The sequence below is a fragment of the Pristiophorus japonicus genome, chromosome 13 (assembly GCF_044704955.1).
Source record: "Pristiophorus japonicus isolate sPriJap1 chromosome 13, sPriJap1.hap1, whole genome shotgun sequence".
NCBI classification, from domain to species: domain Eukaryota; kingdom Metazoa; phylum Chordata; class Chondrichthyes; family Pristiophoridae; genus Pristiophorus; species Pristiophorus japonicus.
The window spans coordinates 97,968,235-98,112,413 of record NC_091989.1 but is presented as its reverse complement, the minus strand read 5'-3'; the positions used below and the strand labels follow the sequence as shown (position 1 = coordinate 98,112,413).

The 144,179-nt window shown below is 47.2% G+C and overlaps 2 protein-coding genes, 1 long non-coding RNA gene and 1 other non-coding gene across 4 annotated transcripts; 1 reads left to right on the top strand and 3 right to left on the bottom strand.

Moving 5' to 3' along the window:
* The first annotated feature begins 28,336 nt into the window (after positions 1 to 28,336).
* Positions 28,337 to 58,659, top strand: LOC139278147 (endonuclease/exonuclease/phosphatase family domain-containing protein 1-like). Its single transcript, XM_070896803.1, has 7 exons — positions 28,337 to 29,178; positions 37,115 to 37,166; positions 43,677 to 43,787; positions 49,127 to 49,261; positions 54,456 to 54,576; positions 57,316 to 57,510; positions 58,514 to 58,659. The coding sequence occupies exons 1-7, from the start codon at positions 28,337 to 28,339 to the stop codon at positions 58,657 to 58,659; spliced, it is 1,602 nt and encodes a 533-aa protein (XP_070752904.1).
* Positions 58,660 to 61,973: 3,314 nt separating this feature from the next.
* On the bottom strand, positions 61,974 to 66,282 carry LOC139278050 (uncharacterized). The gene is made up of 3 exons (XR_011596203.1): positions 66,210 to 66,282; positions 62,177 to 62,259; positions 61,974 to 62,066 (listed from the first exon to the last, which is right to left on the bottom strand). It is a non-coding gene; the product is annotated as an uncharacterized lncRNA (long non-coding RNA).
* A 5,530-nt stretch (positions 66,283 to 71,812) lies between these two features.
* LOC139278049 (microtubule-associated tyrosine carboxypeptidase 1-like) lies at positions 71,813 to 118,786 on the bottom strand. The gene is made up of 6 exons (XM_070896714.1): positions 118,472 to 118,786; positions 109,947 to 110,090; positions 87,137 to 87,269; positions 81,079 to 81,384; positions 79,259 to 79,356; positions 71,813 to 72,343 (listed from the first exon to the last, which is right to left on the bottom strand). Exons 1-6 carry the CDS (start codon positions 118,763 to 118,765, stop codon positions 72,179 to 72,181), a joined length of 1,140 nt encoding a protein of 379 aa, XP_070752815.1. The 5' UTR covers positions 118,766 to 118,786; the 3' UTR covers positions 71,813 to 72,178.
* Positions 102,245 to 102,317, bottom strand: trnat-ugu (transfer RNA threonine (anticodon UGU)). The gene has a single exon. It is a non-coding gene; the product is annotated as a tRNA-Thr (tRNA).
* Positions 118,787 to 144,179: the final 25,393 nt, after the last annotated feature.

The following is a 144,179-nucleotide window of genomic DNA, read 5'->3' as shown; positions in this document are numbered from 1 at the left end:
TTAGCCTGGGACTATTGAATGTGGCTGTGATATTGAGACCCTTGTTTAAGGAACCCATCACCCTTGCATCTAACTGCGGGGTCCTGTTATACTGGGTTCACAGCCCCTCTATTTAACTATGAGACTGGTCTGTGTCATCATCATCATCATAGGCAGTCCCTCGAAATGAGGATGACTAGCTTCCACACCGAAAAGGGATGAGTTCACAGATGTTTCAAAGAAGGACCTAATATTCCAGATCCTGAACTATATCCTGAAGGGTGGAAGATGCCTGTACATGGATTTTTTTAACGTGTGGTGGCCGTTGCACACCAGCCACCACATGGGCTTGACAGAGCTAGGTCTTGGTCCAGTGGCAAGGGTTAACCAAGACGACTGGAGACCAGCTCTGCTGTACAGACCGAGCATGCGGACATATCGCAGTGTGGGCTGGCCCATGCTGCACCTGGGCTCACGCCTCTGCTGGGCCCCAAACTCTTCCCTCTAGGAACTCTTGCCGCTCCTTCGCCCCGACCTCGCTACTCCTGCTGTAACTGCCCGCACTGCAATCAGCCGTCGTCCTCCTGCAAAAGCACGCGTTGCTCCCTGCAGTCACTCTGATGGCCCCGGCCTGCTGATGGTCTTGCAGGCCGGGACCGCGCCAATTTCCAGGCCAGACGCTGCAAGCAGCTCCCTCTACTATTTAGAACAATAGTACCTGTGAGACATCAGGTCTGTGTCAGCAACATCTCTCTGCCTGGCACAGCCAGAGATACTGTTGTTTCTGCTTCTTCGCAAACCCTTGTCTTTGGTCTCCTGCAGTTACATCTCTGCCCCAATCTTTACTCAGTGAGAATGATATGCGACGGCGATCTCAGCCTATCAGGGTTTATAGAGAGGAGAGGTGTCATGTATTCAACTATCATTGTAACCCATGTATAAGCTGACCTAAGTCATACACTTTGAGAACATTGACCACAAGGGGCGAACTTGTGGGAGACACTCCTAACCTGGACTCTCAGGTATAAAAGGGGAAGCTCCACCCACCTTCATCACTTGAGGTCTTGGGAATAAAGGTAACTGGTCACAGAGTGACCTTCTCTCAAGTATGGGCCTCGTGTGCATTTATACTGTATAGTAAGGACATATCATTGGCGACGAGAAACTAGGATTTAAACCACGCGAGCATGACCACTGGCAGCACAGAAGAGAGGTACTGTGTTGGTGATGATTGGGACGACTTTATTGAGAGACTACAGCAAAGTTTTGTCACTAAGGAATGGTTGGTACAGGATTCGGCCGACAAACGCAGGGCTCATCTCCTGACTGTTTGTGGATCCAGGACGTACTCCCCGATGAAGGATCTTCTCACGCCAGAGAAGCCGGCGGACAAGACGTTCTCAGAGCTCAGTAAGTTGATCGGGGGACACCTTAAACCGGCTAGCAGCATGCACATGGCGAGACACTGGTTTTACACGCACCGGCGGTAAGAAGGGCAAAGCGTTCCAGACTTCGTGGCAGATCTCCAGCGACTGGGGAACCTATGTAAGTTCCCAGATGCATGCAGAGCGGAGATGCTGGGAGACTTTTTTTATTGAGGGCATCGGGCACGCTGGCGTTTTCAGGAAATTGATTGAGACCAAAGACTTGACCTTGGAAGCGGTGGCTCTGATAGCCCAGAAATTTATATCGGGGAGGAAGAGACCATAATGATGCATGACAAAAATCTTGGCTCAAATGTGGCAAATGACCAGGGAGTCCACATTGTTAACGCGGCACACAGTTCTCTAGGCAGACAAGGACAATCGGACATGCCCCAGCATGCAGTCGAACCCAAAGGGGGAATTCAACAGAGACAATGGCTAGCTGAACGGCGATTCATGCCTTCACAATGGACAATGCGGCCAGTAATGGGACCATCAACATCTGGTAATGGTGCGCTTAAGGACAGTTACAGAGACAGTCAGAGACGATCAACTGGTAATGGACCTTTTGTTTCCAACAGGGCCTCCAGCTCATGCTGGAGGTGTGGAGGCAAACACCCAGCCAGAGCTTGCAGGTATCAGCAATATACCTTAAGAAACTGCAACGTCAGCGGTCACTTGGCGCGTATGTGCAGGAAGACTGCAGCCAGGTTGATGTACGAGGAGGACGGGCCCGATGTAAGCCCTACGAGGCCAAATGAATACTGGGGGAAATCGCTGGAAGCTGAAGTTCAGCGAGTTCATGTGGAGCACATATACAGTTCATATACCAGGACGCCACCGATAATGATGAAAGTGCTCCTCAATGGAATCCCAGTATTAATGGAGCTAGACATGGGGCCAGCCAGTCCCTGATGAGTATTAAACAGTTCGAAAGGTTGTGTGTGTCCAAGGCCAGGAGGTCAAAATTATTGCCGATTGACGCACAGCTACAGACATATACAAAGGAGATCATTCCGGTGCTAGGCAGCGCCACGGTAGTCGTGACCCACAAAGATTCGGAGAACAGGTTGCCACTCTGGATTGTCCCGGGGGACTGGGGAGGAGTTGGCTTGCTGTCATGAACTGGAAATGGAGCGATGTCAATGCAATTTCTTCTGTGGAGCGAGTATCATGCTCACAGGTCCTGGACAAATTTGACTCATTATTTCAACCTGGCATTGGCACTTTCATGGGGGCCAAGGTAGTATTCACATAAACCCAGACGTCAGGTCAGTACATCACAAGGCCAGAGCGGTGTCGTACGTGATGCGGGAAAAGATAGAATTGCGAATTGGACCGCCTGCTGAGGGAAGGCATCATCTTGCCAGTCGAATTCAGTGACTGGGCAAGCCCAATTGTGCCGGTGCTCAAGGCGGATGGGTCAGTCAGGATATGTGGCGATTACAAGGCCACCATTAATCGGGTGTCACTCCAAGACCAGTACCCGATGCCGAGAGCGGAGGACCTCTTTGCGACGCTATCCGGTGGCAAACTTTTTCAAAATTGGACCTGACCTCAGCTTACATGACCCAGGAGTGAGTTGAAGAAGCTGACCACCATCACGACGCACAAGGAGTACAACAGATGTCCGTTTGGGATTCGTTTGGCCGCTGCGATCTTTCAGCGAAATATGGAAAGCCTCCTCAAGTCGATTCCAAGGACGATGGTTTTTCAAGACGACATCCTCATCACGGGTTGCGAATCTGAAGAACACCTCCACAACCTGGAGGAGGCGCTACGCAGACTGGACCGGGTAGGGCTGCGACTGAAAAAGGCGAAGTGTGTCTTCTTAGCTCCAGGAGTAGAATTCCTGGAAAGGAGGGTAACAGCAGACGGGATCAGACCTACTGCATCCAAAATGGAAGCGATCCAGAGAGCACACAGACCCTGTAACACGAGGGAGCTGCGTTCATTCCTGGGCTCCTGAACTATTTTGGTAACTTTCTTCCCAAATTGAGCACGCTGTTAGAGCTGCTACACATGCTCCTACGCAAAGGTCGCAATTGGGTCTGGGGGGACAGCCAGGAAAGGGCTTTTGATCGAGCACGCAATTTGTTATGCTCCAACAAACTGTTAACGTTATATGACTCATGTAAGAAACTTGTTTTAATGTCCCATGGGGTCGGGTGTATGTTGCAGCATGTGAATGCCAATAGTCAGTTACAGCCGGTAGCTTATGCCTCCAGAAGTCTGTCTCAGGCAGACAGGGGCTACGGGATGGTAGAAAAGGAAGCACTAGCATGTGTATATGCAGTAAAAAAAATGCACCAGTACTGTTTGGCAGGAAATTTGAGCTGGAGACAAATCACAAACCCCTAACGTCCCTTTTGGCCGACAACAAGGCCATAAAGGTGAATGCATCGGCCCGCATACAGAGGTGGGCACTCATGTTAGCCGCCTATGACTACACAATTCGGCACAGACCGGGCACTGAAAACTGCACCGATGCACTCAGCAGGCTCCTACTAGCCACCACTGAGGGGGCAACTGAGCATGATGCTGAGATGGTCATGGCTGTTGAAGCTTTTGAAAGCGAAGGCTCACCTGTGACAGTCCGTCAGATTAAAGTCTGGACCATTAAAGACCTGCTACTGTCTTTAGTTAAGAAATGTGTCCTGAATGGGGACTGGGCAGCCACGTACAGGGCATGCCCTGAGGAATTTAAACCGTTTCATAAGCGCAAGGATGAACTCTCAATTCAGGCCGATTGCCTACTGTGGGGAAACTGAGTAGTCATGCCCCAGATGGGCAGAGAGGTGTTTATCAGAGAACTTCACAATGAGCACCCGGGCATTGTCATGATGAAGGCAATTGCCAGGTCACACGTTTGGTGGCCATGGATAGATGCAGACCTGGAACTTTGTGTTCGCAGGTGCAACACGTGTGCTCAGTTGGGCAACGCACCCAGGAAAGCCCCCCTTAGGCCCTGGTCCTGGCCCGCCAAGCCATGGTCACGCATCCATGTGGTCTACGCAGTTCCTTTCATGGGAAAAATGTTTTTAGTTGTAGTAGACCCCTACTCCAAATGGATTGAGTGTGCCATTTTAAATTCAAGCACATCCTCTGCCACGGTAGAAAGTCTACGGGCAATGTTCGCCGCCCATGGTCTACCGGATGTCTTGGTCAGCGACAATGGCCAGTACTTCATAAGCACTGAATTCCAGGACTTCATGGCAGGCAATGGAATCAACCATGTCAGAACGGCACCGTTCAAGCCGGCCTCAAACGGCCAGGCGGAATGAGCAGTGCAGATAATCAAACAGAGGATGCTCAGAATCCAAGGGGGTTCCCTACAAAGCCGCTTATCACGCCCCCTGTTGGCCAATAGATCCCGACCACACTCGCTCCCAGGGGTTCCACCCACAGAGCTGCTAATGAAAAGGATGCTCAAAACCAGGTTATCCCTTATACACCCCACTATGAAAGAAATTGTTGAGAGCAGGCGTCAGTCACAATGTGACTACCATGACAGGAATGCAAGGGCGTGATGTATTGATGTCAATGACCCTGTTTTTGTCCTTAATTACGCTGCAGGGCCCAAATGGCTTGCAGGCACTGTGATTGCCAAAGAGGGGAATAGGGTTTTGGTAGTTAAACTGACCAATGGACAAATTTGCCGCAAACACGTGGATCAAACTAAAAGGAGGTTCAGCAGCCCCATCGAAGAAGCAGAGGAAGAACATGATGTAGAGTTTACTCCACCACAGGTGACCGAACACTGGAACCAAGTGGAGGAGTGCCCAGTCACTGTGGGCAGTCCGGACAGGCCTGAGGCACCGCAAACAGTAGACACTCATTTACACTGTATAGTAAGGACATATCAAGAGGAGCTCTGTGAACACGGCGAGAGACCTGAACCCTGCTTCCGGGGAAATTACTCTCCCGGAGACACCTCCCAGGATGTGAGCACAGGACACACCGACACACGTTTAAACTACAACAACACAAAAGTAAAATACTGCAGATGCTGGAATCTGAAATAAAAACAGAGAATGCTGGAAATCTCAGCGGGTCAGGCAGCATCTGTGGAGAGAGAAAAACAGAGTTAATGTTTCAGGTCGATAACCCTCCGTCAGAACACGGTTAAAACTAGCAGGCCTTCAATGAGACTAAAGAGGAAAGGAAGTCCTCTACCCAGATGGTGAGTGCATGGAGCAGACCACCATCGAAAGCAGTTCAATCAACTCCTTGAGAAAAGAGGCTGGGGTTTGTGGTTGGAAACAGTGGTGATGACGATTGGTGTAGACAGAGATGGTCAATTACTGCAGAGTGGTTCCTGAACTGCTGGGGCCATGGAAGGTTACCCAAGTGTAGGGGGCAGTCTATATGTTGCACCTTCCCAATAGCAGGTCAGATGGGCCGAGCAGAGGCCATGATAGGGTAGATTGTACATGGTCGGTGGAAGGAATGGACTTGATGAGCCGAATGGCCTTTTTATGGCCTTTCAGAAGATGCAGCCCCTCCAGGAGTTGTGAGGCTGCCCTTAGTCCCTATTTCCTGACTCCACTGCTCTAAAAAAAATTCAACCATAAAAAATACGGTAACATAGACTATTCGTGACGGAGACCAATGACATCGAGAGCAACTTTGACAACTTTTCTGGTGTGTGTGAGTTAAGAGCTCACTGACTCCCTTACTTTTACCGCCCCCCCCCACACAGAACCACGCAACGATGGCAGAGCCGGTGGGAGGGGCGGGGGGGGGGGGCGGTGTCATTTGGAGATGTAACCCCTCACCCCAATCATTTTGAGGTCAGCCCATGCAGCTTTGGAGGACAGCCTCCATTTCGCTCCCCGGAGCCTCTGTCACCCGTCTTCAGCCTCCGCTATTCAGCCAGCGAGTCTGTGCCCTTCCCGACTCGGCCTTCGGCCTGGGTAAGTCGGCAATCCCCAGCTCAGTCCCCTTCCTGCCACCCAGGCTAAATCTCCAAGTTCGCCCCCAGTCCCCCCGACCCCGAGCTGGCCAGACCCAGCTCCGTCACACACCATAAAGGTTTGAGCTCTTCCAACATAACTTGTGCAACGCTGACTACTCTCCAAAAGTACCTCATTGGCTGTGCAGCATTTTGAGACATCCAGTGGTCGTGAAAGGTGCTATATAAATTTGTGTCTTTCTTTTCTCCTACACAGAATCAGAACAAAAGGCAACGTAAAGACGGTGCCGCGCAGTGTTGGGGAGTGGGTTAGTGGCCCCATACTGTGGATTACCCACCTCAGCCATGTTGCTGCGGGGCAACAAGAAATATAAACCAATGTGTTGCTGCAAAAACCAGAGGGACTCAGAGGAGTTACAGCCGATGTTCCCGGGAACTCCTGTGCAGTCAGCTCTTGAAAGGAAAAACCGTGCAGGTACGGAATAGAGAATGGTTGCAACCGATCGATCATTGACACAAAACGGACCAGAGACAGAATGCGCGTGAGAGAACAACAACTTGTATTTATATAGCGCCTTTAACATGGAGAAGCATCCCAAGGCGCTTCACAGGGGTATTGTGAGATAAAAATCCGACACCGAGCCGCCTAAGTAGAAATTAGCGCAGGAAAGAGGTAGGTTTTAAGCAGCGTCTTGAAGGAGGGAAGAGAGGTAGAGCGGCGGAGAGGTTTAGGCAGGGAGTTCCAGAGCTTGGGGCCCAGGCAACAGAAGGCACGGCCACCAATGGTTGAGTGATTATAATCAGAGATGCTCAGCAGGGCAGAATTAGAGAAGCGTAGACATCTTGGGGTGGGTGGGGTGGCGGGGGGAGAGGGCAGGGGCGAAAGGAGGTTGTGAGGCCAGCGGAGATTACAGAGAAAGGCAGGGGCGAGGACATTAAGGGATTTGAAAACAAGGATGAGAATTTTGAAATTGAGGCATTGCTTAACCAGAAACCCATGTAGATCAGCGAGCACAGGGGTAAGGGGTGAGTGGGACTTGGTGTGAGTTATTCACGGGCAGCTGAGTTTTGGATCACGTCTAGTGGGAGGCATTGTAGGTCACAGAATGGGATGAGGACAAAACATAATTAACATCACTTTAATTCACATTACATTTGGAATTAAAGTGGCAGATCAATGTGAAAAAGGCCTGTTATATAGAATGGACTCAGCCTGAAACCTCTGTACAGACTTCTGAATCCTGGGCCTAGATTTTAGCCTGGAGGCAAGGTGGGTGGGGGCTATTATGAGGTAGGGTAACCCAGAAGAACGGGTTTTGCGAATGTCCTACAGAATTTAATTGCAAGGCTCCTTTAAGTGGGGTTCCCACCTACAGGCAGCCTGATCGACAGGCTGGAGGCCTTTCAGGCGGTAAGCCTGCTTCACAAAGCTGAAGCCTACGAGAGCGGGTCGGTGCATTGGGGCAACTCTCCAGGTAATTTATTATATCAGAGACTCGAGTTGCTTTGAAAAATAGCATTTGAACCTCCAGTGCTAAATTATTGCCAGCAATTAAAAAAAAATAAAAACTTGATTTTCTTCTGCCTCCTCCCAAATAAAAATGTATGAGAGAAATTGTGGGGGTAAGGGGATCCGATGGTGGTCGGGGGGGGTCTGGTGATGGCTGTGGGGATCCTGATATCGGGGGGGGTGGTGGTCTTGGGGGCGGGTGTCAGACGGCGGTGATGAGGTGGGGGGGAACAGACAGATCGTGGGGGGGAGGGGATGGAGAAAAATGCGGGGGTTTACAGGTAAGATTGTTGGGTCTGGAGGAAACATTCCTGCTCCCCCTTGCTCACAAGCAGTTCTGTAAATGCACTTACCTCATGGATTCAGCCCTTTCCCAAGGCCTGGGAAACACGACCACCTGTCGTTAAAAATAGAATGCCTATTAAAATTAAGACATGCAGCCTCATTATAATATTTAAATGACCAGCTTGCTTCCCGCGAGCGGATTGGTCACCCGCCCCTCGTTCCCACCCCCCCCCCCCTCAATTAAAACCAGAAGTGGGCGGGTTCGAGGCGGGTTCCGATCCTGTTCCAGATAATTGGCATTTTAACCTCTGACACAATCCCAACCCACCCATTTTTGGGGGTTAAGATTCAGCCCGTGGAATTCCCAGGTAAGTCCTTGCTGAAACTCCAGGGGTTTTTTCAGTAACATTTGAGCGTCAGCAACAAGACAATTCTTTTAATAGTTCAGTACTTGTAACACAATGAGACCATCAATAACACCGGCCGGCCACAGCTTGGAGCTTTGATAAGCTAGCTCAGATAAATTGCCCTTGGAGTTAACCTAAGGCTGTATGATTAATAGAATCCATACAGGGTGGACTTTTGTCTGCTAATGCAACCTCAAGTTTGGTTAATATTTAACATACCGAGCAGGTGATTTACTAAAAGCTGCACAACCTGTTTCTTTCTTTCCAGTTGATGATAGACCTGCTGTGAACGTCCAACATTTTCTGCACTTACTACATTTGATTGCAGAGGTGTGTGTGTCTGTGTTTGTGTGTGGATATCTCTGTGTGTGCATATGAATAAGTGTGTGTGTGCGTGCGTGTTCACCTGTGTTCACTAATGTCCTTTAGGGAAGGAAACCTGGCGTCCTTATCCAGTCTGGGCCTATATGTGACTTCAGTCCCACACCGACATGATTGACTGTGAACTTCCCTCTGAAGTGGCCTAGCAAGACAATCACTTGTATCAAAACTGCTACAAGATAGTAGTGGTTTAAGAAGAACGACCAGCACCACCTTCTCAGGGCAACGGGCGATAAATACCAACCTTGCCAGCGATGCCCACATCCAGAGAATGATTTTTTTTAAGTAACTATGGAAACTCGACCTGGGAGAAAGCAAAGTTTGGTGAGCTTACAAGGTCGCTTGTTATGCAGAACTGCAAGTACTCATATCTCTTGTGGACGAAGGTCATGCAGCACTTCAGGCTGTACCAGGTACAGCCTCCAATACTCAAACAGCACGTGTTAGTAATCCTTTCACTGGCCACCTACTGCAATCGAGAAGCTTTCTGGATATCATTTATAGTTATTGTGAAGCTGTCCTTGAGTTTTGGGCAGTTTGCAGAAGCAGCACTAAAAATGTCGTTAACATTCTCATTGAATGGGCTAGAAATTCCGTTGCGCCCCGTTTGGGGCGATAACTTTCGAAAAGTGAGAAAAATATCAGCAGGCGATAATCCTTTTATCATCCGGGGAACTTCAGCTTTCGCGCTGCAAGAGGGAAGTGGGGTGTTAAATCAATTGCTACCGCTTGTCTTTGAGCAGTAAGGTGTGTGAGAGGAGAGGGTCAGTAGTAGCAGAGCGCTGAAGAATGTTCAGTGCAGCACTGCCGATATCAGAGGTTCCTACCTTCGCTTAAAAGGAGGGTCAATGATGGTTTGCAACATTCTTATTATTATCTCTGTGGGGTCAGGGGACCTGCGTGACTTCCATTACAGCCCCGATCACTCTCAGAGTGTGGAGGGCTGAGGCATTGCACAGCAATGAACCATCAGAAACATTAAGCAGGCACCAGACCAGAAGAATACATTTTGCCCTACCTGACCACCACTGCCTTTAATTAGCATTCCCCAAGCGGCCAGCCCAGGTGTCAACGCCTCCAGCAGCTACGGTTGTTGACACCCTGCGATGCTGCAGGGGTCAGGAGCAAATATCACATCCGGGGCGGTAACGGGGCGCTGCGCACCTGATGATGTCATGATCTACGGGGCGCAAGAGAGCGAGGCGGTGAGTGTTAGCGCCAGCACAAAACCGCCAGGGAAGTTCGCGGGCGTTGGTGAATTTGCCGCGCCTGGTCAGTAACCCATTAACACCCCGTTACCACCCCTGCAGGCGCTAGCATAAGAAATAGGAGCAGGAGTAGGCCTGTCGAGCCTGCTCCGCTGAGAGACGCAAATTAGCCGAAATTCTCCCCGATTGAGCCTTACTTACTCGACATGGGATTCCTCCACAAAAGGTTGGCCTTTACTCTTTGGCTGGGAATTTCCTCAGCGCTGCTCCTGTTCCTGATGTCCTGTCAGAATTTATCCCTCAACCAACATCACTTGCTGTGCGCAAATTGCTTGTCACGTTTGCTACATTATCAGCACGGAGACGATGGGCTGAATGGCCTCCTTCTATGTCGTAATTTTCTATGAATTTTTTCTATGATTACAACAGTGACTTCACTTCAAGAGTATGTACTTGGTTGTAAAATGCTTCGGGACATCCCAGGGCCATGAAAGGCGCTACATAAATGCAAGTTCTTTCTTTCCAATAACTTCGGAAGGAATGGCAACTTGGAGCAAGTCAGTCCAAGATGTGCTTCCAAAATGTGTTGAAAATTGGCCAGAATAAAAAAAAAATGTGTCCCTTAAACCCAAAGAGCTACAAAACAAACATATGCTTAGAAAGAACTACAGGACATTGTCACTTGAATTAAATGGCATGGTCCTTCCTGGAGACAAATTAATCTGCTTCAAATATAAATACACACTATGAGACACTCTCTTGTCTAAGAACAGCACCTACCTATAGCAGCTGGATCTATCTAATCATTGCCTATTAGCAACAGCAAGCATGTAAACAGGGTTACAATTTATATGCGTCTTCAAATACGGACATGTTTATTTGTAACACCTCCCCAATACGGACACGTTTATTTGTAACACCTAAAGCTCTGATTGGGCCCCCTTGTTAACAGGTCCTAATTGCTGATTGGTCCCCTTGGAGGATAAGACACACCCAGCAGTTTCTCTTTGCAAAGTGTAATTTGAACCATTCTGACTGCCGACTCCAGACAGAACAGAGCTCACTTGGAACAGTCAGGGCTCACTCTCATGGATTAAGACCTTCTCCCACCCCCCAAAGATGAGTAAATTCCAGAATCATCCTTGTCACTAATCCAACATGGCCAGGTCGGAACGGTATTCAAAAATCACACGTTACTCCAAGGTGGCGTCACTAATGAGTTATGTCTAAATTAATCTTTGATTGATAATCAAGTGTCTTTGAAGTGTATTCCTGTACTTGTTATAACAGTTTCACATTGATGGGAAACTTTCAGTGATCACACCCAAGACAGACCAACTTTGGAAATGGACACTCTTTCATTCTGGTCTCATGGTCCATGTTTTCTGTTTCAATGTAAAGATCTACATTAAAACCCACGATCCATTCTTAGCCCACCTGCCTAATTGGTTCTGACCCCTCTTCGGTCTTCAGACCTGGCTGCAGCTGCCGAGGTAGTCGCTGCGGGCAACCTGCACCCTTCCGGGTTCACAGGGCATTGGGAGCCTATTACATCAATAGGATTCCAATTGCTTAAATTTACCTGCCTGACTCAGGCGGACGTCTCCAGCAATGCCAACCCTACTGTTTTATAAATCAAGAGACAAAGGGGACGAAATTGGGCTCCTGTGTGCCTGGCGTTACTGCCTGGGCGGGCAAAAACAACACCCCCCCGCAATATTGGGCGGGAGTTTTGCAGAGGCGCTAAGAGGTAGCGACCCACTCTTGCCGGTAGCGCCCCGCTCGGCTACGGCTGGCGATGATGACATCATTGCCGCGTGCAGTATCCCATTACCGCCCCGGAAGAGAAATTAGACCGTGCCCCTCACGAACCGCCTGTCGCTGACAACAACAGCTTCAGCTGTCGAGTTGTCGTCAGGAGTCGACTGGAGGAGCGCTATTTAAAGGCACCATCAATACAAACAATTTTTGTTGGCCATAACTGTTTGCAGCTTGCTAATACATAGGCTGAATGGTTGTTGGACAGATTTGAGCGATTTTCACCTCAAGGACTATTCTGCCTCTTAACCATTCATTTGTTTCATTTGAGGACAGAATTGAAATTACAACGTTTGTATTGTTTCATGGGAGCTGTGTTGGCACTTGACCTACTGCTCCGACGTTACTTAGGCAGGACAAATGCAGAGAGAAAGACACGAAGAAAGTCAGGGAGAATCCCTCCCTCTTGCACCATTCCTCAAGTCATGTATTCATCTTAGCTATCCTGCAATTCCTACTCTGACTAGCACGTGGCACTGGTAGCAGTTGATGCCAGTTCGGAAGCAAAGACAGTAAGCAAAGAGTAGGAGTAAATGGATACTTTTCAGAATGGCAGGCAGTGACTAGTGGGGTACCACAAGGTTCTGTGCTGGGGCCCCAGCTGTTTACATTGTACATTAATGATTTAGACGAGGGGATTAAATGTAGTATCTCCAAATTTGCAGATGACACTAAGTTGGGTGGCAGTGTGAGCTGCGAGGAGGATGCTATGAGGCTGCAGAGTGACTTGGATAGGTTAGGTGAGTGGGCAAATGCATGGCAGATGAAGTATAATGTGGATAAATGTGAGGTTATCCACTTTGACAGATTAGGAAAAGGGGAGGTGCAATGAGACCTGGGTGTCATGGTACATCAGTCATTGAAGGTTGGAATGCTGGTACAGCAGGCGGTTAAGAAAGCAAATGGCATGTTGGCCTTCATAGCTAGGGGATTTGAGTACAGGGGCAGGGAGGTGTTACTACAGTTGTACAGGGCCTTGGTGAGGCCACACCTGGAGTATTGTGTACAGTTTTGGTCTCCTAACTTGAGGAAGGACATTCTTGCTATTGAGGGAGTGCAGCGAAGGTTCACCAGACTGATTCCCGGGAAGGCGGGACTGACATATCAAGAAAGACTGGATCAACTGGGCTTGTATTCACTGGAGTTCAGAAGAATGAGAGGGGATCTCATAGAAACGTTTAAAATTCTGATGGGTTTAGACAGGTAAGATGCAGGAAGAATGTTCCCAATGTTGGGGAAGTTCAGAACCAGGGGTCACAATCTAAGGATAAGGGGTAAGCCATTTAGGACCGAGATGAGGAGAAACTTCTTCACCCAGAGAGTGGTGAACCTGTGGAATTCTCTACCACAGAAAGTTGTTGAGGCCAATTCACTAAATATATTCAAAAAGGAGTTAGATGAAGTCCTTACTACTAGGGGGATCAAGGGGTATGGCGAGAAAGCAGGAATAGGGTACTGAAGTTGCATGTTTAGCCATGAACTCATTGAATGGTGGTGCAGGCTCGAAGGGCCGAATGGCCTACTCCTGCACCTATTTTCTATGTCTATGTTTCTAAGACAGGGAGAAAGCCAGGGAGAAAGGCATCAAAATGTGGCCAGAGGGAGGAGGCCCAACAGGGTTGACAACAGGAGGCCTTACCCTCCCAGGGTATTCCGGCAGCAGGTCTCCTACATCAATTTCACTGAGGAACAGTGTGTTCGAAGGCTGCGCTTCAGCAAGGAAGTTGTCACAGAGCTCTGCCATGTCCTGCATCCAGGCCTCAAGCCTCAGACTAGTGTGAGGACGGCTCTCTCAGTGGCAGTCAAGGTCACCATTGCATGCAATTCTACACCAATGGATCTTTCCAGTGTGCAACAGGAGACATCTCCAAAATCTCCCAGTTTGCCATCCATTGCTGCATCCATGTGTAGGTCGCGTATGAACATTTCTCTGCCTTTCTTGGGCAAAACCACACGATTACCCCACAAAAGACAATCCGCCTGTATGGACATTTTGTCTTTACGCCGCTGGAAAGGCTTGATCTCTTCATGCATCTCCGCTGGGACGCTGGAACAACTCCCATGGAGGACACATTTTTTTACAAGGGACAGTAAAGGATCCTGGTTGGTCCAGGTCCTGATCTGGCGGTGCGTAACGGGTGACTTTTCGTTTTCAAATGCATCCATCACCAAGAGCAAGTCAGCAGGCTGTGCCATTTCCACCTCGATGGTGGGCAATGGTAGCCGAGTGAGGGTATCAGCGCAGTTCTCTGTGCCTGGCCTGTGGTGAATTACATTGTTATATGCAGACAGCGTGAGCGCCCATCTTTGGATGCGAGCAGAGGCATTGGTATTGATACTTTTGCTCTCTGAGGATAGCGATATGAGCGGTTTATGGTCAGTTTCTAACTCGAACTTAGGCCCAAACAGATACTGGTGCATCTTTTTTACCCTGTAAATGCATGCCAGAATTTCTTTTTCAATCATGCTGTAGGCCCTTTCAGCCTTGGACAAGCTCCTGGATGCATAAACGACCGGTTGCAATGTTCCTGATTCGTTTGCTTGTTGTAACACACACCCGACCCCGTGCGAAGACGAATCGCAAGTTAGCACTAAATGTTTATATGGATCATACAGGACAAGCAGTTTGTTGGAACATAACAGATTTCTGGCTTTCTCAAAAGAACAACTGCAGCTCCGTCACGTTCTGTGGTTTTGGCACGTTCTTGATGGCCTCCGTCTCGGCGTCGGTGGGTCTAATGCCGTCTGCCATGATTCTTCTCCCTAATACTCGACCTCTAGCAACAGGAAAACACTTTTCAAGCATTTCAACCTAAATCCCACACGATCTAGCCGACTTAGAACCTCTTCCAGGTTCTTCAAGTGTTCAATGGTGTCCTGACCTGTGATCAATATGTCATCCTGGAAAACCATGGTGCGCGGAACCAACTTTAGCAGACTCTCCATGTTCCTTTGAAAAATAGCCCTGGCTGATCGAATCCCAAACGGGCATCTATTGCAGATGAACAGACCTTTGTGCATGTTGATGCAGGTGAGGCCTTTCAAAGATTCCGCCAGCTCTTGTATCATGTAGGCCGAGGTCAGGTCCAACTTGGTGAATGTCTTTCCTCCAGCCAGGGTCGCAAATAGGTCGTCTGCCTTGGGTAGCGGGTCCTGCAGTGAGAAACGGTTAATCATTACTTTATAGTCCCCACAAATTCTGACCGTGTCATCGCCCTTGAGAAATGGAACAGTCGGAGTGACCCACTCATTGAACTCCACCGGCGTGATGATGCCCTCTTGCTGCAGCCTGTCCAGCTCGATCTCCACTTTGTCTCGCATATATGGCACCGCTTGTGCCTTGTGGTGGATGGGTCGTGTACCGGGAATCAAGTGGATCTACACCTTTGCCCCCGAGAAACTTGCGATGCCTGGCTCAAACAATGACAGAAACTTGCTCAGAGCCTGGGCACATGAGCCATCGTCGACGGACGAAAGCACTTGGATGTCATCCCAGTTCCAGTGGATTTTTCCCAGCCAGCTTCTGCTGAACAGTGTCAGGCCATCCCCTGGCACAATCCATAGTGGTAGTTCATGCAACTCTCCATCATAGGAGACATTTACTGCTGCGCTGCCAATTACAGGGATCAGCTCTTTAGTGTAAGTTCGCAGCTTGGTATGAATAGGGCTCAGCTTGGGCCTGTGTGCCTTGTTGCTCCACAGCCTATCGAAGGCCTTTTTGCTCATGATGGACTGACTCGTACCCATGTCTAATTCCATGGATACTGGAATTCTGTTCAGTTCAACTTTTAATATGATCAGTGGACATTTCGTGGTGAAGGTGTGTACCCCGTCCACTTCTGTCTCCTCGGTTTGAGTCTCTAGTTCAGTTTGATCCACCATGAATCGGTCTTCCTCTGCAACGTGGTGGTTTTCAGGGTCTGCAGCTCGTCTGCACATTCGCTGGAAGTGTCCCGTTGTTCCACAGCCTTTGCAGGCATAGTGTTTGAAGTGGCATTGATGGGTTCGATGATCACCTCCGCAGTGCCAACAAGGTGTCAATTGCCTTGCCTTAACACTTGATGGCGAACTCTGAGTCATCTGAGGTCATGCAGCTGCAGGCATGTACGTTCTGCCATATGCATTCCTGCCTGAAAATGACATTACTTTGTGTACAGTACTTGCCGAAACATCTTTGTGCTGCGAAATTTGTTTGGTGTTATCGCTGGTGGACATAAATTCCTGGGCTATCGTTATGGCTTTGCTCAGGTTCAGTGTTTCAATAGTCAATAGTTTGCGGAGAATAACCTCATGGCCAATGCCAAGCACAAAAAAGTCTCTTAGCATTTGCTCCAGGAATCCACTGAATTTACAATGTCCTGCAAGGTGCCTTAGTTCGGCGACATAGCTCGCCACTTCCTGGCCTTCAGACCGTTGACATGTATAAAATCGATACCTTGCCATCAGAATGCTCTCCTTCGGATTTAGGTGCTCCCGGACCAGAATACACAGTTCCTCATACGGTTTGGTTGTTGGTTTCATCGGAGCAAGAAGATTCTTCATGAGGCCATAGGTTGCTGCCCCACAGAAGGTGAGGAGGCTCGCCCTTCGTTTGGCAGCGTTCTTATTCCCTTCCAGCTCATTGGCCACGAAGTATTGGTTGAGTCGCTCCACAAAGGCTTCCCAATCGTCACCTTCTGAGAATTTCTCCAGGATGCCAACAGTTCTCTGCATTTTCGCGTGATGGTTCATTATCTCATCGCCAGTTGTTATGTCTCAAATAAAGCAATGTAACTGAGTACTATAGACGTGAGTAAGTGTGACCTTAGTCTCTTTATTCTAACTCCAGAGTGCCTGTACAGCATGGGAGGCCTGCTTATATACAGTGCTCCCAAGTGATGCTGGGATCCCTTAGGACTCCAACAGATACGCCCTCTGGTGGTGGTAGAAGGCTGGTTACATAGTGTTGCATACATAACAGTAAAGGCACAAGTTAAGAAACAAAAGATGAGTCTCGATGGGGTGTGAATGTCGGAATCATCACCAGCTGCCCTGGGAAAGAGAAAAAAAAGGAGGAGGGGGCTGGGGTGTGGTGTATGTAGCACACAAATCACTGACTCCATACTCACTGGTGTTGGCAACGAGGACGAACTCCACGCAACCACGGTTACTCTGGGCTCGCTAAAGGATTTTACCATGGGCAATGATCAGGAGGCCTTTTCGGAAAGGCTCGAGTACTACTTCACAGCTAACGACCTGACGGGGCACATGGATGCACTGAGAGGGAAGCGTAAGGCGATATTGCTCTCCAGTTGTGGAGATGAGGTTTACTGTCTCGTCAGGGATTTGCTGGCACCCAGGAGCGCCAGGGACAAGTCATACGGGGAGCTGACTGAACTCATTCGTGACCAGTTGAAACCAAAGCAGAGCATCCTCACGGCCAGATACAAATTCTACCATCACTGCAGACCCGAGGGCCAGGATGTCACCAAATATGCTGTGGACCTCAGGAGACTCGCGGCGCCATGTGATTTTGGCGCACACCTTGATGAGGCGTTGCGGGACGTTTTTGTTATGGGGATTGGCCATGAGGGCCTCCTTCACAAACTGCTAGCCACAGAACCCACAGTCACCCTGACAAAGGCCATCAACATCAGCCAGGCATATATGACCTCGACTTGCAGCACCAAGCAAATGATCCACACAGTCTCAAACCCGGCAGTCACTGTCCACAGGATAGCGCCCACCATGGACAAAACTGCAGAACAAGGCTCTGCCCGGGGCAGAGAGCATGGACCTCGGGGTCCTGGAACTCAGAGTTCGCTGAGGGGGACCAATCAAGCAGCACCATGCTAGCGCTGCGGAGGAAGCCATGGGGCTCACCAGTGCAGGTTTGCGGAGTATACGTGCAATACCTGCCACCTGAAAGGCCACCTTCAGCGTATGTGTAAAAGAAATCTGATTCACCGTGTGGCTGAGGAGATGGGGGATGATCCACTGTTTAGTGAGGAGCAGGCAGAAGAAGATGAGGTGTTGGGACTATATACGTGCACCGACGATTCGCCCCCAGTGAGAATGGAAGTAAAAATTAATGGAGTCCCAGTGAGTATGGCAGTGGATACGGGATCGGGTCCGTCATTGATGAGTCAGAGAACTTTCGATAAACTGTGGGTCAACCCAGCTGCACGACCCAAGCTGGTCCCGGTCACGGCAAAGCTACGTACCTATACCAAGGAATGATATCTGTTCAGGTATCCCACGGGGCGAGACACACGGTTTACCTTTGTGGGTCATTGCAGGCGATGGGCTGACGCTTCTCGGCAGGAGGTGGATGGGAAAGGTCCGTGGGAGCTGGGAAGACTTCATTCCTCCACAGACCGCTGTCCCCCAGGTTCCCAAAGAGCAGCGCCGACCGAGCTAGAGCTGCAGCCTAAATCCACACACAGGCGACAGCAGCCCAGAACTCCTGACCTCAAGCAATCCTGCAGCCTCAGCTTCCAGAGACGAGCAGACCCTGGAAGAGCAAGTTTGCAGTTGCGGGCTGATCGCTGGGGTGCGGGCCAGCAGGGCGCTGCGGGCGATGAGCGGGAGGTCCATCGATGGCCAGCGGATCTGGGGGGCCCACGCAGAGGAAAAGTCGGGCGGCGATAGCGGCTGCGATGGTGGCGGCCACGGCGGCCGCAGGAGGGGCGGCAAGTGCGGAGACAGCGATGGGAACGGAGGCTGCGGCGGTGGCGGCTGGCGTGACTCGTGAGAACGTAAGCCAGAGCGGCGGATGCGGCAGGGATGCGGCAGGGAGCCACTTCTGCCAAGATGGGTTGCTCTGGGTCATTTTTTTCCCTTTCTTTCTTCTTTGTCCCTTCTGTTCTTTCTTCGCCAGCGAGCTCAAGATGGTGGTGAGCCTCGTGGCAACAGAGCTCTGCAGACAAAGGCTAGCAGAGCAACTAAAATGACGACGCCCAAGGGAAGCCTCGTGTGAACCACAAGATGGCGTCTTAAAAGGGAAATGAACCCAGGAGTCTTAAAAGGGTCTTACTCCGTTGGCGGCCCCCACAAAGAGACTTTTGTAAGGCAAGAGCGAGTCTAAATGAGCTATGTGAATGTAGGATGACGGATTTATGATAAGAATTAATATTTTAATGCTGAATGGTTACTGTGTTTAAAATAATGGATATGAATTACAATTTATGATGAGTTATATTTTAATGCTGAATGGTTACTGTGTTTAAACATATGGATATGAATTATGAAAAGAGTTAATACCACGAGGTTCAAGTAAAAAGGGACATGGACCCGTGACTGACATGAGCAATGGGCCAATGCGATTTTCGATTTAGGTGATTCATGCAATGATTCAGCGGCTGCTAAGGCAACTACTTCATGAGAACAGAGGCAACGCACCAGTTGTGATACCCTGTCTCAGAGCAGCCCATTACCTCGGGCAAAAAGGGGCAGTGTACCACCACCGTACCTCACCCAGAGGAGCTGGGATTAATTAACTGCTCAGTGTACCTGCAAACTTTTGACATAACATCTGTACCACATATTATATGTACCATACAACTGTACCGTCTATGTATACCTGCTTTCTGTTGGAGGTTATGCTCGTGTACTTTATCCACCATGTAAGGACGGCAAATACCACATGTTTGCACCGGGTCCTCCATATGGGGGAGAAGAGGGAAGTGGATGGTCATGGACTCACACCCACAAATCAACCAGGACAAACAAGGCCGAGGTCACCGGCAATGGCTTTTGGAACTCGGGGGGAGTGAGATGTTATGTATTGTCCAGGTACATTAAATAAGTACAATGGTGCACCACAGGGGGCGCTGTGGTGGAAGACCTGAAAGTACCTGCAAGACAGAGTATAAAAGGCTGTCCACCGCACCTGAGAGGCACTCTGGAGTTACACAATAAAGGACTAAGGTCACAGCAGTTACTACAACACCAGACCATGTGGAGTCAGTGATTTGTGTGCTACATACACCACAGGGTTTTTTTTTTAAAAAAGGGAGGAAAGGGAAAAAAATCTGGGCGGAGGTTATGGTCTGAAATTGTTGAACTTGATGTTGAGTCCAGACTGTAAATTGCCTAAACGAAAGATCAGGTGCTGTTCCTCGAGCTTGTTTTGTGTCATTGGAACAGTGTAGGAGGCTGAGGACAGAGATATCAGAGTGGGAGTGCAGCAGAGAATTAAAGAGACAGACGACCGGAAGCTCAGGGTCACACTTATCGACTGAACAAAGGTGCTCCGTAAAGCGATCATCCAATCTACGCATGGTCTCCCCAATGTAGAGGAGACCACATCGTGAGCAGCGATTACAGTTTACTAAATTGAAAGAGGTAAAATAAATCACTGTTTCACCTGGAAGAACAGTGGGAAGGGAGCAGGTAAAAGGGCAGGTGTTGCATCTCCTGCGCTTGTAGGGGAAGGTGCCGTGGGAAGGGGAGGGGCTGCTGGGGTGATTGCAGAGTGGACCAGGGGTGTTGCAGAGGGAGCGATCCCTTCAGAATGTAGAGATGGGAGGGAAAGATGTGATTGGTGGTGGGATCACGCTGGAGGTGGCGGAAATGGCGGAGGATGATTAGTTGATCGTGGAGGCTGATAGGGAGAAAGGTGAGGACAAGGGGAACCCTGTCGTGGTTCTGAGAGGGAATGGAAGGGGTGAGAGCAGAGTTGTGGAAAATAGAATGGACATGTTCACGGGCCATGTTAATCACAGCAGAGGGGAATCCTCGGTTGAGGAAAAGGGAAGACATGTCATGTGGAAGGTGGCATCATCAGAATAGATGTGACGGAGACGGAGAAACTGGGAGAATGGAATGGAGTCCTTACAGGATGCGGGGTGGGAGGAAGATGGGGGAGTCAGTGGGCTTTTAGTGAATGTTTGTCAATAGACAATCCCCAGAAATGGAGACAGAGAAGTCGAGGAAGGGAAGAGAAGAGTCAGAGGTGGACAAAGTGAAGGTGAGGGAAGAGTGGAAATTGGATGCAAAGTGGATTAAATTTCCTAGTTCGGGGCAAAAGCAGGAAATGGCACCGATATAGTCATCAGTGTATCGGAAAAAGAGGGAGGGGTCCTGAGTAGGACTGGAACAAAGAATGTTCCACGTATCCCACAAAAAGGCCGGCATAGCTAGGACCCATGTGGGTTCCCATAGCAACACCTTTAACTTGGAGGAAATGAGTGGAGATAAAGGAGAAGTTGTTCAAGGTGAGAACAAGTTCAGCCAGGCGGAGGAGGGTGGTGGTGGATGGGGATTGGTGGGGCCTCTGCTCGAGGAAGAAGCGGAGCACCCTCAGGCCATCTTGGTGGGGGATGGAGGTATAGAGGGATTGGACGTCCATGGTGAAAAGAAGAAGGTTGGAGCTAGGAAACAGGAAACTGTTCAAGTGGCGGAGGGCGTCGGAGGATTCACGAATGTAGTGGACAACGGAAGAAAAAATAGAGTCGAGATAGGAAAGAAATAAGTTCTGTGGGGCAAGAACAGGCTGAAACGATGGGTCTTCCGGGGCAGTCCTGTTTGTGGATCTTGGGAAGGTGGTAGAAACGGGCTGTGCGGGGTTGGGGAACTATGAGGTTGGCGGCTGTGGAGGGAAGATCTCCAGAGGAGATGAAGTCAGTGACGGTCTGGGAAATGATGACTTGATGTTCGGTACTGGGGTCATGGTCCAGGGGGAGGTAGGAGGAGGTGTCAGAGAGTTGGCGCTCAGCACCTGTAAGGTAGAGGTCAGTCGGTTCACAACAACACCACCACCCTTACCAGCAGGTTTAATGACAATGTGAAAAGTTTTACTGCAAGTTTAGAAAAAAAATCCCGAGTCGTCGGTGTTGAATCGCGACACCATGAGCGAGGCTTCAGTTCACTCAGAGATCGCGTCTCTCGTGATAGATTTGCCAGAGTGGGCACGTCTGCGCCTCATACGCCTGAAAAATCAGGCATTTTAAAATAGGAGCGGCACGGGAATGGAATGGGTACTGTATTTCACCCGCTCCATTTGAATTGACGGGCTGGGGGCAGGGAGTTGAAATTCCCCTCTCACCGCCTCGGCACACATGAACAATGGCCGCTTGAATGAGTCACCAGAATGAAACAAGCAGAACCTGTATCCCAACATGAATCAGCACATGCAGTAAAGGCAGAGTGATCACTAGAGCAGGGCTGGGCCCTCTGCAGAACCACGGGAATGGAATGCTTGAACCTTGTTGCCAGCATTGAACTTCAGGGCCATCATCACATCCGCGTCCTTAAGATCAGCATAGCAACGGATGGCAACTATGTTTTTTCATTCCAGCAGTCATTTACATCTGCCTTAAACAAATAGACTCCTATTTAAATGTACCCATACTGCAAACTTCACTCTGTTTACCGTGCTGATGTCACAAATTAGCCCTCTCTATAACATCTGCTGTGAGCTCGATTATTTCTACAATCTGTAAAATGATTCAGTAAGAAGCCAACAGGCGAGGTGGTTTACATCTCCGAAAGTCTGCTTGAAAAAAGTCCCAAGGCATCTCCACCGATAGATGAAATTTGTGCATGATCACGGTAAGATTACAGCGTGAGCTGGAAGCCTTCATAGCCAGTCAGTCCAGTTACACAGAGTTCCCCCGAATTAGTATGTACCCTATCAAATCCTTTTATTGTCTCAAAGACCACGATTAGATCACCCCTTGACTTTAAACTCAAGGGGAATGCAATTTTATGCAACCTGTCCTGATGATTTAGCCCTCGAAGCCCCGATGTCATTGTGGTGAATCTGCACTGCGCCCCTCCAAGGCCAATATATCTTTCCTGAGCTGCCCAAAGATGAACGTACTATTCCAGCTCGTAAGCCGCCACAGATTTAAGCACCAAGCAATGAAATTGGTGTGACACTTCATTCAATTAGAATTTGGAAACTGAATTTCAATTCTGTTCTGATCGCAAAATGCAATCCGAGAGATGAAAGAGAACTGTGGCTTTAAGGGGCGGTGTTCAAAACTTAAATTGTTATTTGCAAAGCCACGCCTTCTCTCAGATGCCAATTGGCCCAAGGGGAGACCTCCCTGGAGAGCAGCATGTGTGTGTGAGACTTGTCCCAAGCAAACAGAGTTATCCAGAGGGTGATTCAGACTCTGGTCCGTCAGCCTGAGTGTGTGTGCGAGTGTGTCAGTGTGTGTGCACACTTTACAGATCCTTTCTACAACTGGTTACAGCTCGATCATTGTGTACAGGAAGCGAGGAAACTGCTGCTTTTACCAACACCAAACAGGTAATTTTGCACTTGTTGATTTCAGCTAACCTTTGAGGTGTAACCTTGTGCAGTTAAGGTTCGAAACAGCAGAGAAACAGTTCGGTTCCACCACAAGCTGGGGGCTGCTTTTAAATTTTCTTTTGAGCTTATCGGGGGGCCCCACTTCAGTTCAAACTTCTGCACCCAGAGCCCCCTGCTCCCCTCCCCCTCCCCGCCTTGCCTCATATGCACTCGATACCAGATCTGAACGTGTGGAGCTGGGATGTCGTCAGGTGCATTTCCGCGTTTGTTGAAGAGTAAACAAATAAGCGTTAATAAAAAAGAAAATACTGGTTAATTTGAAGGTGAAATGCAAACCCGATGCCAGCTGAGATTATAGCTCAGTCACAGCCCATGTTTAATGCAATTAAAAGTGGTCGTGTTCCAGCTTTCTGACATGGCCCTGGCAGAGGTGACAGGTGCTGTTTAGCTGAATGTTACAGGTGAGGGTGTCAATGAATGTTTACTTGAGGCAAATTTGGGCACATTCTTTCAAAGCTAATCTAGGTGCTCAGCAGACGTATCATGGCGTGGCACAGTGACACTCGCAGCACAAGATTCGGGAAATTCCAGTCTTCAGGAAGACTCTTTGGCCGTGAAATGTCGACTGACTTGATTTCTGCTTCTCCAAAAGTGCTGCCTGACCTGCTGAGTGTTTCTAGCTTTTTCTGTTACCAGGATCAGGCAGCCAGATTCACTCAGGGTGAAAGCTTTTGTCAGAGGTGTGTTGTTACAGAGCCTTGTTACTACAAACAGGAAACATTGGCCTAGATATCTGACTCAGATATTTAACATTTTATTTGATTTTGCTACAGCGTACTCCAATTTGAAAGAAGGAGAGTGCTACAAACAGGTGGGGACTGACAGGGTCACCATGGCAGCTTTTATACAAGCACATAAATAATTGCTGCTGTATCTGGACAGCAACTGCTCTCCTTGCTCCCTGCTCGCCCCCCCACCGCCCTTTAACACACTCAGACAGTACAAGCCTCTGCAAAATTGGGCCCTGCTATGTATCGTGGAGACCTGACTGTTCAACAGAGCGCAGACACAGGGGGCAGGCACCCTCGGTATGTGTGAAAGGATTGCAGCCAATGGCAAATGCCTGCTTCTCGCTCTATTGCTGCGTCCTGGCTTTCAAAAGAACATAACGTTAGGAGCAGCAGTAAGCCATTCGGCCTCTCAAGCCTGTTCCGCCATTCAGTGAGATCATGGCTGATCTTCTACCTCAAATCTACTTTCCTGCACTATCCCTTGATTCCCTTAATAGCCAAAAATCTATCGATCTCTGTCTTGAATATACTTAAAGACTGAGTCACCACAACCCTCTGGGGTAGAGAATTCCAAAGATTCACCACCCTCTGAGTGAAGAAATTTCTCCTCATCTCAGTCCTAAATGGTTGACCCCTTATTCTGAGACTGAGGTTCTAGACTCCCCAGCCAGAGAAAACATCCTCCCTGCATCTACCCTGTCAAGCGCTGTATGTTTCAATAAGATCACCTTTCATTCTTCTAAACTCTGGAGAATTTAGGTGTACTCTACTCAATCTCTCCTCATAGGACAATCCCCCCCCATCCCAGGAATTAGTCAGGTGAACCTTCGTTGCACTCCCTCAATAGCAAATAAGTCCTTCCTTAGGCAAGGAGACCAAAACTGCACACATTACTCCAGGTGCAGTCTCACCAGGGCCCTATATAATTTCAGTAAGACATCTTTACTCTTCTACTCAAATCCTCTTGTAATGAAGGCCAACATACCATTTGTTTTCTTAATTGCTTGCTGTACCTGCATGTTAACTTTCAGTGATTCATGCATAAGGACACACAGGTCCCACTGAACACCAACATTTCCCAATCTCTCATCGTTTGTGGGTGTGAACTTTGAGAGGGTGACCACACTCGCCAGTGTAAACTGCCCGACCTACCTTGTTTGGCTGGCAATGGGTACCCATTTTTGTGGCCTTGGAACCAACTCCTCCATGGATCCAGCCACCCTTCAAGAGACAGGCCGGCGATTTCAAATAGGAAACAGTGGAGCGAGGCAGAGTGAGCTTTGCGTTAATTTTTCAGGACTGCACTGCACCAAGCCACAGCAGAAGGCAACATTAGATGCAAAGAATCTGTTAACCCAAGTTAACACTGTTATATCCAATAGACACTCAAGTTGATGTGGTGATGTAATGGCTGCTTTTATTTCAGTCTCTGGAATATTCGCTTTATATATCAAACAATATAAGGGGAAGCCCTGTGGTATAATTGTAACAAAGTGCTTACTCCTATCACAGAGGCCTCCAGTGTTCAGCTACCAATGTGCAAGTACAATACATTTTAAACATCACCTGCTGCTGAAGAGCAAACACTCACCTCTGAGTCAGAACATTGTGGGTTCAAACCTCACTCCTGCGACTTGAACACGAAATCCAAGCCAACACTTCTTGCGGTGCTGAGGGAGCACTGCGCTGTTGGAGGTGCCGTCTTTTGGATGAGATGATAAACAGAGGTTGCGTCTGTCCTCCCAGATAGATGTAAAAGATTTGAAGAAGAGCAGGGGAATTCTTCCTGTGCCCTGGCCAACATTTATTCTTCAATCAACACCTAAAACAGATGATCTGCGCAGTTATTTAATTGTTTTTTGTGATATTTTACTGTGCGCAAATTGGTTAACGTGTTTCCCTACATTCTAACACTTCAAAAGTACTTAATTGGTTATAAAGAGCTTTAGGATGTCCTGAGGTCATGAAAGGCACTGTATAAATGAAAGTTATTTCTCATCTTTCTTTCAAAGGAGCCGGTTCCCTGTGTTTGTGCGATGTTAAGCAATTGGGTGTTTGCATTACCCAGCGAACCTACCAGCGTTACAAGCTGCTTTTCTTTCATGCTAATCTCTGTGAGACTGTCCACCCCAACACAGAGCTCAAGTACAGCTGGCTGTAGCTCACAAAGCAACTGGCCTGGATTCGTACCGGGCCTACCAGCCGCAGCCATTTCAAAAATAATTCTGTGGGCAGCGCTGGCAAGGCTGCTTTTATTGCCCATCCCTAGTTGCCCCGAGAAGGTGGCGGTGGTGGGCCTTCTCCTTGAACCGCTGATGTCCTTGTGGTGATGGTGCTCCCACAATGGTGAGAGGGAGGGATTTCCGGGGTTTCGCCCCAGCCGCCTAGTTTACTTTTGGGTTACAGCCATCAACGCTGAGCCCACACAGTGGAAGCTGACAGTACAATCGTGGTCTAACCGACTGACTACGTGGCAGGGAGAGCGCAGCACGCTGACGTCACTCTCTGAAAAGAGCAGCAATTTTTTAATTAAGTGGAACGGGATCTATTGCGGGAACAAGCAAGCCTTAACACGACTGATGATTCATAGATCCACATTTTCACAGCTCTTGATACTGTTCGTTGCCTGAAATCTGGGTCCATGTTGGAAGGGCCAATTACCCACTAGATCAAAATATTATTGTTAGTGCAGTGTGTAAACATTCTGCAGCACTATTTCTTACTGCATGTTTGTATTTTAATAGAGCGTGAGGTGGGGGGGGGGGGGGAATGGGGGGTGCGGTGGAGGGTGGTTGTGCGAGGGAGTGTGGAGGGGTCCCGAAAGTGCTCTGTACCCCAAGAATTGTTAATCTGGCTCTCAATATGGGAGTGCAGTCAACAGAAGGAAAACCACACCACTGAGACCAGCTGCACTGCAAAACGCCTATTGTCAAGGGTTTGGCTTATCAAGGTTTAACCTGCAGGTGATTCAGCTGGGAGCGGGGAATGTAACAGGAGAGCTGCAATTACAGAGTTTATTATGTTTAGATTCCAGTCACTAATTGTAACTAAAGACCCTACCACATGACTGTTGGTCTTGTTACTCCCTGTTCTGCTCTCCCCTTATTACATCATTCTGCCCTCTTGAGCATCCCCGATTTTAATCGCTCCACCATTGGTGGCCGTGCCTTCAGCTCCCGAGGTCTTAAGCTCTGGAATTCCCTCCCTAAATCTCTCTTCCTCTCTTTCCTCCTTTAGGACGCTCCTTATACCAAACCACTTTGACGAAGCTTGTGGTCAACTGCCCTAATACCTCATGTGGCTTGGTATCAAATTTTGTTTGATAGTGCTCCTGTGAAGCGCCTTTGGACTTTTTACTATGTTAAAGGTGCTATATAAATGCAAGTTTTTATTATTGTTGACAGGAGTGGGCTTGATGAACTGACTGAGTCTCCCCAATTCACTCTGTAAAATCTGATGTCCGCATGCTTTGAAAGGGAAGATTTAGTGCAGGGTTCCTATAAGGAACACTGTGTACTTACTCTTAAACAACTAGGCATTTCCTTCTTATTGTTCTTGAATAGTGGCCATAGGACCCTTGGTGGAAGCCCTGTAATTATCTGCTGCAAAGTAGTGGACACACTAAGTGACAGCAGGACAAACGGTGCAGGTTCAAACATGTAAAATGCAACTTTCGGACCAATATCAAGGATTTTACACACAAAAATAAGTTCATTCAAAGGGAGAGTGAATCGGAGCTGCTGTGTTGTAGCCACACCTCCGACCCACACTCCCTTCGATCCCCGCTTCCCTGCTTTTTGCTTGGTATCAATGAATTTATCCTACAGTGTGGTCAGTACTTGGAACGGGCTTCCGGGTGGGATAGTGAAAGTAAAATCCCTGGAATCATTGAAGGAACAGTTAGATGCTGTGATGGAAGAGGGACTGTAGGATCTTTCTGGGCGATGTGCTGGAACGAGATCAATTGCTTCCCTATCTTTTATCTACCTGGTGACACTGAGGTAGGGAATTCATCCAATGCATCCATATCACTGATTAAGGTCGGAAGGTGTATGTTTATTGCTAAGCTTTTTTCTCCACCTTGGTGCCCCGTCCATTACTTGATAAAATGGAACAAAGCTGCTCTAGTGCCATTAAGAAATAGGAGCAAGGGTCGGCCATTTGGCCCCTCGAGCTTGATCCACCATTCAATAAGATCATGGCTGATCAGATCTTGGCCTCAGCTCCACTTCCTTGCCCGCTCCCCATAAACCTTGACTCCCCTATCGTTCAGTTAAGGTTGACTGCACTGTGTCTTCTGCACTGTGTTGGTAAATTAAATTGACAGGCCCTAATGATGGTGCATTTGAATTTCTCAGGCGGAAAGGCAAAGTAAAATGGGCTACCCCCTGAGCTGCCATCGGCCACAGAGTGACCCGGGACCCCGGCTTCTGCTGGGCAGGAAGCGGCAGAGAGGGCCACACCTCAGCGCCGCATGCAACTTTGCCGACACCTTGGTGGCCTGCCGACGGGTCAACGTCAACACGGCCGCCGAGGAGGAGCTGATGACGCTGCAGGGGATCAACCGGACTCTGGCGCACAACATGGTGCTCTACCGCCACAAGATCGGCGGGTTCCGCAAGATCGAGGACGTGGCTCTGGTGACGGGAGTCGGGGCCGCGAAGCTGCAGCAGATCAGGCCAGAGATTTGTGTGAGCGACCGTGAGCCCTCCCAGTCCATCGGAAACCTCTCAAGCTTCGACCTGCTCTCTTCCACCAAACTGAACATCAACAGTGCCTCGGAGGAACAGCTCACGGCCACACTGGGAATGACCGAGGACCTCGCCCATCGTATCGTTCGTCACCGTTCCGTGCACGGGCCTTTCAAGCATGTCAACGATTTACTTCAGGTGAACGGGATGGATGTGTTCTCACTGAGTCCCATCAGATCCAAGCTCACCGTTGCCCTTCCAAGACCTGTCTCCACCTATTCGTGCGCTCGGTTAGGGGACCGGCTCAATCCAATCCTCTCCTTCTACAGCCTACAAAACTTGAGCCTGAACCCCGGGGTCCAGGATACGACCTCCTCCATTCGGCCTCCAGCTGAGGCCTTCACCGGGGTTTTTGATGGAAGGCAGGTCGTCCGTATTGGCAGTTGGAATCTTCAGAGCCTCACCTTGGACAAGGTCAATAATCCAGGAGTGAGGGAAGTCATCTGCTTGACACTGCTGGAAAACGGGTTTGTAATAACATCACTCATTCCTAGAAATACATCAAATTTACAGCACAGAAATAGGCTATTCAGCGTAACTGGTCTATGCCAATGTTAAACTCTAAATTAGTCTGCTCCCACACTCTTCATCTAAGCCTATTAATATATCCTTCTATTCCTTTCTCCCTCATGTGCTTATCTAGCTTCCCCTTAAATGCATCAATTCCCTAAGAACAGACCTGGAATTTCCATGAGGCTTCTCCTGATCTGTTTGAGGGTGCAATAATATAGTTGCTTATTTTACTGGACAAGTGATCCAGAGAACATGAGTTCAAATATCAGCATGGGCAGTTTGAGAATTTGAATTCAGTTTAAGAAAGAATCTGGGAGTAAAAAGCTGGTATCAGTAAAAGTGACCATAAAACTGTCCGATTGTCATCAAACCCAACTCATTATTGCCAGGGCATGTGACTTGGCACAGAACCCAACTGATTCACTGAAGTCCTTTAGGGAAAGAAACCTGCCAGCCTAACCTAGTCTGGCTTCAGTCCCACACCAACATGGTTGACTCTTAATTGCTCTCTGAAATGACCTAGCAAGCCACTCAGATGAGATAGGCAATAAATGCCAACCTTGCCAATGAAGCCCACATCCCAAATAAATAATGAAATAATATATCTCCCACTAAAACTTCAGTGAAAACCCTGGAGAAACAGTATAAAGGTCCATGTATGGTGGGAGATCAGGAGAATGCCATGGAAACTACCCCAGAGTTTTCAGATTTATGCTCCGTGATTAGGGCAAGGGAGTTGTTGAAGGCAAATCATTTGTTAACGCTCCGCTCTGCTCAAAAACCACCGTTTTCATTGCTTCTGAAATCTTTTATGTAAATTTACAGTATTGGGGCAGGAAATAGGACCACAGCTAATAAGAGCATAAGAATTAGGAGCAGGAGTAGACCGTACGGCCCCTTGAGCCTGCTCCACCATTCAGATCATGGCTGATCTTCAACCTCAACTCCACTTTCCCGTCCGATCTCCATATCCCTTGATTCCCCTAGAGTCCAGAAATCTATCGCTCTCAGCCTTGAATATACTCAACAACCGAGCATCTGCAGCCCTCTGGGGTAGAGAATGCAAAGAGAAGAAATCTCTAGGAATTGTCATTGGGATCTGTGCCAAGTCTCATGCCCTGACAATAATGGGTGTGAGAATGCATTTCTGTGGCACTGGCAAACTGCGTTTGTGCACTGTTTAACACATCATTAATCAGTTTGAAATAGGGCGTAAGTTTGGCCTCAACGGAAGCCTGTCCAGATCGCCGAGGGAACCGCCCTGTGAAAGCTGCTTAAACAGGGCGGTAGGTGAGCACTCTGCAAAGGAAGGTAAGTTCTTTACTTTTTTTTAAAATTGTAAAATGGTGATAAACTGTAAAACTATCTTGGGAATGTTTTTTTAACTTTTTTTGTGAAATTTTTTTTTTAAGTTTCCCCCCCCTCCTGAGGCCCACTCTCGGAGTAAATTTTTAAAAACATTTTAAGACTCGCCAGTTTCACTTAGATTCACCTTTAACCGCCAAGAAACCTCCGAGAATACTGGTGCAAGATCCATTTTCTTGCCGGGCGATTATTTTGACCTTAATTATGGAAATTCTCACCAGCGTTAGTTGCAAAACAGTAGCGATTTATCTAGGCGGCAATCGGGCATTGGGGGCTCTCGGGAAAATCTAGCCCTGAGGGTTTTAACAGGATTGGAGGAGGAGGGAGATAACTTTCAGAACTGTCCTCTAACTCGTACAGATCACCACATTCGGTAAGATATTATTAATGTCAAAGTTCACAACACATGAAGCTGAACACCCGCTGGGGTACCTCCGATCTCCAGCCGCAACTTCAGTGGGCAATCTGTGGAACCCCTACACTCCCTCCTCACTCCTTCCCCAGAGAAACAGTGTGAGTGAACTGGCCACTTCTCTGGGGAGCTCTGCAGGTCATTGAGTTATGGAGACAGGTGTAGAATTTACATCTATTCCAATTAGCACAAGGGTCACAGGGAATACGGTTCCCGTTTTCCCTGTAGAACTTCAACTTCTCCACCCCGATCTGCACTTGGTCCCACACATCCATCAGCCCCTGTCCTCGCCAATGCCCACTGGCTCCCAACCCACTGAATTCAACATGCTTGAGCTCATTTACAAATCCCTCCACCGCCTCGTCTCACCCTGCCTCTGCAACTTGCTGCAGCCCCGAGGCCCAGCCTGTGACCTACCGTCCAGCCTCTCTGAGCTCTTGGGGATCCCACTCTCTCAACATTGCTCACTTGGTCTTCTGGGCCCACCCTCTAGAATTTCCCCCCCTAAATGTCTTTGCCTCACTGGGGGTGAAATCAATGGAAAGGAAAACCAGGCGGGGTGTCTAGCGGGCGGCTGATCCAGTATCGTCCATTTTTGCCCGGCCGTTTAGATTGTGACTTTGGCCAACTCTCCTGAGTCACTCTCCACTCGGTCAGTCTCACTCCTCTGAGAAGCACCTTGGGGAATTTTGTTGCATTAAAGCCTCAACACTAGCTGAATGGGTATGGTACCATAATGGTTCTGTCACTGGACTAATGATTTGGAGATGTGAGTTCAGATCCCACGGCAACTGGGGAATTTAAATTCAGTTAATAAATAAATCTGGAATACAAAAAAAGCTAGTATCAGTAATTGTGACCATGAAACTACTGGATTGTCAGAAAAATCCATCTGTTTCACAAATGTCCTTTAGGGAAGGAAATCTGCTGCTCTTACCTGGTCTATCCATTTATGTGACTCAAGACCCACAGCAATGTGGTTGACTCCTAACTGCCCGCTGAAATGGCCTGTATAAGGCTCACCATCACCTTCTAAAGGGCAATTAACATTGGGCAATAAATGCTGGCCTTGCTGGTGACGCCCACATCCCGCAAACGAATAAATAAAAAAAAATAGAAATGCAAGTTTTTGAATTTAGAGAGTCATTTTGGAAAGAAAAAAACAGGATGGGAGAACAGTGGGACATGATTATAACACAGCCTAAACTTTGCGCAAGGAATGACTTTTCCACACTAAGAGTAGCTGGCTTATAAAAAGAACAGTGAAAGAATATTTGCATTTACACGACGCCTTATCACTTTTTGAAGTGCAGTAACTGTTACATCCTTTTTTTGTTCCGGGATGTGGCAAGGCCAGCATTGACTGCCCATCCCTACCTCCACATCCTCTCTCTCCAGCCCTGGCACACAGTGACTGCAGTGGGTCCTATCTACAAGGTGCACTGTAGCAACTCGTCAGAGCTTCTTCGACAGCATCTCCCAAACCTACGACCTCTACCACCGAGAAGGACAAGGGCAGCAGGTGCATGGGAACACCACCACCTCACGTTCACTTCCAAGTCATACACCATCCTGCCTTGGAAATATATCGCTGTTCCTTCATAGTCGCTGGGTCAAAATCCTGGAACTCCCTATATAACAGCACTGTGGGAGCACCTTCACCACAAGGACTGCAGTGGTTCAAGAAGGCGACTCACCACCACCTTCTCGAGGGCGACTAGGGATGGGCAATAAATGCTGGCCTTGCCAGTGACGCCCACAACCCAAGAATGAATTTTTTTTTAAAGTACAGGGCCATGAGTAGGGATGGGTAGAAAATAATATTTTTCAGTTTCCTTATAACTCAAGCTACCAGTGCCCGAATTGGGATCCGGGTCATGAATGCCTGAGGCCTACTCAGATGTACACAACCCTGCTGAGCAGAGCCAGATGGGCCTTCACTGCTGCCCCTCTACACTGTTTACCAGGTTGCTCTGGTAGGAAAGATATGTGGAGAGGAGGAGGAAATCACATTAAAAGTACAAAACCTATTAAGCCGGATCATGTGGCTTGCTGAAGCTGGGTCGTGAACACGTCACGAAATAAAACTGGCACTGCCCCTCCCCAACCCTCTGACACTGCAGCCTCGGTGGCGTATGTATATCATTCTATATATTATGAAGCATTGATTTTAATTTTAGCTGGTGTTGGGGGCACGGAACACTTTCCATTGGGACACCCAGGGGCAGATGTTCCTCTTGGGGCCCCTATGATGGTGCAACAAGGCTCTAAAATACTTGTGTCTAACTTGGCCCCATGGCTTCTGCCCCTGACCTCGGTCGGTTTTCCAAAGACAGGGTCACAAGCATAATTTAGGCAAGTGCCCGGCGGTGTACCCGCTGGCGGCACTTTGCCCCCCACGGGTGGGTTGGGGGTGGGAAATGGTTGCAGCACCTGTTTGCAAGTGTAGTGTGGCCAATGGCCTCAGCAGAACAAATATATAAACATAAATGTTTTTAAATCTCTGCCTTGTTTTCTGCAATCAATCACGCTGTGATCGATTGCTCTGGGAGCGTCGGCCCTTTTAATGTCTAAATCCCCTCTGTACTATAGTCCTTTAAAGTTTGTGGTTGAACCACTACTCAAGGTTTCCACCCACTCTAACTCCAGCAGTATCGCAGACCGAGGCAGGGGCCTTGGTCCCACCGACTCTGGGAGCCCCCGGTTGGCCTTGTAAGGGCCAGAACACCTGCCCTCTTACAGGACCAATGACTTCGAGAAGGGAGGGCTCGGGATGGGGACTCCATTTGCCAGGAGTTTCTGCTTCCTCAGCTTATGATGTAAGATTGTATAAAATGGGCCTTTGCTCTCTGGAGTTTAGAAAAATGAGGGGTGATCTCATTGAAACGTACAAGATTCTGAAGGGATTGACAGGGTAAATGCTGAGAGGTTGTTTCCCCTGGCTGAAGTGTCTAGAACTAGGGCCAAATTCTCAGGATAAGGGGTAGGCCATTTCAGACAGAGATGAGGAGGAATTTCTTCACTCAGAGGGTTGTGGATCTTTGGAATTCTCTGCCTTAGAGGGCTGTGGATGCTGAGTCTCTTGAGTATATTCAAGGCTGAGATCGCTAGATTTTTGGAGTCTAGGGGAATCACGGGATATGGAGACCGGGTGGGAAAGTGGAGTTGAGGTCAATGATCAGCCATGATCCTATTGAATGGTGGAGCAGGCTCGAGGGGCCGTAGGGCCTACTCCTGCTCCTATTCCTTATGTTCTTATTCGGGACCTGGTGTATTACTGAGGTACCAGAGGTAGCAGCAACTACACTGACATCCTGGAATCCAGCCTGTCCATGTATATTTTGTCCAAAATCCCCATTGTCCCCATTATAGAATCTCCTTGAGGCTGTTAACTGTCTTGGGGTCTGTGTTTTGCTGAGCCATTCCGCTGTGTGGCCAACAACCAGACTGGGGCCATCTCACACAAAGGTGCCCTTTTTAATTGCCTGCAGTTTTTATATAAAAGCAGAATCACATGTCTGTGATATTTTATGTCCCTTCCCTGTGGCATCAGATGAAATGATGTAACAATCCCTTTGTGCTGGGGTGAGGTACTGCTCAATGCTGCACAGTTATCTCTCACAGTTATTTTTAATAGGTTTTGCATTTATGCTTTATTTCCTGCCTATATTTCTGTTCTAAAACCATGCCATGCATTTTGGAATATCACTATATCCACCATCAACTAAACTGAAATAATTTAAGACAAACAGAGTGAGTATGAACTCTGCGTCCCTCCAACTCTGGCCTCTAGTGCATCCCCAATTTTCGTCGCCCCTTCATTTACGGACATATTTTCATCTGTCTAGATCCTAAGCTCTGGAATTTGCTTCTTAAACCTCTTCGCCTCTCTCTCCTCCTTTAGGACACTCCTTAAATCCTACCTGTTTGACCAAGCTTTTGGTCACCTGTCCCAACATCTTATGTGAATCGGTGTTAATTTTTGACTAATAACGCTCCTGTGAAGCACCTTGGGACATTTTACTATGTTAAAGGCGCTATATAAATGCAATTTATTGTTGTTGGTGGTGGAAAAGTGTGATGTCATTCACCTCCGTGATTGGGATTTGCATCCTGTCCTGAACCATCAGTGAAAATCCCTTCTACCTGCTGCCGGTAAATGGATTTGGATGGGCCCCAATCACACTTAATACAGTACAAACTGGAACTGTGGGCAATGCAACTATCAGGCGCGGTTAAGGCATTCCCTTAAGACAGGATAAAGGCAGATGCACCATAGTCCATGCCTGACCTTAATCAGACAGGCTGTACTCTGCATTCAATCCGTGCTGTACCTGAGACTTTAGGCAACATATTTTAGACAGTTATTCATTTTCCTAAATAGGCTGATGATAACACAAGAGTGTTGCATCATCACAACACAAGGCAGGTGCTAAGAGCTGTATAAAAGGTGTGGTTCAATCAGAATTCATTTTGCTTATGCCAGCTGCACTTACCTAGAAAACAGACATTGGGAAATGAAGGAGATCCTGATTCCAGAAGTGGAAAAAGATTGGGGTATTTGATAATGCTTGGTATGTGTCTTATAACGAGACCAAGCTAGGAGTTCCCCGCCCGCTCCACATAACCCTTTTTGCCTGCCTCCTTTTTTAAATATGTCCTGCAATAGAGTACGCTGTACAAGGGATGGGAGCAGAAGTTAAACTAGTGTTAGTTTTATTTGGTTTATGTACAAATGAGAATAGCTCTTAACTCCTTTCTGGTACTTCTATTTAGATGTCATTCCCTCCCCCCTCTGCCTGGCAATATTCCGAAGGTATTGTTGCCCTTACCTTCCCTTTTCCTAAGTGTAGCAAGTCATGCAAGATACAGTAATCCAAATGGCTTGGTCTGATTGTTCTTTATATGAGTGTACAGTGAGCTATTCGGCTGTGTGGGCCATCTCAGCCAGACCCAATCCTGTCCTCACCCGGGTCCACACACAATCACTTCCCTCCCCGAACCCACAGAAGCCAAAACCACAGTGACTAGCCACCATCTTGAAACACTCCTTGATGGCGATTAAATGCATTGAGCTGTTATGCATCCAAAATATTGAAGTTATTGGCTACTGTACATAAAAAATGCCATTTCTTTGCCTCCGTTCCATACAAGGTATTACATTCGAAGAGGATTAATACAACAGATGTGCAGCAGTAGTGGAGAGGAGGAAAAGATGTAATGTTACCCCTGGCCATGAGGCACTAGTGTTGTGGTGCTAGTGTGAAAGACCTACAACATTCAGACACTGAGGTAGCAGTGTAAGAAGCCTGGAATTCACAATCAGTGGCGAGAGATAGTGATAGCTCAACTTTAGAGAGAATGAAAAAGTCTCCTTTTGTCCAGGAATGTGCGACTCATGACAATAAAAGGTACCTGAATGAGTTAGTGCTTCCTGCAGACTACCAAACAGATAATCATTTGCCTCACTTTGAATTGGCAATCAAGCTCTCTTCAATGCAATCTCACAGCCCATTTTTGGATTACGATCCTGCCCCCAGTTTCCTTGGGTTGGAAATCCATCTCCAACATGTCTCCCTCACTCTCTGAAGTCCTTTCGTAGTTCCTATGTATTTCCTCTATAGCAGTGGCCATTGTTGGGTGGCCAATTTGTGTGCCCCCCTCCCGCAGTGCATTGGCAACTGTCGCAATCCCAGGATCTTTTTTCTTTTTGTTCCTTCTCCCATGTTTAATGACTTCTGCCTCTGCGTACTTCCCAACATAAGACCTAATTTTACGACCCAAACTAGTCCTGGATCTGGTTTCGTAAACAAAAATCTAAACAAAAATAAAAGAAGATCAAAACAAGCTTAATGGAGTAGTTGAGGTGAATTGCATAGATGCATTTAAAGGCAAGCTAGATAACTACATGAGGGAGAAAGGAATAGAAGGGTTTGCTGATGGGATTAGCTTAAGTAGGGTAGGGTGGGAGAAGGCTCGTGTGGAGCAGAAATACTGGCACAGACCAGTTGGGCCGAATGGCCTGTTTCTGTGCTGTACATGCTATGTACTTCCATGCACGTTTCCTTGTCAAGGGGCTCATTTGGCTTCATGTCAGCTTGTGTGTGTTGCAGAATCAAGCTATTGGCGATACAGGAGGTGCTGCATGAAGATGCTTTAGATAAGGTAAATCCCCACCTGTTTGCTTTGTTTAGTTTTACAGGTGGAATGTTTTCACTGTAAACACAACAAAGGCCTCGTCTGTGGAAATACTCTAACAGCTTACTCATTTTAAAGGGGAATTTTCCTCGGCAGTTTCCGCCAAGCCTGAGAATTATTTTCACTAGGTACTTTTCCCCAATGTTCCGGCCTTATTGTGCAGACTAACACTAATGTGGTGGGACATTTTCAATTCAAAGCCCCTCACTATCAGTGGTGGGATGTGGCTGGAGGTCATGGTATATGACCTTGCAGTCAAGTATTCCTGTTATTTTTGGGTTAGCTTGTAATGGTCACGTGTTGCACTATGAACTTTGGCCTGCTGAGTGTTTCCAGCATTTTCTCTTTGAAATGTGCAATGTTCAGCTACTGAATAAACTGTGACAGACACCACGCGAGACCGACGCACAATCGGGAGCTCACTGACCTCTCGCTCACTGAAAGGTTTAATCACAAAGTAAATTCATTCTGGTTTCAAAGCCATCAGGATCATTATTCCTAAATATTAAAAAAACACATTCGGGAAGAGGTCCAACTTCTGGCCGAGATGCACGCGAAGTCACTGAAGGGTTCACACTGCCCGGTCACAACCAGCCCCGGTAGGCCGGAACCATATAAAGGTTCGGGCCTCATCCAAACACAGGCCCCAAAGCAACATGCCGCTTGTGTGGGGGGGGGGGGGGTGGGAAATCATCCGGTTCCCACAGTGAGGCGGCTGGCAGGTTGGGCCTGGATGGAAAGGGGAGGCAATCATAAGGGGTGAGAGCAGACATCCAGAGGGCTGGGAGTGACGGAGAGGCACTCCAGAGAAGCACAATCCCATGGGGAGGGAGGAGACAATCCTGGGGGGGAAGGCGGGGGAGAGGGAATCTCAAGGTGGAGGGGGCGTGGAGAGGCAATCAGTGGGGTGGGGATGGAAGGTGGGGGGGGCTATTGAGGCGAGCAGTAATCCAGGGGGGATCAAACCCGGGGAGGCTATCCTGGGGGTGGGGGGGTGGGGGCTGAGGCAATCGTTGGGGGTGGGAGGGGAAGCGTAGTGAGGGGAGCGGAAATCCCAGGGGGAGGCTATCCCGGGGTGGGGTAGCGGGGAGAGAAGTAATCCTGGAGGGCGGGGTTAGAGGCAATCCCTGTGTGGGTGGGTGGAGCGGGGCAGTCCCATGGGTTGGAGGGGGGGGCCTTTTTGTTGCACTCCTTCTCTTCCTGGGCCCACAAAACTTAAAGATAAAGCATTCTTGGAGCCCTTTCTTCAGCAGCCTTTTAATGTGAGAAACTTGAGATGTCTGCAAGTTCATGGGAAAGGGGATTTAAACTTTATTGGGGCCGAAATTGCCCTTTCTTATCGCTCCATTAGCGCCTCCGGGGCCGCTAACGGGATGCAATGAAGTTTTCGCCTGGGCAAGGGGGTGATTACGCCTCCCGGAAAATTGCCGGGGAGGTTTGAGGGAGCGATGTGCTGTTAGCACTGCACCGTGCCATGCCCCACGCTGGCCCACACCTGGTGATGACGCCCCCACCGCTGTGCGCGCCGACCCCTTACCGCCCCGCGTCGACCTCTTACTCCCCCCGCCGACCTCTTACCGCCCCACGCCGACCCCTTACTCCCCCCGGCGACCCCTTACTCCCCCCGCCAACCCCTTACTCCCCCCGGCGACCCCTTACGCCCCCCGCCGACCCCTTACTCCCCCCGGCGACCCCTTACTCCCCCCGGCGACCCCTTACGCCCCCCGCCAACCCCTTACTCCCCCCGCCGACCCCTTACTCCCCCCGGCGACCCCTTACTCCCCCCGCCGATCCCTTACTGCCCCCCGGCGATCCCTTACTCCCCCCGCCGATCCCTTACTGTCCCCCGGCGATCCCTTACTGCCCCCCGCCGATCCCTTACTGCCCCCTGGCGACCCCTTACTCCCCCCACCGCGACCCCTTACTTCCTCCGCCAACCCCTTACTCCTTCCCGGCGACCCCTTACTCCCCCCCGGCGACCCCTTACTCCCCCCGCCGACCCCTTTGCGCTCCGCGCTGACCCCCTACTGCCCCACCCCAACCCCTTACTCCCCCCGCCGACCCCTTACCGCCCTGCATCAACCTCTTACTCCCCCCGCCGACCCCTTACCGCCCCACGCCAACCCCTTACCGCCCCACGCCAACCCCTTACCGCCCCACGCCAACCCCTTACCGCCCCGCGCCGACCCCTTTCCGTCCCCCGCTGACCCCTTTGCGCCTCGCGCCGACCCCCTACCACCCCACGCCAACTCCTTACCGCCCCGCGCCAACTCCTTACCGCCCCACGCCAACTCCTTACCGCCCCACGCCAACTCCTTACCACCCCACGCCAACTCCTTACCACCCCACGCCAACTCCTTACCACCCCACGCCAACTCCTTACCGCCCCGCGCCAACTCCTTACCGCCCCACGCCAACTCCTTACCACCCCACGCCAACTCCTTACCGCCCCGCGCCAACTCCTTACCGCCCCACGCCAACTCCTTACCGCCCCACGCCAACTCTTACCGCCCCACACCAACTCCTTACCGCCCCACGCCAACTCCTTACCGCCCCACGCCAACTCCTTACCGCCCCACGCCAACTCCTTACCGCCCCGCGCCAACTCCTTACCGCCCCACGCCAACTCCTTACCGCCCCACGCCAACTCCTTACCGCCCCGCGCCAACTCCTTACCGCCCCACGCCAACTCCTTACCGCCCCACGCCAACTCCTTACCGCCCCACGCCAACTCCTTACCGCCCCACACCAACTCCTTACCACCCCCGCCGACCCCTTACCGCCCCGCGCCGACCCCTTTGCGCCCCATGGGCCGTGTGGATGGCGCGGCACTTGGCGCAATGCTCCCGCCCCAGGAGACAGCGATCCGTATCCTTAGAGAGGCGCAGGTTCCCAATTCTGACTTTTATCACCCGGCCTGGAAGTTTATCGCCCCCGATCGGGTACATGGGGCAATTTCGGCCCCTATATATCTGTATTTTCCAGCGGCTCCAAGTTATGCTTTTAAGTGACCCTCAAAGGCAAGATGCTTGGGCATTTCTTTCTTAAGGGGCTGGCGAGTGTTTCCAACAGAATCTCCTCTCAGCAGATGAAATAAGTGAGTGGGTGACAGAGAAGAAGGAGTGGGATTGATGCACCAAGTGACCTTTTCTAGTTTAACGTGTCCACCTGGTATGTTTTACACAAACAGACTCTCCACAACCACCTCAATAATTTCCTTCATGTTACATTCCTTCCATCTTAAATTTTGTTGGAATAAATTTAGCTCCATTGACCTTTCACCTCAGTGGCCTAAGATACGCAATCCACAAGTGGTCTCATTGTACAAGTATCTGTCCGGAATTTGGTTCAGTCACCCGCTGCCACTGAATGTGTTCTCTTCTCATGATTAATTGGATTCCAAGCATGTGTCGCACCCGTTGAAAATCAATCTGCTGCTAAATGCAGATGTAAAATATTTATCACGCCTTTGAATAATTGAGCAGTGTTGAGCTGCACTGCTGTCTGTCACAGGCGCATGTTGCTGCTGCTCTGTCTCCTACAGTAAATCCTGGCTACAGTGGGACCCAAAGCTGCAGCGCTCATTGGTTCTGTAACTATTTCAATCAACAAGGCTTTAAAGAGAGAGAGAGAGACGGGCTTAAATCTTTCACTTCAGCGTTCCCCACACCCTGGGAGCGCAGATCAGGAAATTCCACATTCTTGGCCAATGATTTTTCAACCGCAGTGTAGGAATTTCCTGATCTGTGGTCTCAGTATGTGACCAAAACACTAAAGTGGGAAATTTTTGGGGGTGGCGGTTTCCAATGCATTTAGCTCCTCCATTGATGCCACCAACTCCTTGCTGGGGGATGCAGTTCTATGGCCAACAACTGCCCCCTGGCACCTTGCCCAAGTGACCATTCATCATGATTTAGCCTATCCAGTGAGTCCCAGCTGGCTATTACACCGTGGGGAGAATCACAGCTGTGCCTGCAACTGTCCCCGAGATCGGCACAAGACCAGCAGGAATCACCAGACTGATTCCTGGGATGGCAGGACTGATATATGAAGAAAGACTGGATCGACTAGGCTTATGTTCACGGGAATTTAGAAGAATGAGAGGGGATCTCATAGAAATATATAAAATTCTGACGGGATTGGACAGGTCAGATGTAGGAAGAATGTTCCCGATGTTGGGGAAGTCCAGAACCAGGGGTCACAGTCTAAGGATAAGGGGTAAGCCATTTAGGACCAAGATGAGGAGAAACTTCTTCACAGAGAATTGTGAATCTGTGTAATTCTCTACCACAGAAAGTTATTGAGGCCAGTTCGTTAGATATATTCAAAAGGGAGTTAGATGTGGCCTTTACGGCTAAAGGGATCAAGGGGTATGGAGAGAAAGGAGGAATGGGGTACTGAAGTTGCATGATCAGCCATGATCATATTGAATGGTGGTGCAGGCTCGAAGGGCCGAATGGCCTACTCCTGCATCTATTTTCTATGTTTCTATGTTTCTATGTTTGGCTCATGATAGGGGTGGGCAGAACCGCCCCTATCTCAGGAAAACTGAGAGCAGTCGCAGCAAACTAAAGCTGACCTGGCTGAGATCCGCTGAACCAGCACAGATAGGCAATCAAACCCAGAACCTTCATGATCCGAGTGCCTCACACAGTACCCCGAGTGGTTCGTACAACACAAGGCGGTCTGTTTACAAAATGAGGCACAGGGAGTACCACACGGTATAATCCTTATCCTGTTAGCAGTCAGGGCTTGCAAATGGTTCAACGTCAAATACCATCAGTGACGCATAGAAACCTAGGCAGCTCCTCCCTGCACCGTCACCAGGAGCCAAAGCTCTACAACGTCCCTCCCTGGCCTCGTGTGGATTTTTCTCGCAGTTCCTGTTTTGAAGTTCTCATCATTAACAAGCTCCTCTTATCAACCGGCCTGCCCTGGAGTGACTCCCAGACTGGAGGGAGAAAGTCGGGAGAATCCCTTCAGTGAGTCTGCTCCACAGACAGATATCTCCTCACTGGATGCCGCAAGGGTCCGTCCAGGGATTAATCTCTCCATTTATTTCCCAGCTCTCTTTTTTGCAAAACCAGCTTTGGTCTATTTCAAAGCAGTTTTAAAACAAACTGAAGTGCTTGGCCAGGACGAGGCTACTGAGCGGAGGTGCCTGTTGCATACAGCCGATGCAATGTTGGAAGTTGCCCATCTAAGGAGGAATCCTATTAACGAAGATTATTAAAATATCTCCATACAATGGTGCAGTATATTGGTCACATTTTTAACCCCCTTCCCCCCACCGGCGCCCCCAACCTTTGCTGCATGCTGAATCTTAGCCTTGTTGCCATGAGGGACCACCGAGTGGAGACGAAGCACTTCCACACACAGAGGAGAGGGAATTATCAGGTTTACTTCACCTCCTTGCCTCTCCCACCATCTCAACCCTTCCCCCTTGTGACTGGTTACAAAACATCAATGGGAAAGGTCTTGGAGAAGGTTGCCCTCCAGTCCTGTTGCCGTGTGTTGTGGGAGCAGGACAGGGCCAGAGAGGGAAGGAGAGAAAAAAAACAAATCATTGTCTCCCACTCAACAACAAATTAATTATCAACGGTAGGGAGGAACTCTCTGGATCAGTACCAGTCAGTGATTGGACAAAAGGGATTTGGTGGGTCAGTACCAGTCAGTGATTGGACAGGAGGGATTTGGTGGGTCAGTACCAGTCAGTGATTGGATAGGAGGGATTTGGTGGGTCAGTACCAGTCAGTGATTGTACAGGAGGGATTCGATGGGTCAGTACCTGTCGGTGATTGGACAGGAGGGATTTGGTGGGTCAGTACCAGTCAGTGATTGGACAGGAGGGATTTGGTGGGTCAGTACCTGTTAGTGATTGGACAGGAGGGATTTGGTGGGTCAGTACCTGTCGGTGATTGGATAGGAGGGTTTGGTGGGTCAGTACCTGTCAGTTTTGATCAGTTGGTAGCACTTTTACCTCCATATTGGAAAGTTTTACTATATAACCTGGGCTGACACTCTACAACATTACTGACAAGTGCTGTGATGTCAGAGATGCCATCCTTGGAATGAGAAGATGAACCAAGTTCCGAACTGGCCTCTCGAGTGGATGTTAGTGATTCCATGGCTTGATTCAAAGAAGAGCAGGGTGTTCTCCCGGTCAACTAGCCAGCACTCATTCCTTAAGTAACACCATCTAAAAGGGATTCAAAGGGTCATTTATTTCACTACTGTCTATGGGAACTTACTACGTGCAAAATGATGGGTTGTGCTTCCCTTCATAACATTGACGGCACTTGAAATGAATTGTACGTGAAGTGTTTTGAAATGTTTGTTCGAGGCTCGACAAGGAGTCCCATAAATATAAGTCTTTATTATTTACTTATCCGTAGAGCTACTATGCCCATCAACATCTCCCTCCAGTAAGTAAGCACCATCACATTATTAGTCAGCTTCAATGTTTCTTTTCCCCAGATATGCCTGGAGCTGGAGAAACCCACCATTGCTACAGTGCAGGAGTGGAAAGGGGATCGCGGCAGCTGGAAGTATGTTGTGTTGGACACCCCACCAGGACAGGAAAAACAGGTATCCTCACGAGCAAAATTATTTGCCCAAATTATCATTCCCACCCGAAACAAACAAACAATAAACTTATATATATATCATGTCTTTAACGTAGTAAAATGTCCCAAGGCGCTTCAAAAGAGCGTTACCAGAAAAAAATCTGACACAGCGCCATATAAGGAGATATTAGGACAAGTGAGCAAAAGCTTTGTCACAGAGGTAGATTTTAGGGAGTGTTTTAAAGGAGGAGAGAAAGGTGGCGTGGTTTCGGAAGGAAAATCCAGAGCTTAGGGCCCAAGCAACTGAAACCTCGACCGCCAGTGGTGGAGTGATTAAAATCAGGGATGTGCAAGAGGCCAGAATTGGAGGAGCTCTGAGATCTCGGAGGGTTGTAGGGTTGGAAGAGATTATGGAGATAGGGAGGGGCGAGGCCATGGAGGGATACCCCATAGTGTTTGGCTAAGTGTTTGGATAGAAGTGCAAGACCGCATTGGTTTTACCCTGAAATCACGTTATTTTTAAGCACTGTAAAGGCCAAAAAATTGGTTAAATGTAGGACAAGTAGATAATACATATTAAAAAAAAACATATGGGATCCTAAGTTTTATAAACAGTGAACAAAAGCAAAAGAGGTGAAACTAAACCTACGTAAATCATTGGTTCGACTGTAGTTGGAATATTGGGATAGAATTTCCATGGAGGTTCAGTGGTAGATCAGCAGAAACCTTTTTGTTTATTCGTTCTGGGATGTGGGCATCGCTGGCAAGGAGAGCATTTATTGCCCATTCCTAATTGCCCCTTGAGAAGCTGATGGTGAGCCGTTGCCTTGAATCGCTGCTGTCTGTGCGGTGAAGGTACTCCCACAATACTGTTAGGGAGGGAGCTCCAGGATTTTGACCCAACGACGATGAAGGAACGGTGATGTACTTTCAAGTGAGAATGGTGTAGGGGAACTTTCAGGTGATGGGGCTCCCATGCGCCTGCTGCCCTTGTCCTTCTAGGTAGTAGAGGTCGCAGGATTGCGAGGTGCTGCCAAAGGTGCCTTGGCGAATTGCTGCAGTGTATCTTATAGATGGTACACACTGCAGCCACGGTGGTGGAGGGAGTGAATGTTGAAGGTGGTGGATGGCGTGCCAATCAAGAGGGCTGCTTTGTCCTGGTTGGTGTCGAGCTTCTTGAGTGTTGTTGGAGCCGCACTCATCCCACAAGTGGAGAGTATTCCATCAGACTCCTGACTTGTGACTTGTAGTTGCTGGAAAGGCTTTGGGGAGTCAGGAGGTGAGTCACTCGCCGCAGAATACCCAGCTTCTGACCTGCTCTTGTTGCCACAGTATTTATGTGGCTGGTCCAGTTAAGTTTCTGGTCCATGGTGACCACCCAGGATGTTGATGGTGGGGGATTCGGGGATGGTAACGCCGTTGAATATCAAGGGGAGGTGGTTAGACTCTCACTTGTTGTAGATAGTCATTGCCTGGCGTTTGTGTGGCATGAATGTAACTTGTTACTTAGCAGCCCAAACCTGAATGTCGTCCAGGTCTTGCTGCATGCGGCCACAGACTGCTTCGTTTTCTGAGGAGTTGTGAATGGAACTGAACACCGTGCAATCATCAGCAAACATCCACACTTCTGACCTTATGATGGAGGGAAGTTTATGGATGAAGCAGCTGAAGATGGTTGGGCCTAGGACACTGCCCTGAGGAACTCCTGCAGCAATGTCCTGGGGCTGGGTTGATTGACCTCCAACAACTACAACCATCTTCCTCTGTGCTAGGTATGGCTCCAGCCAGTGGAGAATTTCTCCCCTGATTCCCAGTGACTTCAGTTTTACTCAGACTCCTTGATGCCACACTCGGTCAAATGCTGCCTTGCTGTCAAGGGCAGTCACTCTCACCTCACCTTTGGAATTCAGCTCTTTCATTTATGTTTGGACCAAAGCAATTCAATTCTGCTGCTGTTGGTAGCCCACAGCATCTCATGGATGCCCAGTTATGAGCTGCTAGATCTGTTCTGAATCTATCTCATTTCGCATGGTGATAATGCCACACAACATAATGGAGGGTATCCTCAGTGTGAAGATGGGACTTCGTCTGCACAAGGACAATGTGGTGATCACTGCTACCAGTGCAGTCATGGTCAGATGCATCTGTGACAGGTAGATTGGTGAGGACGAGATGAAGTAGGTTTTTTCCTCATGTTGGTTTTCTCACCACCTACTGCAGGCCCAGTCTAGCAGCTATATCCTTCAGGGCTTAGTCAGTAGTGGTGCTAACGAGCCGCTCTTGATGCTGGACATTGAAGTCCCCCACCCAGAGTACATTCTGTGCCCTTGCTACTCTCAGTGCTTCTTCCAAGTGGTGTTCAACATCGAGGAGTACTGATTGATCAGCTGAGGGAGGGCGGTTGGTGGTAATCGGCAGGAAATTTCCTTGCCCATATTTGACCTGAAGCTATGAGACTTCATGGGGTCCAGAGTCAATGTTAAGGACCCCCAGGGCCACTCCCTCCCGACTGTATACCATTGTGCCGCCACATCTGATGGGTCTGTCCTACCGGTGGGACAGGACATACCCAGAGATGGTGAAGGAGGAGTCTGGGACATTGGCAGAAAGGTATGATTCGATATGATGCAGTGTCAACTGTGGCTCAGTGGGTAGCACACTCACCTCTGAGTTAAAAGGTTGTGGGTTCAATTCCTACTCCAGGAACTTGAGTACAAAAATCTAGGTTGATACTCCAGTGCAGTGCTGAGGGAGTACTGCAATGTCGGAGGTGCCATCTTTTGAATGAGACGTTAAACCAGGTGGACATAAAAGATCCCATGGCATTATTTTGAAGAAGAGCAGGGGAGTTATCCCCGGTGTCCTGGCCAATATTTATCCCTCAAGCAACGTAACAAAAACAGATTATCTGGTCATTATCATATTGCTGTACGCAAGTTGGCTGCCACATTTCCCACATTACAACAGTGACTACACTCCAAAAAGTACTTCATTGGCTGTAAAGCACTGAGATGTCCGATGGTTGTGAAAGGCGCCATATAAATGCAAGTCTTTCTTTCTTGAGTATGACCGTGTCAGGCTATTGCTTGACTCGTCTGTGGGACAGCTCTCACAATTCTGGCCCATGTCCCCATGTATAAGTGAGGAGGACTTTGCAGGGTCGACAAGGCTGGGTGGGCCATTGTCGTGTCCGAAAGCAGTGCTGAGGGGTCCTTCCAGTTTTATTCTTATTATTGTTTCTTGCAGCAGTTTGCTAGGCTATTTAACAGTCAACCCAATTGCTGTGGGTCTGGAGTCACATACAGGCCAGACCAAGTAAGGACAGCAGATTTCTTTCCCTGAAGGACATTGGTGAGCCAGATGGGTTTTTACTGCAATCCAGTAGTTTCATGGTCAATATTACTGATACTAGCTTTTTTTTATTCCATTAACTGAATTGAAATTCCCCAGCTGCCATGGTGGGATTTGAACTCACATCTCTGGATTGTTAGTCCAGTCCTCTGGATTACTAGTCCTATAATGTAACCACTATGCTACCATTCCCTGTACCTCTGATCTTTAACCAAAGGTATGGCTGGATAGTGGGAGAACTCCTGTGGAAATTCTACCCCAAGGTATTCGGTTTTGAGTACACTAATTTTGGAAGGGTGTTAAGGCTATGGAAGGGTTTTGTGGCCTAGGTTGATTATCAGGAATGAGAGGGTTTAGTTATGAGAAGCTGGGGTTCTTTTCAATAGAACTTATGAGGTTAAGAGGAGATCTGACAGGTGTTCAAATAGTGAAGGGGTTTTGATAAGGTGAATAGGGAAAAACTATTTCCTCTGGCCAGTGAGTCAGAAACTAGAAGGCATAACAAAGATCATCAAAAGAAATTTAAGATCACCAAATGAGAGGTGAGAAGACAAGTTTTTTACACAGAGGGTTGTTAGGACATGGAATGCCCTACCAGAAATGCGGGGGGAAGCAGAAACTATAATAGATATTTTTTAAAAGGGAATTGGATAAATTATTTGAAATATAGACATTTAAAAAGGCACAACAAAGGAGCAAGTGGAATTTGCTTTCAGAGAGCTGGCACAAGTATGACGTATTTCTGTGCGGTAAAATTCTATGATTCTGTATTAACAATCCAAAACTTTCAGACACTTGTGGAAGCATCTCACTCCATGGCTCTTTACTCAAAAAGGGCAAATCAGATACGAAGCCCCAAGCACAAAGCACAATAGGGAAAGATTATTTCCTCTGGTGAGGGGATCCGTGAAGAGGGGGCCATTGATTTAAAATTGTTACTGAGAGTGAAGGGGCGAGGAGAAACGTCCATGTTTGTCTCTTTCATCGCTTGCTTTTCCTTCCTGTCTTCCCTCCCTCCTCACAACAGCTGAGCACCATTGGTTTGAGGGTTGATGGAGCATGAAATGCTTTGTCACAGGGAATCAGTTGAGGGAAGAGTAGATATGCATTTGAAGCAACAACAACAACATGTATTTATATAGCGCCTTTAACTTCCCAGGCATATTATGAGATAAAAATTTGACACCGAGCCGCATAAGTAGAAATTAGTGCAGGTGAACAAAAGCTTGGTCAAAGAGGTTTGGTTTTAAGGAACATCTTGAAGGAGGAAAGAGAGGCAGAGAGGAGGAGAGGTTTAGGCAGGGAGTTCCAGAGCTTGGGGCCTAAGCAACAGAAGGCACGACCACCAATGGTTGAGTGATTATAATCAGGGATGCTCAAGAGGGCAGAATTAGAGGAGCACAGACATCTCGGGGGGTTGTGGGGCTGGAGGAGATTACAGAATGGTGAGGCCATTGGGCAGAGGAAGATAAAGAACTACAGAGGGAGAGTGCAGCAGTGAAAATAGTTTTAGATTGCTCTAGCAAATAACTGGCACAGTTAGGATAGGCTGAATGAAAGAAAGAACGTTTATAGAGCCTTCTTCTGAGCTGTGAACTTACATGGTTCTAATCTCCATGTATGTACTCTGACTATACTTTCCTGGTTTAATTTGAAGTAATAGGTTTACCATATCCAATTTTATTTAATATTTAATATATTTGGATAAGGCCTCTCATCACTGGCCTCTCTCTGAGCTGTAAACTGGCTCTCGCCTTTTCTTGTACATAAAGGGTTTTACGCTGGGGAAACCTCCATGCAGAGTATAGGCAACTCCAGTTCCTCAAGTTCCTAAAATAATTCCAAAATAGCATGTACTACAATTACTTAGTGTGAGTTACGACCCACTCCACCACCCCACAGCCCTGTGAGCCCCACTCCACACAAACCACCTCAATACAATTTGCTTTGGTATTTTTTGTGTAAGAGGAAGCTCGGCTGTTTCATTTTTTGCTCCCAACCTTCCTGCAGGAGGTAGAACGCGTGGCCTTTCTTTGGGACAGCAGCTCAGGCCTCGAGCTGGACCGGGCCATCAGCCTAGAGAAGCTGTTGGAGCAGGACAACGGACACCAGCCATACAGCCAGCCTTTGCTGGGACGTTTTACGGTAAGGTAGAATTGAAAAGGCCTTGCTGCTACTTGAGGCCGTCTATCTAAACTGTGCATCAAGAAATGGAGAGGGGAGAGGTGCAGCATAGGGAGACTCTGAGCAAGGTCACTGCCTCGTCCATACTCGATCATCAAGGCACCTGCGGGGGTGGGGGCAGGGGGTGAGTGGGCAGAAAGCACAGGCCTGTATTTTGACACCAATATGCATTTCCCCGTGTGTCTTAGTCATTCCTCCCTGCTCTTCCTTCCCTTCCTCCTACCCTCCTGACAGTGTCAGCTCAGTTCAGTTGGTTGTGAGTTCAAGCCCAGCTCTAGAGCACATAATCTAGGCTGACACACTTTAGTGCAGTACTGACGGAGTGCCGTACTGTCAGAGGTGCTGTCCTTTAGTTGGTCCAAGAAACAGACCTCTGTCCCAGTGATTCGGGTGAATGTACTACTGGAAGAAAAGCAGGTAGTTCTCACTATGTCCTGGCCAACATTCCTCCATTAAGTAGCACCACCAAAACCAGATTAATTGGTCAATTATCCTGTTGCTGTTTGTACCACCATTGCAAATTTTAAGGGAAGACGGGATAATCATTTGAAGCCGAGGATGATAGTCCTGTTCCTATGTTTCCTATGTTCTATTTTTGTTGCTTTGCCCTTCCTTCTATCCTTCACTCTGGCTGAATTGGGCCTTTTTCAATCTTAGCTTTCTGTTCGATTCTGAACTAACCTTCAATCCCTACGTCCTATCCATCGCCAAGGCTGCTTACATAGAATTACGGCACAAAAACAGGCCATTCGGCCCAACCAGACCATGCCAGAATGATATAGTAATATAACATTATCAGCATAACTCTCTATTCCCTTCTCCCTCTTGCACTTAGTTAGCTTCCCCTTAAATGCCTCAATCATTCCCTGCGGCAGAGAGTTCCACATGCTCACCACTCTCTAGGTAAAGAGGTTTCTTCTGAATTCTCTATTTGATTTCTTGGTAACTATCTTATATTAAGGGCCTCTAGTCACTTCCGCAACCTCACACACCTGGAGCTGCTGCCTCGGCCTCACTGCTGCAAAAACCCTTGTCCAAGGTAAACCCTTGTCCATGGGTTTGTCACCTCTCGACCAGCTCTCTCCATTGCTCTCCTTGCCGGCCTCCTGTGCTCCAACTTCAGCTTTAACCCTAGCTGCCTGTATGCTGTCCTGCACCATGGCCCAATCACATGTGACCATCCCCACTGTCCTCACTGACCAACATTGGCTTCCTGACCCTCAGCACATTGAGTTTAAAATCCTTGTGTTCACATGGCCTCGCACCCTCCTACCTCTGCAACCTCAGCACCTTGCACCAGCTCTCACACCCTACAGTCCTCTGACTACTGCCCCATGTGCATTCCCCTTACTTGCACAAGGCCTTCAGTCACCTCAGCCCTACTCTCTGGAACTCCTTCCCTAAACTGTCAGCTACTCCTCTTCCTGTGGCCTATTCCTGTTTCTATCTTACCATATTCCTGTGGCTACAGAGGAGAGAGCAGGGCAGTGGGATCAACCGTGGCTCTGTGGGTAACACTCTCGCCTCTGAATCAGAAGGTTATGGGTTCAAGTCCCACTCCAGGGACTTGAGCACAAAAATCTAAGCTGGCACTCCAGTGCAATGCTGAGGGAGTGCTATGCTGTTGGAGGTGCCGTCTTTCAGATGAGACATTAAACCGAGGCCCTGTCTGCTCTCTCAGGTGGATGTAAAAGTTCCCATGGCACTATTTCAAGGAGTTATCCCCAATGTCCTGGCTAATATTTATCCCTCAATCAACATAACAAAAACAGATTATCTGGTCATTATCACATTGCTGTTTGTGAGAGCTTGCTGTGCGCAAATTGGCTGTAACGTTTCCCACATTACAACAGTGACTATACTCCAAAAGTACATAATTGGCTGTAAAGCACTTTGAGACATCTGGTGGTTGTGAAAGGTGCTATAGAAATGCAAGTCTGTATTTCTTTCTAAACCCCATCCACCTCACCACTTCTTTCGCCACCTGTCAGAACCAAATCAAAACTTATCTTTCAACCAGTCTCCTCTCTGAACTCTCCCACCATGGCTTGATAACGGTACCTCTTTAATGTTTGTTTAAATCATCTTGGGACATTTTTCTATGTTAAAGGCTCCTTATTAATGAAATTCGGCCACAGCATGTTACTTTTTACAATAGATGCCATGAAGTTCTTTGATATTTATTGATCATTTGAAGGATTAAAAATGTTGGCATAATAGTCTGTCATATTAAAGATTATCACACATCTGCAACGCACTGTCTACCCACAATCATAATAGACAATTGAGCATGCCCATTGACTGCTATAGAACTGACTGCCAGTGGATGCTGCCACCTACTGGAATCTAAATTAACTTAACTGAGTAAGAGAAAAACAGAAGCCTTCACTTTACATAGAAAGAAAATAAAGACTTGGATTTATGTAGCGCCTTTCACGACCACCGGACGTCCCAAAGCGCTTTACAGCCAATGAAGTGCTTTTTGAAGTGCAGTTGCTGTTGTAATGTAGGGCCTGATTACATCTCCCCCAAACATCTAAAAGCATTTCACACACAATTAATTATTTTGAAGTTCAGCGGCAGTTGTTATGTTGGTAAATATTGCAGCCAATTTGTAAAAAGCCAGGTCCATAGAATGTTTACAGCACAGAAGGAACCCATTCAGCCCATTGTGTCTTTTTGCGAGAGCAGTCTAAAGCTGATCCCTCTGCCCCGCTCGCTCCTCTGTGGCTAGAGGAACATGGTAAGATAGGAACCGGAATAGTGCATTCAGCCCCTCGAGCGTGCTCCGCCATTCAATTAGATCATGGCTGATCTGTACCTCAACTCCATTTTCCTGCCTCTGGTCCATATCCCTTGATACCCTTACCCAACAAAAATCTATTAATCTCAGTCTTGAAAATTTCAATTGATACAGAATCCACAGCCTTTTCGGGCAATGGGGGGAGAGAATTCCACATTTCCAATACTCTGCGTGTGTAAAAGTGCTTCCTGATGGAGGAAGGTGACAAGGCCAAGGTGATTATCTAGAAGACATCAAGGAGGAGAAAGAAGCAGAATGCACCCTCACAGTCATACTGGATGTCATTGTGACTTTGGTCAGGTTTGGTAGTTGGGTTAAAGAGGCTGGAGCAGGGAGTACAGAAGGGGCTGGAGCAGGGAGCATGGGGAGAGGCAGGCACATAACAGGGACGCAATGACATGTTCAAAGACCTTGAAGAAAAAAGGCAGGTGAGAGATGGGACAGTAGTAGGAAAGGATGGATAGATCAAGCAGGGTTTTTAAGGGGAAAGAGGCTGGGCCTGACCAAAGCGAGCTATTGACAATAGCATGGGGACCAGGAAGGGCAGCAGTGATGAGGGGTTAGTGGGAAGAGCACTAAGGGAATAGAAGGTGCATCTCATGGAAGGATCTTGGAGAGGGCTGGATTGGGCAGGGCGCAGTTAGCTGGTGATAATCTAATCTGAGGCTTCAGATAATATAAAGTGCTCGAGCTTTGGTCATGAGTAAGATTACTGCCTTGGAATCACTTCATGCCATCTATAAACCTAACATTGAATGTCATGTAGTGTCCTTCCGAGCACATTTCCCAAAAGTACATCTACCCCTCCTCCAGCCTCACACAGAATGCACCTGGCCAGGATTAGGAGGCAAACCATATGGTCCCAACATTGGTGAGGGGTTGTGCCAGTGTCCCAGTTTGGGGAACTCCCTCAGAAACGGTGTAGATCTGCTTCTCCGTTTCCTGCTGACGTTGTCAAGGCGGAGCCTGTGTCTACTCCATATAAGGCAAATGACAGGGTGAGGTGGGGACTCCCTAGGCTGGAATTCCCGCAGCTGGGCCTCATAGTCAGGACCTCATGGATTAGTGGTCGTCAGTATGCCAAGAAAGATGAGGTGTGCTGACCTCCACAAGGGCACATGTGGGCCCAGCTGGTGAGCTACAAGCCTCACAAGAGGCAGAACGTGTTTTCCTGGATCAGATCCCTTGCTCGGGGGGCCAATCAGGTTGTTTCCAGGATCTGCACCACCCTATTGCCACCGGCAGGCTGGCATGGGGCAGGAGGTCCCCTAAAGATGCTCCCAAAGTGGTGCTGGTGCCCACCTATTCCACACAAAGGAAGTGCCCTCCCACCTACCCTGGCATGCGGCAAACCCCGAGTGGGCTGGGCACGTGGGCAGCTGTGGGCACTGTAATGTATTTGCTTCATGGGTTATTTGCTTAAGAATTCATAGCAACACATAGCTATTAAGAATTGGGTGGTTTATTAGCAAAGGTTTAACAATCACACTACACATTACCAGTTCATCCACCATGCTCATAACCACCTGCCTCATCGTGGATCCCCCAAACCCAACTGGCTAGGGTTTTATTGAGTCTTGTAAACATCATGTGATTAGCTAAGCCACTCATAACTCAACAGCTCTACAACTATTTTAAGTTGCACCTGTAAATCAAGTAAATCAAGTGCCCCCTGGTTAAATGGGGGACAATAAAACCGACACAATTAAATAAATTAAACTTTGGACAATCAACTGGATCAAATTAAAATTTGGTTGCCAGGGGTGATGAGGCACTCCAGTCCCTCTGGCGCCCACCTCTCGCGGAAGGCCGCGAGCGTACCGGTGGACACCCCATGCTCCATCTCCAGGGACACCCTGGCTCGTATGTATCCGCGGAAGAGAGGCAGGCAGTTGGGCTGAACAACCCCCTCGATCGCCCGCTGCCTGGACTGGCTGATGGCCCCCTTGGCCATGCCCAGGAGCAGTCCTACGAGCTGACCCTCCGACCTGCCCGCTCCCCTCTGCACAGAATGCCCAAAGATCAGGAGTGTGGGACTGAAGTGCAACCAGAATTTGAGGAGCAGCCCCTTCAACTAATGGAATGGGGCTGCAACCTCGCACATTCAACATATACATGGAACATGGACTCCTCCAGACTGCAGAGATCAATAGCTCTACACACCTGTGAGCATCCTCACCAGTGCATACATTACAGACATGATCCCATAGCTGCCCAGATCACTGCCCGTGAAATTTGGGGGCCTTTACTTTTATCTTTTGGATAAAGCTGCATCACGTATTTGTCAAGGCTGCAGTTCTTAAAGACTAACTGGAACTTTCTTTCTGTCTTCATCCTGTCTGACTTGTGCAGATGGGAGCGCTGCCACTCAACCTTATCAATGTTCATCTTAAGGCAAAGCAGCGTCCTGGAGTCATGTCTGGCATTCCGCACAAACCCTTGGAAATGAGCAGGCTCCGACCACACCTTGCAGGTATAGCCATTACATTCCGTTAAAATGAGTTTTGCTTTCATCAAAATACAGGATATGATGGAAAAAAGCCAAAAGTCACGCTAAGTTCACCGGGTCACTTGGAAATGATGTTGTCGTTACAAGTCTCGAGAGTGCAGTAGCCCAGTGCTTAACAGCTCAGTCACTGGAGGAGCGCAGGACTGGCGATGCAACAGGAACTTGCATTTATATAACTCCCTCAACATAGAGAAACATGTCGAGGTGCAGTATAGAGGAAGAAAGGAGCGGACACTGAGCTGAGCCGTTGTGGAAGAGCTAAAAGAGGTTGCAGAAGAGATGGGTGTTGAGAAAGTTTTAAAGGCAGAGAGAAAGAAGGAATGAAAAAGACAGAGAGAGAGCAAAAGGAAGAGCGTGAAAGAGAGAGACATATACAGACAGAGAGTAGTATGGGAGGGGGAGCGGCAGGTGTGGTTTAGAGTTCCTGAGAATACATACGTGATCTAAAAGAATCTGCATCAGTGAGGGAGAGGGAAATACACAGGAGGCCAGAGCTGGCGGATTGGATTGCACAGACGGGACATTAGGTTGGAAGAGTTGTAAAGGTTGGAAAAACTCTTTATTTCCTTCTCCTCAGTCATAGATAGACAGCCTGCCACTATCTCATTTGACCGAAGGAGGCTAGGGCAGTGGGCTCGTGAGGACCCATCCTTGACTTTTGCTCATCTCGCGATAGAGAGGTGCCAGGTGTAATGTATGCAGCTATGAGTATGCTCACAGGTTTGTAGAGCTATTGGTGCGGAGGGGAGCAGGCAGGTCGGAGGGCCTCCTCGTAGGACTGCTCTTGGGCATGGCCAAGGGGGCCATCAGCCAGTCCAGGCAGCGGGCGGTCGAGGGGGTCATTCAGCCTGACTGCCTGCTTCTCTTCCGCGCCTACATCCGGGCCAGGGTGTCCTTAGAGATGGAGCACGCGGTGTCCACCGGTATGCTCGCGGCCTTCTGCGAGAGGTGGGCGCCGGAGGGACTGGAGTGCATCATCACGCCCGGCAAACAAATTTTAATTTAATCTTAATGTCTAAAGTTTAATTTGCTTAAGTTGTCGGTTTTAGTGCCCCCCCCCCCCCGCCCCGCCACCCCACCTTTTAGCCAGGGGGCACTTGTATAATTTGTGTTTTGGTGCCCTCAAAAAAACAAGAAAAAAAACAAGGGGGCACTTGATTGAAAGTTTCTGCTTTAGTGGCCCCCCCCCCCTTAATCAGGGGCCACTTGATTTAATGATTTAATTGTTCACAACAAAATAGTTGTAGAGCTGTTGATCCACCAGCACGCTCACAGCCTTCTGCAAGAGGTGGACACCAGAGGGACTGGAGTGCATCATCACCCCCAGCAACCAAATTTTAACTTGACCGTTTAATGTCAAAAGTTTAATTTGTTAATTTGTCGGTTCTAGTGCCCCTTTTAAGGAAGGCACTAGATTTATAGTTTAATTAAAATAATTATAGAGCTGTTGAGTTGTGAGTGGCTTAGCCAGTCACGTGATGTTCATAAGACTCAATAAAACCCCAGCCAGTTGGGTTCAGGGGATCCACGATGAGACAGGTGGTTGTGAGCCTGGTGGGTGAACTGGCAATGTGTAGTGTGATTGTTAAACCTTTTGTTAATAAACCAACTAGTTAGTAATAGCAACGTGTTGCTATGAATTATTACGCAAAGAACCCATGAAGCAAATACATTGCACCAGGTCACAAGCATCTGCCCCGCCCACCATGTACTAGCCCAAAGCCTCCTAGCAGCAGTGTAATTGGCATCAACTGAAATTAGCAGGAGATCTTCAGCTCTTCTGTTGTACCTTCTACGGGAGGGTGGCGGAACCCCCAGCCAAACTGGGTAAATGGCTGAAAACGGTTATTTACACCGTTTGGGCGTTCCAATAGTCTGTTACCAAAGTATGATGCTGGACCTGGGATTACACTGCGGAATTTTACCATCCATCCCTCCCCCCGCCCCACACGCCAGTTCTCAACAGTACCAGAGGATTGCCGTCTGTGCACAGGTTTCAATGGCTCAGTATGCAAGCCATACAGAGCGGGCTGATTCCAGGTCGACCCTCAGTCCCTGCTGAGTTAACTGGGCTCAGATGGGATGGCACTCAGGATTCCACCCACTCTCCAGTTCTGCCCGGAAGTGGATGTCAATCAGCCCGTCAACACTCAGGGGAGAAGAGATGATTTTAACTTCCAGTGGGGGCGGAGAGGGGCCGGTTGTCGATCGGCTGCCAGTTTTAGCATCCGCCGACTCTCGCCATTGTGCTGAATCATTGACCCCGACCTTGATTCCCTTGCTCCGCGGCATGCGTAGTAACTCGTCGTACATCATACAAAAAAAGGGCTCAGGTTTTAAGATAATTTGCAGAAGAACCAGAGGGAAGATGAGTAAAATATCTTGATTACACAGCGAGTTGTTCTGATCTGGAATGCGCTGCCTGAAAGGGTGGCGGCAGCAGGTTCGATAGTAACTTTCAACAGGGATTTGGATATATACTGGAAGGGGAGAAACCTGCACAAAGTGTGGAGGACTGGGATCAATTAGGTTGCTCTTTCAAAGAGCACGGAAACAATAGGTCGAATGGCCTCCTTCTGTGCTCTATGATTCTCTGAGTTTTGAAGATTCAAATAGAGCACTTATACTCTGAAGCTCTCTGACAGATTCTCCCCATCAGATTACATTGCTGAGCTGAGCGATATTCTCTTTTTTGTCTTTTAGACCAGAAGCAGCTCATCATTTTGGGGCACTTTGGTTTGCAGCCCGATGCCATTGAGTTCAACGTACTGCGAGAAAACTGCTTCCAGCACTGTGTTCCCAGTGACACATTCACCAACATCAGCAGCAAGAACAAGAATGGCGAAGACTCTCAGGACAATATCTGGTGGAACCAGCAGGCCCAAGTTGCTTACACAGGTAGGAACCATCTCACTGCCCCTTACTCATGGGAAGCAAACGACAGTTTCCACCAAATGGCTTCCTCTTAAAGTATCAGGGGTTGAAATTTGTTCCCGCAGTTATTGAGGTAGTGACACTGGCTGAGTGCTGATTTTTAGCTCCTCTCCAGCGGTAGCGGGTGGCATAAGAAACCGAATTTCAACCCCTCTGTGTCTGTTGAGATAGTCTTCAGACAGTGAAGAGCATGGCTAAAGTTATCTCAATCAGTGAGACGATGATGACATTGTGTCACTGAACACATCTGCTGCCTTCTAATTTTTGGTGATTAATTGCAAAAATCCCAGTCATTTCCTCCGCTCCCTCACCCCAAAGCCTAGAGATGCAAAGACCAATTGTGTGCCCTCATTGTCGCTTCTAGCAATGTGGTAGAATTTCCACCTGATTTAGAATGGAGCAAGGTTTGAACCCTGCTCCAGACAGTCCCGGTGAGTGGAGACCAGAGCTCCGGTTCTGAATTCTAGATTGGCATCCGGTAGCTGTGGGTGCACTCCCCCATCCCCCCCCACCGCTGTATCCCCTGTCCCACCGTATGGGTTGCGGGAGCCCATAAAAACCTCCTGTTGTATAGGACGAACCACCCTATCAGCCGGTATAAAGGTGGTTAGGGCCACAGAAGGAGCGTCCATGTCACAGCCTGTTAATCAGCCTACAATTCCTCTACTACTTCACATTAGTCTCCACTGGAAGAGTGTGCAGATACGACAACAATTATTGCTCCTTTTCAGACCAAAAGTTTGAACCTATGACATTCTTGCTCTATATGCTTTAGTGCACTAAGGCAGTAAGTTGTTAAACCATGAAACCTTTGATTCACAGAGATCATTTGAAATAAATGACTTCTTGTTGTTGTGAGCTTGACCTTAGATTTCTTGGTACTGTTGTTAAGTGTGGCAGCTGTGTCATTGCCGAAACTTCTCAGCCTGTTGAAGGCATCTCATCTCTTTGTTTGTGCTCTTCACAGGGCGATGGGGAGTGATTCGACAGGGTCTCAGCAGTCCCTGGATACCAAATGGTTGGAAATGGGGAGGAATCGTATCTCAGCATTGCCCAGTTTGGATTGAGTTCTTCATTGACGAGAAACATACTGGAAATATTGTTCTGCACTGAATAACAAATCTGCTTTAAGAATGACAGAGAAAATGGCCCACCATTACTATTTGAAACTGTTTTTTGTTTAGTTTGTTTTCAATCCAACAAGATAATTCAGCAATGGTGCAGGCAGAAACCCTCATCGCATTTACAAAGTGTTTGGATGTGCACCTGAAGTGCTGTAACCTACATGGTTACGGACCAGGAGCTGGAAAATGGGATTAGGCTGGATAGCTCTTTTTTGGCTGGCACAAACATGATGGGCCTTCTGTGCTGTAAATTTCTATTATTCTATGATTAACTAACTTAATCTAGTTAGACCAAGGGATCCTTCTAATTCACGCACCTGCAGATAATTCTGATTTACTGCAAAACTTGGGGAAAAAAACTGGGAGTTATGTGTAACCCAGGATCCTCACATCTCCCCCTGGACATGGAAGCTATTGAATTTGAAGCATGGTCTGGTTGAAATCTAGTTTGAAGGTTACTAGAATGCATCGTGGAGCCTTGAGTTGGATCAGACTTGGATTCTGCCTTTTGCCTTTAGGCTCCTGAACATTTTAGTTCTGCAGTACTGCCCAGAGGAACCAAATGATGCATGGTCTTATCTTGGAGTTTACCATAACTTACAAATCCTTACTAATCCTAACGGATGTCAATAGACTCTCAGATTCAGATCAGCATTCCACAATGTGCACAGTCCAGGTTAGTCTGCTCTCATTGGCCATTCCAATTTTTAACAATGTCATGAATTCTTTATCAAAGAAAGTTGTGTCTGTAAAATTCAACGGGGGTTCTCCTGATTCCCTGTCCTAACTCCGGTGGGAAACTCCTGCGGAATTTCAGGGCCTGCATATTTAACTTCTAACTTCATTACTTCGAAATTGGTGGAAAGCAGAATTCGGAGATTTTCAATATTCTTCAACTAGTAGGTATTAATGACTAGTTCAGATCATTTTGGCCTCAGCCATTAGCGGCAAATGCCCAAGAAGACAAGTGTCAGAAAAAGTTCTGCATTTCCACCAGCCGACGTATGATTTTCTCTCTCCACCTCTGAGTGGCGGCTCATACAGGGGTACAGTTCCAGAGATGTTAGTACACATCTCACACCTCACCCGAGTGGCTATTGTAAACCTGGACAGGGAGTGTCAATCAGTTATTCAATCACAGAGACATCATCCACACAGGTGCACTTTGCAGCAGCAGTCACTGGACTGTAATCAGGCGCAGAAATTTGATGCTTTTCAGGCTTTTAAAATGTTCTCTGTTTCCACAGTTGTGTGTATTTCCTTGAGCAGAATTTACTGCTGTTCCACAGGAAGTGTCTTTCTTATGAGCTGCACCCTTGTAGTGGCTCAAAGGGACAATCAACCTAACTGTGGTAAATTGAATATTGAAATTTATGTAGGATTCCCACAATTGTCTTTTAACAGTTCAAAGGTGGAAACACCAAACTTTAGACCAGACTTATACAAGCTAAAATCACATGGTATTTATTTACACATTAGCAGAAGTATCACACATTTGGCATAAACTATAAAATGAGGTTTTATTGCCATACATAAACCACAGGAGTGGACAATGTCCAAAGATAGATTCGTTTTTAGATTTTACCTCTACCAACTAGAAGGACAAGGGCAGCAGGCGCATGGGAACACCACCAAATTCAAGTCACACACAATCCTGACTTGAAAGTATATCTCCATTCCTTCATTGTCGCTGGGTCAAAACCCTAGAACTCCCTCCCTACCAGCATTGTGGGAGCACCTTCACCACACAGACTGCAGTGGTTCAAGAAGGCAGCTCACGATCACCTTCTCAAGGACAACTAGGGATGGGCAATAAATGCTGGCCTTGCCCACATCCCATGAACTAATAAAAAAAACATTTCCACCTTTTTCTCTAATGTGTTCAGCATATATAAAGGACTTCAATAAGGAATCTTTTGTTCTTTCAACATTCAAAATCTTCTTAAAATACACTCGGGAATCTTCTATGTTTTCTTCCTGATTGAAATTGGACATTTACTGGTCTTTCCCCAGGGCCTATGGGAAGTAAGACTTTCTCTGAAGATAAATATTAAAATTATTTGTGGGATGCAGGCGTCACTAGCAAGACCAGCATTTATCCCTAGTTGCCCTGAGAAGGTGGTTGTGAGTCTTCTTCTTAAACCCCCAGTAGTGGTTTCATACAACTGAGTGGCTTGCTAGGCCATTTCGGAGGGCAGTTAAGTGCAAACCATGTCTCTCCCATAATTCCAGCGAGAGACCAGCAGAACCCAAAGGGAAAGAGGGTAAATCGTCCTTTTCAGCCATTTCTCTCCAAGTTCCACTAGTCTCATACCAGAGTCACAGTAGGGAACCAGGAAAAGCCCAGTGCAAATTTCGGGCCTATATGTCCGATTTTCTTTTGATGTTTGGAGAACTGAGTCATGACTGAATGAACAATGGAAAAACTTTGAGTTTTTCATCCTTAAAAGAGGTGACTGAGAGAGAACCTTCTGGAGCTCTATAAAATAGATAACAATAGTAAATAATATTGAAAAGGTAGATTCAGAACACTAAATTAAACCATGACAGTTGGATAAGCTACATCAAAAAAAAGCATGCGGAATCCTACATTTTATTAATGGGGCAAGTTGTACAAAATCAAAGAGATGATCTCAAACCTGTACAAACTAGAGTTTGAATATTGATGTAGGTTTTCAATTTGTCGGCTGGACATTAAACTGGGGCTGTGGATTGGGCATCCGTTATAGAAACCGAATGGGTTTCATTTCCATTGATTTCAAAATGGGGGGGGGAGCAGGAGGGTGGAGACCCAGAACTCTGTCACATTGATAATTTCAATGGAAAATGGTTGACCTGGTGCTAATCCTGTTTAACACCTCAAATAGGGAAATCAGCTATTATCGCCATGACTACCAACAGCATGGAAACAGAAGTTATTTTTTTATTGGCCAAAACCTTTAATTATCACTTTCAACAATCAGTTTTCTGAGAATCTTGCCTGTGGCTGGTTGGCAATAGGCCAGTCACAACTGAGGAAACTGTTGTGGTCAGAGATGGTTTGTAGCGATATGGACTCAGCCTGTAATCCCTTCCAGCACGATGGGAAAAAAACAGCCTTTGTCCCGACCTGAACTCAGATGTCACTAATGATGGTAAAAAAATGGTTCCTTGCTCCCCTGTTTTTATTTCCTCCATTTCCATAATGTAGCCTCCACTGGCCCTTGTGCAACTAATAGGATCGACATGTAATCCAACTCCCACTGTCACCGTCTCAGACTGTGGCGTGTTAAACATGAAGGCCTCAGGCTTGTCTTCTGATGAATCATGTGGACCTGTGCTGACCCAGTTACAGTTTGAGCGTATGAGTATCCAGGATTCATGCCTCATCCGTCACATGGGATGTCATGTACAAATCTGAAGACACAAGTTACACAGAGGATGTGTCTTAAAGGAACACAGCTTTCATCAAAAAGTGTTTAGCAAATGCAATTTAAAAACAATTTACAAACATGTAATGTGATTACTTGAATTGGATTGAAGTTCTTCAACATGTCACTCACTCATGGCACAAATGGTACACAATCTTCTGGCTTTTCTTCCTCCCTGTCTAAAAAAAACTGATTAGTCGGACACTTTTTCTTGAAGAAAGTGCACCTTTAATTCTTCAGATTCTTGGTATAAATAGAATGTTTATTTTTCCCTTTTCTCCCCTGAAAGCACTGACTCATGCTGGGTTACAGCACCACAGACTTTGGCAACTCTCTGGTACCTAACTCAAGTGGTCAATCTCCATCAGCGAGCCTGAATGTGAGTGTTGGCAGGCTATTTTACCATGGTGGGTAGGAGGGGCGGGGGGGGGGAGCCATCAAAGGCTCACTTAATGTCCTTGCACCCATGCTTGCCAGCAGAGGTTGCTGGAGAATGATCAGGATTGGGAACTCTGGCTTATAACCCAAGGGTACTGGGACTAACTGTAGAGTCCAACTGCTGCCCTGACTCAACCCAGCCTGGAGCTAAACCAGGGGACCCTCCTGGTTTACATGGCTCAGGCCGACCGAGCAGTGGAATTTATGGGCTGAGCCATCGGGGTTAGCCACAACACTTGATATTTTTGACACGGGTGTCAATGAGATTGTCAATGAGATTGACTGGCTGCTTAAAATGTTGACCTCAATTGGATAGTGGGGAGAGGGAGGGGGGAGGAATTGACCAGGGTTCCTACTGTTGATCGCAAACCCGCGACTACTGCTGGAAATACATCTGTGGACAGTGGCTGAGGACTCAACTGTAATTTCCACCGGCTCTAGTTGCATAACGAACAATGTCCCCTTGCCTAAGATAATGTATAACCCAACTGCATCGTAGCAAGGACTCAACATCTTCAGGGGAGGCAGGGGGGAGAAACAGACTGAAAAATAAAATTCTTCTGGTCACTTCCTGTTGCGTGCTGTTAGAAGACAGTTCAACTTTTCCACAAGTCTTTCAAATCTGCACAATGAGCATTCCACTTTACCCAGACAGAAGAAGTCAACTGTTCCTCTATTGAACCATGGATACAAAATGGCTATCCAAATACTAACCGAATGTAACTTGTTTGATTCTAGTATATTTTTTGTTAAGTTATTTGAAGATGAGCACTTTTTTGGGAACTGTGTTTGTTGTGTGACGGTTTGTTTCACCGTTATTGACTGTTGCCATTTCTTTTGCCAGTACTGGAATTAAAATCACCACGACGGTCAGGAATTTTATAAACCGTGCTTGTTCCGGTCATTCTTTCCTTCCACTCTCACTGGGTTTATTGTGTGTCATTCTTATGTACAACCAAATGAATCACTGAGCTCTCTCTTACTGACCTCCAGTATGCAGTTCCCCCCTCCCCCAGTTCTTTGTAAACAGGGCATCCCAACATGGGATTTGCAGGGATTTACAGAGAAATAAGACTCACGATGGCATGCACAAGTAGGATATGGGCCCAGCATGCAACGGAGATTAGTTCCCGTAAACCTCTGCTCCCCATTGTATGTCTAATTTTGTTCAATTAGATGGTTATATTTTGTTCTATTAGATGGTTATATTAGGTGGTTCCTCGGGCCACCTACCATCAAGGGTGCTACTCGGCGCCGAGCTTGCAGCCAATATCTTGCCGTAGGCAACTAGGCTCATACAGCAGTGCCTGATCTCCAGTCGTCTTGGACCCCCTTGCCACTTGACCAAGACCTTTCTCAGCTAAGCCCGTGTGGTAGCCGGTGTGCAATGGCTACCACACGTTAAAAGAATTCACGCACAGGCATTTTCCACACCGTTAACATGAAGTTCGGGACATGGAACGTCAGGACCCTCATGGACAATTCCAAATTAGTAGTACAAATAACGCCCAATTAAGTCAGCTCCTTCCAAAGGCAATCTCCCCTATCAAGGACGCTCCCTCACTTATTTAGGGGTAGAAATTTGTCTCGGGTGATGACTTATAGTGTTGGATCGGTCGCCCATTATACACAGTGCCTGATATCTTAATCCCATTTACTGTGATACTATGTGTTTTATGCCACCGCTCGAGACAAATTTCTGCACCTTAATCTCCTAACGCCGTAACTACAGGGGCAGAACCTCCATGGCACAATCATGAGGGGGGCCAAGGATTGCCAACCCGCCAGGATTGTTGGGAAATCTCCAGGAATTACAGACTGATCTCCTGGACACTGCTGCAAGCAACCCCGGAGACAAGTCCAAGGTGTTGAGAAAGATTGTGTGCTTTTTACATTTTCTTTTTAACATTTTGTTAGTTGTGAAAATACTGGAGCTGGGCGAGGTGGTTGGAGATGGGAGGTCATGTGGTGAAACCTCCAGGACTGCATTCAACGAGAGTTGGCAAACCTACAGTGGGCCACACAGCCAATTCAACCTTGTGCACAAGTTCCTGACCCCAATACTAAACGTATTGACCGGGCCGGGTTAAAAGAGATCGTGGGTTAGATTTGGCCCATTGACTGCATGCCCCACTGCTGTCCTAAGGGAGAACTTGATATAAGTAGAGAACAGCAAAACTCCAGAATATTTAATCATCTTTATATCTCCAATGTTCAACTTGGGACTGCAATCCTCCTTGCACAACACTGCTGCATAACAGTGTGTCCTATGAGGAGTATTTAAACACATCCTTGTCCATACCCATGCCTATAACCAACAACTCCGTTCCAACCAGCTACTTATCCAACTCACCTTTGAGCCCCAATCTCTTCTGCTGGGAGTCAGACCCACATACTCACGTCTCTTGTCGCAGGAAAGAAGTTTCATCTAATCTCTCATCTCCCTCGATAATTGTCAGTATTGAAGCTCAGTCTCTACTTCTCCATTCCTGGCCTAAGTCAATAAACAACCTGCTTATATTGTGTGCCACCTTCACACTAGTGCTTCCAATATGTCTTCCTTTTTTTGCAACCGAGGATGTACATCCGCTATGATTGAAAGGGCCCTCGACCATGTCCGTTCCATTTCCCACACTTCCGCACCCCTTCCCCTCCCTCACTGAACCACAATATGGTTCCCCTTGTCTTCACCTTCCACCCCACCAACCTCCAGAATCAACGAATCAACGGATCACCTCCTCCACCTCTAGCTACCATCACATTTTCCCCTCCCCATCCACTTTCAACAGTCCGAAGGGACCATTCCCTCTGCAACACCCTGGCCCACTCTTCCAGCACCCCCTCCCCTTCCCACGGCACCTTGCCATCCAAGCACAAGAGATTCAACACCTGCCCTTTCACCTCCTCCCTTCCCAACGTCCAGGGCCCCAAATACTCCTTCCAGGCGAAACAGCGATTTATTTGTACTTCTTTCAATTTAGTATACTGTATTCGCTGCTCACGATGTGGTCTCCTCCACACTGGGGAGGCCAAGTGTAGATTGAGCGATTGCTTTGCAGAACACCTCCATTCAGTCTGCAAGCGTGACCCCGAGCTTCTGGGTGCCTGTCGTTATTCCCCGCTCCACTCCCACTCTGACCTCTCTGTCCTCGGCCTCCGACACTGTTCCACTGAAGCTCAATGCAAGCTCAAGGAACAGCACCTCATCTTTGGACTAGGCACTTTAAAACCTTCTGGACTCAATATCGAGTTCAACAATTTCAGATCATAACCACTGTTCCCATTTTTTCGGACAGCAGCTTCTGGTAATGATTCTGCTGTCACCAGTTACAACTCCTCTAGACCCATCTTTTGTTTCATTACTTGTACCATTACCATCTCCTTTTTGCCTCGCACCATCATCCCTTTTGTCATTTAGTCACTCCTGCATTACATCTAAGCACAGACCTTCCCTTTTGTTCTTTCCTCCCCAACCCCCTCCCCCATTCCCTGCCTCTGTACTTCCTTAAAACCTCTTACATCTGTAACGTTTTCCAGTTCTGACGAAAGGTGACCTGAAACATTAGCGCTGTTTCTCTCTCTAAAGATGCTGTCTAGTCTGCTGAGTATTTCAAGCATTTTCTGCTTACATTGACTACATCTCAGCCTCCGTTTTTTAAAGACCTGAAACAGGTCTCCTCTCAGAACTCACCCTGTTTTCTTTGAAATAGTGCTGTGGGATCTTTTCCATGCACCTGAGGGGGCAGATGAGTTCTCGGTTTACCATCCCAAGGCACCTCTGAGAGTACAGTCCTCAGTACTGCACTGAAGCATCACCCTTGATTGTGTGCTGAAGTCTCTGGAGTGGGACTTGATCCCATGACCTTCCGATTTTAGGATAGCAAAATAATTAAGAAAAGACTGATACTATAAATAGACACTGCCATTACAGCTTAAATATCACAGTAGCTAAATGTTTAAGTTCAATGATTATACACACACAGCAATTTTCAGAATACATGTTTAATTTCTGTGATTTCAAGCACTGAGAAACATGTAAGAAATGATGTGTCAGGGCTTTCCAGGAGCTGGGAAGGAGCAAGGTGCTGTAATGGTGACATTATAGTGAACTCTATTTCTTGTGAGCCAATGTGGGGGAGCCTCTTCTAACAGCCTTTTCCACACCGTCAACTCTGATATGCCATAAAAACTATCGTAACTCACAGGTAAGTTATCTTTGGAGCCAATATTTAATCAGGTGCCGATTAATCGGTTCACCTTTTGTTTCTGCTTTTTCAGCATCACCTCGACCAAACTGTATCTGATTATTCTCATCAGTTAGTCCAAAGCAATTTGTGGTATGCTCTGATTCAGCTTTCCAACACTCGTTCGCAAAGGGATTCACGATGCAGTAAACACCTGGAATAATGGTGGTGTGCTAAAAAGGACTTAAAAGGATGGGAGAAATAATACACTTGCATTTATATAGCACCATTCATGTCCTTGGGACATCCCAAAGCGCTTTACAACCAATAATGTACTTTTAAAGTGTACTCACTGTTGTAATGTAGGAAAACACGACCGCCAAATGGCGCACGGCGAAGTCCCACAAGCAGCAATATGCTAAATGACCAGATCATCTATTCTTAATGATGTCCGCTGAGAGATCAATATTGGCCAGAACACCAGGGAGAACTCCCCTGCTCTTCTTCGAATAATGGCATGGGATCTGTTATGGCCAGCTGGGAATCTTGAGGTAGCACCAAAGTGGAATCTTCCCTTGCTAGCTCTAGCCGCCTACTTGGCCGCTGTGTCAAGATTCCCTTTGAGGATCATCTGTGATGGCAACCTTGTGTTTCGCACATTTTTCCTCTCCAGGAACTGAAATCATATTTGGGAGGGTTAAAGGTGAAAGGAAGTTCGGTTATAGCACGAATCTTGGAAAATACTCGAGATGTATTCTGCATCCTCTCTGCTCGGTCAGGGATAGGTGATGGTAAGCTGCCCAATTTGCAAGACAAGTCCTGAAGAATAACAGCAGTAATCAGGTCTCTAAATTTATTCTTTTTGAATGGGAATTAAAAATAAGAAGAATGTGTATTTTATTTTCTGTTTTTTTTTCTTCTTTTGTGCTGATCAAGGTATCGTCATGAAGCACACCCAGGTGAGATAGAGGCCACAGGTCTCAGATCAAACAAAGCCCCATCTTCCCCAGATACAGCCCTGACCCCTGACCTCAGTACATTCCTGACCCCTGACCTCAGTACAGCGCCCCCTACTGCAGCGGTGTGGCATTTCCCTATGGCCCTTTCAGAGAATGGGCTGCCAAATTATGGCCAGTTTAGCGCCACTGGCTCACTCTCATAGGCTGCTCCCAACTCATTTCGGAGAAAGTAAACCTTCATCCCATCAACGTGGGCTGCATTCAAACCCGGATCCCCGAGGTAAAAGGGCAGAGTCCTATTTTACTGGAGTACTGAGTCCCAAAGGTTTCCCGTAGTTAATAGTTATAATTAAAAATATGTAACAATTGTGCTTTTTAAAATACCTGTATCTTTAATTATATTTTTAAGTAAAATCAATATTCAACCTTTAACCTTTGGGGCTACATCTGGTATCTTGTTATGAATAAAGTGACGTGACCTGGGGGTTCTCAGTCAATTCAAGTCTGTTGAACTCTGCATGATACAGAACCCCACACACGATCTGAAAAGGTTCAGTCATTTCCATCCGTTTCAATGTTGTTAAAGTTGACATCGAAACTTCAAGAAAATTGCTTTGTTGTGACCTAAAAATCTGCTCTCCCACCACATTCAACATGTCCTTGCTATCCAGCTCTCCAGAAATACTTCATGAGGGTGTGGGGTTTAATTGCCTGTCATGAGCCCATGATCGTCAACACTGGTTGGACATAGTCCTGGAGGTTGCATCACATGAACCCCCTACCTCCAACCGTCTACCCGGTTTACTTCCCCCAATCACCAATACTTCTCTATTCTAATAAATAAAAGTGTTCAAAGGAACTGAAAAGAATCACCACACAATTCTTTTAATGCCCCTGTGATTTTCTCTCTCAAGGTTGCTTGCATCAGTGCCCTGGAAATTAATCTACAATTTCTGGAGAAGGCAGGATTAGTGATTCACTGTGAACCCCAGTCTTTGAAGTGGTCACGTTAACCCTCCCAGAGCCAATCGCAAGGCAATGGCAGGTCATCCAACATCCATTTTGAGCAGAGGCAGCGTTAGGGTTGTGCAATTGGACGGAGGCCCTGAGCACATCCAGTCCCACGCAACCTGATGACAGTCACTGGACTGTCCGGAGAGACTGGGCTCCGGGCCTAACGCGCGACTGGTCTGTGTGGATCCTCACATTGTTGGTCACGTCACGGTCCGTGTCAGGGTTGCGCTACCCATGCAGTTCCACAGTCATTGGCCCCTGAGTGGATCGGGTCCCTGAACCGAACCCGTCACATGGGCCGGCTACAAAGCAAACACCGCTGCTGGTTTTCAGGGAGAAAAACTAGATGTGGAAAAAATGAGCGCCCATAGAGACCCATATTATCCCCCACCCCAAACCTCTATCCTGATCACATCCGGTAAAGGAGGGCTCGGGAGCTTTCACCACAATGCTGGGAGGACAGGCAAAACAACATTAGTGTCCTCATCCAGGCTAATATCATCAGCATTGAAGCACTGAGCACACTCGATCAGCTACGCTGGGCAGGCCACATGGTTCGCATGCCAGACACGAGACTCCCGAAGCAAATGCTCTATGTGGAGCTCCTTCACGGCAAACAAGCCAAAGGTGGGCAGCGGAAACGTTACAAGGACACCCTCAAAGCCTCCCTGATAAAGTGCAACATCCCCAATGACACCTGGGAGTCCCTGGCTGAAGACTGCCCTAGGTGGAGAAAGGGCATTGAGCTCTTCGGATCTCAACGGCGAGAGCGTGAAGAGGTCAAGCGCAGGCAGCGGAAGGAACGTGCGGCAAACCAGTCCCACCGACTCCTTCCCTCGGCAAATGTCGGTCCCACCTGTAACAGAGTCTGTGGCTCTCATATTGGACTGTTCAGCCACCAAAGAACCCACTTCAGGAGTGGAAGCAAGTCTTCCTCGATTCCAAGGGACTGCCTATGATGATGATGATGACGGTGAGCACAGTGACCTCTGGAACTGCCACCCAATCAATTCTGGACTCAACACTCCAAGCAGGACATCCGGAAAGGTTTAATTGCAACTGGGCACAGAGATCTGAACTTTAAAATAGTGGGTCATTTTTATCCCCAGGTACTTCCCTGTGTTATGATGTGGAGGCCTTCATTACAAATGTTACTAATGTCTTCAGCTCGTTTTCGTCAATGATCATCAGCAGAGCGACTATGATCCTAACTAACCCTGGCCTGTTTTGAACTTGCCAAAAATAGAATCATAGAATGATCCAGCACAGGAGGACGCCATTCGGCCATCTTTGGTAAACCTAGCGAATTATTGCCACTCCCCTGCTCTTTCCCTTCAAGTATTTATCCACTTCACTTTTGAATGTTACTATTGAATCTACTTCCACTCACCTTTTAGGCAGTGCGTTCCAGATCACAACAACTCAATGTTTCCACATCTCACCTCTGGTTCTTTTGCCAATTACCTTCAATCTGTGTCCTCTGGTTACCGACCCATCTGCCAGTGGTGACATGAGGAAATACTCTATCAAAACCTTTCATGATCTTGAACACCTCTGTCAAATCTCCACTTAACCTTCTCTGCTCTAAGGAGAACAACTTAAACTTCTCCAGTCCCTCTACATAACTGAAGTCCCTCATCGCTGGTACCATTCGACTCCGTCGAATCTCTGCTGCACCCTCTCTAAGGCCTTGACATCCTTCATAAAGCGCAGTGTCCAGAATTGGACACAGTACTCCAGCTGAGGCCTAACCAGTGTTTTATAAAGGTTTAGCAGAACTTCCTTGCTTTTGTCCTCCATTCCTCGATTAATAAACCCAAGGGTCCCATACGCTTTTCTAGCAGCCTTCTCAAATTGTCCGGCCACCTTCAAAGACTGTGTGTACACCACCCCAACCAGGTCTCTCTGTTCCTGCATCTCCTTTAAAATTGTACCATTTTGTTTATATTGCCTCTCCTCATTTTTCCTACCATGTATCACTTCACACTTCTCTGCGTTAAATTTCGTCTGCCATGTGTCTGCCCATGTCACCGGTCTGTCTATGTCTTCCTGAAGTCCGCTACTATCCACCTCATTGTTTGGTACATTTCTGAGTGCACCAACTGAGTGCAACCTTTGAAATTATGCCCTGTATACCCACATCCAGGTCAGTAATATGTGTCAAAATCCAGCAACCCCAGTAAACGTGATAAGATCTCCTATGGGCCTACCTGCCTTTCTCCCGTTACATTCCTGGGTCATAGGAGCCTTCTCCTTTTTGCCAGACATTCCATTTTTCCCCAGCACCTATTCTGCTGTAACCATTCCCACCTCCTCTCGACCTAACTTTTGTTTCATTACTTGTTCCATTATTGCCCCTTTTTGCCTTGCAGCATCATCCACTTTTCCATTTAATTATTCCTCCCCTCCGCACTATCACCGACCTTCCTCTTTTGTTCATTCCCTGTCCCCCTTTTCCTTGGCTCTGTAGTTGCTTAAAAGCTGTTAAGTCACAAACATCTTCCAGTTCTGATCAAAAGGTCATCGACCTGAAACGTTAACTCTGTTTCTCTCCCCACAGATGCTGGCCTGACCTGCTGAGTGTTTCCAGCATCTTCTGGTTTTATTATTAACATCAGAACATAAGAAATAAGAGCAGGAGTAGGTCATTTGGCCCCTCGAGCCTGCTCCGCCATTGAATAAGATCATGGCTAATCTGATCCTGGCCTCAGCTTCACTTCCCTGCCCGCTCCCCATAACCCTCAACTCCCTTATTGTTCAAAAATCTGTCTATCTCTGCCTTAAATATATTCAATGACCCAGCCTCCACAGCTCTCTGGGGCAGAGAATTCCAAAGATTTACAACCCTCAGAGAGAAGAAATTCCTCCTCATTTCTGTTTTAAATGGGCGACCATTTTCATTTGAGCCTGAAGTGTTTGCAAAGCACAAATATGGACCTGACTGAAAGGTGCAGAGTCTCGGGCAGAAAGGCGGGGAGGGGGGGGGGGGGGGGGGGGGGGCCTGTACCAGCACCATGCCTCTTCCTGGCCTGTGTGCACTTAACTGCCGCGGTCACAGATAAAATGCACGTCGGCAACGCTGACAGAAATGTGTCTGTATTTGTTTTCTTTTCACTTTTTCTTTTTTTTTTCCCTTTCCCCCTTTCCAGCAAGAAGTTAAAATATTTTTTTAAAAGCAGCACCCTTGCAAACAATAAATATAAGTTTAAATAGGAAATGCATGGCACATGGGTCAGAGGTCAGAGGGCGAAGCTGCGGCTCCAGGCGTTAGCTTCAATACAAACAATTCCCCCAATTTTTTTTATACAAACGTCCGTTGATGCTCAAATGCATCGTCACAAAAAGTTAAGGCCACTGTGCCTTTGGGTTAGTGTCGTGTGTGTGTGTGTGTGTGTGCACGCGCCGCTGCAGTGAAGGAGTGCAGATAAAAAAGAAGCTGGACGGAAAGACATCGAGAGGCCCCCCTCGTCCACCCCCGCGGACACTTCCACCTCTGGCGCCATCTACTTGGGGATAAGCCTCAGCAGCTCCTCGTCTGTCAGCCCGTTGACGGCAGTGATGTGGTGCAGCTGCTCCAGGTAGCGGGCCTGATCTCGCATGAAGTGCGGAATGCGCGTGTTTTGCAGGATGGCGTATTTCTTCAGCGTCTCCACATCTTCGAAGGAGACCTGGAATATGGTTGGGAGAAAATATTATCGAACCACCAGAGAGACAGATAAAGCAGGTCGCATGAAAACAACTGGCATTTATACAGCACCATTAACAACAACAACAACAACAACTTGTATTTATATAGCGCCTTTAACATAGTAAAACGTCCCAAGGCACTTGACAGCAGTGTTACAAGTCAAAACAAATACATTTCATACCGAGCCACACAAGAAGAAATGACGGCAGATGACCAAAAGCCTGTTCAAAGAGGTAGGTTTTAAGGAGCGTCTTAAAGGAGGAAAGAGAGGTAGAGAGATGGAGAAGTTTAGGCAGGGAATTCCAGAGCTTGGGGCCAAGGCAACAGAAGGCACGGCCACCAATGGGTGAGTGATTATTGTAATGTCTGTAAGCTTGTAATGTTTGTAGCTCCACACTGTGGATGTGGACGTATTGTGTACTGCTAGTGCAGCGTTAATAATAAACAGAACCAGGCAGATTTCCGGAGATTACGAGAGAGCTGCCTGCCATTTTAGGGGCTGTGTGTGCTGTGCTCTGTGAATATAACACATTTGGCGATGGAAGATGGGATTTTTCGGATGATTTAAAGCTTAAATTTTGTTGGTGAAGGATTTAGCCAGCCGACAGAGAAACTTTGGAAGTTTCTGTCTTTGGAAAAAGCTACAAAATCCGAGGTAAAATACAGCACACAGTGTGAACAGCTAGAGATTAAAACGGCAGCACCCACAGAGGTATTGGGACATTTGGGAGAATATAGACATGACCGGGAATGTTTTAAAGTTTATGTGGATCAGCTAGAAATGTATTTCACTGCAAATAACATAATCGAAGTTCCCGACAATGCAGTCCAGAATCACGCTGTGTTGGAACGTAAGAAAGCGATCTTCTTATCGGAGGCAGATGACCAAAGGCATGTCCGACATTGTACGAAACCCTTGTAAATCTGCTTGTGCCTGTCGAGCCAAAGGACACAACGTTTAAAAAGATTTTAACGAAGCTGGAGCAGCACTATAAACCCAAACCGTTAGAAATTGCTGAAAGCTATCGTTTCGGGATTCGGAATCAAAAGGCTGATGAAAGTATCAGTGATTACATCGTAGCATTAAAAAAGCTATCAATGCACTGTAACTTTGGAAACTTTCAAAACCGAGCATTACAGGATCATTTTGTTTGCGGGGTGAAAAATGATGTGATCAGAAGGAAGTTATTGACGATGGATGACTTGACTTTTGAGATTGCTTGTCAGACAGCGAGATCAATGGGCATGGCCGAACAAAATTCCCGAGAATTAAATAATAATTACAGTCGTCAGTCAACCGAGGTAAATCATCTGCAGGTTCAAAGTAAAAGACAGGCATGGCCGAAAGTCTCAGAAACTGGAAATTCTACTAGAGCGTCGAAGTCGTGCTATAGGTGCCTGGGACAACACATTGCTCAAAGTTATCCATACGTGAAGGCAGAGTGTTTCTTCTGCAGAAAGACTGGGCATATTGCGAAGGCATGCCGACTGAAGGGTAAACCAGTTTTTAAAGCTATGAGTCTAGCATTCAAAGCTATGAGTAGAAATCCCAAGAGACTACACAGCATGGAAGAACAACAACAGGACGAGGAGATGTTAGAATTACACATCATCAGGAGCACGAGGTTAACGGACAGCGATTCGAAAAGCATCAAAATCCACATAGATGTTGCGGGATTCAAGATACCAAATGAAATTGACACGGGTGCATCCATGAGTGTAGTACCGGAGTCACTGTACCGCGACAAGTTGCGTGATTTTCAACTGGAGAAATCCAAGATAGAGCTGCGAGGCTACTCAGGAGAGAAAATTCCTGTGGTAGGTCGTATCACCGTACCGGTGAAATATAAAGATCAATTTCAGAACTTGCACCTAATAGTAGTGAAGGGAGACAAGCCTGACTTACTAGGAAGAAATTGGTTGAGCTCACTGAAGCTGGATTGGAGTAAGATTTTCTGTGTTGTAGCGAGATTTTCATCAACGAATGAGGTTATCAAGAAGTATCCGAAGGTGTTCTGCGAAACGGGCAGTCCGATCCAAGGCTTCAAGGCGAGTGTCAGGGTACAGAAGGACGCTAGATCGGTTTACTACAAGCCACATTCCGTACCATATGCACTCAAGGAGAAAGTTGAGCAAGAACTCAAAAGACTAGAGACTGAGAACATTATTTGTAAGATAGATCAATGTAATTGGGCTACACCCATTGTTGTTGTACCTAAGTCCGATGGTAAGGTAAGATTGTGTGGTGATTATAAAGTAACCGTAGACCAAGTTCTAGAGGGTAATGTCTCCAAAACATTGCCGAATATAGAAGATTTGTTCACAACACTGACAGGTGGTCAGATCTTCTCAATAACTGGATCTTACGAATGCCTACTTACAGCTTGAACTAGATGAGGAGTCCAAGTCATGTTTGACTATAAATACTCATCTAGGCCTATATCAATTTAATAGGCTACTGTTTGGAGTGTCTTCCACCCCTGCTATATTCCAAGGGGTGATGAACCAGATTTTGCAAGATATTGAAGGGGTAGTATGTTATTTGGATGACATACTAATTTCAGCACCAAATAGGCAAATTCATAATAACATATTGAATGAAGTCCTCAAACGGCTAGAGAAGCACAGAGTATGAGTGTCTGCTCACAAGTGTGAGTTATTTAAAAACTCAGTGGAGTACTTAGGGTACAGAGTAGACAAAGATGGTTTACATCCAACCATGGAAAAATTGGATGCAATCAGAAATGCACCAATCCCAGGAATGTCACTGAACTTCATTCATTCTTGGGTCTTTTGAACTATTATGGGAAGTTCCTACCAAATTTGGCTACAGTATTACATCCACTGAATGAACTAGTGAAAAAACAGGTCCATTGGAAGTGGTCAAAAGAATGCGATACAGCATTCAAGGAGTGTAAAAGCAAATTGGTAGAGAGCACCATGTTAGTTCACTATGGCATATCTAAGGAGATTAAGCTAGCATGTGATGCCTCTCTGTATGGAGTTGGGGCAGTAATCCCTCATGTATTAAGTGGTGGGGAGGAGAGACAAATTGCCTTTGCTTCACGCACTCTCAGTGCCAGTGAGAGTAATTATGCGCAAATTGAAAGGGAAGCTTTGGCATTAATTTTTGGGGTCAAGAAGTTTCATAAATACTTGTATTGTCATAAGTTTACCATCGTTACAGATCATAAGCCCCTAACAGCAATCCTCCATCCAAAGTCCCTAGTTCCAACATTAGCTGCAGCCCAAATGCAGAGATGGGCTTTGATTTTATCAGCATATACATATGATATTGAACACAGACGATCAGCTAATCACAGTAATGCTGATGCAATGTCTAGAATGCCTTCCCCATCACAAGTTACACGCTAGGGAAGAAGTGTTTTATTTTTCATACATTGATGAACTGCCAGTCACAGCTGAAGAGATTGGTAGAGCAACCAAACGTGACCCAGTGATGTCAAAGGTGTATGAGTATATTGCAAATGGATGGCCAAACCAGGTAACAGACAAAGATACACATCCATTCTTCATTCATAGGAATGAATTATCAGTCGATAAAGATTGGATCACGCGGAGTGCAAGAGTGGTTATACCAAATAAATTCAGGTCCAAATTATTAGGAGACCTCCATGACCAGCACCTGGGAATGTGCTTGACCAAGAGTTTTGCACGCAGTTATTTATGGTGGCCAGGTCTTGATAAAGATATAGAGTACATCGTGAGTCAACGTATGACCTGTCAATCGGTAAGCAAGCAACCACCACCAGTACCATTTCAGCCATGGAAATGGCCTCCCAGGGTCTGGCAAAGGCTACATATTGATTTTGCTGAGTTAGAAGGACAACAATTGTTCATTGTGATTGATAGCCATTCAAAGTGGGTTGAGGTGTTTCCAATGTGGAAAATAACAAGTAAAACAATGGACATTTTACGAAAATTATTTTCTTCATTTGGCCTCCCTGAAGAAATTGTTTTGGATAATGGACCACAATTTTGTTCAGAAGAATTTGCACAATTCACGAGCAAAAATGGTGTGAAACATACCAAGGTTCCACCATACCATCCTGCTTTGAATGGTGCAGCATAGCACACTGTACAAATTGTAAAACGTACCCTCATAAAACAAATGTTAGATCCAAATCCAAGGAAACGACAGTTGTCATTGGATCACAAATTGGCTAATTTTTTGATTACATATCAAAATATTCCTCATACTACTACTGGTAGAACACCAGCAGAGTTGTTTCTCAAATGACAGCCACAAACCAGATTCTCGTTGTTAAAGCCAAATTTGGCACAGTCCGTAGAAGAGACACAATTAAGACAGAAAGAGAATCATGATAGAGGTAGAGTAAATTAAACCAGAAGCTGAGAGTGAAGAACCATCACCATAAATGGTTAAAGTGGTTACTAGGAAGAGTGGTGAAGATATGTGGTCCTCACACATATTTGGTAAAGATGTTTGATAATGGACAGGTTTGGTTTGTTCATACTGATCATATTTTACCTACAGACATGGAAGAAGTTGAAGGTGGGAATGATTCAATTATTTCTGACTCATCAGATAGTTTTGATATACCAGTAGCAAATCTTAAATCCAATGTACTGGAAACAAATCCAGGAGAGAATCAGTCTAAGTCAGGAAAACAAAGAGCCTGAAGTTAGAGTGAGTTCAAATGAAAATCAAGGAAATTCTGTGGAAAAAAACTTTCCTCAGGATGAGCCTTAAATGAGTGTGAAATCGACGCCATGTTTGGAAGGTTCTGTTCGAGAGCGAAGGTATCCTCTTTGAAACAGAAAACAAGTGATAAAGCTAAATTTGTAAATATGGGAAAAAAATAAGTTTATATCCTGTGTTATGTATAAACATGAAAGTTATGTATGATGTTTGTTATGATGGCTTCTTCATTAAGGAGGGAGAAGTGTAATGTCTGTAAGCTTGTAATGTTTGTAGCTCCACACTGTGGATGTGGACGTATTGTGTACTGCAAGTGCAGGGTTAATAATAAACAGAACCAGGCAGATTTCCGGAGACTTCTTAGGAAGCTGTGTGTGCTTGTGCTCTGTGAATATATCACAAATATAATCAGGGATGCTCAAGAGGGCAGAATTTGAGGCATAGTGAAACGTCCTAAGGTACTCCACAGGAGCGTTATCCGATAAAGTTTGACAACAAATCACAAAAGCAGATACTAGAAGGAGAAAGAGGTGAAGAGGTTTCGGGAAGGAATTCAAGAGCCTGGACAGCTGAAGGCATGGATGCCAGTGTTAGGGAGAAATAAATCAGGGACGGAAAATGGAAAGAGTGTTGACAGGAAAATAGCTAACAATGGGCTAAAACTTCTCCCATTCATCTCAGTGGGATTTGAACGCAGTTCCCAGAAGTAAAAGCCCAGTGTCTATCTACTGAATGACCTACTGTGCCCAAAGTGTGACAAACTTGAGAATAAGTGACTCAAAGTGAAAATTAATGCAACTTAAGGGGAAAAGTGGCCCCAATTTAGCACTAATTCACTCATTCAGAGAGGATGGGTGTTAGGAGAAATAGATGATAGCGCACACATGTAGGAGGGGCTAGTCTCCTGAGGTGGGCAAACTATTGAGGTGGGGTGGAGGGAATGTTACTCATTGGATCGCTCACAACTCGTCCTCGAGGTGGCAAATAAGCCGATTGCTTCCTGTAAATTCTGCCTTTTAGTCATAACACCAGGATAGGCCCAATAAAGGCCCTGTTGATTGCTCTCCCTCTGATATCCCTCCCAACCTGTGGAAATCACCTGCAGTGTACAGCATCTGCGAGATGGAGCGGGGGAGCCGGTCCTGCGACTTCACTCCACGGTGATCCCACGCACTATGCAATGTTGCACAACAGGGTGAATATTGAGCAATCAGCGAGGGTGGAATACTTCAAGAGAATGGTAAGAGACTAAAAATGGGGCAGCGTGCCAGCCTAGTGGCTGCCAATCATAAAAAAGGCAGTTCCGTGGCACAAAGGCGCACTCACACGAGCCCAGCATTCAAACGTAGACCTCTGAACACTGTTTTTTTAAATCGGCTGAGTTTTGGGTGAGTCAGTCACGTACAAAGCTACAACTACATAACTTTCAGCTTACTGCACAAACGTTGGGAAAAATATCCGCTAACACAATGCTGTCACAGGGCGTGTTTTGCTGTACTGGGTCTGTTGTAGACCGATTGATAGCGATTGATTCCATGTTAGTCGACAGCTCCATTGTTGGTGTATCACGAGGTGACCAGGATGCTGGAAGGTGGACTAGATGGAGCTTGGTCAGTCCCCGTCCCGCAGATCCTGTGTTCACAGAGCCATGGTGTTAGCGGCGAGGTGTGGCTGTGGGCTGAAGCACCCTGGAGCGAGAAGGCTTGGGCTCAGTTTACCCGGGCCCCTTCACATCCTGATGCGAGCCACACAGCCCGAGAAAGAGCTGGCTGTAGACCAGGGAGGCAATATATAATGGAGGGGCGGTCCTTACAGGAGACCTCCTGTCATGTGCCTCATAAAATCAGCTAAAAAATAAGAGGCAATGCTGGTGGTTTGTGAACAGGACATCTTACGACAGAGGTTAATGGGCGACAACATTTTATGAAGGGAATGGGGTAGCTGGAGGGGTGGGGGGGGGGTGCGGGAAGTGGGTCTGAGGGTGCACACCCCACATTGAAAGGTGAATACCTTTAATTAAAGGGGTAATGGACCAATAAATTGAGGCGCAATAATATAAAGAATAGTTTTGGACCTTAAAACAGATCCTGGTGGCCTGGTGTATTTTTGATGTGTGGTCTGTTACATAACCCCCTCCCTCACCCACCCAGAACCAATAGGGTTACCATGGTGAGAAGCTCTGCTTTGAGCAGACAGGATAGACGCAGTTACCTTTCCCATTGCCACTAGCATCTTGAAGTCAATGCTCTTCCTGTATCGAAGCAGCATCAATACGCCGTCCAAATAGACCTGGTCCTTACTGAAACAACCTGTAAACAAGAGGGACCCTGACTGTGAGCGAGGCAAGGCATGGCACACATCCCGAACAGGAACCGCCAACACCAAAAACACCTGAAAGAATTATTGAAATAAAAACAGAAAATTCTGGAAATACTCAACAGATCAGGCAGCATCTGTGGAGAGAGAAACACAAAGTTAATGTTTCAGGTTAACTCGGTTTCTCTCTCCACAGATGCTGCCTGACCTACTGAGTATTTCCAGCATTTTCTGTCTTTATTTCAGATTTCCAGCATCCGCAATATTTTGCTTTAGAATTTTTGATTTGTTCCCCCTTCCGATGAAGGATAACTTAGGGATGAAGGCGGAATCAGTTGGCAATGACTCATTCAAATGCCAATTAAATATATTTCTTTCAGAAAATAACACTTTGGGATCCAGTATATGAGTAATTTGGGACCTGACATGTGGTAAGTGTAGCAAGCTCGGGAGGAGCAGGAGGACTTTGGGCCGATGGTTCCCAAAGCTCTCTCCCACTGGGGGTTTTCCTCATGTCACTTCTGGGTCTGTTGTAGACTTGTTGATAGAGATTACTGTGATTAGTCAACAACTCCAGTATTGTTGTATAGCGCGACGACTGGAATGGCAGAAGGGGAACCATGGTCAAGCAATCTAGCAATTCCCATGTTCCTAATTTGAATTAAAATCCCGCAGGTACGCCCTGCTCCCTGTAATCCACTGTTAACCGTTGCTCTGTAGCCTGCAGCGACAATGTCACCAACGTGGTTATTACCTGTCTGTAGGTGTCACGCTTGATGTCCCAGCTCTCAGTTTAAACCAATCGGGAATTAAAACAAAAAACGATTTTCATTGCCGTGTCACTGAAACGTCGCAGATCACATTGAATATAATGAAATACTTTTCAAGCTCAGTTTGCAAGCAACACCCCCAAATCTGCAATCAGAGGAAGAACCTGTGAATCTATTGCTTGGGTTGGCTGAATGGAGGAATATTGGCCAAAACACTGGGAGAACTTCCTCTGGGTGAACAAGGGCTCACTCAGCTCAATGTCCCATCCACAGGATGGCACCTCTGACAATGCAGCACTTCCCTCAGTGCGGCACTGTAGCTTCAGCCAAGATTATGAATTCCCATTCTGGAGTGGGGCTCAAACTCAAAGGCCGGGATTCAAAAAGCACGCAGGTGTTGAAACCAGGGGCATTACACGCCCTGTGCTCCGCTCCGCCGCAAAACCGGCCCCGAAAACCTCCCACAGGGCGCTGGAGGCTGGGCCAGAAGCCCTCGCCGCCGCCATTGCCGCTGCTCTGGGGCGAAAAAACGGAAAATCTGCCCCAAAATCTACTGTTCCAAAAGTGAGCGTACAATCAACTGAGCCAAACTGAAATCAAACAAAACAACAATACACTGCCCTCTTCCTCCCTTTACCACGCCATGTGAAAGCCAGTGAAGATTGTGCGTGTCACACAGAGGATGGCTGGTAGTGTTACACTGGTGCAGTAGGGGGCGGTGTTCTGAGGTTAGGACAGAGATGTATTGGTTGAGGTGAAATAGAGGGAGCTTCACTCTGCAACTGGCTCTGTTACATCTGCTCCGGGCATGCCCGAAATAGGGAGGTATTCATCAGTGGCAACGTCCTTCACTTTGAGAGGAGCGCAAAAGTTTCTTAAAATATTAAAAAATAATAACCATTTAATTTAAAAAGAAACTGGTTGTAAACAGATTAGACGAATGACCTGGCTGAGACGTATCTGTCTGCCCTCTCTTGGCTCGCACGCAGTACTCCCATCGAGTGTTTGGGTCCTTGACAAACTTGGCAATGTCTTCGAAGAGCTGGCAGAAGGACATGTGACTGGCCTGGAAGACGGTGTAGTAGAGCAGGGCTGCCCGCCACAGGAACGGGTACTTGCGGTACAGAACGCTGTTGAGGCTGGCCAGGCCTTCCTCAGTCGGGTTGGCTGGCTTCAGGCCGTACTGTTTCCTGCCCGCCGTGCTGTGCCAGGGCTGGTGGCTGTTGTTCACGCCTCGAACGTAGTGCGTTCCTAATATTAAAAAATATTTTTTAATAAACAATGGGGAACAAAATGTCACCACATGACAGGGGCCGCACCCTCATCAGCATCATCCTCAGGAACAAAAGAGAGTACACAATTTCAGTCAAAACTGGCAGAACCTTACAGATACCAGGGCAGCACCGGGAGCCATCTCTGTAATCTCCTCCAGTCTCACAACCCCCCGAGGTGTCTACGTTACTCAAATTCTGCCCTCTGAGTATCCCTGATTGTAATCGCTCAACCATTGGTGGCCGTGCCTTCTGTTGCCTAGGCCCCAAGCTCTGGAACTCCCTCCCTAAACCTCTCCATCTCTCTTTCCCCCTTTAAGATGCTCCTTAAAACTTACCGCTTTGACAAAGCGTTTGATCAACTGCCGTAATTTCTTCTTAAGTGGCTCGGCATCAAATTTTTTTTTGTCTTACAACACTGCTGTGAAGTACCTTGGGACATTTTACTACATTAAAGGTGCTATATAAACACCTTGTTGTGGTTGTTGTCTCCATCATGGGCATGTACCAAGAGGAGGCCATGGAGTGCCAGCAGGGACTTGGGGCAACTTCAAGGATCAGGTACCACCCACTCCACTATAAAGCAACAGGAGGGAAAAGTTATGTGTTTGTAAAATGGCAATATGGTTTGACACAATTTATATCAGTCTTTACGGTAGAGGACACTAATAATATTCCAACAGTGGATAGTCAAGGGGCTATAAGGGGTGAGGAACGTAACACAATTATAATCATCATATATCATATCATAGGCGGTCCCCCGAATGAGGATGACTTGCTTCCACGAGTTCACAGGTGTTTCGATGAAGGACCCGATGTTCCAATCCTGAACTCCAGTTGAGGGGGTGGAAGATGCCTGTGCGTGAATTTTTTGAACTAGGTCTTGGTCCAGTGGCAAGGATTAACCAAGACAACTGGAGACCTGCTCTGCTGCACGGACCTAGTGCGTACACATATCGCAATGTGGGCTGGCCCGTGCTGCTCCTGGGCCCTCGTCTCTTCTGGCTCCGTACTCTCATCTGTCACACCTCTGCCACAGACACTCGCCGCTCATCCGCCCCAACCTTCCCACTCCTCTGTACCTGGGTCCTCCCAATGTTCCTGCCCATGCTCCAAACCGGCGACCAGGGTTTTAATGACGTCACCCAGTCAGCCATCTCAAAATTGTCACACACTTGGAGCAGCTCATGCTGGAGGTTGAAGTGGTATGCTGATCCAGCTCTTTTATAGCCCGACCTGCGGAGCTGTTTTCTCGCAGGTTGGGGGGCCACCTGTTAAACTACTACCATGGTGACAGCAGTGTTGCTAAAGTTTATGCTTCTTGCTTGGGACGTGGTCCTCAGTAAGATAATGGGAGTAAAGGCGGATACATCCCTTGGACCTGATGGCTTGCATCCTCGGGTCTTAAGAGAAGTAGTGGCAGGGATAGTGGATGCATTGGTTGTAATTTACCAAAATTCCCTGGATTCTAGGGAGGTCTCAGCAGATTGGAAAACTGCAAATGTAACGGTCCCTATTTAAAAAAGAAGGCAGACAAAAAGCCGTAAACTATAGGTCAGTTAGCCTAACATCTGTGGTTGGGAAGATGTTGGAGTCCATTAAAAATATAGAAACATAGAAACATAGATGCAGGAGTAGGCCATTCAGCCCTTCGAGCCTGCACCACCATTCAATAAGATCATGGCTGATCATTCACCTCAGTACCTCTTTCTTGCTTTCTCTCCATACCCCTTGATCCCTTTAGCTGTAAGGGCCATATGTAACTCCCTCTTGAATATATCCAATGAACTGGCATCAACAACTCTCTGCGGCAGGGAATTCCACAGGTTAACAACTCTCTGAGTGAAGAAGTTTCTCCTCATCTTAGTCCTAAATGGCTTACCCCTTATCCTTAGACTGTGTCCACTGGTTCTGGACTTCCCCAATATCGGGAACATTCTTCCTGCATCTAACTTGTCCAGTCCCGTCAGAATTTTATATACTTCTATTATTAAAGAAGCATTAGCAGGATATTTGGAAAAGCAAAATTCGTTCAGGTAGAATCAACATGGATTTATGAAGGGGAAGTCATGTTTGACAAATTTACTAGAATTCTTTGAGGATACAACGAACAGGGTGGATAAATGGGAACCAGTGGATGTGGTGTATTTGGACTTCCAGAAGGCATTTGACAAGATGCCACATAAAAGGTTACTGCACAAGATAAAAGTTCACGGGGTTGGGGGTAATATATTAGCATGGATAGAGGATTGGCTAACGAACAGAAAACAGAGAGTAGGGATAAATGGTTCATTCTCGGGTTGGCAATCAGTAACCAGTGGGGTGCCGCAGGGATCAGTGATAGGACCCCAACTATTTACAATCTATATTATCGACTTAGAGAAAGGGACCGAGTGTAACGTAGCCAAGCTTGCCAATGATACAAAGATGGGAGGAAAAGCAATGTGTGAGGAGAACACAAAAAATCTGCAAAAGAACATAGACAGGCTAAGTGAATGGGCAAAAATTTGGCAGATAGAGTATAATGTTGGAAAGTGTGAGGTTATGCACTTTGGCAGAAAAAAAATCGAAGAACATGTTATTATTTAAATGGAGAAAGATTGCAAAGTGCTGCAGTACAGTGCATGAAACACAAAAGGTTGGTATGCAGGTACAGCAAGTGATCAGGAAGGCCAATGGAATCTTGACCTTTATTGAAAAGGGGATGGAGTATAAAAGCAGTGAAGTCTTGCTATAGTTGTACAGGGTATTGGTGAGGCCACACCTGGAATACTGCGTGCAGTTTTGGTTTCCATATTTAAGAAAGGATATACTTGCTTTGGAGGCAGTTCAGAGAAGGTTCACAAGGTTGATTCCAGAGGTGAGGGGCTTGACTTATGAGGAAAGGTTGAGTAGTTAGTCCTCTACTCATTGGAATTCAGAAGAATGAGAGGTGATCTTATCGAAATGTACAAGATTATGAGGGGGCTTGACAAGGTAGATGCAGAGAGGATGTTTCCACTGATGGGGGAGACTAGAACTAGAGGGCATGATCTTAGAATAAGGGGCCGCCCATTTAAAACTGAGATGAGGAGGAATTTCTTCTCTCAGAGGGTTGTGGATCTGTGGAATTTGCTGCCTCAGAGAGCTGTGGATGCTGGGACATTGAATAAATTTAAGACAGGGATAGACGGTTTCTTAACCGATAAGGGAATAAGGGGTTATGGGGAGCGGGCGGGGAAGTGGAGCTGAGTCCATGATCGGATCAGCCATGATCGTGTTAAATGGCGGAGCAGGCTCGAGGGGCCGTATGGCCTACTCCTGTTCATATTTCATATGTTCTTATATTGTGGTGTTTTAAACAAAGAAAGATTTGCTCAACACGTTGTCATGAAGATACGACAGCTTTAACATGCTCACCCTGTGGCTTGCAGAGTGATCTGTTGGACAGGAGGTGACGGTCTTTGTAAACTACTGTGAATTCTGACACCAGCCTGTAAAGGTATGGTTCATAGGACGGCTCAGTATGTTGGCCCAGCATGGAAGGGGTCAGGTTTGATCTCGGTCTGTGCTGTATGGCAGGCACCTTAAAACACTGGAGAAGTACCACCAAAGCTATCGCCGCAAGATCCTGCAAATCCTTTGGCAGGATAGGTGCACCAACATCAGTGTTCTCGCTCAGGCCAACATTCCCAGCATCAAAGCATTGACCATGCTCGACCAGCTCCGTTGGGCGGGTCACGTTGTCTGCATTCCCAAAACAAGCGCTCTACTCGGAGCTTCGACACGGCAAGCGAGTCCTAGTTGGGAAGAGGAAACGTTTCAAGGACACCCACAAAGCCTCTTTGAAAAAGTGCAACATCTCCACCGATACCTGGGAATCCCTGGCCCAAGACCACTCAAAGTGGAGGAAAAACAACTGGGAGGGCGCTGAGCATTTCGAGTCGGGAGCACCAGATGCCAAGTGCAAACAGTGGAGGGAGTATACGACAACTCAAGCACCCCATCCACCCATTCCTCCAACCACAGTCTGTCCCAACTGTGACAGAGACAGTAGGTCCTGCATTGGACTCATCAGTCACCTGAGAACTCACTTTTAGTGTGGAAGCAAGTCTTCCTCGACTCCGAGGGACTGCCTAAGCTGAAGATGAATGAGCTTGGGCAGCAGTAGGGGCCTCTGCTATAGGCCTGGGTGCCCTTGGACTATGGGGGAGAAATGGCAGTCAAGGCTCCTGCTCCTTGCCCAGTTCCAGCAGCCCTGTTATTGGTGCCGGTGTGGATGTCCGGCTTGGGCCGGCTCAGGCTCAGCTGTGAAAACCCCCACGTCGAATAACATGCTGACAATGATTGTCTAGGCTCACCAATGGAGTCATGGGCACAAAAGAACATAAGAAATAGGAGCAGGAGTCAGCCATTTGGCCCCTCGAGCCTGCTCCGCCATTTAATAAGTTCATGGCTGATCTGATCATGGACTCAGCTCCACTTCCCTGCTCGCTCCCCATAACCCTTTATTCCCTTATCGCTCAAAAACCTGCCTATCTTCACCTTAAATATATTCAATGACCCAACCTCCACAGCTCTCTGGGTCAGAGAATTCCACAGATTTACAACCCTCTGAGAGAAGAAATTCCTCCTCATCTCAGTTTTAAATGGGCAGCCCCTTATTCTGAGACTAAGCCCCCTAGTTTTAGTTTCCCCCGTGAATGGAAATATCCTCTCTGCATCCACCTTGTCGAGCCCCCTCATTATCTTATATGTTTCGATAAGATCAACTCTCATTCTTCTGAACGCTGATGCATATGGTCCCAACCTACTCAACCTATCTTCATAAGTCAACCTCCTCATCTCCGGAATCAACCTCGTGAACCTTCAATGAACAGCCTCCAATGTAAGTATATCCTTCCTTAAATACAGAGGCCAAAACTGTACGCAGTACTCTAGGTGTGGCCTCACCAATACTCTGTACAGTTGTAGCAGGACTTTTCTGCTTTTATACTCTATCCCCCTTGCAATAAAGGCCAACATTCCATTTGCCTTCCTGATTAATTGCTGTACCTGCATGCTAACTTTTAGTGTTTCGTGCACAAGGATCCCCAGGTTTCCTCTGTACTGCAGCACTTTGTAATTTTTCTCTATTTAAATTATAATTTGGTTTTAATATTTTTTCTGCCAAAGTGGATAACCTCACATTTTCCCACATTGTACTCCATCTGCCAAATTTTTGTCCACTCACTTAACTTGTCTATATCCCTTTGCAGATTTCTTGTGTCCTCCCACCCATCTTTGTATCATCAGCAAACTTGGCTACGTTACACTCGGTCCCTTCATCCAAGTAATTAATATAGATTGTAAATAGTTGAGGCCCCAGCACCGATCCCTGTGGCACCCCACTAATTACTGTTTGCCAACCAGAAAACAACCCATTTATCCCGACTCTTTGTTAGTTAGCCAATCCTCTATCCATGCTAATATATTACCCCCAACCCTGTGAACTTTTATCTTGAGCAGTAACCTTTTATGTGGCACCTTATCGAATGCCTTCTGGAAATCCAAATACACCACATCCATTGGTTCCCCCTTATCCACCCTGTTCATTACATCCTCAACGAACTCCATACTTCCCGCAGAACCCGACACTTCCACAGAGTCAACGTCTTCAGGAGAAAGGACAGAAGAAAAGTTTGAGGAGGGGGCAAGGATAATAAAACACAAAATTCTCATTCGACCCTCCCCGATTTGTTTGAGAAACTGACCTATCTCGTGGCGTAACATTCCCTCCAGCCAGAACTGGCGAGCCCCCGCAAGGTTAATGGTGAGCGTGGGCCGGCAGTTCTCTACCATCATCACAGCCTGAGACAACAGGTCTTCACTGAGCCGCACCACCACCTGCAGAGAGACAAAGAGAGCACCAGTCAGAGAGTCATACCCTCTGCACCGACGTTAGGAAAAGGCCATTAGGCCCAGCAAGCCTTTCTGACTGATTTTAACAATGCCTGCCTGCCTTCTCATCACAGGATGTTGCCTGGACTGGAGAATTTTAGCTACAAGGAAAGATTGGATAGGCTAGGGTTGTTTATTTTGGAACAGAGGAGGCTGAGCGGAGACCTTATTGAGGTGTACAAAATTATGAGGGGCCTAGATAGAGTGGATAGGATGGACCTATTTCCCTCAGCAGAGAGGTCAAGAACCAGGGGTCATAGACTTTAAGTCATTGGTAGGAGGTTTAGAGGGGATTTGAGTGGAGGTTTTTTCACCTAGAGGGTGGTGGGAGTCTGGAACTCACTGCCTGAAAGGGTGGTCGAGGCAGAAACCCTCACCCCGTTTAAAAAGTACTTGGACGTGCACTTGAAGTGTCGTAATCTACAGGGTTATGGACCAAGAACTGGAAAGTGGGATTAGGCTGGATAGCTCTTTGTCGGCTGGCGTGGACACGATGGGTCAAAATGGCCTCCCTCGGTGCTGTAAATTTCTCTGATTCTATCTCTCGATCCCTTCCATCTCCAGAAAGACACCTAGTTCATTCTTCAACCTATTTTTGCCTCTGCTTCATTGAATGAAAGGGATTGCATTTATATAGCTCCTTTCACAACCACAGGACGTCCCAGTGCATTTTGCAGGCAATGAAGTACATTTGTAATGTAGGCAATGTAGGCGCCCAATTTTTACACTGCAAGATCCCACAAACAGCAATGAGATAATTGACCAGATAATCTGTTTTAGGTATTGATTGAGGAATAAATATTGGCTGGGACACTGCGGAGAACTCACCTGTTCTTCAAAAAGTGCCATGGGATCTTTTACAAAGCATTGATATGAAGCAATATATATATATGAACTTGTTATCAATTATTTATATACATTAACATCAGCTTTACCATTCAATTCCTTTTGCTGGTGCCTAGTAACTCAGCTATTCAAGGGGTTAACTCCTGATAGCTGAGGAGAGGTTGATGCTGAGCGTTCAATACTCAGCTCTTCTGGAAAGATCAGGTTCAGATCAATTAAGATATGGAGACAATTAATTGAGTGGTACAGACGGCATAAAGCACCTCTGAGAGCTTGTGGAGGTTGGACATGGACAAGGGCAGACAGACGCTGGAGGTGCACTGTTGTGTTGGGGATCTTCTAAAGACACAAAGGCAGCGGCATTCAAATTCAACTGAAGGGTCTTCTGAAGAAGAAACATTAACCTGCCAAGGATTCAGTGCCCAAGATTTCAGAGCCTGCAATGCTTCCATGTGTAATCACAGCACCATCACATATAAAAGATTCTGCAATAATGATGTTACTCGCTGGTGAGGTCACATGGCCGCCATCTTGGTATGGGTGAGTTTACCGCTGATGTAATTTACCTTACAGAGTCATAGCTCAAAAATGAAATCTCTCCCGGCTGGAAGCTTTACTTCAACGCTGGCATAGTCCTTCCACAAAATCTGTCTGCCCCTTGCCGTGTGTGGTTCTTTGCTTCTGAATCCTCGTTTTCACAGGTTTCTGGTGCTCTAAAATAAAACGCAGGAATGCGGTGCAGATTTTCTGCTCCCCCGGCTTCAGCCCTCAACTAGCTCCCCTCCTTTTTATACATCTGTTCCTCCCCACTCTTCACCTCACCAGGTTTTCACACATCAAATATTTTCTTTCTGAATTCCTGCCAGCGCCCCATAGTCTATTCCTTGACCCTAGGTGGATGGTCAGCTGACCAACTCCCAGACATCTGTCAATGCTGTTACTCATCTAAAACCCCCTCCCCCTTTCACCCCCCCTCCCCACCCCCCCACCCTCACCAATGTTACACACCCAATGATATTTCCCTCTCTCTCTTCCCCCCTTGAGAGATGGGCAGTGACTGGCCTCCACTCAGCACCTAAGATCACCGCAGCAATTGGAAAAGTGTGCTGGTCATTACAGGGGGTCCCCGGGAGTGTGTTAGTATTGACAGGGGGTCCCCGAGAGTGTGTCAGCCTTTACAGGGGGTCCCTGGGAGTGTGTCAGTATTTACAGGGGGTCCCCGGGAATGGGTCAGTATTGACAGGGGGTCCCTGGGAGTGTGTCATTATTGACAGGGGGTCCCCGGGAGTGTGTCAGTATTTACAGGGGGTCCCTGGGAGTGTGTCAGTATTGACAGGGGGTCCCTGGGAGTGTGTCAGTATTTACAGGGGGTCCCTGGGAGTGTGTCAGTATTGACAGGGGATCCCCGGGAGTGTGTCAGTATTGACAGGGGGTCCCTGGGAGTGTGTCATTATTGACAGGGGATCCCCGGGAGTGTGTCAGTATTGACAGGGGTCCACGGGAGTGTGTCAGTATTGACAGGGGCTCCCTGGGAGTGTGCTAGTCTTTACAGGGGGTCCCTGGGAGTGTGTCAGTATTGACAAGGTGTCCCTGGGAATGTGTCAGTCTTTACAGGGGGTCCCTGGGAGTGTGTCAGTATTGACAGTGGGTCGCTGGGAGTGTGTCAGTATTTACAGGGGGTCCCCGGGAGTAGGTCAGTATTGACAGGGGGTCACTGGGAGTGTGTCATTATTGACAGGGGATCCCCGGGAGTGTGTCAGTATATACAGGGGGTCCCTGGGAATGTGTGTCAGTATTTACAGAGGGTCCCCGGGAGAGTGTCAGTATTTACAGGGGGGTCCCTAGGATTGTGTCAGTATTTACAGAGGGTCCCTGAGAGTGTGTCAGTATTTACAGGGATTACCCGGGAGTGTGCCAGTATTTACAGGGGGTCCCTGGGATTGTGTTGGCATTATAATTGGGCCCTGGGATTGTGTCAGTAATGACAGGGAGTCCTGGGAGTGTGTTAATATTTACAGGGGGTCCCCGGGATTGTGTCAGTATTGACAGGGGGTCCCCGGGACTGTGTCAGTATTAACAGGGTGTTTCCGGGAGTGTGTCAGTATTGACAGGGCGTCCCCGAGGCTGTGTCAGTATTGACAGGGGTTCCCAGAGACTGTGTCAGTATTTACAGGGGGTCCCCGGGAGTGTGTCAGTATTTACACGGGGTCCCCGGAGGTGTGTTAGTATTTACAAGGGGTCCCCAGGAGTGTGTCAGTATTTACAACGGGTCCCTGCGAATGTGTGTCAGTATTGACAGGGGGTCTCCGGGAGTTTGTCAGTATTTACAGGGGGTCCCCGGGAATGTGTCAGTATTTACAGGGGGATCCCGGGAGTGTGTCAGTATTTACAGGGGGTCCCCGGGAGTGCGTCAGGATTTACAGGGGGTCCCCGGGAGTGTGTCAGTATTTACAGGGTGTCCCCGGGACTGTGTCAGTATTTACAGGGGGTCCCCGGGAATGTGTCAGTATTTACAGGGCGTCCCCAGGAGTGTGTCAGTATTTACAGGGGTCCCCAGGAGTGTGTCAGTATTGACAGGGGGTCCCTGGGAGTGTGCTAGTCTTTACAGGAGGTCCCTGGGAGTGTGTCAGTATTTACTGGGGGTCCCTGGACGTGTGCCAGTATTTACAGGGGGTCCCTGTGAGTCTGTGCCAGTATATAAGGGGTACCCGGGAATGCGTCAGTATTTACAGGGGGTCCCCGAGTGCGTCAGGATTTACAGGGGGTCGCCTTGGAGTGTGTCAGTATTTACAGGGTGTCCCCGGGAGTGTGTTAGTATTTACAGGGCGTCCCAGGGAGTGTGTCAGTATTGACAGGGGGTCCCTGGGAGTGTGCTAGTCTTTACAGGAGGTCCCTGGGAGTGTGCCAGTATTTACAGGGGGTCCCTGCGAGTCTGTGTCAGTATATAAGGGGGTCCCCGGGAATGTATCATATTTACAGAGGGTGCCTGAGAGTGTGTGTCAGTATTTACAGGGGATCCGCGGGAGTGTGTCAGTATTTACAGGGGGTCCCTGGGAATGTATCAGTATTTACAGGGGGCCCCTAGGAGTGTGTCAGTATTTACAGGGGACCCTAGACATGTGTGTCAGTATTTATGGAGGGGCCCTGGGAGTGTGTGTCAGTATTTACAGAGGGTCGCTGAGAGTGTGTGTCAGTATTTATGGAGGGTCCCTGGGAGTGTGTGTCAGTATTTGCAGAGGTTCCCCCGGAGTGTGTCAGTATTTACAGGGGGTCCCCGGGAGTGTGTCAGTATTTACAGGGGGTCCCCGGGAGTGTGTCAGTATTTACAGGGCGTCCTCGGGAGTGTGTCAGTATTTACAGGGGGTCCCCGGGAGTGTGTCAGTATTTAAAAGGGAGTCCCCGGGAGTGTGTCAGTATTTACAGGGGGTCACTGGAAGTGTGTCAGTGTTTACAGAGGGTCCCCGGGAGTGTGTCAGTATTTGCAGGGGTCCCCGGGAGTGTGTCAGTATTTACAGGGAATCCCCGGGAGTGTGTCAGTATTTACAGGGGGTCTTTGGAAGCGTGTCAGTGTTTACAGAGGGTCCCCGGGAGTGTGTCAGTATTTGCAGGGGTCCCCGGGAGTGTGTCAGTATTTACAGGGAATCCCCGGGAGTGTGTCAGTATTTACAGGGGGTCACTGGAAGTGTGTCAGTGTTTACAGAGGGTCCCCGGGAGTGTGTCAGTATTTGCAGGGGTCCCTGGGAGTGTGTCAGTATTTACAGGAGTCCCCAGGAGTGTGTCAGTATATACAGGGTGTCCCTGGGAGTGTGTCACTATTTACAGGAGGTCCCTGAGAGTGCGTGTCAGTATATACAGGGTGTCCCTGGGAGTGTGTCAGTATTTACAGGGGGTCCTTGGGAGTGTGTGTCAGTATTTACAGAGGGTCCCTGAGAGAGTGTCAGTATTTACAGAGGGTCCCTGAGTGTGTGTCAGCATTTACAGAGGGTCCCTGGGAGTGTTTGTCAGTATTTACAGAGGGTCTCTGAGAGTGTGTGTCAGTATTTAGAGAGGGTCTCTGGGAGAGTGTGTCAGTATTTACAGAGGGTCCCTGAGACTGTGTGTCAGTATTTACAGAGGGTCCCTGAGAGTGTGTATCAGTATTTACAGAGGGTCCTTGAGAGTGTGTGTCAGTATTTACAGAGGGTCCCTGAGAGTGTGTATCAGTATTTACAGAGGGTCCCTGAGAGTGTGTGTCAGTATTTACAGAGGGTCCTTGAGAGTGTGTGTCAGTATTTATGGAGGGTCCTGGGAGTGTGTCAGTATTTATAGAGGGTTCCTTAGAGTGTGTGTCAGTATTTACGGAATCACTGTCTCAATTAGAAGCATGTTCCTTCGGGCGATGACCTCTTGATGAACTGTAATTGGAGCAGAAGGCTGGAGATCTGCGGTGGTGCTGGTTACTGAGCAGGCAGTGAATTAATGCAACTCCTGGGGATCAAACACTCTGGATTACTTCAACAGCGACTTATCATCATTCCATCACATGACGACCTGGTACACACGCCCCATCCAATCAGAGACAGGTGCCCACTTCTCCGCAAATCAATCAGAAATAAATTTAAATTCACTCCACGAACTGCGTTTATTTATTACTTAGCACCAGCTCTGCTCAGCCAACATTGCTTGGATTTTCTCTCGCTGATTGTCTCCCCTCTTCTGGAGGTGGGACTGTCCCATGCTGGGATACAGTTACCCGGGCACCAGTGGCTGTGCAGTACCTTGTCCAAGTGGCCATTCTTTATATTACCAGCGCAGGGATGAAAGCAGAGAACTATTCAGCCTTCGGTAGCGACACAACTGAGCTGGTCCAGGGGCCCCGAGTCAAACTGTTACACCAACATCTTGCTCTCGCTGAGATCAGCAAATTCAGCCAAGGCTGCCGCAAACTTCTCTTTCTTTCTTTAGGTTTGTGGTTGAACATGACTTCAACCAACATGACATAAACAGATCATCGGGTCATTATCACATTGTTGTTGCTGCTGTATTTGCTTCATGGGTTCTTTGCTTAAGAATTCATAGCAACGCATTGCGATTAAGAACTGTAATAAAAACAGAAAGTGCTGGAATTCTCAGCGGGTCAGGCAGCATCGGTGGAGAGAAACAGAGTTAACGTTTCAGGTTGATGGCCCTTCATCAGAACTGACAAAAGTTTGAAATTAACAGATTCCTAAGGAGCACTGAAAGAGGGAAGGGACGAAAAAACAAAAAGGGAAGGTCTGTGATAGGGTGGGAGACAGGAGAGATTTGAGAGACATAAGAGATGATGGGCCAACTTGAGATGGTAATAGCAGAGGTTAATAAAAGATGAGTCTGTGTAGGGTGTGAATGGCAGAATAATTATCAGCTGCCATGGGAAACAGAGAAAAAATACAAGATTTTTTTTCAAACCCCCCCCCACTGATCTTATGTATTTTTTCTCTCTGTTTCCCATGGCAGCTGGTAATTATCCTGCCATTCACACCCTATCGAGACTAATCTTTTTCTAACTTCTGCTATTACTTTCTCAAGTTGGCCCATCATCCCCTTTGTCTCTAATCTCTCCTGTCTTCCACCCTATCACAGACCTTCCCTTTTGTTCTTTCCCACCTCCCCCTTTCAGTGCTCCTTAACAATCTGTTCATTTCGAACTTTCGCCAGTTCTGAAGAAAAATCATCGACCTGAAACGTTAACTTTGTTTTTCTCTCCACAGATGCTGCCCGACCCGCTGAGATTTCCAGCATTTTTGGTTTTTATTTCAGATTCTAGCATCCGCAGTATTTCGCTTTTGCTATTAAGAATGAGTTGGTTTATTAGCAAAAGGTTTAACAATCACACTACACATTACCAGTTCATCCACCAGGCTCACAACCACCTGCCTCATCGTGGATCCCCCGAACCTAACTGGCTGAAGTTTTATTGAGTCAGTCACATCATGTGACTGGCTAAGCCACTCCCAACGCAACAGCTCAACAAACCTGTGAGCATCCTCACAGGTGCATACATTACACCTACATTACAACAGTGACTACGTTACAACAGTGACTACACTTCAAAAGTACTTTATTGGCTGTAAAGCAGTTTGTACCATTCTGAGGTTGTGGAAGCCTTAGTATAAATGCAAGTTTTTCTTTCTTTTTGCCGTGAGACATACCACATTTAAGTAAAGAAAGGCTATAAAGTTGCTGCTCCCTGCCCCATCGCTCTCTCCCTACCCTCACTGCTTTCCCCCTTTCTCTCCCCACCCTCACTGTGTCCCCTCTCTCTCCCCACCCTCACTGCCTTCCCCCTCTCTCTCCTCACCCTCACTGCCTTCCCCCTCTCTCTCCTCACCCTCACTGCATTCCCTCCCTCTCTCTCACCACACTCACTGCCTTCCCTCTCTCTCCTCAGCCTCACTGCATTCCCTCTCTCTCCCCACCCTCACTGCATTCCCTCTCTCTCCCCACCCTCACTGTGTCCCCTCTCTCTCCCCACCCTCACTGCATTCCCTCTCTCTCTCCCTACCCTCACTGCATTCCCTCTTTCTCTCTCCCCACCCTCACTGCCTTCCCTCTCTCTCCCTACCCTCACTGTGTCCCCTCTCTCTCCCCACCCTCACTGCCTTTCCTCTCTCTCCCCACCCTCACTGTGTCCCCTCTCTCTCCCCACCCTCACTGCCTTCCCTCTCTCTCCCCACCCTCACTGTGTACCCTCTCTCTCCCCACCCTCACTGCCTTCCCCCTCACCTCCTATCTTCCCCCTCCCTGACTGCCTTTTCCCCTCTCTGCCTCCCCACACCTTCTCGCCCCTTCTATCCACCTTTCCACCTTCATCCCATTCCCCCAGCTCCTGTCCTCATCCACTGCCCCTTCTCCTGCCCTCACCCTGTCCTCATCCCATCTTCATGGTTATATTCACTGGAATTTAGAAAAATGAGAGGGGATCTCATAGAAACATATAAAATTCTGACGGGATTGGACAGGTTAGATGCAGGAAGAATGTTCCCGATGTTGGGGAAGTCCAGAACCAGGGGTCACAGTCTAAGGATAAGGGGTAAGCCATTTAGGACCGAGATGAGGAGAAACTTCTTCACGCATAGAGTTGTGAACCTGTGGAATTCTCTACCACAGAAAATTGTTGAGGCCAGTTCGTTAGATATATTCAAAAGGGAGTTAGATGTGGTCCTTACGGCTAAAGGGATCAAGGGGTATGGAGAGAAAGCAGGAATGGGGTACTGAAGTTGCATGATCAGCCATGATCATATTGAATGGTGGTGCAGGCTTGAAGGGCCGAATGGCCTACTCCTGCTCCTATTTTCTATGTTTCTATCCCCATCCCATTTCCGCTTCTGTCGGTCTGAATGATAAACAATTACCCAGTAAACGTTGTACTCCCTCCTCCTCCTCACGCCTCCACCCAGACTTGGCTCTGTGCTCAGTGTTGAAGTGCTGTCTGTGTATGTTGCTTGTCTGTGAGTCAGTAATTGCCTGCTGTGCTCTGAAGAAAGCTTAAACCATTTGTTCAGTGATCAGGAGATAGAGTTCCACTCTGGGGATCCCGTGATTCATGCCCTGTTTTACATGTTGCTTGTGGTCTGAAATGTAACTTCACCTTCAAGCACATAGTTAAAAAACTAAAGCCTATAGATTACTGCAGCTGATATTCGGGGTGAATTGTCACTGTAACACCGGGTAGAACACAGGCTGTAGTGAACTGGCCGCTCATTTTACATCCTGCACAATTTTTGTTTCCTCCAAAGTACATGGACTAAAACTAACACAACACATCATAGATACTGTATATTACCACATTATACCAAGTATGCAGTGCACTGCTACAATAGACTATCTATGCTGCATATTACCAAATACCATCAATACTGTATATTGCCACAATATGTGTATGACCATAATGTATCAAGTAGTGTACTACCATAATATTCCATCGATACTGTAAACTACCACAATAAAGCACACTTTACCACAATGTAACATGTATAATGTAGCCTTCCATACTACTCCATGTATACTACTGCAACATATCATTGAGACTGTATATTATCCCAATACACCATGTATACTGCATACTACCACGATGTCCCACTGTACACTGAATGTATGTCAACATGTTGCAAGTAAAGAATCTGCGAAAAGAAAATGAATCAGGTGACAGTCAAGCTCGGACCTGGAATCAGGAATCACTGACTGGGGACCCAAGACTAGGGAGCCGGCTGGTAGTCCCTTACAGAGTTACAAAGGAAGAATACACATCATTCTCTATATATGTAATGGAGATTTGCAGTATCTCTGTCAGTCAGCTTGACTTGCTTTGGTCACTATGAACATAGTGGAACGATTTCCTCTCATGTCTAGAACGGTTTCACTAGAAATAGCGATGAGAGGAAAATCTCTCTCTCCATGGGTTACCAGGTTCAGATGGAGTTCAGTGAGACAACAGCACTTTGTTGAAACATAGGGCAGCTCCACTCTGCATCTCTGCAGACAGCAGGATTCCAGTCAGTCAACACAACCTAGATCAAGCATAGCCGGGCCCGGGAAACCCAGATACATGAACATTTCCAGGGACTTGCATCAAACAGATTCTGCTTCCTCAGATGGTAAACCCTTCCGGCCAGGTCATGCCCTCTTTACAGTGACACATCAATACGTCTGCAGGACTGCAGCATCTGCTTGGGAGGGTGGGGAGGCAGGGGAAATCAAGGGTGAACGTGGCCATCTGCCTCTGCCTGCTTCCTGCCGGATGCTTCCTGACAATAAAAGAAAGACTTGCATTTATATAGCACCTTTCACGACACCGGACGTCTCAAAGCGCTTTACAGCCAACAAAGTATTTTTGGAGTGTAGTCACTGTTGTAATGTGGGAAACGCGGCAGCCAATTTGCGCACAGCAAGCTCCCACAAACAGCAACGTGATAATGACCAGATAATCTGTTTTTGTTATGTTGATTGAGGGATAAATATTGGCCGGGACACCGGGGAGAACTCCCTGCTCTTCTTCGAAATAGTGCCGTGGGATCTTTTACACCACCTGAGAGAGCAGACGGGGCCTCGGTTAACGTCTCATCCGAAAGCCAGCACCTCAGACAGTGCAGCGCTCCCTCAGCACTGCACTGGAGTGTCAGCCTAGACTTATGTGATCAAGTCCCTGGAGTGGGATTTGACCCTACAACGTTCTGACTCAGAGGTGAGAGTGATACCCACTGAGCCACAGCTGACAATCAGTCAAAGGCAACATTGGTGGAGGAGCGGAGCCGGCGGCCATCTTGGCGGTGGACACATGACAGAAAACTGTGGGTGCGCAACCTTCAGACGATGGTTACTGAGCCTCGGCAACTACGGACAAAAATACCCCAGAATGAGTGGTCTCAGACTGGCGAGTTCCTTCACTCCCCAGGTGTTCACAACTAATTGATCTTGAAAGGATGTAAGAGGATTGAGCAGATTCGATTTTAATCAGACTGACGGAAAGCTGTAGGATCTTGGCTTCTCGTCAGATTTCCAGTTTTATTGTTGGAACTGCAGCGATGCTGCACACCAGCGTTGACTTGTGATGCTAGACGGGGCAGCGACATCTGCTGTATTCCCCCGTGGATCAGTAACTCAACAATAGCAGGCAGTAATTTATACAGCAGAGGATCTGATCGGCCCTCGGGACAGCTTTGTCTGCAGCTCCTGGATTCAAATTCAAGTCGCAATGTCTTTCTCCAGTGAGGGTATATTGAAAACTATCAGGCAGGAGAGCAACTGTGAGACAGGAGACAGAAAAGGAGGGGTGGGGGGCGGGAGGTGGGGTGGGGGGGGGGGAGAAAGAGGGTGAAATAGAAAGAGATGGAAGAAAAGGAGAGACAGATAAAGGGAGAGTGCGCAAGGAAAGTGAAAGGGAACCAGGAAAAAAAACAGAATAAAGTGAGAGAAAATAACTGAGGAGCTGAAAGAGAAAGCTCAGAGCACAGAGAGCAGAGAGAGGGAGAAAGGGAGAACTCAGAGGGTGCAGGATAGAAAAACAGCAAGAGATGAAGGGGCAGAAATTGCCCCCCGACTGACCGTTTCAAAACATTTTTCTCTGCCCCAATCCATGCAGCGGAGAGGAGAGTGAAATTGAGCTATTTGAACTTGTGTTTCCCTCCGGACGGTGTTTGGGGCGGCTGAGGGGCGGAAGTCGGGCGTGTCATCAGCGCCAGGTTGAAAGACATCAGTGTGACGCGGACGTGCCGTGTCGTGCTGACGCATCACAATGTCCCTCCCCTTCAGTTAAAGGGGAGGGTCGCTGCAAACTCTGCATGGCCCGCTGGGCCACCAGGGAGGGTTTCGGCCGGGTCAGCGGCCTGGTACCGGGCTGCCTGTTGGCGACCCGGCCGAACCCCGTGGCTACCATTGTCGGCCCCCCCCCCGCCCCCCCCAGGCACACACAGCTTCCCGCAGGGGAAAGCTGTCAGTGGCACTGAATGGCTGCCACTCCGCCCTGGGGCAATTTCTCTTCGAGGCGGTACTGGGCCTTAAGGAGGGGGGTCAATTTCAGCCCCGAAATAGAGACCAGTGAGCCTGAAAAGAAAACAGAGGAAAGGGAAGAACTGAAGTAAAAGAAACTCTCACGGCTCGGTCCGACAAGGATACTAGAAGATGTTGTGGAGTCCCAGAGGAACAACTGCTACCCGTAACCATGCCTAAATCTCCAGCTAAACTGTGTGAGAATTCCACACAAGGAGGAAGGGAAGGAACAGCATGGGATTAAAGCAAATCTCATGCCACGCTATACTGTTCCAATCAAGCCAAAATCCCCGGAAGACAAGACTGTAGAAATTCAGCTGTTCCTTATTCGAAGCCCGGGACAAACAGAGGGAAGTGTTAAAGGAGAAGAAATACAGGAATTCCACAAGGAGATGACTGAGTTCCCTACATTTAAAGCTCCTTTCATGGCCTCAGCCAGTGAAGTACTTCTGAAGTGTAGTCACTGTAACACAGTAAACTTCTGCACTCAGAGAGTTGTTGAGGCCAGTTCGTTAGATATATTCAAAAGGGAGTTAGATATGGCCTTTACGGCTAAAGGGATCAAGGGGTATGGAGAGAAAGCAGGAAAGGGGTACTGAGGTGAACAATCAGCCATGATCTTATTAAATGGTGGTGCAGGCTCGAAGGGCTGAATGGCCTAATCCTGCACCTATTTTCTATGTTTCTATGTTTCTATGTTTCTACAGCAGCCAATTTGTGCACAGTAAAGCAAAATTGCTTTGGGACATTGTGAAAGGCACTTTAAAAATGCAAGTCTTTCTTCTTCAACTTTAGCACTGGTACCAGATTCCTGACCCAGGGACCAGGCCAGGGGTTGAACCTGGATTTTTCTTGGCCCGTGCCCCAAGACTCAGTCACACATTTGGATCAGGTATTGGGCAGCTGGAAGTGCCAGTGAATAAGTCCACTAAGAGTCAGTGCCTTCAAGGAGAAAACGGGGAATGGGGAAAGGGAGAGCATATCAATATATATAAAAAATAAATGAGACCTCATGACATTGCTCAGATTTTGCAACAGTAGCAGTTCCCAGATGAACTTCCTCAAAAGACTGCAACAGCATTGTTTTAAATAACTTTTCTAAAAAAAAAGACACGAGGAAGTCATGAGATAGATTTTTAGTTTCTGACTAGCTTGGGGGGGATGATGACATGAGAAAACAGGCTTGTGCTTATCCCCAGACAAACTATCGACTGGCTTATGACCCTAATAAGGGAAGAACTGCAGCTGTTTTCTCAAATAAAATCTCAGACAGCCTCCTGAACCTCTCCACTTCTGATCAATCTGGACTCCGAATATCCACTGGGTGAGGGAGGGGCAGCAGCATGTCCTGAGAACAGAAGAATTAGGAGCAGGAGGAGGCCATTCGGCCCCTCTATCCTGCTCCGCCATTCAATGAGATCATGACTGATCTTCGACCTCAACTCCACTTTCCTGCACTGTCCCCATATCCCTTAATATCCAAAAAATGTGTCCTGGCATAAGAGACAAGGTGTGACCTCTAGCACTGACCCCACCAATCTTCACAGGCTCATGGTGGTGCGGGGGAGGGGGGAGATGAAGGAGGGAGTGTCCCTCGATTTGCCTGCCATATGCGGAACCAGAATTGGATCTCGAGCACCCACCATTATAAATCGGAAGGCCGGCAGAGGTAGCTGGGGCAGTGTGGGGGGGCATGTGGGGGGAGATAGAGAAATGTGTGTTGGAGTCTACCACCACCCGAAACAACCATAGGCAGTCCCTTGAATGAGGATGGCTTGCTTCCACACCAAAAGAGATGAGTTCACAGGTGTTTCAATGAAGGACCGATATTCCAGTCCTAAATTCCAATTGAGGGGGTGGAAGATGCCTGTGCGTGAAATTTTTTAACATGTGGTGGCCGTTGCACATCAGCCACCACACGGGCTTGACAGAGCTAGGCTTTATCCAGTGACAAGGATTAACCAGGACGACTGGAGACCTGCTCTGCTGCACGGACCCAGTGCGCACACAATGTGGGCTGGCCCGTGCTGCCCCTGGGCCGTTGGCTCTTCTGGCCCCCGTACATTCATTTGCCGCACCTCCGCCATGATCTCTCGCCGCTCCTCCGCCACAAACATTCACCGCACCTCTGCCACGATCTCTCACCGCTCCTCCGCCACAAACATTCACCGCACCACCGCCACGATCTCTCGCAGGTGATGCCCCCGACCACAAAAGTTCTACGAAAGTATGTGGTGGTCTGGGAGGTTCGGAGATTTGCGCTCCTGGAATGTGTAAGCCTGTGTAGAGGCTCACGTATCCCAGGAGTGCAAGCGGTTTGTACGCGTCACTGGGATTACGTGGGCCGGCCCAACCTATCAAAATGGGGATATTCCCATTCATACTTTTGGTGAGTTCCGTTTCTACGGAGCTGCCATAAGTATGAATGGGAATACTCCTAAACACACAAACACATTAAATCATTTTTTTTTTAAATTAGAAAATTAAAATTAATTTAATTGCAATTTGAAATATATTTTAACAGGGCTAAAAATAAACTTACCTTCATGGACCGGGTTTTTAATATCTAAATAAATGATAACATTTTATTTTTCTATTTTTAAAAACTCTTACGCTGGTAGAAGCAGGCCTTACGCCTGCTTTTACCAGGCACAAGAATTTCAAGGGCAAATAGACCAACTCTCCACCCATGGAGGCCATTTTCCTTCGAATGCAGTGGATCAGTCAAGAGGATTCGTGACTGATCGCAAGTTCGGCGGTAATTTAGTCACATGCATTTCATATGCCTAAACCCGGAACTTGCGGGGCCCCTATGGGCGCATGCACACCTCGTACGTACCCTTAGGGGCTGCAAATTCAAGCCCATATTTGAAAAGGGAAGATTTGCTTAGCTATAAGAACATAAGAACATAAGAATTAGGAACAGGAGTAGGCCATCTAGCCCCTCAAGCCTGCTCCGCCATTCAATAAGATCATGGCTGATCTGGCCGTGGACTCAGCTCCACTTACCCGCCCGCTCCCCATAACCCTTAATTCCCTTATTGGTTAAAAATCTATCTATCTGTGACTTGAATACATTCAATGAGCTAGCCTCAACTGCTTCCTTGGGCAGAGAATTCCACAGATTCACAACCCTCTGGGAGAAGAAATTCCTTCTCAACTCGGTTTTAAATTGGCTCCCCCGTATTTTGAGGCTGTGCCCCCTAGTTCTAGTCTCCCCGACCAGTGGAAACAACCTCTCTGCCTCTATCTTGTCTGTCCCTTTCATGATTTTAAATGTTTCTATAAGATCACCCCTCATCCTTCTGAACTCCAACGAGTAAAGACCCAGTCTACTCAATCTATCATCATAAGGTAACCCCCTCATCTCCGGAATCATCCTAGTGAATCGTCTCTGTAAACCCCTCCAAAGCCACTATATCCTTCCTTAAGTAAGGTGACCAAAACTGCACACAGTACTCCAGGTGCGGCCTTACCAATACTCTATACAGTTGCAGCAGGACCTCCCTGTTTTTGTACTCCATCCCTCTCGCAATGAAGGCCAATTAAATACTGAGCTAATTTTGAGTAGGCCCCAGTGAGATTTGAAGTCACGACCACTGGTTTACAAGACCAGTGCTCTAACCCCTGAGCTATAGAGGCACCTGCTATGGGGAAAGGGCAGGGGAGGGGGATGAGTTAGATAACTCTTTCAAGGAGCCAGCATGGGCACGGGTTTTCGGTGGCTCTGACTTGACGGGCCAAATGGCCTCCTTCCGTGCTGTAACCATTCTATGACTGTCCCGCCCACTCTTTTCAATGGACTGAAGTGTGCCTGTTCAGGACAAGTGAGGAGAAATCGGAGCGAGTTGCTACTTACTTATGGAGTAATTTCATCCAGTCAAAAAATACCAATGTCACCTCTGGCTCATTGCTTACTGTGCTGTTAAATACACTTCCGATACTGGTACAATATAACTGGGTCATTACATTTCATGTACTCTGCAAAAAATCCCCCAAGTTCATGCGCTGATCCCGACAGCCACTATCTTTGGACTGTCCTGTTTCAATCTCCTGCCATAACTGCGGAAAGAGAGCTGAAAGAAGCCATCTGTGCCATTTCTCCGGAAATCATGCCGAATTTACAGCGGGAGATCGAGACAATCCCCAGCAGTATTTCTGGGCCATTGTGACTCTCTGTCGGGCTGCTACACAGCCTCTTTCTATCTCCTTCTCTCCATCCATCTCTGACTTCAACTCGTTGTCTCCCTGTTTCTCTCTCTACATGACTTCCAGACAGTCTAGTTGTTGCCTGTGTGTCTCTCAGTTTACACAGACAATAATTTACGGGGTTGGGGCAACTTAGGTTTGTCCCCACTTTTTAGATTCCCCTCTCACTTTCCGCACTCCCCTTCTCCCATTGGGCAATCACTTTCCGCACTCCCCCTCTCCCGTTGGGCAATCACTTTCCGCACTCCCCCTCTCCCATTGGACAATCACTTTCCGTGTTCCCACCTCTCCCATTGGGCAATCATTTTCCGCACCCCCCCTCTCCCATTGGGCAATCACTTTCTGCACTCCCCCTCTCCCATTGGGCAATCACTTTCCGCCTTCCCCTCTCCCATTGGGCAATCACTTTCCACCTCCCCCTCTTCCATTCGGCACTTTCCATGTTTCCCCCTCTCCCATTGGGCAATCATTTTCCACCTCCCCCTCACCCATTGGGCAATCACTTTCCACCTTGCCCCTCTCCCATTGGGCAATCACGTTCCGCACTCCCCCTCTCCCATTGGGCAACCCTTTCCATCTCGCCCCTCTCCCATTGGGCAATCACGTTCCACATTCCCCCTCTCCCATTGGGCAATCACTTCTTGCCCAAGAGGCCGGTAAGACCGCCACTCCCATGCTGCCTTTGGAATGAATGCTGGAAGCCGTAGACAAAATTCACATCTACCCGGGCAAAGTTTCAAGCCCACCCCTGTATGAACTTAACAGATTCCTCCCCCGCCCGCTCATCACTGAAGACCCAGCTGAGGATAGAATCCCACTGGTGGAGTCAGATTCACCACAACCGTTCAAATGGAAGCAGGAGGAGTTCCTGGAGGAGGCCAATAGTGTTGAGTACAAAGGGTAGGGCGAGATGCTGATGATACACCTCCTGGTCACCTTTATCTCCCAAAACTCGATTTGAAATGGTCTTTGGCAGTCGGAGAGGAATTTCCTAGAATTACCTTTTCACCGGAATTGACCTCGGGTTTCTATTATTTGGCACTTCGCCTCTCCCAGGAGATTAGACAGCTGCCGTTGGGTGCATTGCACTGGAATCATGTTGCAACATGTGGAATGGAACAGACTCGATGGACCAGCTGTTTTTTTTGTTGACACTGAAGGAATCTCGGGCAGAAATCACGTCTCGCTGCCGGAGGAGTATGAACACAAAACCCTTTTTTACAACCTGTGCTGACCATTTCAGCGCAACCAGATCACAGCAATCCGGACACCAACTGAGAAAACAACAGCTGCGAGGAAACTAAAACAGCCACTGCCAGTTCAGTGCCAGCCGCGGTGCTGTCGGAGGGGAAAAGGTTCCTTAGCTAAACAACGTCCCTCCTTTTAGTGCATTTATTCTCCCATTATGACATGTAAGTGTATGGTCAACAACTCCAGTGTTTGTTGCCTTTATTGTCTTGTTCAGTCGGTTGTTCCAAACCGTTATCATCCTTTGAAAGACTCCCATTGTAGTGTATTTGCTTCATGGGTTCTTTGCTTAAGAATTCATAGCAACAGATTGCTAGTAAGAACTAGTTGGTTTATTAACAAAGGTTTAACAATCACACTACATATTCATCATCATCATAGGCAGCCCTTTGGAATCGAGGAAGACTTGCTTCCACTCTTTGTTATGTATGTTAACTGGGTTTTACCTGCCACCAGAGGACACGACTGCGGCAAGTACTGTGCATAAAATAATATCGTCGGCAGGCAGAGCTGCACATGGCAGGGCCTACTCGTCCGTGTTCGTACAATGTGTAACTGCTCAGCACTTGAGCACACGAAGCATCATCCACTGATGATAAGGCTTTAATATCGTTCCAGTTCCTTAATTTTTTCAAGCAAACTCCTGCCGAACAGCATTGGGCCATTATATCGGGGGTGAATCAAATATCGCCTTGTTGGCGTTGCGGGAGCTATCATCAGGCCCATTAATGCAAAGGCTGAGCAACACTGGGGCATCTTCAGCGAATGTATCAGCAACTGAGCAAGCATGCTGCGACACACCACATGGTTGAGGATGATCGATCCTGCGTGGATCAAGTGGCACAGGCAACTCAACCCAAGGTACAGGATGAAGAAGTGTATGGAATACATTCCTTTACCAAAAGTCCTCCGATAATGCTGGAATTTAAATTAAATGGAGTTCCAGTATCCACGAAATTCGACACGGGTGACAGTCAGTCAATAATGAGCCAGAGGGCTTTCGAAAAGCTTTGGGACACAAAGGCAAAAAGACCCAAACTGAGCCCAATCAATGCGAAGCTGCGTACCTACACCAGTCATTGGCAACGCAGCAGTAAAGGTATTGTACGATGGAGCTGTGCATGATTTATCGTGGTGATCGTTCCAGGCAATGGCCCAACGCTGTTCGGCAGGAGTTGGCTTGAGAAAATTAAGGAACTGGAACGATATTAAAGCCTTATCACCAGTGGATGACACTTTGTGTGCTCAAGTGCTGAGCACGTTTCCCTCGTTGTTCGAACCAGGCATCGGCAACTTCACGGGAGCCCAGGTGCAGATCCACCTAGGCCCGGACGTAAGACCCGTTCATCACAAGGCTCGAGCGATTCCGTACATGATGAGGGAGAAGGTTGAGATCGAACTGGACAGACTTCAACGGGGAGGAATCATATCACCAGTCGAGTTCAGCGAATGGGCTAGTCCAATTGTCCTGGTGTTGAAAAGTGATGTCATGGTCAGGATCTGCGGCAACTACAAGGTAACGATCAACCGAGTCTCGATACAGGATCAGTACCCGTTACCCAAGGCTGACGACCTGTTTGCAATGCTAGTGGGGGGGAAGTCATTCACCAAATTGGACCTGACCTCCGCTTACATGACACAGGAGCTGGTCGAATCTTCGAAAAAACTGACATGCATCAACACACACAAAGGACTGCTTATATACCAGATGCCCTTTTGGAATTCGCTCAGTGGCAGCCATATTTCAGAGAAACATGGAGAGATTGCTGAAATCTGCCCCAAGAAACATCGTGTTCCAAATTACATCCTGATCACCGGTCGCGACACCACCGAACACCTGCACAATCTGGAAGAGGTTCTACGTCGTCTGGACAGAGTGGGACTCAGGCTAAAACACTCCAAGTGCGTTTTCATGGCACCAGAAGTCGACTTCCTGGGGAGAAATATTTCAACAGATGGCATCAGGCCTACGGACTCGAAGACAGAGGCCATCAAGGATGCATGCAGGCCCCAGAGTGTGACGGAGCTGCGTTCGTTCCTGGGTCTTCTCAACTATTTTGGTAACTTTCTGCCTAGTTTGAGCACATTGCTAGAGCCCTTGCACATGTTGCTGAGAAAGGGTAATGACTAGGTTTGGGGCAAATCTCAAGACAGAGCTTTTGAGAAGCCAGGAACCTGCTATGTTCCAATAAATTACTGGTACACTATGACCTATGTAAGCAGTTAGTGCTGGCCTGCGACACCTCATCATATGGGGTCGGTTGTGTGCTCCAGCAAGCCAATGTATCAGGTAAATGCCAATCAGTTGCATATGCATCCAGAAGTCTGTCTAAGGCTGAAAGAGCTTATAGTATGACAGAGAAAGAGGCTTTAGCATGCGTATATGGGGTTAGGAAAATGCACCAATACCTGTTTGAGCTTCGGTTTGAGCTTGAAACAGACCACAAACCGCTCATTTCATTGTTTTCTGAGAGCAAAGGTATCAACACCAATGCCTCGTCCCGCATCCTAAGATGGGCACTGACATTATTCGCTTATGATTATGTCATCCGCCACAGACCAGGCACTGAAAACTGTGCTGATGCACTTGGCCGGCTACCATTGCCCACAACCGGGGTGGAAATGCCGCAGACTTGCTGCTGGTCATGGATGCCTTTGCGAGCGAGGGGTCACCCGTCATGGCTCGTCAAATTAGGACCTACCAGCCAGGATCCTGTACTGTCATGTGTAAAAAGGTGTGCCTAAATGGAAATTGGTCTGCCATTCCCAGGGAATTGCAGGATGAAATTAAGACTTATAGCCGCCGCAAAGATGAATTGTCTATTCAGTCTGATTGTCTGTTATGGGGTAATCGTGTTGTTATGCCAAAAAAAGCAGGGAAACTTTTGTGCGAGATTTACACAGTACCCACCCAGGCATTGACATGATGAAGGCCATTGCCAGGTCTCACATTTGGTGGCCCAGCATTGACTCGGACTTGGACTCATGCATGCATCAGTGCAACTCTTGCATGCAACTGAGTAATACACCTGTGGAGACTCCGCTGAGTCTGTGGTCAAGGCCATTGAAACTATGGTGAACGATCCACATCGACTTTGCCGGCCCTTTTCTCGGCAAAATGTTTTTAGTGGTAGTGAACGCTTGCTCCAAATGGATTGAATTCATAGTCATGTCATCCAGCACGTCCACAGCCACTATTGACAGCCTCTGGGCCATGTTCGCCACCCATGGCCTGCCTGGCGTCCTTGTCAGCAACAACAGACCATGTTTCGCCAGTTCGGAGTTCCACAAGATTATGACCCGTAATGGCATTAAGCATGTCAGGTCTGCCCCTTTCAAACCCGCGTCTAACGGTCAAGCGGAGCGGGCTGTCCAAACCATTAAGCAGAGCCTAAAACGCGTGACTCACGGCTCCCTACAAACCCACTTGTCCCGCATTCTGCTCAGTTACCGGACGAGACCCCACTCGCTCACCGGGATCCCTCCTCCCGAGCTGTTAATGAAGAGAGGCCTCAAAACCAGGCTCTCCCTTGTACACCCGGATCTCAATGATCATGTCGAAACCAAAAGGCAACGGCAACAATGGTACCACGATCGCATGACCGTATCACGTGACATTGCTGTTCAGACCCTGTGTTTGCCCTGAATTATGGTCATGGTCCAAAGTGTGTTGCTGGCACCATTTTGGCCAAGGAGAGGAACAGAGTGTTTGTAGTCAAACTGGGAAATGGCCAAACGTGCAAGAGGCACATCGACTAAACCAAACTGCGATTCACAGACAACCCAGAACAAATTGAAGATGACATCATCATCGACCAACAAACACACATCCAACCATCAGTTGACCCTTGTGTCATTCATGAACATCTCTGACAGTCCTGTCAGACTGACTGCTCCGCAGTGCAGCAATGGTCCTACTAACTCACCCAAGCTTGGGTTCGAACTGAGATGATCAACCAGGGAGCAGAAGGCCCCAGACCATCTCAACTTGTAAATACAACCTGTACCAAGGACTTTGGGGGAAATGATGTTATGTATGTTAACTGGGTTTTACCTGCCACCGGAGGGCACGACTGTCGGAGTTCTAATGGTCACTGGCAGACACGTGCAAGCCGTGTATATAATGTTGGCAGCCATGTTGAATCCTCACTTTGAGAATAAATAAACTGGAGTAAGGTCATGCCAGAACTAGTTCATCATACTGAGCCTTGTGGAGTTATTCGATACTTAACACTCTTAACATGAGTTTTTAGGTGGCTGAACAGTCCAATACGAGAACCACAGTCTCTGTCACAGGTGGGACAGATAGTCGTTGAGGGAAAGGGTGGGTGGGACTGGTTTGACGCACGCTCTTTCCGCTGCCTGCGCTTGATTTCGGTGATGAGACTCGAGGAGCTCAGCGCCCTCCCGGATGCACTTCCTCCACTTAGGGCAGTCTTTGGCCAGGGATTCCCAGGTGTCAGTGGGGATGTTGCACTCTATCAGGTAGGCTTTGAGGGTGTCCTTGTAATGTTTCCATTGCCCATCTTTGACTCGTTTGCCATGAAGGACCTTCGAGTAGAGCACTTGCTTTGGGAGTCTTGTGTCTGGCATGTGAACGATGTGGCCTGCCCAACGGAGTTGATCAAGTGTGGTCAGTGCTTCAATGCTGGAGATGTTGGCCTGGTTGAGGACGCTAACGTTGGTGCATCTGTCATCCCAGGGGATTTGTAGGATCTTGTGGAGACATCGTTGGTGGTATTTCTCCAGCGACTTGATGTGTCTACTGTACATGGTCCATGTTTCTGAGCCATACAGAAGGGCGGGTATTACTACAGTCCTGTCGACCATAAACTTGGTGGCAGTTTTGAGGGCCTGGTCTTCAAACACTCTTTTCTTCAGGCGGCCGAAGGCTACACTGGCGCACTGGAGGCGGTGTTGAATCTTGTTATCAATGCCTGCTCTTGTTGATAGGAGGCTCCCGAGATAAGGGAAGTGGTCCATGTTGTCCAGTGCCGCGCCATGGATCTTGATGACTGGGGGTCAGTGCTGTGCGGTGAGGACAGGCTAGTGGAGGACCTTTGTCTTACTGATGCTTAGCATAAGGCCCATGCTTTCGTACGTCTCAGTAAATATGTTGACTATGTCCTGGAGTTCAGCCTCTGAATGTGCGCAGGCGCAGGACTTTATTAAAAAAGGTTTAACAATCACACTACACATTACCAGTTCATCCACTCCCATGGCTCGCACTCACTGCTGCACATGGAGAACGGGCCCTTAGGCAGTGTCCTGGAGAGCTGCTGACCCTGGGGGAACTGTACCCCAGCAAGGAGTCAGGGCCTCCGCTACACCTCCCAAAAGCATGAACTCCATCACCTCGAAGAGCAAGGGCATCAGGCGCATGGGAATACCACCACCTCCAAGTGCTCCTTCAAGTCACATACCATTCCGACTTGGAAATACAGTCGCTATTCCTTCACGGTCGCTGGGTCAAGATCCTGGAATTCCCTGCCAAAGGACATTACCTTTCTCTCACGGACTGCAGCGGTTCAAGCAGAAGGCCCACCACCACCTTCTCAAGGGCAACCAGAGATGGGCAATAAATTTTGGCCTTACTAGTGACGCCTACAGCCTGAGAATGGAAAAAAAACCTGTGGGGAAGAGAAATTGTGGGGAAAAACAAGAACCATATTTACTGGAATATGAAGAGGCAAATCAGTTATGAGGTTCTAGAGGAAGCTGAACATCAGAACGCGCACACATACAGAAGCAGCGCAAACATTCGTGTGCACACACATGACCGTTGTGAGGACATAGCCTTTTCATCTTCCTCACCTCTCCAGAGCATCCCTCCTTCCGCATGTAGCTCCTGATGCAGGTCCATATTTTACTCTTTGACAGCATTGCTCCTCCTGTGGCCACCTCAAAGTTCTCATAGCTGCCGTACATCTTTACCACACTCTTCATGATCCGTACAGCCTAGAACAGAGACACAAGGGAATGGGATTGTGGTTACTCTGCAGCGTCTCATTCAGAATCTAACCCAGTTACCGGTCTGCCCTCTGATCTTGTAAGAGTTTCCACCAATCTGATGGAGGATTCTTGAATTCTTACTGAACTCTTCTGAGAATGGGGCTCCATCAAGGAATTAAATCAACTGTTAAATATTTCTCTTTGGTTATCTCCAGCTCAGTGAATACATACAAAGCAAGCTGTGATACTGAGCTCTGCAGACCAGAAGATCGCAGCCCCATGCAGTGGTAGAGGACATCAATTTGGGTTGAGGGCAGCGCGCTATAATAGTAACATAGAATCATAGAAGGAGCAGGCCATTTGGCCCTTCGAGCCTGCACCACCATTCAATGTGATCATGGCTGATCAAGCCACTTCAGTACCCCACTCCCGCCTTCTCTCCATACCCTCTGATCCCCTTAGCCATAAGGGCCACATCTAACTCCCTCTTGAATATATCCAATGAACTGGACTCAACAACTTTCTGTGGCAGAGAATTCCACAGGTTCACCACTCTATGGGTGAAAAAGTTTCTCCTCACCTCAGTCCTATATGGCTTACCCCTTATCCTTAGACTGTGACCCCTGGTTCTGGACTTCCCCATCATCGGGAACATTCTTCCTGCATCTAACTTGTCCAGTCCCGTCATAATTTTATATGCTTCTATGAGATTCCCTCTCATTCTTCTAAATTCCATTGAGTATAAGCCTAGCCGATCCAATCTTTCTTCATATGTCAGTCCTGTCATCCCGGGAATTAGTCTGGTGAACCTTCGCTGCACTCCCTCAATAACAAGCATGTCCTTCCTCAGATTAGGGGACCAAAACTGTACACAATACTCAAGGTGTGGTCTCACCAAGGCCCTGTACAACTGCAGCAAGACCTCACTGCTCCTATACTCCAATCCTCTCGCTATGAAGGCCAGCATGTCATTTCCTTTCTTTACCGCCTGCTGTATCTGCATGCCTACCTTCAGTGACTAATGTACCATGACACCCAGGTCTCATTGCACCTCCCTTTTTACTAATCTGTCGCCATTCAGATAATAATCTGCCTTCCTGTTTGTGCAATTAAAGTGGATAGCCTCACATTTATCTACATTATACTGCATCTGCCATGCATTTGTCCATTCACCTAACCTGTCCAAGTCACTCTGCAGCCTCTTAGCATCCTCCTCATAGCTCACACTGCCACCCAGCTTAGTGTCATCTGCAAACTTGGAGATATTACATTCAATTCCTTCGTCTAAATCATTAATGCATATTGTAAATAGCTGGGGTCCCACTAGTCACTGCCTGCCATTCTGAAAATGACCCGTTTATTCCCACTCTTTGCTTCCTGTCTGCCAACCAGTTCTCTATCCACGTCAATACTTTACCCCCAATACCATGTGCCTTAATTTTGCACACGAATCTCTTGTGTGGGACCTTGTCAAAAGCCTTTTGAAAGTCCAAATACACCACATCCACTGGTTCTCCCTTATCCACTCTACTAGTTATATCCTCAAAAAACTCTAGAAGATTTGTCAAGTATGATTTTCTTTTCATAAATCCATGCTGACTTGGACCGATCCTGTCACTGCTTTCCAAATACGCTATTATTACATCTTTAATAATTGATTCCAGCATTTTCCTCACCACCGATGTCAGGCTAATCGGTCTATAATTCCTTGTTTTCTCTCTCCCTCCTTTTTTAAAAAGTGGGGTTACATCAGCTACCCTCCAATCCATAGGTACTGATCCAGAGTCCATGGAATTTTGGAAAATGATGACCAATGAATCTACTATTTCTAGGGCTACTTCCTTAAGTACTCTGGGATGTAGACTATCAGGCCCTGGGGATTTATTGGCCTTCAGTTCCATCAATTTCCCTAACACCATTTCCCCCTTCTCGCTAGACCCTCGGTCCCCTAGTATTTTTGGGAAGTTATTCGTGTCTTCCTTAGTGAAGACCGAACCAAAGTATTTGTTCAATTGGCCTGCCATTTCCTTGTTCCCCATTATGAATTCACCTGATTCTGACTGCAAGGGACCTACATTAGTCTTCACTAATCTTTTTCTCGTCACATATCTATAGAAGCTTTTGCAGTCAGTTTTTATGTTCCCTGCAAGCTTACTCTCATACTCTATTTTCCCCCTCCGAATTAAAACCTTAGTCCTCCTCTGCTGAATTTTAAATTTCTCCCAGTCCTCAGGTTTGCTGCTTTTTCTGGCCAATTTATATGGCTCTTCCTTGGATTTAACACTATCCCTAATTTCCCTTGTTAGCCACGGTTGAGCCACCTTTCCTGTTTTATTTTTATGCCAGTCAGGGATGTACAATAGTTGTAATTCATCCATGTGATCTTTAAATGTCTGCCATTGCCTATCCACCGTCAACCTTTTAAGTATCATTCGCCAGTCTATCCTAGCGAAATCACGTCTCATATCATCGAAGTTTCCTTTCTTTAAGTTCGGGACCCTAGTCTCTGAATTAACTGTGTCGCTCTTAATGAAGAATTCTACCATATTATGGTCTTCCCCAAAGGGCCACACATGACCAGATTGCCAATTAATCCTCTCTCGTTACACAACACCCAATCTAGCATGGCCAGCTCTCTAGTTGGTTCCTTGATATATTGGTCTGGAAAACCATCCCTTATAATCTCCAGGAAATCCTCCTCCACAGTATTGCTACCAGTTTGGTTAGTCCAATCAATATGTAGGTTAAAGTCACCCATGATAACTGCTGAACTCTTAATGCATGCATCCCTAATTTCCTGTTTGTTACCATCCCAACCTCCCTATTACTGTTTGGTGGTCTGTACACAACTCCCACTAACGTTTTGTGCTCTTTGGTGTTTCGCAGCTCTACCCATATCGATTCCGCATCATCCAAGCTAATGTCCTTCCTTACTATTGCATTAACCTCCTCTTTAACCAGTAACATTATCCCACCTCCTTTTCCTTCCTGTCTATCCTTCCTGAATATTGAATACCCCTGGATGTTGAGACCCAGCCTTGGTTACCCTGGAGCCATGTCTCCGTAATCCCAATTACATCATATCTGTTAACAGCTATCTGCGCAGTTAATTCGTCCACCTTATTACGAATGCTCCTCGCATTGAGACTCGGAGTCTTCAGGCTTGTTTTTTTAACACTCTTTGTCCTTTTAGAATTATGTTGTAATGTGGCCCTTTTTGATTTTTGCCCTTGATTTCTCTGCCCTCCACTCTTGCTTTTCTCCATCCTACCTTTTGCTTCTGCCCCCTTTTTACTTCCCTCTGCCTCCCTTCATAGATTCCCATCCCCTTGCCATATTAGTTTAACCCTTCCCCAACAGTACTAGAAAACACTCCGCCTTGGTGTCCTCATGCTCAGAAGGGCAAAAGAAAGCAGAATCAGCCGTTGTTTTCACTGCTGATTCCTGCCCAGCGACCATTGACAGACAAAATAAACATGTGCAAACATTGGGGGTGTGGAAAGATGTTCACTATCAAAATCATAAACACATCGATCATACATATCAACAGGTAGTACTCTCAACTATGAGCCAATGGTTAAAGTCCCACTCCGGACACTTGAGTAATAGTCTAGGTGGACACTCCAGTGCAGTACTGAGGGAGTGCTGCACAGTCAGAGGTGCCGACTTTCGGACCAGATGGTAAACCAAGATAGTCTGCCATCTCAGGTGGATGTAAAGGATCCTGTGGCACTGTGTCAAAGAGCAGGGGGGTTCTTCCAGTGTTCTGGCAAATGTTTATCCCTCAACCATCATCACTAACACAGATTATCAGTTATTATCTCATTGCTGTTGTGGGAGCTTACTGTGTACACATTGGCTGCAGTGCTTTCCGACATTACAACAGTGACTATCAATGTCTGCACTAAGTTTTCTTTAGGTGTGCAGCTCCTTTACCGCACATGTGCAGTTTTTGCCATTAGAACACCATTGAGTTCACTGTACGGCTGCATAGCTTACAGGGAACATTGGGGACTACACTTCAAAAGTACTTCATTGGCTGTAAAGCACTTTCAGACTTCCTTAAGGTCGTGAAAGACTATATAAATGCAAGTTCTTTGTTTATATACAGAGGGAGTAAGAGTCAAAATAAACAATTTGTGATATATCTAGAAAGCAATTAAATATACAAGAAACTAAAGAAAAAAGGGACAACATTTTATAGAAAGAAATATTAATAAAGAGCAAGAGGCGATCATATCTAAATCTGCAGTATTTATACAAAGAGTAGGTGAATATACAGGCTGGAAATCTGCAGCATAGAGAGAGACACACAGACAGAGATAAAGAAACAGAGAGAGAGAGAGAGAGAGAGAGAGAGACAGGGTGAGAGCAAGACCGACAGACAGAAAGAGAGATAGACAAAGAGAGAGAGCAAGGCGGTGAAAAATGGAAACAGATGGACAGAGACAGTAAAAGACAGATGGAGACACAGGAAGAGAGCGATAGACAGAGAGAAACTCACAGGCACACACACATACACACACACACGATTGAAATAAATGTAAGTCCTGTGCCACCAATTCAATGCCGAGATCACACAATAATTGAAATAATTTACCTCACTACAATTTTTTTTAAACACTTTTCTTAATCCGTGTTCTTTGACCCACTGTCCATCAATTTTTTTAGACTGAACAAAAGTTGGAAACTAAAGGGCACGGATACCAATAGTAGTCGCTCCACTGGCACCCCAGCCAGGTTCAGTGAACTCAGCAAAGACCAATGGCCTTTGTGGCACTTACAGCACTGTAAACCTCGGCTACCCATTGATCAAACCCACTGAGCCATAAGGGTAGCTCCAAGAGAATTAAAGCCATCAAACGGAACTCCATTAAACACAACCTGCTATCACTACGCGTTAAGCAGTTAATCCAATTTTCCTGTTAGTACAACGTTTTCTGTATGCTGCAGTCTGGCATTAATCCTAAAATTGAATTACCCTGTACATGTGAAACGCAGGATCATCTCCGAGAAATCAGAACATCAACAGCAGCAGCTCAGCCACTAAACATTGGCTTAAACTAACACCAGATAAAAACTGCATTAAACACACAGCCACAAACTGCATTAAACATACAGACACAAACTGCATTAAACTAATACACAGACACAAACTGCATTAAACACACAGACACAAACTGCATTAAACTAATACACAGACAGAAACTGCATTAAACTAACACCAGACACAAACTGCATTAAACACACAAGACACCAACTGCATTAAACACACAGACACAAACTGCATTAGAATGCAGTCCAATTGTAATCACAACTTCCCTTCCCCACACTCCCCGCCCAACACCCAACAGGGCTAATTTCTAGCTAACTCAGCACTGAACAGGGATCAAACCTTGAGCCTTCCTGGCCCGCAGGACCCAGTACCACACTATGCAATATGATGCAATATGCCCACTTTGACATCAGAATCATTTGTGGCGAACTTATTTTACTCGACATCCGTCCAGCTCACAATACAGGTGATGATCAGTACACTGTTACAGCAACAACATAACAGTGCCATTAACATAGTCAAATGTCCCAATGCATTATCAAACTTTCACACAGTGCCAATATTAGGACGTGAGCAAAATATTGGTCAAATAAGTTGGTTTTAAGGAGAGTTCTAAAGGAAGAGGGAGAGGGAGAGATGGAGAGGCTTAGGGAGGGAATTTCCAGCGATTAGGGCTTAGGCAGCTGAAGACCATTGGTGGGGCGATGGAAATCGGGGGTGCACAAGAGGAGGAGCACAGAGATCTCGGAGGGTTGGAGTGGTTAAAGAAATAGAGAGAAGCTATGTCATGGAGGGATTTGAACACAACAATGACAACTTGGATTTATATAGCGCCTTTAACGTAGTAAAACGTCCCAAGGCGCCTCACAGGAGGGTTATGACAAAGAAATTGACCGCCGAGCCACATAAGGAGAAATCAGGGCAGATGACCAAAAGCTTGGTCAAAGAGGTAGGTTTTAAGGAGTGGCGGAGAGGTTTAGGCAGGGAATTCCAGAGCTCAGGGCCTCAGCAGCTGAAGTCATGGCCACCGATGGTTGAGCGATTATAATCAGGGATGCTCAAGAGAGCAGAATTAGAGGAGCGCAGTCATCTCAGGGAGTTGTGGGGCTGGAGGAGATTACAGAGATAGGGAGGGGTGAGCACATGGAAGGTTTTGAAAATAAGGATGAAAATTTTGAAATCGAGACGTTGCTTAACCGGGTCAGGACACGGGCTGCTGAGTTTTGGATGACCTCAAGTTTACATAGGGTAGAACGTGGGAGGCCAGCCAGGAGTGCGTTGGAATAGTCAAGTCTAGAGGTAAGAAAGGCATGGATGAGGGTTTCAGCAGCGGATGAGCTGAGGCAAGGGCAGAGACGGGCGATGTTACGGAAGTAGAAATAGGTGGTCTTTAGTTATGCTGTGGATATGTGGGCGAAAGCTAATTTCAGGGTCAAATATGACACCAAGGTTGCGAACAGTCTGGTTCAGCCTCTGACAGGAGTTGAGGAGAGGGATGGAGTCAGTGGCTAGGGAACGGAGTTTTTGGCAGGGACTGAAAACAATGGCTTCAATCTTACCAATGTTTAATTGGAGAAAATTTCTGCTCATCCAGAACTGGATGTTGGGCAAGCAGTCTGACAATTTAGAGACCGTGGAAGGGTCGAGAGAAGTGGTATTGAGGTAGAGCTGGGTGTTATCAGCGTGCATGTGGAAACTGGCGCTGTGTTTTCGGATGATGTAGCCAAGCGGCAACATGTAGATGAGAATAGGAGGGGGCCAGGGATAGATCCTTGGGGGACACCAGAGGTAACGATGCAGGGGTGGGAAGAGAAGCCATTACAGGTGATTCTCTGGCTACGATTAGATAGATAAGAATGGAACCAGGCGAGTGCAGTCTCACCCAGCTGGATGACGGTGGAGAGGCGTTGGAGAAGGATAGAGTGGTGAACCGTGTCAAAGGCTGCAGACAAGTCGAGAAGGACAAGGAGGGATAGTTTGCCTTTGTCACAGTCACAAAGGATGTCATTTGTGACTTTGATGAGAGCCGTTTCGGCACAGTGGCAGGCGCGGAAACCGGATTGGAGGGATTCAAACATGGAAGTGCGGGAAAGATGGGCACGGATTTGGGAGGTGACAACATGTTCAAGGACTTTGGAGAGGAAAGGGAGGTTGGAGATGCGGCGGTAGTTTGCAAGGACGGCGGAACCAAGGGTTGGCTTTTTGAGGAGAGGGGTGATGACAGCAGATTTGAGGGAGAGGGGGACAGTCCCTGCGGAGAGAGAACCGTTAACAATGTCAGCTAACATGGGAGCCAGGAAAGGAAGCTGGGTGGTCAGCAGTTTGGTGGGAATAGGGTCGAAGGAAGAGGAAATGTGTCTCATGGACAGGATGAGCTTGGAGAGGTCGGAGAGAAACTGGAGAAAGATGTGAGTTCAGGGTTAGGGCAGGGGGGATCCTTAGAGGAAGTTTGGCCCGGTGGGCTAGGGAAAGGAAGGGAAATGGCAGAGGCAGCTGAACGGATGGTCTCAATCTTGGAGACAAAGATGTCCATGAGCTCCTCACACTTGTTGTCAGCGTTGAGAATGGAGGAGACAGGGGAGATGAGTTTAAGAAGAGGGTTAGCAGTGAAGAATAGAAGCAGGGATTGATCTTTGCATTCCAGAATGATTCTGGAATAGGGAGCAATCTTGGCAGATGAGAGCAGGACCCGATAATGCTTTATGTAGTCCAGCCAGATCTGGCAGTGAATGGCGAAACCAGTTGTCCTCCAAATCTGTTCAAGTCTGCGTACTTTGGACTTAGGGAGCGAAGATGAAGGCTGTACCAGGGAGAATAGCCAGGGTGAGAGAGAGTAACTGTTTTAATAGAGACTAGGGCATCAAAGGTAGTGGTGAGGGGGTGATTGAGCAGATCGATAGCTGCAGAAATGTTGTGGTGAATAGAGGGCCAAAGGCTGCACAGTTGGGATTTCGTAAGTGCAGCTGTAAGGGAGTCGGGAGAGAGTTTTTCCAGGGGTAGGCACAGAAGGAAGTAGGATTAGTGGGGGGGTGGTGGGGGATGTGGGTGGAGAGCGATATGAGGAAGTGGTCAGAAATGGCCTTATCTCCGATTGTCACGATCGGATAAGAAGTTGAAATTTGAGGCGTTGCCGGACCGGGAATCAATGCAGGTCAGCGAGAACATGGATGATGGTGAGCGTTAGGATACGGGCAGCAGAGTTTTGGATGTGCTTAACATTATGGAAGATGGGAGGCAGGCCAGGAGCGCATGGGAGCGCTCCTGGAGCGACTCCGGAGGCAACCAAAGCATGGAGGTAACAGAATTTAACGACTTAAGAAGAGGTCCTCACCTGCTCGATGAAGCGGTCTGAGGCCATGCAGTACTTGCTCATTATGCTACTGCTGAGGGGCTCCGAATACTCGAACTGAGGATTGTAGATGTAGTTGGACTGAAAAAACGTCTCTTTCTCCTTGTCGACGTTCATTGGTCTCAGCGCCACCAAGAGGCACGGGCTTTTCGCGGGCGGTGGCTCCCGTGCGCTGTACTTGGCTATGTGAGGGAGAGAGGTGGCGTTCCTGATGCGGGCCCGGGAGCGACCAGAGCCCACGCTGTTGACGCTGTATGAACTTTCGCTCCGTCTCATCCAGCTACAGTGTCCGTTACTGAGCAGACTCGGCCCAGCTATCAGCGTCTTGCTGACCTTCAAGCTGCACCCGAGCGTCCCCGGGGCCTGCGATATAGTTCTCAGAGGCGCGTCCGGCTGCGTGGTGGCAAGGTGGTGGTGCGGCTGGATCCCGTTCCTCTCACCGCCCTTTCTCTCGGCCTCTTTCTTCGGTGCTTTGGTCATGTCGACCCTCTTGCTCTTCGGAGGCCCAGGCAAGGCCTGCGCTCCTGGATCAAGCACCATCTCCGGAGCCAGGAAGCAGTGCCGTGGGAAGCCTAACTTTAGCCTCACTTTGCCGCTCTGCACAATAGAAAAAAAAGAAATGAGGTCACGTCCGCTGTGGAAAATTACAGTCAGCTTCCTTTGAATTGACACCTCACTTCCTGCCCAAGCAAGCAGTATTGCCATCCTTAGGGAGTCAGACACTAGGCCTGAATCCAAGACTTAAATTTAAACACATACAAAAACACACAAAGGCTTCCCTCAATGGCCCACATAGCCGGTCATCTTAATGCCCGATTTACACCCCATCCGATTGAAATCAACAGGAGAGTACAACCGGGTGGGGGAGACAGTCTGTAAAATGGGTGCCCGACTCGAGCGCACCCATCTCCCACCAGGCAGATTGGGTTAAAATGACCCCCAGAGAGTCACTGAGCTGCACGGATCAGGTCGGTCCCTGGTTCAACCTCTGACAAGGTGACAGTCAGAGTGACACACAATTGGTGCCATTAGATTAGAGGCGGAAAGTGGCCATCTGGCAAGGTAACTCAGTGTTCGGTTACATTCTTAAAGAGACAGAAAGCCAGCTTTTGGCACTTAATCGGCCTCAAGATGTCCATAACAGCACTCATTTTGTAACTGACCTCACAATGTGCTTTTTACAGCAATTAGAACTTTTGGTCTTAAAGGGACAGGCCAGAGTGAACAGAGCTGACCCTGGAATTCCCCAAGGGATGCATAAATCCAGCCAGCGATCGGCGGAAGCCCCACGGAAATGGGGTGAATGGCTCTTTACGCCCTTTCACAGTGGGATTCCACAGAGTTACTGCAGGAGACCAAATTCATGGCTAACTCCGTCTTACCAGCAGAATAATACATTGTGCAATATGTGATTTAACACTCCTATCTTAATGTGACAGCATATTCTCAAATACTACAGGTGACCAACTAGCTAAGATATCAGGAGAGCCACTCATTATAATATATAGTCATAGAATTATCGAAAGGTAATTCTTTCACCTGATTGAGACTGCTGAACCTTATTGCCCCACGAGCATCAATTTAGCCTTAACACTTTGTAGGCTACTGATGTAAGGTCCTTGGTTATATTCCCGATGCAGGATGCATGTTTCTTGCCTGTTGCATTTTACAACAAAAACTTGCATTTATATAGCGCCTTTAATGCAGTAAAATGCCTCAAGGTGCTTCACAGCAGCGTAATCAGACAAAATTTGACACTGAGTCACACAAGAAGATTTTAGGTCAGGTGACCAAAAACTTGGTCAAAGAGGTAGGGGTTTTAAGGAGTGTCTGAAATGAGGTGAGAGAGGTAGAGGGGTGCACACAGTAAACAGTCACTAAACCAATTAAAGGGGCAGCAGAACACATGTTCCAATACCAGGTGTGGAGAATAAATCTGACTGCAAGTGATTTAAATTAAAAATCAGCTTCTATTTTTGTTTTTCTGTGTCTGGGGGGAGGGCAGGCATTGCTGGCTTCAGCACTGCAGCATCTGTTCTGACCAGCATTCCCTGTCGTTTCCTGGCACTCGCACTACTGAGCCACTGCAGCCTAGATGCAGCAACTATCAGAGGTCCAGGTGAAACTGTGGGACTGTCTGGGATTCCATGGTTCAGCCTTCTGTCATTTCAGTGAGGTAACAACGAAGGCCAAGGCCAAGGCCAAAGTCCATTGGGCATTTACGTGGTTGCAACTTGATAAAGCAAAACTATGATGGGATCAGATTGGCCCCCATCAACTTCAACGGAAAGTAAAAACCGGGCAGGTGGTAAAAAACAGAAAGCCCATCTAATCCCGTCAGTTCTCCGCTGTGTGTGTTAGGTTATAATTATCTCTTTGTCTCTGTTAATCCTATTACTGCATGTGTTATTTCATAGAATCATAGCATGTGACAGCACAGAAGGAGGCCATTCGGCCCATCGTGCCTGTGCCGGCTCTTTGAAAGAGCGATGCAATTAGTCCCTCTCCTCTGCTCCTTCCTCAGAGCCCTGATTATTTTTCCCCTTCAAGTATTTATCCAATTCCCCTTTGAACGTTATTATTAATTCTGCTTCCATAACCCTTTCAGACAGTATTTTTTTCCCCTTTGTTGCTTCCTCACAGTCAACTCCGGTTCTCTTGCCAATTGCCTTAAATCTGTGTCCTCTCGATACCAACCCTTTTGCCACCAGAAGCATTTCTCTTTATTTACTCCATCAAAACCCTTCATGATTTTGAACACTTCGATCAAATTTCTCCCTAAACTTCTCTGCTCTATAGAGAACAACCCCAGCTTCCCTTGTCATCCACGTAACTGAAATCTTTCATCCCTGGCACCGTTCTAGTAAATCTCCTCTGCACCGTCTCTAAGGCCTTGACATTCTTCCTAAAGTGTGGCGCCCAGAATTGGCCACAAAACTCCAACTGGGGCCTAACCAGTGTTTTATAAAGGTTTAGCATAACTTCCTTGCTTTTGTACTCTATGCTTCTATTTATAAAGCCAAGTATCCTGTATATCTTTCTAGCAGCCTTCTCAAATTTGCCCTGCCACCTTCAAAGATTTGTACACTCCCAGGTTTCTCTGTTCTTGCACCTTTAAAATTGTACCACTTAGTTTATATTGCCTCTCCTCAATCTTCCTATCAAAATGAATCACTTCACACTTCTCTGCATTAAATTTCATCTGCCTTGCGTCTGCCCATTTCATCAGTCTATGTCCACCTGAAGTTTGTTACCTGTACTATCCTCCTCACTATGTACTTGATGTCCAAGTTTCAAAAGAGCTGTGATTGCTCACCACTATTCGCTGCTTTCTGTCCCTTAACCAATTACATATCCACGCAGCCACTGCCCCACCCCTTTAATCCCATGGGCTTCAAGTTGCTAATAAGTCTATTATGTGCTACTTTATCAAATGCTTTTGAAAGTCCATATAATCATCAACCACACTACCACCATCAACCCTCTCCGTTACTTCATCAAAGAACTCAATCAACTTAGTCAAACATGATTTGCCTTTAACAAATCCGTGCTGGCTTTCATTTATTAACCCATATTTTTCCTAGTGCCAATTAATTTTGACCTGGATTATTGTCTCTAAAAGTTTATACTGACCGGCCTGTAGTTATCGGGTTTATCCCTCGCCCCTTTTTTGAACAGGGTGTAACATTTGCATCCTCCAGTCCTCCGGCACCCTTCCCATACCGAAGGAGGATTGGAAGATTGTGGCCAGAGCCTCCATGATTTCCACACTTACTTCCCTCAGGAACCTAGGATGCATCCCATCTGGAAGGGATCACTATTGTACTTTTAGCACTGCCAACCTTTTAACATCCATTTTATCTAGTTTTATCCTTCCCAATTTCTCTACTATGTATTTATGTATAAAGTGATAGTGATTTTGAAGCATTGATTTTTTTTAAAATTACAAGTGCATTGGTTATTCAAGTGCTGCCCAGATTATTATGTCAGATTTGCTCTTGGCCAGCCTTTAAATGTGGTGTATGTCCGCCTTACAGGGCCTGTTTTTAGCTGTTTCCTGGCACTGCTGGATCCAGTTAGTAGTTGGGACAGGATCTTTGTTTACAGATGATCAGTTCCTCTCTCCGAATAGCTCTGCACTTTTCCACCTCTGTCTCCTGTTGCTGGCGGAGGCGTTGTGACCACTGCTGGCCCGCAGTCGTTTTATTGTATTAGCGTCATTGAATCACTTGACTTAGGATATGTAAATTTCCATGACACCAACATAATTATTTGTGGGAGCCAGTGAAATATTCATTACATTTGTACTTGATTAGACTATTCTGTGTAATATATGTTAGATCTCTTAATTTCCAATGAAATACGAACTCTGATGGTAGTTTTAACTTTTTAATCTTTCCAGAGAGCAACAAACTTTTTGGCTTCAAGCCAGGTCTTTGTTCTTACTGAGACACATGGTCAAAATGGCTGTATTTTATACCTGGATCAATTTACAGAAAAGAACTCGCCTTCTTTGACCTTATTGGCTCAATTGAAAGTCTTTTAACGTTTTATTGGCTCACTACCCAAGGTCCGAAAATGTCAAGTTGATTGACGAGTTAATGCAACATGCCGAACTGCATGTAGCAGCCTTGACTTGGGGGTCTGTGAATTTTCACAGTCTGTCTAAATGAGCCTGTTTGAATACTCTATCAATCCCCTCTTTGATTCTTTCACAAACTGAATCATAAAACATCAGGTATCACTGGTTAAACATTCCACAGAATAATTTCATATATGTCAATAGAGTTTCCTTCTAAAATTTGTTGATGTGTTTCACCACATGTCCGGACTAGTAGCTTCCACACAAATTTACACCAACCCTAGTTCCATTGTGGCCACAATGGAAGTCTGGTTTTAGTAGGTTAATTAACCTTATTCCAATTTAATCCAAATCAATATCTTAATTCAACCAGTAAACCACCTTTCCTTAAGCATAACATACCCCTGTGCCACGTACAGATGGTCTGCTGGGACCTGCAAGGTGTCTCACCTGCGGGACAGCAGCTACAGCCGCCTGGTCGCAACAACATTTAATCAACATAAACAAACAATATAAAAGTAAAAGGTATTTACATGTAATTCCCTTGGTACTCTACCATTTCCCTTTGGTGCAGACGGTTGGCTAGTAAGAAGTAGGCCTATGCCTAGAATACCTACAATCAATAATACAGTAAATTTATACATTTTCGCGAAAAGTAATTGTCCTTATTAGATTTCAGCTTCAGTTACGGGTGCTCATTTAACGTGTGAAGCGTGGATCCAGGCTTTCTTTCCTTGGACTTTAACAGCTGCCTGGGTGGTCAATAACACTTGATAAGGTCCCTCCCACTTGGCACCCAAAGGTTCTTTATGCAACTTTTTCACATACACCCAGATTCCCGGGATGATGTCGTGTCCTCCTTCGGGTAGATTACCCCAAGCTGCCGATACCTGTCGGGAAACAGAACTAATAGCATTGGTTAAGTTCTGACAGTATGATAACAAAGTGTCACTCATTAAGTGAACATCGGCTTTCCGTAAATCGATAGTTCCTGGCAGCGACATGGGTCTTCCTGTTATAATTTCAAATGGGCTTAGACCTGTAGTTCTGTAGCCCTAATGCTACATAGCACTATTGGTAGTGCCTGGGGCCATGGTGTTCCTTCTTGGTGATATTTGGCAAGCCGTTGTTTCAGAGTTCGATTCATTCGCTCTACTTGTCCTGATGATTGTGGATGATAAGGACAGTGTAAATCCCACGTAATGTTCAGTAACCTGCAGACTTCTTGGCAGACGGCACCTGTGAAGTGTGTTCCCTGATCTGAGTCAATGCTACTCGGAACTCCCCATCGGGGAATGTAATCCTTACACAAGACCTTTGCAGTGTGATTGGCTGTGGCTCCTTTAGATGGGACAGCTTCTACCCATCTAGAGAATCTGTCGACCATGACAAGAATGTTAGTGTATCCTTGGCATGAAGGAAGAGATATATAATCAATCTGCAGATGCTGGAATGGTCCGACAGGGGCAGGGGGCCTCAGTTGGGGCATTACCATGATGGGTCCAGAATTATTTTTCTGGCAGACCACACAGCGGTCTGTTACCAGCTGGGCATGTTTTTTAAATCCCCGACCCCACCAGCTTTTCTGGAACCGTGCCGTCATCTGTTGTGAGGCCAAGTGTCCCCACGAGTGGATCTGTTGGGCTAAAAAAGGCATAAGTGCTTGTGGCACGACTGGCTTGTCGGTAACTCTTTGTCTCCAGACACCATCTTCACATAGCTTAATTCCTGCCTCAATCCATGTCCATTTTTCCTCTCTGGAGCACTCGCCTTGCATTGTTTGAAGGTCTCGTGTCAGAGTCCTGAGTGCTTTCAATCTGCACATCTGTGTTGGTTCTTCTGAAGGAACGCCCTGTGAGGCGGCATCTTTAGCTGCCTGGTCGGCTAGGGCATTTCCCTGTGCTTCGGTGGTATTTTCCTTGGTATGGGCCTTACACTTCAGGATGGACACTTCCTGAGGTAATTGTATGGCCTCCAGTAAGTCTCGGACTTCTTTTCCATTTCAGATAGGTGTACCAGCAGCAGTGAGGAATCCTCTTTTCCGCCATAACATCCCAAAGTTGTGAGCGACTCCAAAAGCAAAACGCGAGTCTGTGTAGACGTTAGCTGTCTGTCCTTCTGCTATTCGACATGCTTCTGACAGGGTCCGTAATTCGGCCTGTTGTGCTGACGTTCCTGAAGGTAAACATCCTTTTGCCACTACCTCATATAAGGTTGTAACTGCCCATCCTGCTTTTCTGGTACCATTGTCAACAAAGGAGGAACCATCTGTAAACAGGATGAGGTCTGGGTTGTGCAGAGGCTCCTCTGCTGCTAAGGCTGCTTTTTCTGTTTCTTTTAAAATCTCCACGCAGTTATGCTCTTCACATTCTCCCCCCTCTTGCTGCCTCGATTCTGACATCGGGAGCATAGTTGCGGGATTAACCGGGCTGGCCTGGACGATATGGAGATTAGGAGCTTCCAAAACTGCTGTCCATCTTGCTGCTGTCACCTGAGACATTCTATTCATAGACAGAAAAGTGTGTACGGTGTGGGGACACTTGACAATCAGCTTTTGGTCGAGGACTAGACCCGCAGTGATCATTACCGCTCGACATGCAACTTCCCCATCCGAGGGCTACCGCATCCAGTTTTGCCGAATATTAGCCAATAGGTCTTTTCCAATCCCCATGTTCTTGTGTCAGTATAGCTGTCATATATCCTTCTTTCTCATGAACAAACAGGGTAAATGGCTTCCCACTATCGGGGATTCCGAGAGCCGGTGCTGAACACAAAATCTTTTTCAAACTCAGGAAGGCCTCTTGCTGTTCTTTAGTGAGGGTGATGGCTTCTTTAGAGGCACGTTTCCCCTTTAAAATATCATTCAGTGGCTGAGCAAGCTGTGTGAAGGAGTCAATCCAATTTCTGTTAAAGTTACACAATCCCAAAAAAGACCTTAGTTCCTGAATAGTGGTGGGTTTTTTAGCAGCCCGAATGGCTGCAGTTCTATCCTGGGTAAGTTCTCTCTTTCCTTGTGAAATCTTTTGTCCCAGGTATACAACCTCTTCTTGGGATATTTGTGCTTTGTTGATGCTAGCTTTATGTCCTTTCAGCGGAAGGTGATCCAGCAAAGCTCGTAAATCTTGTTCATGCTGTTCTTCCGTGTTTGAAGCTAGCAGGATATCGTCTACATATTGGATGACTGTGGATGACAGGGGAGGTAATTCTCGCAAATGGCTTTGTAAAGCCATGTGGAATACCGTAGAGCTGTTGTGGAAACCCTGCGGTAACTGGGTCCAAGTATACTGTTGTCCTTGGACCGTGAAAGCAAACCACTGTCGAACCTCCGGTGCCAGAGGCACCGACCAAAATCCGTTGGCCATATCTATAACCGAGAAATATTTATGTTCTGGTTTGAAGGCATTAAAAATGGTGGAGGGATCTGCGACCAAAGGAGCTTTTTGATCAATACACTGGTTAGCTTTCCTATAATCGACAGTCAAACGCCAAGTCTCATTAGATTTCTGTACCGGCCACACGGGGCTATTGGAGGAGCTATGCGTTTTAATAAGCACCCCTTGTTTCTCCAATTGCTGAATAACCGGTAAGATTCCCGCGATGGCAGTTGGACTGATGGGAAACTGTTTAGTGCATGGAGGCTTGAAGCAGGCTCCATCTGGAGTAGGCCACAATCGTTCTTATCTTTAGCCCATATCGGGTGTTCCTTCAATTCTTCTTTCTTCAAAGTTCTAATTGACCATGTCACCCGACCATTCTCGAAATGCAGCGATGAATCTATTTGGATTAGAACGTCCATTCCCAAAAGGGGTTGATCTACTAGGCCTATCCAGACCGGCGTGGTTAGTTCATGTGGACCCAGCCCTATAAGTACCGGTGTTGTCCTTTTAATTTCCATTTTATGGCCCCCAACTCCATAGGCTGTACGTGCCCTACCATCCAACGGCAAAAAGTCTCCATATTGTAGGGGTAAGCATGTTAATTCCGCCCCTGTGTCTAAAAGACAGTCCACATCCTTATCGCCCACCCTCACAGTTATATATAGCCCATCTCCCCTTTGTTGTATTAGTGCGAGGAGGTGGGCCAGGGTGGGCTCTAATCGTTTTTTGCTATCCCAAGTAACTCCTTCTGTTGTTGTATTGTCAGTCGCTTAAATGCTTCTATGAGGTCGTTATCTTGTGACAAGCCTGGTTTGTTGGCTGAATTGTATCCTTGGCTGCGTCCTCTTCCACAGCCACGACCTTTCTGTTTTGCCCTACACGTCTTGGCCCAGTGACCTTCTTTCCCACAATAATGACATTTTCCGGGTAATTTTCGGAATGACTGTTTATCGGAATCCTGGGATTTCCATCCCATAGCCTGTACAGCTCGGACTTTAGCTCCCATATCCCGGTCTAATTGGTTACATCGATCCACCAATGCTGCAAAGGTAGTTCCTCTACCTTCCCAGTCCGGTAACACTACCTTAAGCATTTTGGACAGTTCTGGCTTTAGACCTGCCACGAAAGCTGCTTTCAGGGGTCCAAATGCTTGTTCATCCATTTCCTCATCCGTATTATTCATACCCGAATGTTCTAGCCACGTGCATCTAAACCGCTCATCATACTCCAGGACCTCCTCTGTTCCTTTCTGTTGGCAGGCTGCAATTTTTCCCCAGTCTGTCTTAGCTGGACTGAAGGCTTGCAGCCAGTGTTTAATCGCCTCCCTTCCTGCATCTAATTCTTGCTCATTCTGCCCCAAAGCTTCATCTACCTTGTCGTGCAATTTTCTTCCCTGTGTTTTTGGCACCATTATGGTCAAAATTTGCACTCCGTCCCAGGGATGAAGTTGATATATATTTCTTAAGCGATCCAATTGGTCCCACGTTTTTACTCCCCCTTTCTTTGGATTGGGCAATTCCTTGGACCATTTATCAATTTTCTCTGGGTCTGCCGGAGCATGAACTAAGTATTCTCCATACACCCTTCTCTTTGTTTTTTTGGTTCCGCCCTCATCCGCAGTCTCTTCTGATTTGACTACAACTCGTCTTTTTTTAAACGGGACAAAGCGCACCCCTAATTCTTCATCATCCTCCGACAACTGTATTGTTGGAGGATTCAGAAACCGTATCTATTCCTCGGTCGTGTCTTCGGGTTTGCGCTTTTAATTTATCCAAACATGGGTACCCTGGGAATTGATCAATACATTTTCCTTTTCGTATTACTGTCTCTTGACCTAATGATTTTTTCCATTCTTTAATTTCACCTTTAAGATCTTTAACTTCCTCTTCCAGCTTTTCAAGTTCAAGCTTTTTTTGTCGCAGCTGTGCACAAACTGCTTGCAATTGATCCTTTGTACTGGTCAGTTCTCAATCACGTTGGGAACGCATTATAATTTCATTCCGGTTTCGGATCTGTCCCATAACCGCTAGGGACCATCTAGTTCACTCTTTATTTTTCATATGGGTCGTTTTTCCCCAGATCCTTTTAATCTCGTCCAAGGACCATTGTCCTTTGGAGGTTCGGTACTTTTGTTCGATCTTAATACAGGTTTTAGATAAGTTGAATTGTTGCTCTATGTATTCTTTCAACTGTTCGAGAATTAAATCTAGTGAAACTTCAGGTGGTGCCTGCCCACCTTCAACAGTTGTAGGCAATTCTTTGTTGTTATCTCCTGCTGCCATTATACTGAGTTCTTTACTGGGGTCTCGAGTCGTAAGCTTTCTAGCTGATCAATAGGTTGGTGATTAATTAACTAACACACCGCCGAAGTTTAGACGTCTATGGGACCTCGAGCCGACTACCAACTGGAGGGTTCGCAAACCGGAGGCTTTCGGAATCGCGTAGAAGGAGGCGAATTTAGACTTTTGACCGAGGACTTTTTTTAAAAAGAGGAGTCCTTACCTCAATATGTAGGTCCGATGTCCAAAATTCAGTTTCTTTCCTCAGCGATCCTGTTCGCAGCGCCAAAATTGTTAGATCTCTTAATTTCCAATGAAATACGAACTCCGATGGTAGTTTTAACTTTTTAATCTTTCCAGAGAGCAACAAACTTCTTGGCTTCAAGCCAGGTCTTTGTTCTTACTGAGACACATGGTCAAAATGGCTGTATTTTATACCTGGATCAATTTACAGAAAAGAACTCGCCTTCTTTGACCTTATTGGCTCAATTGAAAGTATTTTAACGTTTTATTGGCTCGCTACCCAAGGTCCGAAAATTGATTGATGAGTTAATGCAACATGCCGAACTGCATGTAGCAGCCTTGACTTGGGGGTCTGTGAATTTTCACAGTCTGTCTAAATGAGCCTGTTTGAATACTCTATCAATATATTTGCTTCATGGGTTCTTTGCTTAATAATTTATAGCAACACATTGCTATTAAGAACGAATTGATTTATTAGCAAAAGGTTTAACAATCACACTACACATTACCAGTTCATCCACCAGGCTCACAACCACCTGGCTCATCGTGGATCCCCAAACCCAACTGGCTGGGGTTTTATTGAATCTTGTGAACATAACGTGACTAGCTAAGCCACTCCCACCTCAACAACTCTACAACTATTTGGGTATAACTTTAAATCAAGTGCCACCTTTTGTAAGGGCACCAAAACCCACAAATTTACAAATACACATTAAAGAGAACCTTATCAAATCAAATTAAAATTCTGTTTCCTGTTGAACTGAAGCACTTCAATCCCTCCGGCACCCATCTCTCACGGAAGGCCACGAGCGTACCAGTGGACACCGCGTGCACCATCTCCAGGGACACCCTGGCACGAATGTAGCCAACGATGAGAGACAGGCTATCATGCTGAACAACCCCCTCGACCCCCACTGCCTGGAGCGGTCAATGGCCACCTTGGCCAGGCCCAGGAGCAGTCTGACAAGGCGACCCTCCGACCTGCCCGCTCCCCTCAGCACCAGGTGCCCAAAAATCAGGAGCGTGTGACTGAGTGCAGCTAGGTATCGAGGAACAGCCCCTTCAAATAATGGAAGTGGGGCTGCAACCTCACACACTGTACCTACATGTGGAACACAGACTCCTTCAGACTGCAAAAATTGCAGGCGGCCTGGGAATCTGTGAACCTTAAAAACTTATTGCACAGGACTGCCCCATGCAACAACCTCCAGGCCTAGTCCCCAATATTTATAGGGAGGACTCCCGCATAGAGAGCTCTCTATTGGGGGCCCCCACCTCCTCCGGATGACAAGTTGTTACGACAACTGCTCTACAAACCTGTAGCAAGCATACTCACAGGTACATTACACTCTGTTCATCAGCAAATTTTACAAAGCAAACAAAATCAGGAGAGCGACCATTAAACAGAAGAGTCCCATAGCTTCAGACAGGGCAAATCTAAGGATAGCATATGAGAACAACTGCTCCTTCAGAGAAGGTATTCTGGCATAACCAATAATAAGGCTACCAAAACTGTTCCATTACCAGCACTGAGAACCAACCACTCCAACTGTGACAGCCCCAGCACCAATAAACTTTGCAGCAATATAAATGTGCTGCCTTGTAGCACTCATCTGGGACTCTCTGAGCACTGCTTGAGTAAATGAATTCTTGCCCTGCCCGAGTCCTTCTCACAAGTGCTGTGTTTCCCTCGTCATATTTATTTACCTCACAACAACAACGGTGAGGACTAATGGTCACCCTCTTGCAGATGGTGCAAGGCTCAGTGGGACTGGATGACCGAGCCTGTGGTGTGAAAATGGTGAAAGTGATCCACAAAGAGTTCCACATCCACTGAGAACCGCTGCTGTGGCCGATACCGCTTTATAGCACAAGCGAATATCGCAGCGAAGGAATGGTCAACCAGCCGAGACCAGCAAAAATCCACAGCAGCAGCAGGCTTTTTCCCTCCCTCCTTCTCCTCTTGTTCCTGTAGCGCACTGCTGCTACTGCTGCTGCCTGGCCGCTCCACCCTGGCTCGCTCTCAATCACCAATTGGGAGTTTTTATGTGGACCCCTGGAAGGTCCCTACGGACCCCAGTTTGAGAACCGCTTGCCTATAGTATACATCAAGCAGTGTAATAGCTCTCCTATTGTTCTTTAATTCTAACCATAGAGATTCTGGGGGCAAAATTGCCCCACGACCTGATTGGGGGTGGGAAACTTCCGAGGCCGGGACTTTTAGCGCCCGGCAGGGAATTGCCCTTACCGCCCCTGAAAGGAAGCGGAGTGCAATGTCGCGCACTCCACTTCCATTGGGGGCGGCCCCAGAGACGTTAACGGGGCTATGAAAAGGGTCAACTTCGCCCCCCCCTGTCTTTCAACCCTTGAATAGTATCTTTGATCAATACTGCCACCCCATCCCTCCTTTCTTTCTTCCCTATCTTACCCGAATACATTGCAGCCAGGAATATTAAGTGCCCATTCCGCCCCTTGTTTGAGCCAGGGTTTCCCCCAAAAGGATCGTGCTGAGCTCGTTGTAGTCTGGGGTCTGGGGCCTGGTTGTGATGTTGAGCTGACTACCTGACCTGTCTCTTTAAGACCACTCAAGCATTCCCTGTAGGGGAATGGTCTAAATAGCCAATTCCAGGTAATGGAAGTTACTTGTAAAATGCACAAGGTTAGTCGGAAAGCAAATGTAAATACTTCTAATTTTCAAGCTATAGGCCATCTGGGGACGATGAGTTGGAGTGCAGGAGTGGGGGTTCTAAACCGCGGCAGTGCTGTGATGTTCCAATTTGAGAGTATTGGGGGAGGGGGGGATCTCATGGGATGTGGTAGCGGTGGACTGAGTGTGACAGTCTGGGTGAATTGGAAGACAGTTTGTAGGATCAAGCAATACTTCAGGGTGTGATAGGATGGAAAGTGATGGAGTCCTGGATTGTAGGAGTGGCATGGAGATTTGGGTTGAGAAATTGGCCTCCTTAGCGCCTCCCGTTATGGCCTCCGGGGTGCGCTAACGGAGCGCTAACCACTTACCGACCGGGTACGGCGAGACGAACGACTCCCGTTAACTTGAGGTTTGCGGCAGCGGTAACACATTGCGCGCGATCTCCTTCATCCAGAGATCATGACATCATTGCCGTGCGCATCGCCCCGGTTAAATCCCCAGACCTGAACTTCGGTTCAGCTCCCTGGAGCATCGCTGGGCGAAAACACCGACAGCTGCAGGAGGCGTTGATCGGGAGGGCGGGCGCTTTGGGGGTGAAATTTAAAGGGGAGGTGGCCGAGGTAAGTAGAAAAATTTCTACAATGCTGTTTTGCGATTTTTTTGGATTCCTCTTTGGCCGCGATCGATCGGCCCGGCACTCTGCTGCAGTGCATCGGGTTGATTGGGTTGGATCATGGCTGCCGTCGGGGACCAGCTAACTGGTCCCAATGCAGAGCCTACAGCGATGGCCCTTCCCTTTAAGGGAGGGAAGGAGCCTCGGAACGCGGCAGTGCTGCACAACTACTGCCCCGCCTGCATCCTGTAGCGCTCCAGGAAGAGAAGAGCTTGATACACCTCTCCACTTCCTTCCTGGAGCGCAAACACCAAATTTTTTTAAATGTTGAAAATCACTAGCGTCTGCCTCTAATTTTTTCAACTTTTAAAAGTTAGCGCCACAAACTGGGTGCTCCTAAATTTCTCCCCCAGAATTTTTTGTCAGAGACAGGACAGGGAAAAGTCTGGCTGCGTGGTGTGGCATGGGCTTACGCGCAGAAACAATAAAATGGGGTGGAGCGAGAAACGGAGAACAATACCAGTGCTTGGATTCCCTGGAGGAGGGAAGGGGCTCAGAATATTGGGTGCAGGAGGAGGGGATCCCACATAGAGTAAGAAACCCTCAGAATGAGTCCCAGCCCAACAGTCGCAAAAAAAGAATCATTTCTTGCTGTGAGCGGAACTGGCTCTAAGTTTATTAGGTGCTCTCAGCTTTTTTTAACAATATAATGTTTAACATTTTTAAAGGCTTTTGAGAAACTTGAATGTGGTACCTGCTCACAAGGGACTGAAACAGAATCGCCCTCAGGTGCAGTGGTAATGCATTGCATCACCACATAGCCCCCTACCTTAGAGACACAAGACTTGTACATGCCATTTACCTTGGAGATGCTAGTTAGGTCGACTCATATACAGCACCATGGTGCAACCGATCTTGGAGCCACAAACTAGAAGGACATATACATACTGCAGTACCACAGTGCCACCTATCTTGGAGCTGTGAGCTAGAAGGACTGTAAGGACTATGAGAATAAGTAATTAACTTTTAGCATCACATAAAAACACGATGGAAATAGGTATGCCTATTACATAAAGCACAGGCATACCCAAGAATTTTAATATATTATAGCTGACAGTGAAGTTTATGATAGGCTGTTTTATAAAGACCATGTAAAGCTCAATGTATTATTTTTCTGCTAAGTTGAAGCTGCATCCATTTAAGACTATTATGTCTAATTGCTGTTAAGTAAACACTGGGTGAGCTGAGAGTGTAAATTGTTCTTCAGGCTGCACACTGGTCATGAGCAGAATTTATTTTCACCTACAACATTGTGAATCGAGGGAACAGATTCTGAGCAAAAGCAGTCAATTAATTCCTTCATAAATTATAAATAGTTCTGGATTAGGAATGTGATTGGAGGTTGCAGATATAAGAGAGCTGAGGAAATAGTCAATAGAACACAAGGCTGCTCGGCAATGTTCCCTCTAAAAAATGTTTGCTGCGCGACTGCGCATGCGCAGCATCTTTTCCAGCAGCAGCAGCTGGTGAGCGCCCTGCGTGTGATCTCCCGATTGGTGCGCACCCTGGACCTTCGGCAGAACATTGCTGCCAGGATCATCAGTAGAAAGTAAGTGGCCAGGTCTGAGTCACGGGCGGGAGAATGAGTAGACATTGAACAGTGTTTCTGATGGGGAAAGCTGGTGCTGCCCGCTCAGTCAGAGCAGTGGTTGAGAGCAGTAACTTCCCATGGAGAAGATTCTGCACCTTACCCATGTCTATGGCACACCCCTTTGCAGTTGGTATTCGTTGCACCACCACTCCGCCCCCCAAATTGTCATCAGACGTTTCTATGGCTACTAAAACATTGCTGCTCTTTGTATTATATAAGGCGCCAAATGACAAACGAGCCAAAGGTGGACAGATGAAACGTTTCAAGGACACCCTCAAAGCCTCCTTGATAAAGTGCAACATCCCCAATGACACCTGGGAGTGCCTGGCTAAAGACCGCTCTAAGTGGAGGAAGTGCATCCGGGAGGGCGCTGAGCACCTCGAGTCTCATCGCCGAGAGCATGCAGAAATCAAGCGCAGGCAGCGGAAGGAATGTGCGGCAAACCAGTCCCACCTACCCCTTCCCTCAACGACTATCTGTCCCACCTGTGACAGGGACTATGGTTCTCATATTCAGCCACCAAAGAACTCATTTTTAGAGTGGAAGCAAGTCTTCCTTGATTCCAAGGGACTGCCTATGATGATAATGCGCCAGATCTTGCTGGAAACATAATGCCATGTTAGCGATGCGGACCATTATTAAAGCAGGAAAAACTCTAACTCGCTCCATGCAGCGTGAGATGACCCGCTCCAGCCCAATGTTTTTATAATTCCCTTCCTTCTCTTTGTATGATTGCTCAGCTGATCTGTCTGGTATTACACTTAGTCACAGCTTTCCTGCCTCCATTGATGAAAATGGACCCAGGCAGCAACATGGTGTTTGGGCAGTTGGCGTCAATAATTTTCTGCTTTTCCATTGCCTCGTGATCATCTCAGACACAAGACATCCTTTTCTGACCTTCATAGGAACAGTGCTGTTATCTCTTTGGTTTCATTATGTTTGTTCTTTTTTCCGCAGTTCTGCTGAGCTCCGCGCACCATTGACCTATGTAGAAAGTCTCTATTTCTAGCCATGGTACTCATTGCCCAAGGCCTGATTCCTCTACCATGCATCAACATCTGTACTTCTCTGATTTGTTTTTACATTAATTTTCACCCTTTTTTTTAGCATGTTTGGAGTTTGCATCTGGAAGCCTTTCTTTCTTTGTCACCTCCCCTCCAACAGCATCACCACTGCAGATAACAAGATCCTAATATACCGCCAATATCATTAAGGGGAGTCAGAGAGTAGGGGACAGGGGAAATGGGTGAGTCTGCCTATTCCAAGTGTCCACTTAAAGAATGGAAACAGCAATGTTTGAGAGGACATCACTTGCCCACTTGGTCAGGTTGGAGAACGGGTTATGAAGCCAAGTTCAGGGCAATAAATAGCTTGACGGGAAGGGAACAAATATTGATTAAAAAAAGGCAGGTTTTAAAAAATCAATGGTTAATCTTTCATGGTGTTCTGCTTGAACACTATTATTAGATACAATATATATAGAATTTCCTGCTATTTTATTGCTCATCTGTCAGTACTGCATTTACTAATTTTATAATGGTAAGCCAATTTGTATGCTGTCTATGACTCTGGCAATATATTGAGAGCAGTGTGCAACGGCCCAGCCCGGAAATCGGCGCGGTCCCGGCCTGCAAGACTATAAGCAGGCCGGGGCCATTGGAGGAAGCAACATCCGGCGGCATACCACTTCAGGGAACAGCGTGTACTGCTGCAGGACGGCTGACTGCAGTGCGGGCAGGTACAGTAGGAGTGGCAAGGTTGGGACGAAGGAGCGGCAAGAGTTCGTAGAGGGATGTGATCGGGGCCCAGGAGAGGCGAGGGCCCAGGGGCAGCACGGGCCAGCCCACACTGCAATATGTGTACGCACTGGGTCTGTACAGCAGAGCTGATCTCCAGTCATCTTAATCCTTGTCACTGGACCAAGACCTAGCTCTGTCAAGCCCATGTGGTGGCTGGTATGCAACGGCCACCACACGTTAAAAAAAATCCACATACAGGCATCTTCTACCCTGCAACATGTAGTTCAGGACCTGGAATATTAGGTCCTTCGTTGAAACACCTGTGAACTCATCCCTTTTCGGTGTGGAAGCTAGTCATCCTCGTTTCGAGGAACTGCCTATGATGATGATATTGTTGAAGTATTTTTTTGTTATAATCAGTTCATAGAATCATAGAATGGTTGCAGCACAGAAGGAGGCCTTTCGGCCCGTTGAGCCCGTGCCGACTCTCTGCAACAGCACTTCAGCTAGTCCCACTCCCCCGCCCTTTCCCCATGGCCCTGCAATTTTTTTTCTTCATTTCAACCTGCTCCAAAATGTCACTTGGTCATTGTGATGTCATTTCTTGTTACAACCATATGGTTAACAGAGGCCAATGAACAGTGGTTCCCAAGGACCAATGGCAGATGCAATGTGCCCAAGAGTCAATCATCACAGTCAAACCCAATGAGCAGCAGTTCCTAGGGAACCAGTCACATGTTTGCCAAAGGCCAATGAGTGAACATAAGAGCACGAGAAATAGGACAGGAGTAGGCCATTTGGCCACTCGTGCCTGCTCTGCCATTCAGTAAGATCATGGCTGATCTGATCTTGGCCTCAACTCCACTTCCCTGCCTGCTCCCCATAACCCTTGACTCCCTTATCGTTCAAAAATCTGTTTATCTCCAACTTAAATATATTCAGTGACCCAGCCTCCACAGCTCTCTGGGTAACAGAATTCCAAAGATTCACAACCCTCTGAGAAGAAATTCCTCCTCATCTCCATTTTAAATGGGCGGCCCCTTATTCTGAAACTATACCCCCTAGTTCCAGATTCCCCCATGTGGGGAAACATCCTCTCTGCATTTACCCTGTCAAGCCCCCCCCAGAATCTTACACGTTTCAATAAGATCACCTCTCATTCTTCTCAACTCCAATGAGTATGGGCCCAACCTGATCAACCTTTCTTCATAAGACAGCCCCTTCATCTCAGGAATCAACCTCATGAACCTTCTCTGAACTGCCTCCAATGCAAGTATATACCTCCTACAGGGCTGTAGTAATACCCGCCCTCCTGTATGGATCAGAGGCATGGACGATGTATAGAAGGCACCTCAAGTCGCTGGAGATATATCACCAACGATGTCTCCGCAAGATCCTGCAAATCCCCTGGGAGGACAGGAGCACCAACATTAGTGTCCTCATCCAGGCTAACATCCCCAGCATTGAAGCACTGACCACACTCGATCAGCTTCGCTGGGCAGGCCATATGGTTCACATGCCAGACACGAGACTCCCTAAGCAAATGCTTTATGTGGAGCTCCTTCACGGCAAATGAGTCAAAAGTGGGCAGCGGAAATGTTAGGAGGATACCCTCAAAGCCTCCCTGGTAAAATGCAACATCATCACTGACACCTGGGAGTCCCTGGCAAAAGACCGCCTGAGGTGGAGAAGCTCAATGCCGAGAGCGTGAAGAGTTCAAGCGCAGGCAGCGGAAGGAGCGCGTGGCAAACCAGTCCCACCCAACCCTTAACTTGGCGAATGTCTGTCCCACCTGTGACAGGGTCTGTAGCTCTTGTATTGGACTGTTCAGCCACCAAAGAACTCACTTCAGGAGTGGAAGCAAGTCTTCCTCGATTCCGAGGGACTGCCTATGATGATGATGCTGATCCCTCCTTAAATACGGAGACCAAAACTGTATGCAGTACTCCAGGTCTGGTCTCACCAATACCCAGTACAGTTGTAGTAACACTTCCTTACTTTTATACACTATCCCCCTTGCAATAAAGGCCAACATTCCTTTTGCCTTCCTAATTACTTGCTGTACCTACATGCTAACTATTTATGTTTCAGGGGATCACATGGCTCCGGTTGGGGTAGAGTGTAGATGTTTTCAGTATAAGGGGTGTCGCAGTTGTGTGAGGCAGACTGGTTGGGCTGGGTGCTCTTTGCCTTTCCGTCATTGTTCATAGATTTATATGTAACCTTCAGGGCTGCTGACCAAGGGCCGTGCGGCTCTTTGTCGGCCGGCGTGGACACGATGGGCCGAAATGGCCTCCTTCTGTGCTGTAAATTTTTATGTTTCTATGTACAAGGATCCCCAGATCCCTCTGTACCACAGCATTTTATGATTAATGTGTAAAAAGCACCATCATCCCTTTTTGTCATTTCCCCTCTCCTGCCTTCCAGCCTGTCACAGACCTTCCCTTTTTTTCTTTTCTTCCTCTCCCTTTCCCCGCTTCTGTACTTGCATAAAACATGTTACATCGCTAATCTTTTCCAGATCTGATGAAGGGTCCTCGACCTAAAACGTTAACTCTGTTTCTCTCTCCACAGATGCTGCCTGACTCGCTGAGTATTTCCAGCATTCTGTTTTTATTATAAAAATCTTTATGAACCCTTTCTCCCACCTGACCTGCCTTTATTACCATTAGTCCAGAACCCTATCAGTCAAATGCAAAACATTCATATAATTAGATCCAGCCAATAACATTGACAGAAAGAGATACAAAAGCAAAATACTGCGGATGCTGGAATCTGAAACAAAAACAGAGAATGCTGGAAAGCTCAGCGGGTCAGGCAGCATCTGTGGAGAGAGAAACCGAGTTAATATTTTGGGTCGATGACCCTTTTTCAGAACAGGCCAACATGAACAGAATGGTCATCTGATCAGAATTAGCCAATACGATTGGTCAATTGACACGCCCAATTTTATTTTATATATCTGGCACAGTTTGGTGGTGAACTCCATTTAAACTCGAACAGGGATTGATGCCCACAATCACCCATGTAGTGTTCTCAACTGTGTCCCTGTGGAAAGGCACGAGTAGAAGTACCACTGCATAATGTACAAATCATTGCTATGCTGCGAAGTGGACTATCTCTTTTCAGGCATATTTTCTGTAAAATTCTCGGGTTAATTAGAGGCAAAGTGGTCCGAGATACATAGTGGCTCCAGTGGAAAACTTGGTATTAGACTTGCCCAGCCATTTCAATCCACCGTCGTTTTCATCTCTGCCCTTGCATTCTATATCTCTATCTCAGTCTCTCCCACTACCTTACCAAGGTGTTGTTGCTATTCTGCAGACTGTCTTAATTTTGGTCTCTCTCTCTCCCCTTCTCGTGTAGTCTGTGGATCTCTTTCTCATTCCCCTCCTTGCCACTGGCTCAAATACGGCAGTGTTGATCTGCACAGACGATCTCCTTCTCTGTGTCTCAGAGGCGTAGGCAGGGGATGGCAGACATTTAGGGTGCTCAAACTCACCCCAAAATTTATATGATGTTTTAAAATCTTTTCAAAGAATGTGTCTCAAATCACTTGATGGAACACAAAAAAACAGATGTTGATCCAGAGTCAAGTCAGTTCTAAAATTTGGCCAGTGGAAACTGGTTAGCTGCTTGTGCATCTTAATGTTCACCGGGTTACTGCAGTGACTAGTAGTGAACTTATTCATAGACTAGTAGCACACAGACGATGTTTCGACTTCATGCTTGAGTATTGTGTGCAGTTTTGGTCTCCTAATCTGAGGAAGGACATTCTTGCTATTGAGGGAGTACAGCACAGGTTCACCAGACTGATCCCCGGGATGGCAGGACTGACAAATGAAGAAAGACTGGATCGACTAGGCTTATATTCACTGGAATTTAGAACAATGAGAGGGGATCTCAAAGAACCTATAAAATTCTGACGGGTTTGGACAGGCTAGATGCAGAAAGAATGTTCCCGATGTTGGGGAAGTCCAGAACCAGGGCTCACAGTCTAAGGATAAGGGGTAAGCCATATAGGAACGAGATGAGGAGAAACTTTTTCACCCAGAGATTTGTGAACCTATGGAATTCTCTACCACAGAAAGTTGTTGAGGCCAATTCACTAAATATATTCACAAGGGAGTTAGATGTGGCCCTTACAGCTAAAGGGATCAGGGGGTATGGAGAGAAGGCAGGAGTGGGGTACTGAAGTTGCATAATCAGCCATGATCATATTGAATAGTGGTGCAGGCTCGAAGGGCCGAATGGCCTGCTCCTGCACCTATTTTCTATGTTTCTATGTTTAGAAGTTTTTGTCCTACAAGACTGTTTTTCATTTCATTTGCTTTATTTGAATTGTTAGATGAATGGAAGTAATAATGTATCTATTGGAACATTATTGTGAAATTACTATTTGCAAAACATTTTTTGGTCTGGAAAACTCATATCAAAACCCCCCAGAAAACCCTACCTACACCAGTGTTGTGTCTGCCTCACTTTCTTTCTCTCCGCCCACCACTTTGTCTCTCCCCTATCTGGCAGTGTTGATGCTGACTGCAGTGTTATTCTGATTATAACGTGAGAACGAACATCAAAACTATCACACCCACAGATTAAGTCACAGTGAAAAATCATTTGCAAATCTTTTACCAGTGAAGATGTTTAGAGGAGCTTGTCCCCAAGGGCATCCCTGATTACATCTGAACAGTCCTACTTTGGTACATTCAGTATGAGGGGGAAGGAGAGGAATTGCTGCAGTGCAGGAACATTTAGAATAGCAGAAATAAGGCATTTTAACAGTTCAAACTTCTTTAAAACAGGTCTTTTCTTCGTATTCCCCCGTACTGTGCACCATCATCCACCAAAGTGGGCACCAAGTAGCCCCAATGTGTCACTACCACTCCAACTTTTTATTTAGTTATTCAATTATGGGATGATGCTGTCACTGGAATTTAGAAGAGGAATTTGTTGACCATCCCTATTTGACCTTGAGAAGGTGGTGGTGAGCCATCTTCTTGAACCCCTGTAGTCTGTGTGGTGTAGATACTCCAAGTTACAGGGATTTCCAGGATCTTGACCCAGCGACGATGAAGGAACAGCGATATATTTCCAAGTCAGGATGGTGTGTAACTTGGAGGGGAACTTGCAAGTGATGGTGTTCCCATGCGCTTGCTGTCTTTGTCCTTCTAGGTGGCAGAGGTTTGGAACATGCTGCTGAAGAAACCTTAGTGAGTTGCTGCAGTGCACACTGGAATCATGTTGCGCCAGTGGTGGAGGGAGTGAATGTTGAAGGTGGTGGATGGGGTGCCAATTAAGCGGGCTGCTTTTACCTCTTTGGCCTGATGGTGTCAGACTTCCTATGTGTTGTTGGAGCTGCACTCATCCAGGTAAGTGGAGAGTATTCCATCTCACTCTTTATTTGTGCCTTGTAGGTAGTGGAAAAGCTTTGGGAGTCAGGAGTTGAGTCACTCACCACAGAACACCCAGCCTCTGACCCGCTCTTGTAGTCACAGTAGTTATTCATGTGGCTGGTCCAGTTAAGTTTCCGGACAATGGTGATCTAGGATGTTGATGGAGGGGGATTTGATGATGATAATGCCACTGACTGTCATAGGGAGATGGTTAGACTCTCTCTTGTTGAGATAGTCATTGCCTGTTAGCCACTTATTAGGCCAAACCTAGATGTTGTCCAGTCTTGTTGCATGCAGGCCTGGACGTTGTCCAGGTCTTGCTGCATACGAGCAGGGACAGCTTAATTATCTAAGGAATTATGAATAGAACTGAACACTGTGCAATCACATAGGATTACATGGGATATACAACACTGAAACAGGCCATTCGGCCCAACCAGTCCATGCCGACGTTTATGTTCCACTCGAACCTTCTCCCGTCTTTCCTCATCTAAATATATCAGAATAACCCTCTATTCCCTTCTCCCTCATATTCTTGTCTTGCTTCCCCGTAAGTACATCTATACTATTCTCTTCAACCACTCCCTGTGGTAGCGAGCTTCACATTCTCATCACTCTTTGGGTTCTGAATTCCCTATTGGGTTTCTTGGTGACTATCTTATTTTGATGGCCTCTAGTTATGCTCTTCCCCACAAGTTGAAACATTCTCTTTGTATCCACTCTATCACACTGTGCACACTGAGCAAACCACCACTCACTCACCAAACATGTGCAACTAAGCAAACTCTATCCGGAGTCAATGTTTAGGACTCCCAGGGTCACTCGCTCCCAACTGTACACCACTGTCCCATCACCTTTAGTGGGTCTGTCCTGCCGATGGCGATGGAAGACTCTGAGGTGTTGGCTGAAAGATATGATTCTGTCAGTATGACTACGTCAGGCTGTTGGGACAGCTCTCCCAATTTTGCCATATGTCCTCAGATGTTAGTGAGGAGGACTTTGCAGAGTTGACTGGACTGGTTGTGCCATTGCTGTGTCCCAATCTGATGCCTAGGTCGAAGTCGTGTGTCTGTCCTTTTTGGAGTGAATTGAGTGACTTGCTGTGCCATTTCAGAGGGTAGTTAAGAGTCAACCACATTGCTGTGGTCTGGAGTCACATATAGGCCAAAGCTGGTAAGGACATTTCCTTCCCCAAAGGGCATGAACCAGTTAGGTTTTTACGACAATCCAATAGTATCATGCTCACCATTGGGAGATTTTATTGCAGATTTATGTAATCAACTGAATTCAAATTCACAAACTGCCATAGTGGGAGTTGAATTCACGTCAATGGATCAAAGTTGAGGCCTCTGGATTATTGGTCCAGTGACATAACCACGTATTATCATTCCCTATACTAATGGCCCATTCCCTTCCCTCCCTTAGATCAGCTCAGTGACTATATAAAGCAGATGCTGTCAGATTGTGCGGCCACCATCCTGTTGTGGAGCTGTCTGAGACTATATACAGCACCACATTTAATCCTTGTAAACTTTCCTTACATTTTTTCCACCTGCCAATTTTATATTTGGGTTTCTCCCCTTTAACCCCATCTCCCAACCAATGCTGCAGTTTATTTTCATTTTGTCATGGCCGAGCCTAGACAGTGGGTGCTGTTGGACTGCTTTCTTGTTCTTTTTTGTTTTGTTACTTTAAACGTCAGATTACAGACACACACGCAATTATAGTCATGCAGGATCAGGTCTTGATTCAAACCTCATACTATCTACAACCAATATGAGTGCACAAGTCTTTTTCATTCTGCACAAAACCAGTACAAGAACCACTAAGACACATACTTCACAAAACCAGTGTGAGACACACAATACCCGATTCCAGTGTGAACTCACCACTGGGACATCACACTATCCGTGACTCCAGAGTGAGTTGCTAAACAGTGTTCCCTTACATTACTTATACTAACTTTACCTTTGATCATTACGTTCCATGCATACTATAAATAAATAAACCATCAGAATAACAACATGAACTAAACAACCAGACACTCAATTATTCTAATTGCTGCAATACAACTCTTGCCATTCATTGTATTACTATAATACACAGATGATCAAGTTGACACACTCGGATATGGCTGAATGGCTCTCACTACTTCCAGTATCTTCTTTCCTGTGAAGATCCTTTGCTTTGAACTCTTCTGATTCAATTTACAACCCATGCTCAGCAGAAAGCGGTTTTAATTTTTAACTGATCGTGTGCTGGTCTCAGACTGCACAGAAAGAATAGCAAGGTACCCAAGTAGTGTGAACCCTGTTCCCACAGGTGCCAGCAGGCTATTTAACCAATGGGGTCGAGACCAACTTGTCCTCACCCGATGTACTTTCCAGCAGGATCATAATTGTAGGTAGGAGACTGGCCAACTTTTGTCCTCAGGAGAGCTGAGGCCACTTGTAGTGCCCAAAGTACTGCCCCCGAGATCAGCTAACTCAGTGCAGACCGGGGATTGAATCTTGGACAATCCCCTAACCTATATTGCTCAGCACCAACATGCATTTACCAACTAAGCCATCGCTCACTGCACATCATCCCCGCAGCCCCATCCACCATCCCCGCAACCCCCCCCCCAACCCCCGCCGGCCACAATAAAAAAGTTATTTACCACCCATGCGTGTTGAACAGTTTACACCACAGCTCTCAAAAGCAGCTCCATAAAGAGAACCATAATACTTTCTATTAGATTACCAAGTGACGTTTTATTTTAAATGGAATCAAAAAGCACACTGAGTGTTGGACGAAAGTATTTTTGCAATACAGCCATTGTTAAAATGTAGAAAACAAGCCAGCCAATGTGTGCTCAGCAAGATTCCATGAATAGCCATTTGTTTTAGGTGATGGTTGAGGAATAAATATTAGCTAGTGGCAGGAGAACTCCCCTGTGCTTCTTTGAATAGTGCCATAGGATCTTTTACATCTACCCGACAGGCCAGACCAGGCCTCAGTTTAACGTCTTAGCTAAAAGACTGCAACACTGGCGGTGCAGCATTCCCTCGGAACTGCACTGGAGCGTCAGCCTGGAGTATGTGCTTAAGTCACTGGAGTGGGACTTGAACCCACAACCTGTTAACTCAGGAGGTAAAAGTGCCACCACTGCGCCATGGTT

What these genes read in the sequence shown, in the direction of transcription:
- LOC139278049 (XM_070896714.1), bottom strand. Translation starts at nt 118,765, where the DNA reads ATGAGACGGAGCGAAAGTTCATACAGCGTCAACAGCGTGGGCTCTGGT. An exon ending in AATGTTACGCCACGAGATAG is followed by an intron (nt 81,385 to 87,136) that starts GTCAGTTTCTCA and finishes TTTTAATATTAG; the next exon opens with GAACGCACTACGTTCGAGGC. An exon ending in GACAGATACGTCTCAGCCAG is followed by an intron (nt 79,357 to 81,078) that starts GTCATTCGTCTA and finishes TCTTGTTTACAG; the next exon opens with GTTGTTTCAGTAAGGACCAG.
- LOC139278147 (XM_070896803.1), top strand. Translation starts at nt 28,337, where the DNA reads ATGGGCTACCCCCTGAGCTGCCATCGGCCACAGAGTGACCCGGGACCC. An exon ending in TTGACACTGCTGGAAAACGG is followed by an intron (nt 29,179 to 37,114) that starts GTTTGTAATAAC and finishes TGTGTGTTGCAG; the next exon opens with AATCAAGCTATTGGCGATAC. An exon ending in ATGAAGATGCTTTAGATAAG is followed by an intron (nt 37,167 to 43,676) that starts GTAAATCCCCAC and finishes TCTTTTCCCCAG; the next exon opens with ATATGCCTGGAGCTGGAGAA.